Source organism: Sebastes fasciatus, chromosome 20 (assembly GCF_043250625.1).
Source record: "Sebastes fasciatus isolate fSebFas1 chromosome 20, fSebFas1.pri, whole genome shotgun sequence".
Taxonomy (NCBI): Eukaryota; Metazoa; Chordata; class Actinopteri; order Perciformes; family Sebastidae; genus Sebastes; species Sebastes fasciatus.
Genome location: NC_133814.1, coordinates 12,262,486 through 12,405,051, shown reverse-complemented (window position 1 = coordinate 12,405,051; position 142,566 = coordinate 12,262,486). Strand labels below are relative to the sequence as shown.

At 40.9% G+C, this 142,566-nt stretch overlaps 9 protein-coding genes across 21 annotated transcripts in view; 6 read left to right on the top strand and 3 right to left on the bottom strand.

Moving 5' to 3' along the window:
* The window catches only part of ntn2 (netrin 2), a 51,966-nt gene extending 43,754 nt beyond the window's left edge, over positions 1-8,212 (top strand). For 2 of the 3 annotated variants that reach the window (XM_074620129.1, XM_074620128.1), the window contains exons 6-7: positions 1,923-2,000; positions 2,887-8,212. In XM_074620129.1, the coding sequence (XP_074476230.1) occupies positions 1,923-2,000; positions 2,887-3,269 (461 nt within the window). In that variant the 3' untranslated portion in view covers positions 3,270-8,212. The remainder of the gene's footprint in view (positions 1-1,922; positions 2,001-2,886) is intronic. The other variant, XM_074620130.1, reaches the window with a different exon arrangement.
* Positions 8,213-47,312: 39,100 nt separating this feature from the next.
* Positions 47,313-68,217, bottom strand: LOC141758576 (alpha-1,6-mannosylglycoprotein 6-beta-N-acetylglucosaminyltransferase B-like). Of its 3 annotated transcripts, none has more exons than XM_074620126.1 (19): positions 68,077-68,207; positions 63,017-63,078; positions 62,517-62,572; positions 60,526-60,641; positions 56,999-57,131; positions 56,757-56,905; positions 54,068-54,132; positions 53,185-53,358; positions 52,926-53,093; positions 52,674-52,843; positions 52,397-52,528; positions 51,144-51,277; positions 49,949-50,091; positions 49,692-49,847; positions 49,138-49,284; positions 48,927-49,043; positions 48,744-48,818; positions 48,332-48,492; positions 47,313-48,041 (listed from the first exon to the last, which is right to left on the bottom strand). In XM_074620126.1, exons 3-19 carry the CDS (start codon positions 62,540-62,542, stop codon positions 47,843-47,845), a joined length of 2,265 nt encoding a protein of 754 aa, XP_074476227.1. In that variant the 5' UTR covers positions 62,543-62,572; positions 63,017-63,078; positions 68,077-68,207; the 3' UTR covers positions 47,313-47,842. The 3 variants fall into 3 exon arrangements, with proteins under 3 accessions (XP_074476227.1, XP_074476226.1, XP_074476228.1); XM_074620125.1 differs by having other exon boundaries at positions 63,017-63,234; positions 68,077-68,203; XM_074620127.1 differs by lacking the exon at positions 63,017-63,078 and having other exon boundaries at positions 68,077-68,217.
* On the top strand, positions 57,009-79,648 carry tbc1d24 (TBC1 domain family, member 24). 3 transcript variants are annotated; one of them, XM_074620131.1, is made up of 10 exons: positions 57,009-57,143; positions 60,538-60,602; positions 67,912-68,026; positions 72,379-73,470; positions 73,887-73,901; positions 74,085-74,243; positions 74,752-74,815; positions 75,606-75,701; positions 77,793-78,039; positions 78,343-79,648. In XM_074620131.1, the coding sequence occupies exons 4-10, from the start codon at positions 72,485-72,487 to the stop codon at positions 78,495-78,497; spliced, it is 1,722 nt and encodes a 573-aa protein (XP_074476232.1). In that variant the 5' UTR covers positions 57,009-57,143; positions 60,538-60,602; positions 67,912-68,026; positions 72,379-72,484; the 3' UTR covers positions 78,498-79,648. The 3 variants fall into 3 exon arrangements, with proteins under 3 accessions (XP_074476232.1, XP_074476234.1, XP_074476233.1); XM_074620133.1 differs by lacking the exon at positions 73,887-73,901; XM_074620132.1 differs by lacking the exons at positions 57,009-57,143; positions 60,538-60,602; positions 67,912-68,026 and adding an exon at positions 68,053-68,205.
* A 5,541-nt stretch (positions 79,649-85,189) lies between these two features.
* Positions 85,190-96,275, top strand: atp6v0cb (ATPase H+ transporting V0 subunit cb). The gene is made up of 3 exons (XM_074620124.1): positions 85,190-85,499; positions 92,523-92,706; positions 94,780-96,275. Exons 1-3 carry the CDS (start codon positions 85,424-85,426, stop codon positions 94,982-94,984), a joined length of 465 nt encoding a protein of 154 aa, XP_074476225.1. The 5' UTR covers positions 85,190-85,423; the 3' UTR covers positions 94,985-96,275.
* Positions 96,276-96,589: 314 nt separating this feature from the next.
* Positions 96,590-99,755, bottom strand: nubp2 (nucleotide binding protein 2 (MinD homolog, E. coli)). The gene is made up of 7 exons (XM_074620123.1): positions 99,609-99,755; positions 98,762-98,880; positions 98,406-98,604; positions 98,051-98,205; positions 97,600-97,710; positions 97,300-97,369; positions 96,590-96,858 (listed from the first exon to the last, which is right to left on the bottom strand). Exons 1-7 carry the CDS (start codon positions 99,622-99,624, stop codon positions 96,719-96,721), a joined length of 810 nt encoding a protein of 269 aa, XP_074476224.1. The 5' UTR covers positions 99,625-99,755; the 3' UTR covers positions 96,590-96,718.
* spsb3b (splA/ryanodine receptor domain and SOCS box containing 3b) lies at positions 98,768-107,278 on the top strand. Of its 5 annotated transcripts, none has more exons than XM_074620117.1 (7): positions 98,768-98,907; positions 102,845-102,983; positions 104,180-104,360; positions 104,612-104,799; positions 104,956-105,058; positions 106,063-106,188; positions 106,329-107,278. In XM_074620117.1, the coding sequence occupies exons 1-7, from the start codon at positions 98,852-98,854 to the stop codon at positions 106,871-106,873; spliced, it is 1,338 nt and encodes a 445-aa protein (XP_074476218.1). In that variant the 5' UTR covers positions 98,768-98,851; the 3' UTR covers positions 106,874-107,278. The 5 variants fall into 5 exon arrangements, with proteins under 5 accessions (XP_074476218.1, XP_074476219.1, XP_074476222.1 ...); XM_074620118.1 differs by lacking the exon at positions 98,768-98,907 and adding an exon at positions 100,597-100,754; XM_074620121.1 differs by lacking the exon at positions 98,768-98,907 and adding an exon at positions 100,613-100,749.
* A 432-nt stretch (positions 107,279-107,710) lies between these two features.
* Positions 107,711-110,925, bottom strand: eme2 (essential meiotic structure-specific endonuclease subunit 2). The gene is made up of 8 exons (XM_074620122.1): positions 110,467-110,925; positions 109,228-109,349; positions 109,030-109,125; positions 108,825-108,946; positions 108,662-108,740; positions 108,347-108,462; positions 108,074-108,263; positions 107,711-107,929 (listed from the first exon to the last, which is right to left on the bottom strand). The coding sequence occupies exons 1-8, from the start codon at positions 110,864-110,866 to the stop codon at positions 107,774-107,776; spliced, it is 1,281 nt and encodes a 426-aa protein (XP_074476223.1). The 5' UTR covers positions 110,867-110,925; the 3' UTR covers positions 107,711-107,773.
* Positions 110,926-112,326: 1,401 nt separating this feature from the next.
* mfsd1l (major facilitator superfamily domain containing 1-like) lies at positions 112,327-117,951 on the top strand. Its single transcript, XM_074619937.1, has 13 exons — positions 112,327-112,509; positions 114,105-114,205; positions 114,358-114,467; positions 114,548-114,603; positions 114,691-114,834; positions 114,921-115,079; positions 115,164-115,279; positions 116,041-116,141; positions 116,333-116,444; positions 116,563-116,700; positions 116,834-116,973; positions 117,069-117,180; positions 117,294-117,951. Exons 1-13 carry the CDS (start codon positions 112,488-112,490, stop codon positions 117,441-117,443), a joined length of 1,461 nt encoding a protein of 486 aa, XP_074476038.1. The 5' UTR covers positions 112,327-112,487; the 3' UTR covers positions 117,444-117,951.
* Positions 117,952-119,601: 1,650 nt separating this feature from the next.
* On the top strand, positions 119,602-141,063 carry LOC141758593 (actin-binding LIM protein 1-like). Of its 3 annotated transcripts, XM_074620166.1 has the most exons (21): positions 119,607-120,359; positions 126,534-126,677; positions 129,137-129,320; positions 129,419-129,528; positions 130,143-130,269; positions 130,425-130,518; positions 131,186-131,273; positions 131,384-131,442; positions 132,036-132,092; positions 132,678-132,755; positions 133,518-133,688; positions 134,788-134,817; positions 135,005-135,134; positions 135,299-135,388; positions 137,031-137,078; positions 137,406-137,470; positions 138,113-138,158; positions 138,279-138,286; positions 138,565-138,639; positions 138,957-139,037; positions 139,969-141,063. In XM_074620166.1, exons 1-21 carry the CDS (start codon positions 120,044-120,046, stop codon positions 140,080-140,082), a joined length of 2,115 nt encoding a protein of 704 aa, XP_074476267.1. In that variant the 5' UTR covers positions 119,607-120,043; the 3' UTR covers positions 140,083-141,063. The 3 variants fall into 3 exon arrangements, 1 of the variants encoding a protein (XP_074476267.1); XR_012591903.1 differs by lacking the exons at positions 135,299-135,388; positions 139,969-141,063 and having other exon boundaries at positions 119,602-120,359; positions 138,279-138,639; XR_012591902.1 differs by lacking the exons at positions 132,036-132,092; positions 139,969-141,063 and having other exon boundaries at positions 119,609-120,359; positions 138,279-138,639.
* The last annotated feature ends 1,503 nt before the right edge of the window (positions 141,064-142,566 follow it).

Here is a 142,566-nt window from a genome sequence, read left to right as displayed (position 1 = left end):
TAAAATCCAGTGGCGTCCAGTCAAGTACAGTAGAGCCTCAGTAATGATCAACAGTGTCTATTTCTTTCTTGTCGCAGCTCCAGTAGCGGTAGTTACCATGAGCACAATTCAAAAACACAACGCAATGCTATAAATCTTATCAAGGGTATTTGATATTGATTTCTAACATGAGTACTTTCATCTGTTTTTTTGAACATTCATTTTAATTTAGCGTGTCTTCTTTTGTTCTTCGTTCCCTCTGCTCATGGAAAACGTATTTAGTAATCACAGAGAAGCAAAGCTTTTAATGTTGAGACGACAAAATAAATATTTCAGGATAGTAAGAAACAAACCACGGGAAATAATTACATGCATCTGCTTTATCTGACTTAACTTATCTCCAACTTTCTCGGGTCATTGAAAGTGTTTTACACAGTCATGTACACAGTCATTTTTCAACATCAATTTACAAATAAATTCAACTATTATTGTAAATTATTATTCAGGTTGAAAGTAAACTTTGGGCCATAGAGAGAAGAGATGTGAGGCTGCGGCCAAAGCAGCTCTATCTCCTAACAAGACTTTGTTTTGTTGCATTTTTGATTAGTTTCATTTCAATTTACAACATTAACCACATGTTTAAAACTGTTTATAACTGTTTAAAACTGCGGGAAAAAATACTTTTTCCTCGAAATGTAATCTGAGTATGCGGTGGACGACCTCCGGGTCTGAAAAGTGAAGCCAATGCAGAAGTGCCTTAAACTTTCATTATTTCTAATAGCCAGCAGGGGGCGACTCCTCTGGTTGCAAAAAGAAGACCGATTGTATAGAAGTCTATGAGAAAATGAGCCTACTTCTCACTTGATTTATTACCTCAATAAACATTGTAAACATGAGTTTATGGTCTCAATCTCTAGTTTCAAGTCTTCTTCAATACAGCATGAGTCACGGTGACTATGTCCACTTCTTATATACAGTTTATGATGGTAACGTAATTTAGTAGTGACTGAGAAATTCCAGTCTAGTTTCCATATTTGTGTAACTGAAGATAGATACATGACAACTAAACCAAACCATGGCTGGTTTTAGAGTCAGTCATGAAGAGATTAGTCCCTCAACCAAGTTTCATTTTCAATTTATTTTAACTGTCACAATCGTAATTATAACACCTCATCACTCCACCTATGAGTGGTCAGTGGAGGTCATCTGTCCAATGTGTGGTCTCAGTCGTCACGCTGGCAGCCGAGGTCTATTCACATCCATCCAACCATGACTCGCTTCCACTACGCTCTGTCTTTCCTCAAGACCCCCGAAAACATGTCAGACTGAACACTTTCACTACTCTGGTATCCTTCAACTCGCGTCCCGGCACCGGCTGCTGCAGCGGTTTGATGTGTGATTTGTCAGAAGTTTTATTTTAGCACACAAAAACCAAACCAAACTCGACGTTATCCAACCTGCTCCAGTTTCTCTCTGAGCCTTTGGCCTCTTGTCAGTGAAAATATATTGTTGTGAGGTGTGAATATGAGCATACTCGCCACAAGGTTATAAAAAGTAAAAATATAATCCCAAAAAAGTAGATTTAGCTTTATATATTCGTTGAGTTCTAACAACCTTGGCCTGCGTGCATGTCCAGAAACAAGCACATAGTCATTTATTTTGATGCCTTTGAGTGTTTTTATTGGTGGTTTCACAGCACATAACAGTTTACAGTGTTTTGTCACACTAACTTTGCATTACAGATGTGCTGGTGTTGCTACAAAAGCACCACATAATGCACTATGAAACAGCATGTCCTAAAACTCAGCCTTTATGACAGCGATTCAAATTTCAAGTGTGTAAGTGTCCCATTATGTGTGTAATGTGGGTGTCAGTAAGTATTGTAAAGTTGCAGCCTGCGTTACAGGAGTGAGTGATGGTTGTCTCTGTTTTTTGTTTTAAAGCAGACTGTGAGTCCTATTGTAAGCCAGTGAAGGGCAACCTGAAGATCAACATGAAGAAATATTGCAAAAAGGATTATGGTAAGAGAGTAGAATTAAAGGACGGGTCCATTATTGTTGTTGTTTTTTTAGGTTTTTATATCATTCTGTAGCTTCACAGTGGTGTTTATGTATGTTTTAGCCCTTCTAAAACCTTTTTCCCACGTGACCTGACGTAGGTTTCTGCATGATGGCGCTGCTACAATACAATGTACAGTATATATACATCCTTATAGACAGTGTATTAACGTTACATACAGTAACTTAGATGGCCGTCGGCACGCTCCCAGTTTGGAGAAGAAGACAGGAGTACCGGCGCGGAAGTTAAGCAATGTACTGCTGTGGACGCCACGTTAGTTTGGATCTGAAAGTCACACAATAACACAACCAAACTAACCAATCGATGCAGCGGTAGACCAGCAAAACCAGTGTCCTGCGGGGTAAAATTATGTTTTTGTGAATGGAGTCTGGTCTGGTGGCTTTGAAGGCCGCGATATAATGGCTTCAGTTCTTTGTCGGAAATGGCTGTCTGTCTTTACCTCGCCATCAGAGAGCCCTTTCCGACGGGGAACTGTTACATCGCTCTCTTCAAAGCCACCAGACTACATTCACAAAAGCAGTAATTTTACTTCGCAGAACGCGGGAGTATAAATACAACCCTACTTCAAAATATCTGAACTAACCCTAAAGGTAGCACAGCCAACTTTGACTCAGCTAGTGCTAGAATTCACATTATTCATAATTGATTAGCTTCGATTAGCTAACTTTGTTAACCTACATAACTGCTTTTTGCAACGGCTAAGTGGGCGTTTCCATTTGAAAAAAACGATACAGAACACAGACGGACCCGCCCTTTTAATTATCAACCATAATCAATAAATGTACAGTATTTGGAGTATTGACCTGAGTGTTCTTTTCATGTCCTCAGCGGTGCAAGTGAACGTGCTGGACATGGAGACGATGGGGGACTGGGCCAAGTTCTCCGTTAATCTGGTGTCCGTGTACAAGAGCCGCGGCGAGCCCCTGAAGCGAGGCGACAACATCCTGTGGGTGCACATGAAGGACCTGGCCTGCAAATGTCCCAAGATCCAGATGAGCAAGCGGTTCTTGGTGATGGGCGGCGACGGCGGGATGAGCACGGGTACGGGTCCGGGGGTCGGGCCCGGGGGCGGAGCCACCAGTCCCGGGGCGGAGCGCGTGGGCCTTATGGCTGATAAGAACAGCCTGGTGATCCAGTGGAGGGACGTTTGGACGAGACGCCTGAGGAAGTTCCAGCGCAAAGAGAAGAAGGGGAAGTGCAGCAAAGCGTGATGGGAAAGCAGCCCTACCTCTCCCCGTCATCGCCCACCTTCATGAACCCTTACCCAGCGACCTCCCCCATGTCCTCCCCCATCACGGGAACACTGCACATTAGAAAGACTGCATGTACCCTACCTGTTTTAAGGACCACGTTTTGTGTATATTGTATAATTATTTTCCTTTTTATTTTTCAAGGTTTGTCTTTGTTATTGTCTTTTTTTTTGTCCAACTGGTTTGCCTTAAAAAGGGACCATTAAAAAGGGTATGAAGTGTAGACAAAAGCAGACGCCATTCCCTCCCTCGACGACGACGACAGCGGAAACGTCCACTCGTCCCCCGACTACGACCCTTCAGTCTCTCCTTCCTGTCAACACTGACTGTCTCCTGCCACTTTGTTTGACATATTCCACCCTTCACACACTCCTCTGAGGATTTTATCCAACAGTGTTTGTCACTGACTGATTTCAGCAACCAGACAAGCTACACATCCCTCAGCTTGGCCTTTCCTCACGTTTCATTGTCGAAACAACTCGGATCAGCTGACAACCTCTCAACATTTGCTGTTAAAATGTTCATAAAAAATGGGCCTACTTGCTTTAGGTCTCTGCAGTAACTTCTACAGACTGAAACTCTTGTTCCGTGAGGAACCAAGGGCTCCCTTTGCAGGGACGTTTTCCACAGCAAACCTCAGTCTCACCACCACTGCTGCTGCCACCAGACAGTCCTCACACAACAAACTGCTCTTATATCTGCAACTATTTGATGCCACTGCTCATAGTAGAGTTTATATTCTCCGTGTGGCTACTTTTATCTCATCCATCCCAGCATATCCTTATTTGAGATATATCCTTTTGTTTCATTTTAAGCAGAACAAACCCTGTTAGCATGTGTGAGTCACATTCCAGGCCTCCGGGGCTGCGCCTCTTCACCACTAGTCCCTTCTCATGAGCGGTTTATAAAGTCATGCTTCACCATCATGACTCATTGCTTGTCACTTTTTTCTGGAAGAAAGATTAAGCGATGTGGACAAAATGGCTGGAATTACACAACAATACCAATATTTCCAAGGAGACTTTTGCTTTATGGATAATGTCTTCCGCTGGCCTTCCAGATGTTGCCGTGTGGCCAATGTCATTTGTTTGTATTTAAATGTCTGAACATTTTCCTGATGTGTCCAGCGACCGGCAGGCTTTTTGTTTGCCGAAATAAGAGATTTGAAACGAGCGTTCCTTTTCATGCAGTAAAAAAAAAGAAAAAAAAGTCGGATAAACAACATAATCGTGTATTTTCTCTAGTGTATTTCGACAAAATGAATGAGGCTGGAAAGTTTTTAGTGCTCACTGATTGTATTATGACATGAGAGGATCATATTTCATTCCTCATGTGCTTTGTTATGCTTGCATGTTTGTGGTTTTTGCTGGTCCATCAAAACCTTGCAGTGAGCAGTGAAGAACTAAACTAAAATGAGCATCGAGATCCAAAGGAAAAACTTCCCAAGTCATCTTCCCCCCACTTGCCTACCCTATAACACGGTCCCTGTCATCCTTTGCCAAATAAGCATAGTCGGTTTTTAAATTCAATTAAGAGACTATGGAAGTCAGGACCGACGAAAACCACAGAGAGACCCGTCTGGTTGCTCTCAAGCTTTTTATCTGCCTTTTGCTGTTATTTCATTTTGTAAAGCACATTACAATTTATTTAAATAGAGTACAAGATAAACACACAGTTTTGAGGGGCACATCAAGCCAGCGTAGCGGCGAGTGTGCGGACAGGCATGTCATGCTAGCGAGTGGTTACGCTCCTCTGGCTGCGGCGGCATGTTTGGTTTGTCATTCTTCCAAAAGTGTCTCTCCTCTGCTCTCGTCTCTGTCAGCCTCCACCCCTCCCCAAACTCCCCTCTTTTTTTTTATCCCACTTTTGCATGTTGTGTATTCAGTGTCTTAGATAAGTGACAGCACAAGACGAGGCTGCCAAAACTCCTCAGTGGCGTACTGTGCTGCACTACTGTAGCTCTTGTTTCCACGTCTTTTCCGAGAATGTATGTCAAACTGTGAAGAACACACTCACACAGGTGTACGGTCTGATTGTAAGTGTTTATGAAATATAACGTCACCAAGCTTAAGAATGTGGACGCCATGACAGTTGATGCTATTATAAAACCCTGAAGGATGTTGTTCATGCTTATCTGTCTGTCTCATAATGACATTTTTGATTATCTTAATCCAAAAAAACAAACCCGTAACCAAAATGAGTTATCACCGTAGACCGTATATGAAGATGGACGACATGACAGTTCCCCAAAAGTGAAGCCAAAACATCTCGATCGCCCCCTGGTGGCTGGCTGCAGTATAGGTCCGCCCCCTCCATGTTCGCGGATGGGAAATGGGCTAAACTAAAAAGTCAAAGTATACATCAAATACATTTTTCCCAAAGATGGTTTCTGTCATTTTAGGTAGTTCTTATCACGCTGATGTATGTTCAAGTGTTAATTTTTCTGATAAGTTTGGTTTTAATTAGTTATTTGGTGCTATAAAAAGGGGGTGAGATGTCGTGTTTGACAGTTATGATTGACAGCTAATCTGAGTGAAGTAGTCACGGAGCCAGACTAACTTTCGTAAGTCTGTGAAATAGAACATGTGTCAAATTGATCATACATGTAGTTAAAGAGATATTATGGTTAGTTGTTGTGTCTTTCTAGCCAAACGGCTACCGTGGTGCTAACGTAGCAGCTAGATGTCTAACTCTAACTAGCTGTGGCCGTGCTCGGCTTGTGGTTCGGGCAAGTGTGTGGGCGGGACCTCGATACCGTGGCTCCAACCCCACCGGTCACTACTGCTCAGACTCTGGCTCCAAATGACGTCAAAATATCAAGATGGCAGCTCCTGTATCCGGGATATTTTGGCTTCACTTTTGTATGGTCACGTCTAGAAGGTAACCCACAATTTGGGAAACTCTGGTTAACAATAGTCACTATTTCAGATTAGGCGATTGAGGCTACACGTCGGACGTCTTTCACAATGTGTCATCATGAAGCTTGATGCTAATGGCAGCAGCCTACTCACTTGGGTTGCCGAAGTGCCTCTGCTATTTCACACCAGGTTTTTTCTTTGTCACTTGAGGAAACATAAAAATGGTTGGGGTGTCGTTGCCATAGCTCCACAAATCTTTCCTCCATTGCACAATTCCACCTCACAGCACCAACATCGTTCCTATTTCGCTTCGACATTGTTTACAGTTGAACCCGTCGTGGAAGGCAAAACAAAATCGAATATGCTAAACTTTCTATCGGGACGTTGTGAGGCATCCCAGACGCGACGTCGGTTATCGTCTACTATGACACACTTCACAAGATCGATTGTCGCGCCCGACACTCATTGTCATTTCCGATCCGAGCAGACACCCTACGACGGCCATGTCGGGCTGTAATCAGGCTGATATTGTGTAGTCTGAATCAGCCATAAGGTTAGGTATTGACCTTGAAGTTTTCGCAATTTGCAGGTTACCTTCTAGACACATGTCTGGTGGAGACGCGTCATCCATCTATATTATATATACAGTCTATGGTTATCACCCACTGTGATTTCTGGTGTGTGACAAAAGAGCAAAGAAGGACAAAACATTTTTGCCAGGGCACAATTCCCACCGTTGGAATTTCACAAAAATGCAGAACCAAACGGTCACTTCTTTGTGCGTTAGCTGTCCGCAGTGGCCCCGTCAGACAGGTGGTGTTACAGTAGCACCAGTCTCCTCGCCCCCGGTATGTGAGTACGCCGTGACACATTATGATTGATGATCAAATTACGTGCCAGTGAGGCCTCTCTGGCGCTCAACTCCTTAAGCGCCCAACACACTTGTGGAGAGAAACTGCGGTCTCCTTGAATCTGGACTTTCTTTCACGTAGAATCACACGAAATCCTCCTCCGTTTTCCTTTTTCTCAAGTGCCCACCCCGAGTGTCGGACTAAAAGATAAGTAAAAGTGAGCCAGATGTTGTTCGTGGGGTGGAAGCGTAGTCTTGTGAAAGCTATTTAGTGAGCCTCATAGGGAGTGCCGTCCTGTTGTTTTACGTTAACAAGCCCAGCAGCTTGGCAGTGGAACTGAGGCCATAACTGCTTTGCTTTGTTTCCCCCCCCCTTTATAGCATTCACAGGTGTGTGTATGTGTGAGAGTGTGTGTCTAATTAACCTTACCCGAGTAAACAAGTGATACGCACATGAGCTGAAGGTGCCGAGACGTGAGAGAGAGCTCTCATTTGAAGGCTGACCTATTGAGGGCCACTGTTTTAATGCTTGTATTGACGAATCTGAATGGCATAATATGATGAAGAATTATCATTTTACATTTCTCCTTGGCCTGATTCCCATTTCTCTCTGGTTCACTTCCATCTCGCCTTGTTTAATAAGTCTCGACACGTTTTTTTAAATGTTGTAAATATGTACTGAACTGCCTCTGCTGCCATTCATGTTGTCTTTTGTGAAGCGTCACTTGGCCTGGGATGACTCACGTGTATGGATGTACAAACCAGATGATGTTATATGGATGTGGAAAACCAGAAACATATGCTTTTGTGATCACGACCAGAAGATGTGGTTCAGATATTACACAGAATGTATTCCTTTTTTGGGTTTTATGTTGTTTCCAGACAACAATTACCGCCCCAATTGTAAATGACTTTGAGGAGAATCGATTGCAAATGTGACGCGGGTTGATTGGACTTTTCCCACAGAGGCACAGACACAACAACCCACCACTTTCTGTTACATTGAAATCCTGGGAATAATGATTCACACACAGAAATTGTTCACCAAACTTTCTAAGGGGGGAACAAAGGGATTCTTCCCTTCCTGCTCTTCACTTCCTGTTATATCAAAGTCTTCCTTGTACATTTTTCCTCTGAGGCAATGAACCACTGACTTTTTAATCTAAATGATAAAAAAATAAATTATTAGTTAATGAGCTGTGTGTTGTGTTGATCATCTGTCAATCTCTTCAATCGCGGTCATTAGCCTGAGCTGCGGAAATAATGTCAAATTGATACATGTGTGTGTGTGTTTCCTATTGGAAAGTATGCTCGCATACAGTGGGCACTGGTGTGTTTCCACTCACACTGGGGTCTAAAGGGGGAGAGTACTGGTCTCCCCTCCTCTATGAACAGCAAGAGCTCTGTAAATAAACAGCGAGACACACACACACACACTTGAATGTGTACCTCACCTCTGAGGAAACCCAACTCCAGAGTCAGGTCCAAAGCAGGAAACCCCTTCCTCTCTTTCTCTCCCCCCCTCTCTCTCACCTACAGTCTCCTCTCCTCGTCTCCCCCACCCTCTAACCAAACAGGCCAGCTCCATCCATCCTCCTGAAGGTAAATTACAGGAAAGCGACCATTTATCATCACTCTCCCCAGGCATGGCCATCAAGGCCTTTGAGAATAGAGGTTGCTGAGATTGTCTGGACACACACACATATACGCAATGACATATATCTCTGCATTAAGCACATCCATCCTGGCTTCCCATCAGCTCGCCTGTCTTTCTCTCTCCCTTTGTCTCTCTGTCTTTCTTTATCTTATTGCTTGTGACAGGACTGAGATATTGAACAATGTCAAGTGGCCAGATGATGCAATTAGAGGCACCATTTCTATAAAATCATCAGTGTGTGTTAACAAAACACCTTTTAGAACTTTTATGCATCATCTGGCTCATCTTGGTACAAATTCACACCAGAAGATAACTGTAAACATGCCTAACTGTGCCTTGAGTTTGTACGATGGAGATGTAACAAAACAAATAATAATAGAGTAAATGTAATTGCCTCACTTTAACATGGTTGTGTAGCCATTTTTTTTTAAGTGGTGACCTTCTTTTTGTCAACTTTTGAGCCTGGGCCGGTCCATCCCCAAAGTCTGTCACGCCAGTAGGTCACCTTTCCATTTTCTCCTCTGGAAGGGCACCCTAGAAGACACTTTATCATGTTCCTTGGGGGCAATTTATCATGTTTTCTCCACTGAAAGGGCACCCTAGAGAGCACTTTATCATGTTTTCTCCACCCGAAGAGCACCCTAGGGGAAACTTTATCATGTTTTCTCCACTGGAAGGTCACCCTAGAGGGCAATTTATCAAGGTATTTCCACTGGAAGTGCATCCTAGAGGGCAATTTATCATGTCTTCTCCACTGGAAGGGCACCTTAGAGGGCACTTTATTATGTTTTCTTCAATTAAGGGCACCCTAGAGGGCACTTCAACATATTTACGCCACTGGAAGGGCACCCTACAGGGCACTTCATCATGTTTTCTTCACTGGAACGGCATCTTAGAGGGCACTTCCTCACGTTTTCTCCACTGGAAGGGCACCCTAAAGGACACTTCATCATGCTTTCTCCACCACAGGGGCACCCTTGAGGTGCACTTTATCATGTTTTCTCCACTGGAAGTGCATCCTAGAAGGCACTTTATCATGTTTTATCTACCATAGGGGCATCCAAGAGGGCACTTTTGCTGCGGTTTGTTCGAACATAGGGGCACCAAGTCGGCCCCACCCTGAGTCCACCAGTGCCTTGCATTCGTTGTCAGTTACAGCTATAATGAAATGGATACAGAGAGCATTATATTGATGATTGTCACTTTCCTACAACTGCGTAATATGGTAACTCAACGATGAGAACTTCAAGTGTGTTTGGGGTACCACTTCAGTGTTTGCGGGGAAAACTGGAGCTCTGGAGAGCGACTGGTTCAGGAGAGAGCTGCTGGAAAAGAGTAAAGCGGATCCGGCCAAATACTGTCCATTCTTCCCCCTACCCTGACATTGACACACACACACATCCACACAAACACACACCACCACCCAGCGGCAGACGAGGGGGGCTTACCAATCGTGCTTTCATAAGCTGCCAAAGCGGCTTCATTGGCTTTAAATGGAGCCTCATTACCACTGTGCTTCAAAAGCTCAACAACGGCATTTTCCAGCATGGGGTCTCTGTGTCTGTTTCCTAAATCTTCTCTTTTTCCTAATGTTTTACTTTTCGCCACATTCATTCTAATGATCTCTATGACTTATTTCCCCCTTTTTGTTTCTTTTTTCCCCCCCATCTCTTTCCCTTCGGAGACAGCCAAAGCATGTGTGAATATCTGAATGTAGATCTGTGAACACTCATGTATGCTTGTCTGTGAGTCTGCGTGGGTCACCAAGTGCTAACCCCCACTGAAAACCGCAAAAAATGTGGCGAGAAATCTGTGTGGACCAAGATCATAAATATTCAGTGGTGAAGGTCTGATCTCTCTCTCTCTCTCTCTGCTGCATGTCTTTTCTCTGAGTGAAACCAGCTGTCGACTGAGGAGACACCACTCCCTCTGGATCTGACAACATGCATGACAATGACCACACCTCCGCTCGCACATCTGTCATCCTTCAATCTCTCCATCTTTCCATTTTGTTTCCCGTTTAAACTAAACATTTCATGCATCCAAAAAGGAAACATCTCCTGACTGTCAAACCCCGTCCAATCTTAAATGGGCCGATCACATCCACGATGCTCAATTTTCCAGACACAAACACACAGTGTCGAGGATTGTGAAAGACTGCTGTCGCACAAAACTGGGATTCAGTGTTCCTTTGTTGCTCTCTTTTATTGGAGAAACAAACTTTATTGGGCCAGTGAGTGATTGAGAATGAGTGAGGAATAGGGGGTAATTTAAAACCAGTGTGGTCCCTGATAGGAGCATTGTGCAGCACAAGGCCGCTCCTAATCCGCCCCTCAGCTTTGTGTTTGATTGGGGACTGTTGAAAATGGGGATGAGTCTGCCTCTTCAAAGCCTGTAACATAAGAGGAATGTGTGTGTGTGTGTGTGTGTGTATGTGTGTGTGTGTGTGTGTGTGTGTGTGTGTGTGTGTGTGTGTGTGTGTGTGTGTGTGTGTGTGTGTGTGTGTGTGTGTGTGTGTGTGTGTGTGTGTGTGTGTGTGTGTGTGTGTGTGCTGCCCGTGTATTAAGGTGATCACAAAAAGCGGATTGTGTGCAGATGGACAAATAGAAATTACACTGATACTTTTTGCGTAAGCCACATTTTAATAGCTTTGCTTCAAGAATTACAATCCTGGCTTTAGGGGCTGAGTAATTATTAAACATTCACTTCAATGTGAGCACAAGCACTTTTAATGATGTATAAAAGAAAAAAAAACTTCAATATGTTGCAGTGTTGTGTTTGGCCCCATGAACGCTGCATCTGATTGCGGTGGGGCTACTTCAGGATCAAGCAGGCATTTGGGTTCGGGATAAAGATACAGAAATCAGAGAGCGTCTTGGCTTCGATTTTGTCTCGGAGAAGAGAGGAATGTCAAAAAGATAATTCTGCTCGCACTCTTTAAAAGTTGGACTGCATGACAGAAGGAGAGGACTCACTAGATCCGGTGTAAAGGGGTCAATTAATCATCTATATATGACGTATATAAGCTTCATCAAACCAGATTAACTTGAGTATAAAAAATGAGAGAAATACTCACAGGGCAGCGTCTGATGAGTCCCACATTTTATAGGAGAAATGTATTCTGAATTAATAGATTTCAGAGAGCATTATTCACTCACATTTTTACAAGTGATGACAGACTGATTGGTGAAAATGTGCCATTTGAGGAGTATCCACGCTGAGCTGGCTCTGAGTCCCGTCGGCCGTCTCGGGCCAAACACTTGATTAAATATGCATAATTCAGTGGTGAACTAGGGGGCAAGCTGTGTTTAAAATAAATCTGACTCATTTTTTGGATTACATACACACAGTTTCTTTCTAAATGGACAGAGAGAGACATGTTTTGCTGTTGCAGAGTCATAAAGAGCCAGGGAATGGTGTTGACAATATGTCTTTAAGCATTTTCCAAACGTATCTGGTTTTGGATAGAATTTAATCTCAGATAAAACCCGTGTTTAATAGTTTTCCAATCAAAAACCACTCCCTTTTGGACTGAAATCAGCTTTAAATGTGTGATTTTTCCATGCATTTACTTCTCGCTAATAAAAAAAAATAGATTTAGTAAGAATGCTCCTCGTTCCTCTGGACTCAGGCCCTCTCTCAGCTCCACACCCAAGGCTATACTGTACCGTACTGCGTTATAGGCTGGGCCGATCCACTTCAGGCCCCATCTGTTGGCATTTAGCACCAGCTTCCCCGCCTCTGCGCTGATCTCCGGTCTACATTAACTGCCCTAATTTGTCTGCCAAAGCCCACTCTGATTGCTACCATGTGATGTTATGTGAAAGGTGAGGGATGCCTACTTATCTGTGAAGACGGACAGAGAGACGGAGCAGGGGGGAGGGCTCAAAACAAGAGAGGGCAAGCAGGGTTATGAGGGGGGGGGGGGGGAGGGGTTGAGAGAGGAAAGGAAAGTGATGAGAGGATGACGTGAAGAATAGAGACCACATGACAGGACGAGGACGACGTGGGAAGAATGGACGGCGGTTGAGAAATGTGTAAAAAGTGATCTATGTGGTTTTGACGGTTTTGTGAAGACAGGGGTCTAACCCTCCAGAGACGACAGTGATGAGTCCAGACTGAGATGTCATCAAGCTCCACGGTCCACCAGGACTTCAGCAGTCACGCTTCAGTCTGAGGGCCAACACAACCCCCCAGTGTAAAGCACGTCCCCCTTTTTTCCTCTTAGAAGTTTTGACTCTCTTTTCCTCTGTGTCCACTTTCTCAAGAAAAGGACCTGGAGGCTTTTCCTTGCCCAGTGGGAATTGTGGTCTTTAAGTTTGCGACAGTCTGACAAGTAGGAGGTCTGGTGCTGAGAAGAGCAGCTCATATACTGTCCTCCATTTGGTTTCTTATAGCTTAAACGCCATAAGGTTGGCGTATACTTGAAATAGGGCTGCCACGATATCAGATTTTTACTACACGATTACGAAAATAATTCACGATATTATCGCCATATCTAGCCCAGTGATTCTCAAAGTGGGGTCCCGGGGCCCCCAGGGGTCCGTGGCACTCTGCCAGGGGGTCTGTGAAAAGTTTTCAGATTCATTCATTTAAATTATCATGATATAATTTATATATATATATATTTTTACAAAAGGCTTCATAGTACATTTTAATTTTTAAATCTAAAGTATAATAGTTCATAGATTACGTTCTAATCTAACAAATTTATAACTCTTAGAATCTGCAAATATGTTTAATACATGTCTAATATCTTTCTAACACATTTCTCTTGTGTTGTTCTTTCACATTACTAAGGCTATAGAAGTGTAAAAAAAAAAAAGAAGCTATATCAAGTTATTCCAGGGACATACATGAGGGGGTCTCCGGTATATTCTCTATCTCGTCCTTGGCTTTAAAAAAGATTGCTGACCTCTGACCTAGCCAACAGAAATTTTAAAATATTTTATATTATCATATTTATTTTTATATATATATTATTATATTTATAATAATATAAATATAATTTTACAATTTTACTCTCATTACTGCAACCAAGTCGTGTTTTTTTGCGTAAGACTATTTGTACTTTTTTTTTTTTATTTATCGGCTCAAAGTCTTTTTTATTGGTATTCTGTACAAAATCCAATAAATCACAGAAATAATTGTATAAACAAATCATACCCTCCCCTCCATCCCTATAACAATATTACTGCACCATTAAATAAGCAGAATTAATTTAATAAACAATTACATTTATACATATAAATGAATTCAATCCATTAGAAACATAAATGAAACATATACAATAAAAAAGGAAAAAGGAAAGGACCAGATAAAAAATAATAATAATAAATAAATTATATCAAATTGTACTTTTTGAGTATTTTTTTAAAAATCTGTAATTTTACTTATACTTAAGTACTATTTCTCACAAGTATTGTACTTCGTTACATTCAAGCTGCATGATCCGTTACAGAATAAAAACAAAAGTCACATGAAAAAAGTCCTGATAAACTGAAAGAGATAACTCTGCAGCTGCAGGTGTGTGAGCGGCCGCAGGGGGGCAGCAGAGCGTCACGTCCACAGCGTGATGACGCTCCGAAAATGATGACGTCACGGTATAATCGTTTGCGTTCACGGCCGCGTGCGTTCAAGCTAGCACTTCAAGCACAGAGTTGTGTGGTTATAATTCGCATTATTGCACCTTGGCATAGTTAAATAAAAATGTTGCATCTATCTTAATTAATTTCAATACACCACCAAGTTGAACCTGGAGCATTGTCTGGAGGACTAGCAGGTTGCTGTTCAGACAGGTGAGTACTACAACACACTACAATGTCAACAACCATGTGCATGCAGTCTCTCCTTTGCTGTGATATTTGTGTGTTAGTGGCTGCAGCTGTGGATTTGTTGTCTGCTGCTTTGATGGTGATTTATTCTACTGTTGATTCTAACAGAAGTTTCAGGGCACTATTGTGTCCATAGCTCGTTTTATTTATTGTTGATCATTTATGTTTGTTCATGTGAGGCTACACTGAGGAAGGCTAAGTTGGTTATTTAGACTGCAGAGTACACATCTGTTGGTTTGGAAAGAAGGGGTCTTGTTGTTGTTGTTGTTGTTGTTGTTATTGTTGTTGATGTAGTTCCACTTGTGTATAAGTTAACAATTAATGCAATCTATTTTGTAGCCTACTCTTTAATTTAATAGCAGTATCATATATCATCATACCCCCTACTTTGACCTGCTTTTTACTTGTACTTAAGTAAATTTTTTACACAAGTACTTTTACATGAGTAAGAAATATTTAAAGGGACTGTTTGTAAGAATCAGAAATTGCTTGTTAACAGCGACACCTGTGGCCGTTAAGTCAACGAAAGTCAGCGTCAGGCTCGCGCTTGTGCTCGCTCTACATAGACATGAACGAGCATCGCTCAAAACAGTGAGGCGACACACGTCAGCTAAAACCACAATATCACTCTATATTTCAGCTGCTTGGCAGTAATGTTAGCTGACCAGACGAAGGTCTCTCCATGAATCAATGCTGATCCTAGTGTTGGCTTTTCCTGCTTCAGCCTCCCGACCGCGATTCTCAGAGCTACTAACTCTCCTGCAGTGTGTAGTGTGCGCGCATCCATGTGAGAGTAGAGCAAAATGGCGAGAACGAGCGCAGCGTGTGAGTGAAGGCAGGCAGGCAGAGGAGCAGAGACTCCGGCCCTGGAGACCAAAGCTACGGTCTCCCCCGCGTCCTCCGACCGTGGCCAACACTGTTTTGCAAGACGGGCTTCACTAGATAGAACTTTACAAACATGTAGTTTGTGTTGGAGTCTGAGTCTGCACAGCGTAGCCACACGCGAGCGCGAATGGGACACCGACCTAGATTGATTTATACGTGCAAGAAGTTACAAACTGTCCCTTTAAGTACATTTTTTACACAAGTACTTTCACATGAGTAAAAAATATTTAAAGTATCAGTACTTTTAGATAGGAAGGCAATCCAGACACTCCGAAATACTAAAACAAGTGACAATGCCGACATACGACCATGTTTACCATTTCAATTTGGGATATTAGCATGCAAATATTTGCTATTTAGCATAAAAAACAGCTGAGGCTGATGGGAATGCCATTAGTTTGGCAAGTATTTGGTCAACTAAAGTATGGGACAAAGTATTGACAAGATGGGGAGGGGGTTTCAGACACCGTTCAAAGATCCTACAAGTACTTCATTTGAAACTTTATGGTGCTTTAACTCTTACCAGAATACAATTAAGCTACGCCAAGGTCTACATCTGACCCCAGATCAACATCAACAGGCATGTGACGGACTTTCCCCCCACTATCAGGGTCACAGGGTTATAAAAAGGGCCAGCAAAGCTCCCCACATGGCAGCGACCTGCTCTTGCTCCCCCACCCCCAAAACCCCCACAAAACCTCAGCCCAGCTGTGGCGTGACTGGACTGCAGCTGCTCACCAGGACGCGGTTCTGCCAGGACGACTCCAGCCCAGAGACTCATCACAGCTAATGACAGCTCCTGGACCATTACTCTTCCGCCACGTCTAAATCGGCCATGGATATTTGCACTTAAATATGTTGATGTAGTATGAAAAATAGCAAGAGAGCAAATTACTTGATCCATGGTGCTTTCCCTATTTTTTTTTTTGACATTCAATCACTCACTGGCCCAATAAAGCCTTGTCATTTTGCAGACTTGGTAACTATTAAAAACCAAACGTCACACTGTGCTGCTGTATCTGACAACATGGGCGGCTCCAGAGCAGCGTCACAGAAGTAGTATCAATCCATCCCAAATAATTCTTCTCATTAACACAATTCACGTTCGATTAAGGGAGATAGGGTGGTGAGATTTTGGGTGGACATTTTTGAAGGGGAATGCTTCCTATGGGAGCAGAGGGGGCACCCTTCCTCCCAACCCACCCCCCTGTCCACCAGAGAGGAAGTTCTGGACAACCAGGGCCTTGTGTCTGCCAGGGAAAGCAGGAATCAGGCTCTCGGTTCAACAACACAGGCACCTGTGAAAATATGGGCAGCGCACCACGTATCAAACCAAATAAACTCACCTTGGCGTGGAGCGAGGGCACGCTCTGATGACAGATGCCACTCGGCAGCCACGCCCGCAGGCCAGTAAAACACCTCGCTAGCGTGATGGTGGAGCCGACGCGGACTAGATCTGGTTTTCATGGCATAGAGAGGTTTCATTTGTGTAACAGTGTCTGCATTCAGATATCCTAGTTGAAGCACAAATGGGCGCCAAATGAAGGTTTCTGGCCTGCAAAAAAAAAAAGCACATAGAGACTGCCACCTATGACATGGCTTACAGAAATAACAACCTCAGCAGTTGCAAAACACCAAAATACACATATAATGAGTGATCGAGGCTGCAATCAGTCATTTTTAATAAAGTCAAATTCCTGTGAGTGTGTGTCACAGTTCAGTGGCTAGCTGGGCTGTGCAGGACCCAAGGCTTGACACGGTGCTGTAAAACCAGAGGAAACCACACTTCCTGTCCTCTACTCCTGTTTCTTGAGCGGTAACGGCTGAAGCCAAGCTACGGCCACGGCAAAAACACAAGCGGCGGGCCTGCATGTAGTAGAACCACAAAATAAAAGAAGCCGTCACAATTTACTTTGGCACTCCTAACCTCAAGGCCAGCATTACCAGCACCGACCGAGACCGCCAAAGCGCTCAGAAACACACGTGACATGCTAGACGGGCATCCAGGCGCAGGCGAGAACCATCCTGGCATGTTTCCTTTTCCTCCCGACTGGCATAATGAAAGAGTCATGCTTGGCAGGACGTTGGCGAGCTTTGGAGTGGCGCGGCGTGTTGGTAAATTGTTACTTTCGGGCGCCTCGTTGCAGGGGGAAGAAAAGGTACCTCATTGTGCAAACACGAGTGACTGGAAAAACAATCCGTACCAGCAGCATAGGCCAGAAACTCCTAACCACTGGCAGCATAACCAGACCTTAAACTTCTCCTCTTTTTCAATACGTGGAGACTTCAGCCTTGCATCCGGGAAGCCTGACTGCGATGCATTATAGAAATTATTTCCATCATAATGTTCGGCGAACTTGTTTAAATCACTTGTTACACTGAGTATGTTTAATGGTTGTGTTTACCTCATGGTTTCCACTGTGTGTCATATTTGGATCATTTTACCATATGAATTTTGTCTTGATGAAGTTCAGCTTGTATTCAGTATTCGGTCTCACAAAAAAGCAATTTATAAGGGACGTGAAGACGGGATGAAAATGTTTGCTTTGAAGTTACAGAGAAAAAAAGATTAAACGCAGGTGTCCCAAACCTTACCACACAATACAAGAGCAATGATATTCTGAGATATGGGACTGTCAGTAAGGAGCAATAGAGAGGATCTGTAACGCTCCACCTGAATGTGCACCTGTCCTAGCTATCCCAGAAACCCGAGATAGGGACGGGGGGCAGGGAAAACCCCATCGAAGATGAGATTGTGACAGAGCCAGATGTGCTACTTGGTGTGTGTTTTTTTTTAAAGAATTTCAACAGACTTTAGTGTGCTTTATGTTTGCTAAAGGAGACCATCTTATAAGCAACAGGTCATCTACTAGGGCTGTGCAATTAATCAAATTTCAATTACGATTTTGGCTTCCAAAGATTATGAAAACAAGATCAACATGGTGCCGTATACCATTTCGCAATGACGCTCTCGTTTTGTGTTGTGTTATAAATCCAGCGCACCCCTTTCCTTTACAACGGTGCACTTTCACCCTGCTCGACAGGGTGTATTTCCTCCGTGGTGGTGCATCACGAGCAGCTGTAGGTCAGCTTGGAAAGGCCCATAGTGAAGGTGGCGCTTTACAACACCCCTCACCCCGGACCTCACCGCGTAGTGCTCGCTGTGAGGTGGACTGTCCTCAGTGCGGTGATTTCGGCAACCAACCTAGCCCATCTTGAAACACAGGCCTCGTCTCTTTTACCGTGCTCTGTGAGTTTGCCGTGTCTTCACCATTCATATCTATACAACCAATGTGTTTATGATTAAATTGTTTACTAGAGCTCTTCATAGATCTAGCCTCTTAATTTTCCTCTCAAAGTGCAGCAGATTGATGCATCTAACCTTGAAACCTACAAACTTTTCTTTCTAAATGCATCATGTTTCCAAAGTCAATAAGTAATCATTTTGAATAATCGTGATCTCAATATTGACCAAAATTGCGATTATGATTTTTGCCAAGCAGCCCTAACATCTACACATTCTATTCGTAAAAAATGAAGACGCTTCTTTTGATGCTTGATGATCCTCCTTTCTCCTTGAACCGGCATTGCACTCTCACGTGACCTTTAGTTTTCTATATATATTTTCTCTCGTGCTTTGAAAAGTCAACAATGATATTCATATATGAAGTGCTCGGGTGTTTACATAGCCCACTGACACAAGCGGGCCATTTCGCAGAGAGATGAAGCAGCTTTGCGCATAATCAAAAACACAGCAGCCCTGAAAGCAGCATCATGAAGAAGCACTTAACTCCTGAATCCGGCTAGATCCCCTCGGCTGCAGCGCAAAGAACCCTACAAATGACAGTTATCTTTGGGGTCAGAGGTGGTGGGCTATGTGTGCCAGGGTGCCATGACAAAGTTATGATTATTATTTCAAGGCTGAGGTGAGGAGAGGGTTATTGGGGAGGGGAAAGGGAGTCGGGCGGCCGTATACCACACAAAAAGCATGCATAATAACAACCAGGTGAGAGAGCTTCGTAAGCTCGCTGGAATGCAAAAAGACTCCTGAAGCTCCGTGATTGCAAAAATAAAAAAACAAGGATTAAAAATGAGTAAGAAAAGAAGGGGAAGAAGGATTTTGTTTATGTCCTCCTTGTCAAAAACACCATTCTTGACCTTCACAAATTGCCAAGCGTGTAATCATAATAGAGTTAAGTGCAGACGGCACAAGCCAAACTTGCTTTCATATTACAAAATGTGTTTGTTTTATGCCAGAAACACCATAGGTCTCTGGCAGCTCTCGCCTTGTTTTACTCTCCAACCAGAACTCCTCTTCATTCCTTATTTATCTTTCAACAAATCTAACTACTCAAGTCAGTCAAGTTAAGGCCGACGTTTCAGTGGTAGTCAATTACAACGCACCTTTTGAAAAGTCCCCGAAGACCTGTTGGTTTGTGGTGTGAACAGCGGTATCAGATTACACATCTAAAGTGAGCTGCAATAGGCTGACGGTCATTAGGAGGTGTTGAGCTACAATATGGCTAACACCAGCCCTACAATAACCACTGTGGTTATGACTTTTCAGCGGCGGTTAGCACGGCCTACTGTGGAGTTTGATCGACTCAGGCGCTTTTGGAGTGAATTAATGTTGACTTGGAGCCATTAGCGTTTTACCTCAGAAATATATGGACCTGAATTGTTATTTGTGGGTGGATAATTTGAAGCAGATTTATGACATGTGTCATTTGAAAAATTCTCTCTGACAGGTGTATTTGTTTTTGCTGTGTGGTTTAGCCAAAACAAGAGTTTAGTAAGTTCAGAGAAGGCGGAAAATTGTGTGTTTTGAGAACTTGACAATCTTAATTTCATCACTGTTTCAAGGCAAAATATATTTTCTGGTGTAAAATAGTTCAATAATAAGAATAAATTCCCTCTGAATTCCCTTTATAATGCCATGTATTATCTATACTTACATAATTAATGAGCACCCCAGAAGTAATAGACCACTCTCTGCTTTAATAGGTTAAACTTTGTTATAACTTCCTTGTGTCTTTTATTGGCGCTCACTTGTGATTCCCCACAAACAAAAGATGAGCTGTATAATCACATGCCATTAACAAGGTGACTGTCTTTATATTTCTCAGCGTAATACATGCATCCTTTCATTTTTTCCAATTCTTTTTTTAACTGCCACCATCTGGTTTTAATTAAGGGGCCATCTGGATACCCCCACCGCATACGCTCCACCCCCCAACCAAAAAGATGGAAAGTTACACATGTGTGCAGCGCTCACTTTTATACCTGAGAGGTGAGCTCTTTCCAAGAAGAACGGTGGCGAGACAGTGAAGCATTTATCAAAATGAATAAGGATTTGTAGAAAGTGATATCCAGGCTACTGTTGTTAAAGTCAGCATCAGCTTTTCATCCTTCACAGAAACATGTGACCTTGGTAAACCAGCAAGGAAAGTGAAAAAGCTCTAAAAACACACTGTACACTACCTGCTCAGCTTGTGGAGCATTTTGGTAGAGACCAAAAACAGAGCTAAAAAAGAGTGAATAGTGGACTTGTATTCATCAGGTGGCCAGACACACGACACCAAATGAATGATAATGTTGCTATGTAACTTCTGAATGTGTAAATAAGCAACTGTTTGCAAAGAACTTCACACTAAATTATAATCCAGAGAGCATCACCTCCTAGATTTTGCCACAAGAGGGAGGATAGCACAATCTTGTCAAATCTGTTATGCCTACAACACCTTAGGGCTGGGTGTTATGGCCAAAATCTTCTATCCGGTATAGGTAATTTCATATCTTGATAATGATATATATCACGATATAGCATGTTTTATGGTAATTCAATAAATAATCTATATGAAATAACCACATGGTAAATCCTATTTTTGTATAAATAAATAAATATAGGCCTAGCCTACAGTATATCGCGATTGAAATGCTATAGAAAAATGTATACAATAGACATTTTTATATCATATTGCCCAGCCCTATAACACCTAAACATTTTTTGGCAAACATGCTAATTTTTGTGATAAGCATGTAAAGTGTTATTTCATGATCATGTCATTTAATTCGCCCTTCAACTAGCAGGAACGTTCATGTTAAAGGAAGAATAAAATGTAGCTTATTTACTTAAATGTCCATGTAATTGACTTTATGTTGGCAGAACAAAACGTAATTTAAAACCTTGAATTACCTTTTTAATTGAGGTTGGTCAAGGCAATCGACAAAATAGTGACTACAAAGAGTGTTTTATTTTCATAATTACTAACAAGTTTACCATATCAATTTAGAGGGTGATGATATGTCAATGTTGTGTTCACAACTTGTTTCTACTGCCCCCAAGTGGCCAAACGAGTCATTGCACATATAAGTTTAAGGTTCTCTATACGTCATATGATTACAGCTGATAGCGCCTTCCTGACCGACGACATCGTCGCGAAAGCGTAGTGGCCACCTTCCGCTTCCCAGGTAAACACTGTTAGCTCTGTCAGCACTGTTTCCGTTGTTTGCACTGTAAGCACCGTTAGTTGCGAGCCGCCAGCTCAGCTGTAGCCATGTTGAGAACCATACGGAGGCATTAGATACGATCTGAATTTCGGATTTAGCACCTTTTTAAGTAAGTTTATCCAACTTTTCCTCCTCACAATTTGATTATACATTTGTGAATTTGTCTCTGTCAGCAATTGTGTGATAGTTTTAGTGTTGCTGTCAACACCAAATGTCAGTCATTATTGTTGTCTGCCAACCCTTAAAGCTAGCCTACACCCCTAACAGCTGCCTCCCCACCTCCATCCATTCAGCCTTGGTTGCAGCACAGGGATTCCCCTCTCTCTCTCTCTCCCTCTGTCTATTTGTCTTGACATCCTTTACCACCGTGCTAGCTGCTGCGTCTTTCCTTCAGCTTTTTCTCCCACGGTAGAGAGCACAGTCAGGCTGCAGATGGCATGGACCTCCGCCCACTCTGAGTATTCCACCTCACAGCCTCGTACATACCTGCGGCCAAGCCCAGCTGCAGCAGTACAAACATACAGAAAGCCTGCATTCCTATACACCCTGGGCCTGCCCGTCTGCTTAGCATCAGCCACCGACTGCTGAATAATGTTGTGGCAATGTTAGCGTAACGTTAGATGATGGTGAAAACGAAGAGAGGCACAGCTGCTGCGGCCCAGAGTCAGTTAACCCTTCTGCCAGGATGCAGTGAATCCTGATGCGTTGGGCTGACCACAAATTAGACCTTATTCTGACTCAACCTGTAAACCAAAGTTCATTCAATTAAGCAATGAGTGCATGTTGGATCTTGCTTAAACTGAAAGCATCAGGGATGGATTTCATCCTGGTGAAATAGGAGAGACTTGTTGTGGAAACACTACTCATGTTGAAAAGTAACACAAAAACATTTTTTATATCATAATCTTGATGAATTTGTCTGAAACATAACTCTACACTTGTCTTTTATGTAGTGCTCACTCACCTACATTCAGACCTGAATGAGATTAACAGCAGGTTTCCTGCCACAGAAACAACTTCTTTTTGGTGATCACCACAATGTGCTAAAAGTGAAGTATTTCAGCTTCAAAGGGTTAAAGGGATAGTTTGGGTGTTTTGAAGTGGGGTTGGATGAGGTACTTATCCATAGTCAATGTATTACCTACAGTAGATGACAATTGGCCCGACACCAGTTTGGATAAACAGACAGGAGTACGGGCATGGGAGAAAAGCAATGTACAAAACGTTTTTTAGACACCTAAAAGAAAGGCCCACCTAAAGAAAATCAATATCAGTTCAAATGTACACTATATTTAGAATATTTTCACCACTTTACCTTGCCGTCAGACGGCCCTTTCTGACAGAGAACTGAAGCCGTTGTATCCATCTATGCTCTCGCCAAAGCCACCAGACTCACCCCATGTTCTGCAAGGTTAAGTTATTGTTTTTTTTCAATGAAGTCTGGTGGCTTTGGTGAGAGCATAGATAACAGCTTCAGTTCCCCGTCGGAAACATAGACTGTATAGCTGTCTCACGGCAAGATAAACCGGCGAAAATATTCTAGATATAGCGTACACTTTAACTGATAATGATATTTTTAGGTGGCTAAATGTTTTTTTGCTGCCCCTGTCCACAGCAGTATATTTCTTTGCTTCCGTGCGGTAACTCCTGTCTGTTTCGCCAAACTGGGGGCGTACCGACCTTCATTTAGTGTAGGTAATACACTGACTATGGATAAGTACCTCATATAACCCTACTTCAAAACATGTGAACTATCCCTTTAATTCATGTTGTTAATTGCTCAGTTACTTTATCCAGTTCATCCTGTGATCCTGTCATTTGAGGCTCTATACACTGTACAATTAATACAAAGATAATTTAGTGGAATAATTCTAAAAAAGTTGGGAAATATGCTTGCTTTCTTGGCGACATTGATACCACTCTCATGCCTGTATGCTAAATATAAAGCCACAGCCACTTAGCTTAGCACAAAGCTCATTCAGCACGTGAGGAAATGCTGTGATGCCTGGGGTTAATCTCTGAATTTTGTGATTAGTTGTGACATAAATATCTATTGTTTGACAGCTCTAGTAGAAAATATAATTGTTTTGTATGTCTACGTATACATATGCTTAAGCGTGCATATGTCAGACCCAGCCAGTCTCATTAAATGCATCCTCAGGCTTGTAAAGGCCCTTCAGAGAGGCACACCTGAGCCGGCTCGTATAGCCTCCAGCCGGAGCGACCTGTGCAGCTGTCTGCCTGTTTTTGCTCGCTGGCTTTGTGGCTGTTAGCCGCCACACATCCCTAATTTTCACAGCTAACTTATCACCTTGTCATGCAGACTCAACTTGATCACTGCTTTGTATTTTATGTGTGTGTTAGGGACATGACGACTCCGGTGTAAACTCATTTCAGAATTTCTTATCTGTGACTCAGCCCCTGACCGTCACCTTTCACCACCACACACACCTGCACAGTCACTTAAATACCTGTTGTGCTTCCAAACCCCTCATTCACTTTCCCTCCGTAGCTTTTCCTTCCACCAAAACTGGATAAGTGCATGTTTGTGTGCAGCTTAACATTCTGATGCTCACATAAACGTGCACACAAACACACAATTTCCGCAGAGAGAAACACACACTTCTCTCCTGTAGGTATGCATCCCATATACGAGTATCCAGCTCATGGCCAGCAGGGTGGAAGGTGAGCTTTTCCCATTGGGAGCTCTGCCAGTTTTCTTTTCATTACTCTACCTGGGGGCTGAACCCCCACTATCACAATAAGCTTTATTTTTATCGACATGTCCAGACGGAAGCGGCATTCCAGGGAATTAGGCTCAATTTCACTTGGCCTCCAGTGTTTTTAGGGAATACCGTGGCTCCCACAACTGCCCTTCTCCTTCCCCCAATTTGTTTGCATACGGAACATGCTGCTTACTGAATATCTCCACTGATATCTCCACTGATACTGTACATGTTTATTCCATAAGTGCATAGATTAATTCCTTTTTTTTTAATGGTTTAATTGCAGTTATTGTGAAGTCAATTGAGCACTATGTTTACATCCATAGTGTCCATCTGAACTTGCCAAAAGGCACATGTCAAAGACTTCTTTATCAGAAATCTGCTTGGAAATATGTATCAGGTGTTGTCCGATAACACAGTTCAGACATCCCACCCAGCAGTACAGCAACTGTTATGTGAAATGTTGTATCTGCCATAGTTTGCACACTTAAGAGAGCAGTAAAGCCACATATTTGTCTAGTAGTCTGTGTTAGTGTACACTAGAGCGGTGGTATTTTTGAGGAATGGTGGCAGTTGTTGTCGCAGACCTATACCCACACCGCTGTTGTCTGTAAATCAACTTGCAGAGGCCGAGAGAAGCCAAGATGACGACAAGAGTTAACTGTAAGATCTTTAAAGACTTTACAGTAATAATTAGGACCGCCACCGCTTAGTCGATTAGTCGACAAATTGATCGTTTTGTTTCAAGATTTCTTTAGTCGATTAGTCATTTATTTTTATGCTTTTTCATGCTGAATCACTTATTTCCAAGAAACTGATGAGCACATCTCTGGGAAACACAAGATTTAGCTTTTGTGTGATTCTTTATGGAGAAACTCATTTTGACAGATCTGTCAATTGAATCAACTAATCGTATCGTGTTAGATGACTAAGAATTTCTTTGGTCGAGGACAGCCCTGGTAATAATCTACAAAACTGAAATAACAATATCAGTTAATGAAATGTTAAAACATCGAATGCTGGGTAGGTCTTTCCCAGGGAAACTCCCCTGCCAGGATGTGATGTATTTTATATATTTGGCAGCAGCAACAGAGCTTTCTTTTGACTAAACAGAAGAAGAACTCCGTTAATCGCTTGTCCAGCCGTAGCCCACATACAGAGAAAAGAGCTTCATCTACAGAAAGTTTCATAAACAGAAAATTCAAGGCGGAATACAATACAGCAGTGGCCATATTGTTTGGCAAACATGTCATCTCCGGGAACAATTAAGACTCACTTAAGTTAAATTGGATAAAAACGGGAGAAATGTAAATCTTATAAGAAATGTGATAGTGGATGTTGCAACTTTAAACGTGTAAACCACATAACTGAAGATCTCATTAATAAGTCATCAATATTCAATCTCAGCCAGATGACTACTTATAATGTGAATGTAAAGTCAATATTTCAGGAGTCCAATAAACTTGCTGATGATGAACAATAGAATACAAACAGGCATTTAAAAGCAGGCTTCGAAATCATATCTACTGCCCGTCCAGTACATGTTGTTGTGCACTGTAATACATCATAATTATGTTCAATATTCAACAAGAAAAGGGAATTTTCCATGAGGCTTTTTCTTTAACTGACTAACCAATCAGGGATTCTCACTCTAGTAAATTTAGAAACAGTCACTGAAATAGCTACAGAGGAGTGCACACACACACATGTGCAGGAGTCTGTTTTTCATCTCTCTCTTTCACTGTTATTTATTCTTCTCTGCCGTGATCCGCTCAAGAAACTCAAGTCAATAATTAAACCGGCCTTTTCCTCATTTTGATCAACTTGGCAAAATAAACCACATCTGTATTAATCTATTAAATAACGTAACACTTTTTTTTTTTTCCCTTTAATTATCGGCCGACTGTGTTGTTTTATGCAGGACGGTTTGTAACTCTAGCCGTGACCATGTCAGCATGTCTGGTATGAGAGAACGCAGGAGAAACGCTACCATTAGTGGAAGAGGTTAAACCGCTGGTTGTGGAAAACTGTCTCTACAGAACTGTGGGTCAAACCACAAGCGTCAAGTTGATGCCCAACACGCTGAAGCCTTTTCTTAACCCCAAAACCCTGCAAAATAAATTTTAAAAAGTGGTTGCCGTCCTGATGTTACCTGCACTTTGTTAAGATGACGTCTAATCAGAAACAGTTGGTGGAATCCACCTGTTAAGGCTCAGTTTCTACCACCATAGTTAGGAAATGAACTGCTGGCAATAGCGAGCGTTAGCCGCAGCCTATTAGTGTTTTATCATCCATGGTTTGAGGTAGGGGAGTTTGGTTGAGGGGGGGTGGGTTGACCTTGGGTAATGGTGCCTCCCCCCCCAGTCTGAGTCTGTATATGGAGCACCCCACCTGTAATTATCTGGGGATTACCCCTTTATATGAGCAAGCTTTATAGCGTCCGAAGGGACTTCCTGCCCCCCCCCCCCCCCCCAAAAAAAAAGTCCAATAAAAATTCACCTCTGTAGCATCACAGCAGGGCACCAGCCAATCAATGTCTCTCCCCAGAACCCCATGTTCAGTGAATGGGTTTTTAAGGGACTTTCAGGTCATATGGACTCATTTATATGTAAAAAAAATATATAAGACCGAGTCATAGTGCCTGTCAGATTACTCACGCCAGTATTTAAAGATGGCGGTCCATTCAGTGGAAACGGAGAAGTTGGCGTTTTTCAACCACCTGCTCGCACGATATGGATGTTTTCACGAGCAGCGTGCCCACAGCTGGAATACGTCCTGGATCGTGTAGCTCAATCGCCACCTGGATTTGAAGGTTACTGGAACAATTTCGGCCGTATATGTCGACCTCCTATATTTGAATATGTGGCACTGATCGAGTCGCTGGATGTCTCGGGATGCTTTCCAGCTCACACCCTATAAGGCACGACTCCTAATCCACATTTTGTTGAAGGGAACAAGGAAAAGGAAAGAACTGTAAAATCAGGCAGGAATTCTGTTTATGGGGCGCCAGAACACAGCTGCCTGTTGGAGCTGGCGATGGAAGTCCGTGTCACGGGCGAAGCTGCTGGATCTATAGTGGCGTTGGCCAGATGGTTAAGTCTTTTAAGCACACATATGTATATACACTGACAGAACACTCCAAGCTTACTACAGGTGCATCCACTGTCTCAGTAACACACACACACATATATACACACCTCTACGTTGCACCAGTTATTGCTCCTGGACTGTGCCTTTACAGCCTGTAGCACCACTGTCGCACGCAATGTGCCGACTGAAAGCTCCCCAAGTCACAGAGAGAGAGGGGAAGCCAAAGTGGGAGGGGAGCAACTGAGGCAGCATGCAAAGGATTTAGGCATAGAGTATGAAAAAAGGACCATTAAGTGACTCGTCTAGCTTTGCCAAACACAGTCACACCCAACTCAAAGGATCAACGAAGTTCCACCACTCGGTCACTGCCAACCACGAAAAATTAATTTCATGGGTCAAAATTGAAATATCCATTAAAGTGACTGATTGGGGAAAATCCAAGGGAACATTTTGTTAAAACTGTGAATGTACAGCTTACATTTCACAAACTGCTAGATTAAACCAAAGCCAGTGTGCACAGGTGGCTTAGAGGAAGAAAATGCAATGAATACCCATTTTTTTTACAAGCCTCAAAAAACCCCAAGGTGTATGTTGTGTGCCTGGGTTGTGTTTGGACTGTTTTCCTGGCCCATAAAAACAAGCATATTTCAAGGGAAATATGTGGAGCACAGAGCTTTTAAAGGCACTGCAACACTTTTATAAATGAAACCCCATTAAACGTGATGGTTTCCTCAATTCCAAGTGAGAACAACTCGGGTCATCTTCTTTACGATGATCATTGTTGACCTTTAGAGGACTGAACAGTAACAGAGTTGTAGGCACACTAAGGAGCAAGTTGGCCTTCTTTGCTCTCTTAAGGAAAAGGATAAAGTTTGAACCTGCAATAACTTTTTTTTTTTTTTTGCCACTTGGTGGCAGCGGCAAGAAGTGGTGAACACTGACACTAAGTTGATACAGCGAACTTTTTCACATCCAGCAGATTGAGATTATCATTCATTTGGAGTCGTGTTTGTGTCCACCTAATGAATGTAAATCCAATATTCACTCTTCTTTTAGCTCTTTTTTGGTCTCGACCAGGCTGCAACCAGCGGTTCTGAAAAGTGAAGCCAATGCTGAAGTGCCTTAAACTTGCATTATTTCTAATAGCCAGCAGGGGGCGACTCCTCTGGTTGCAAAAAGAAGTCTGATTGTATAGAAGTCTATGAGAAAATGAGCCTACTTCTCACTTGATTTATTACCTCAGTAAACATTGTAAACATGAGTTTATGATCTCAATCGCTAGTTTCACGTCTTCTTCAATACAGCATGATGTTCATTTAGTAAATTATGGTCCCATTTAGAGTCAAATAGACCATAAAGCAGGGTATGCTTTAGGGCGTGGCTACCTTGTGATTTGACATGTCGCTACCACGGCGTTGTCCAGCGTAACCCTTTCACGATGTGTTTTCAGTTCATGAAAGTTAATTGTAACATTTTCATCACCTAGAAATGTCTTATTCAGCGTTCGGTTGTACTTAGCTCCACCCTCCTGTGTCACTTCTGGTTGCAAAAAACAAGATGGCAACAGCCAAAATGCTGAATTTGAGGCTTCAAAACGGCAGACTACAAACCAATGGGTGACGTCACCTTGACTGTCTCCTCCTTATAAACAGTCTATGATTTGGAGTCGTGTTTGTGTCCACCTGATGAATGTAAGTCCAATATGTACTCCCCTATTAGCTCTTTTTTGGTCTCTTTAGCTGCTAAACGCTCCACTTAGTTCACCAGCTGGTCGCTAACTTTCGTCTGTCTGCTGTTTGATGCACGACAGGTACTAGTGTACTAGTGGATGTTTTTTTCAGCTTTTAGAAAGATGCTGATGAGAGTGGTAAGAGTGAACCAACAAAGGTTTTAGCCTGAGAACCAAAACAATGAGCCGAACAAGGTAATAAGGATCAGGTTCTGCCAGTAACAGATTTTAGTGTCGTAAAACACTATATTTGACTCAAAAGCAATAAAGTGAGAGATTGTAGTATTTTGGCTTTTTCAAGCTCCAGGAGCCACAGAGAAAGATCATGTACAAGAGACACGTTTACCTTCACAGGTCTCTGAACTTGGCAAATTCTTCCCCCAACAATTACAACCAGATGCAAAGTGGAGGTTAAGAGGGGTCATTCCCTTTTATTAAAGGGGTTTATTAAAAAATAATACGGGGGGAGGAGCAGAATCATACTTCATCATTCTTATTGCAGCTATTTTTTCTTTGGCAGCGCATACAGCCATAGCAGGTGCTGACATTCCTCCTCCACTTCTTCCCTCTGTTCCAACCCTCTTTCACTCTCTCCTCAGTCTATCCTCACACTCGCTCCCTCTCTTCCCTCTTATTGTTCCCTTTTTAATTGCAGATATAAAAATGGCCAAATGCTGCCCCTTTGATGGGGAGGGACATTCCTGGCATCTCTCAGATGTCTGCGCTGCTTTGCGGTAACCCAACTCCGGTTGAAAGCATTTTCCTGGGAAAAAGAGGCGGCTCGCAATCGACGGGGGCACAGGGACACCTGCAGCTCTGGCGCAGCGGTGAGTACAGATCAGCGCTGGACGTGATTCAACACCGACCCGAACACACGAATGCACACACACACACACACACACACCCTAACACTTGCATTCGCACAGAAAAACGTCCTCCAGCGCTCGCCTACGCTTCCACACACGTACGGTACATTCCACTCTGCAACTTCCCCCACCTTTCCAACTGCCTCTCGGTGATGTCCGGGCTGATGAGAGTAATATGGTGAAAATGAGGACAGCTGCTCCCATAAACCCTGTCATCAATTTGTCCTGGTCATTAAAATTGTCTGTAATTGGCCTAATTGTGGTCAATCATGCTTGCCAATGGTGCAGAAAAGTGTAGGGTATCCTTTTACGAGAAGAGTGGATGATGAAGTTGGAGCGGGCCGCTCCGCTTCGGAACAATGATTGCTAAGTATAATCTTTGTCTAATCCTCACCGCAAACGACCCATTTGATCAAAAGGAGGACAAATGATGCACTAATGGCAGACAGGTTGAAACAGTACGAGGCCGTCTTTCTGAACATCTCGTTTTATTTTTTACTCCACAATCCGACTCCGGAGCTCTGCTCAAAGTCAATATATCATTTTGATCAGTCGCAGCACCTCATGACAGGAGCTGAGAGCCGCCACAGGATTACATTCTTAGACCTACGCGGCGAGGTCCGCCGAGACAAAACGCTTTCAGGTATACCGTGAAACTAAATTCGACTGTCACTCTCGGCCCGCGAGATGATTGACTCCCCCGAATGCTTTTCTCTTCATACATCGCATTTCTTATGCACACAAACACGGACACATCAAGCGTGAGGAGAATGTGACAGGCGGGCCGTGAGTGACAGCCGAGCATGTGCCGGAGAGCTCGGGAGGCGGGCGGAGGGTGTGAGTTTCTAGGGAGGTGTGCTGGGGCAGCTCAGGTCGACCGGGACACATGGCTGCGCTGGGAGGAATTTGTATTAAATTCATCCCCCCCCCCTCCTCCACAAATTGTTTCCAGCCCGTGGCCATCAAAACGCTGTCAGATCACCAGCTCGCTCTCAGTGTCTTCTCTCCCTCTTATCCCCCCACCACCTCCCATCACACACAACCCCTTCGTTCTCGCTCCACTTTGAGTCTTCGCTTACACAAACAGTCAGAGAAAGAAAGAGGGGGGGGGGGGTGTATGGGCAGTCTGGCTGTCTGAGCTGTGGTGTGTGTGTCTGTATTGTTGTGCATTGCATGTGCGTGTGCAGCCTTGTTCTCGAGCCATCAGGAAAGGTCTAACCTCTAAAATGCAGCGCTCTGAATAATTTAGGCGCAACTGAAAATATGTCTCGTGATTTCATGCATGCTTGGCAGCAGTAATCAATCTCTTTGAAGTGGCGGCCCGTCTCATTTGGAAACCAAATAAATGGCCAATTTCAACTGAGTTGTTTGACATCAGGTTAACTGATTGTGGAAAATAGAACCAACTTTTCACGTCATGTCGTATCATATCAAGTGCCTCTCTTTGTTTTCTGCGTAGCTCTTTTCTTCAACCCTTCGCTGGTAGGACCGCACCCAAAGAAATTTATTATGGAAAAGGAAACCTTTCAGCACATTTTAGTACATCACATTTATCACCATCGCCGTTGCTGATGTATCTGACGTCGCTCTGGAGGAAGCAAGTTTCCTCAGAGTTCTGGTCCCAGGTCATGGTTTCTGGGTCCCAGCTGTGAGCGGTTTGATGGTTGGTTGAGTTCAGACAGCAAAAACAACCTCTCCCCTGCTTCTCAGGCCAAAGGTACAAGGCTGTGTGTGTCAATGGAAGAGAGGGAGAGCGCTCCTATTCACCAGTCTGGGATGTGGAGATGCTGCGCGGGGGTTACTCGGGGCGACGGGCCACGCCTGACTTGGGGGGCCCAGTCGAGAGGGTGGAGGTCAATTAGAAGCAAATGTCCTCCATCATGATCGCTCCATTGTAGTACGTCTCTCTCGTGTTTTGTTGCTCGCAGGAGGACTTGATCTGACCCTGAGCCGTATCACTCTCACTCCGATATCACTCTCAATAACCGTCATCCATCTGAAAAAAGGCCTTAAAGTTGGGTAAACCATTTTTTTAAAAGCATCTTATGTCTCGTTGCTTTCACAGACTTCCTCTAGTCTCAGTAATGCAATCCCATTGTTGATTCTACGATAGAGAGAGTCCAACTCCCCTCCACCCTTTTAGAAGGGTATGAAGACAGTTTGCGTTGGCCCTCTTATGCCTGTCAAAATTGAAACCACTTTCAAAAAATGGACATTTTCATTGTTTTCCTCCAGAGCGGTGGAAACATCCGGCGTTACTGTAAACAGCAGTTCAAGACTCCCGGCGGGGCATGAAATAAGTTCCGTGAGGTGGACGAGTCAATACAGACATCTCCTTTTCAACCATCTCCTTTTATCACGCTAAAGCTCTCAGCGCCAAGACACAACATCTCTTTCACACTTGGACACAATTATGCTTATAAAACTGTCTCTTGGAAAGGCAGTTACACACACACACACGCCTCAAAGCAAAGATTATCTACTCCAGATTTGGACTTTTCAAGTCCCTGGATAGTTACAAAAACATACAGTATGTTTCTCTGATCCCTCACGGTTTAAGATACAACTCAAACCATTGATGAAACACACTTTCACGTCTCTGGAGAAGAGAGATGTTTTTGGCATGACTCTCTCAAAGCAGCAGGATGTGAGAGGTAACGCAGAAGAGAAGAAATACATCCTGCAGTGACACAGTTGCGACGCTCCTGTAGGAAAATATTTCAAAGATTTCAGAATCGAGTGAATGACAGGTACACAGATAGCTGGCGTGTTCAGGAGACACAAAGAGGGAAAAAAGGACGAAAGCAAAAAGGTGAAACGACGTAGAAAATATGTTGGCAAGGGATATGAGAAATATAAAAAAGGAAATATATATTGTGAAAGAAAGGAAGACTGCTGTCAAAGATGAAGGAATGGGAGCAAAGGCAGGACTGATGGGATAGATGAAGAGACACGAGAGGGGTTTGTGGGGGGAGAAGGAGATGCAGATAGAGCGAAGGAGTCTGTCCGTATACGGCGGATTAAAACCACATGTGTCTGCCTGAGGTGAGGACACCGCAACGCTGCACACACATGCGAGGAAGAATGCCGTCACTTGCACCCACCGGGGGCACCGCACGCTTGTTTCCAGAATTTATTCCTCCTGCCAACTTTCTGCCGCTCGCAAAAAAAAAAAAAAACTTTAAACGTGTCATCTCCGACGCGTCTTTCATCTCCTTCGTCTCGCAAAGCAAATAAATAAATACACTCTTTTGTTCCAAGGTCATCTTCCCTCTTACTCGGCCTTGCAAACAGAACAATACTTTGGTAAGCGTTGCCATGACGAGAAGCTCCCTGAAGAAACCTATGCGGTCAGAAAAGTCATGGGAAGAGGGGAAACCGGATGCCCGGGACGCACTGGAGGGCCTGGTACTGCGAAGTATGTCTACCATGCTGTGGATTTTTCTTGCTCCACATTTTTTTTTTATCACTTTGATCAAATGTTCTTCACCTCCCTAGTGTCGTCTGAAAATACATTTGTCAAAAATTGGTCTTTCGAGGAATTGACTGATCTTCAGATTCAAGAGATTTTTGCATTTGAATACATTTAGCATAATTTATATCCTGATTACCTCCACATATAATACACACGCATGTTCATAAATTATGTCAGATTATAGAAAAAGTCTGAGATACCCCGACTTTATGCATATCATCTCCAGTAAAACGTATTTAGGACAGTTGGAAGAGTGAGAGGGAGGGAGAGATGAGAGGAGAGGGGTAGCTGGGAGAAAAGGGGGCGAGACGGCCATGCTATGGGAAAGTGTTTTGGGGAAACCAAATTAAGGGGAAGAAAGGCCGGACACAAAGGCCTTTGAAAGCGGCAGACAGTTCCCTTGACATGTGCCTTAAAAGAGATGCTGCCGCCGATGCCAAGAAGGGGGGAAAGGACAGAGGAGAGAGAGAGAATGGAGAGAGACCGAGGCAGGCAGGGAAGGAAGGAGAGATCAAGGGAAAGATGGACTAAAAGTAAGAGAAAAGTGAGAGCAAGGAGGAAGGGAAGAGCGGAAGAAAGCGGTTGAGTTCATGATAGGTGTAATGAGTACGAATAAAGGCATCAGTGCAGGTCTGTGGTCTGTGGAGCAGACCAATTCAAAACACTCTTCAAAGGTATGCACTCTGCGAGCGTGTCTGTGTACATGTATACTTGTGCGCGTGTGAGAATACTTAAAAGAGATGGATTCCGAGTGTGCAATTGTGCACATGGATGTGTGTGTGTGGCGGGGGGGAGACATTAGAAGGAGGAAACGGCCTGAATTTTAAATGGCACGTATCCCCAATGTTGTAATCCATTCCTCAAGGTCTCACTATTTTGCAGTGATTCGAGATCACTGCTGGTCTGCTGCATGTGTTTTACATAAATGGCAATGTGCACTGATGAGATTTCCCTGGTGCAATATTGTAGATGCCTTGTCTGGTTTGATCAGATGTTGAATGTGACAAAATATGATTGTTTTTTGGGGTGAAACGATCCTCAGTAAGTGACATTAAATGTCCTTTAAGAGATCATAAAGATTCTTATTTAGTTCAACTTTGTTAAAGTTCAATTTTGGCCAGACTTTTGTCAATGGAAATATATATATATATCATTTCTGGTTTCCACAAATCCCATTTTAGATCTGTTAGATGCTAAAGGCCTTTTCACACCAAGTCCGTATTTTTCGCACGAAATTGTCGTACGTTTAAAAATGTATACGAGTCAATCACGTTCACACACCGACTCCACATCGGACTCAGTGTGCAAGGCGTTTTGACGGATTAAAAAAACACATACGAAAATGACGGACTTGGTGTCCAAAGACCTTAACTGACAAAGTGAGTGAAAATAATGCTCATTAAAAATATAGTTCGCTGGATGTGTAGTTTGGGAATGTGTGGAACTGAGATAATCGACAAAACAACAAACACCCACTTTCTGTGGCGCTGCCTGCCGCCGATGTCAACAGCAGATAATGGCAACATGCTTTTTCTCATGCAGATCCGTCCCTCTTTGATGCAGGTCGGCCCCTCTCTTTTCCTGTCTCTCCCTCTCTGCTTCTGCCATTGTGTGCCCCTCCGAATTCACACTGGACTCTCTTACTCTTCCTCACAAACACACACACACATATTATTCCTTCCTCGGGGCTGTGTCTGACTCCGGCATGAAATCAATTTCGGAGCCTGCACCCTCCCACCACCCTTCTTCGGCGCCCATTTTCTCTCACCATGAAGCGAGACCGTTGCTGTGCCAGCCTGAGAATACACCCCCCTCCCCTCCCGACTTAATGCCCCCCATCTTGTCCCAGAATTCTTCAGTGCTATGCCCTCGTGGCGCCCGCCGTCGTCATCCCGTCTCCCTTCCTTCATCGCAATCACCTACTGTTCAAAATGCCTCCCATCTTTCTGCCACATATGCCAAATTTTAAATATGAAAAAGTATCTCACACAGATAGTTGAGACCACACACTGTGAATCAGTAAAACTATGATTCATCGTCACCTTGAGCGTGCTGTTTTACTACCACCTGTATGTGTGGAGTACCTGCATAAATTCAAAGACTTACTTATAAAAAAAAAAGCTTGCCTTTGATCATGAAAATGCACTAGCGAGGCTAAATGGGAACCCGTTAAAACGCCACATATAAAAAATTGAAACCAGCTTGGCAACGTGAGAGCAGCATGAAAAGGTTTTGGAATCCCAAAATTGGTATAAAGTGACAAATAGTGAGCAAGTTGAAAGAGGGATGGACAAGCAGAGGTGCGGCGGCACGGCTTTTATCCCAGTCATTCCCTCCGCCGATGCACACCGCTCCTTCCTAATCCGCACTGACAGAGTTTTCATCGTCCGAGGAGGTGGGGACGATGGAGGACTGGAGGGAATCGGCAGAGGCGGGGGACTTTCCTCCACTCTCTCCCCCAGTGGCGGTGCACCCCGAGCGGCCGCAGCCGGGGCCACCAAGGCCCCCTTTGTGCCGGTTATCACCAAGTGGTGAGTGACGCCGCCGCCGGCCTCCCGCTCTCAGGAGAGGGAAACGGGGTTAGGAGGGGGGAGGAGGTGAAGAGGAGAAGGTGCACGAGAGGAGCAGATTGGAATGTTCCCAGAAGAGACAGAAAAGAGGAGGAAAAAGAAAAAGAAAGAGGCCGTTTGAAGGGATGGTAGTTGTATCATCTGTGCTCGTCTCACAGGTGCAGCGGAAGGAGGAATGTGCTTTGCTGTGATGACTCAATAGCAGTTGACCCATCAATGAAATAGCAGAAGAAAAAACTTTCCAAACGGTGTGGGAATGGTCAGGATTTCACTCATTATCTTTGTAGTTCATCTCATAACCTAGTTTTATTTGACAGGCTCCAATTTAACAAGCTGATGTCATCCGAGCACTAACTAGGCCCGCTGCGTGTTTCCTGCTATGATTTCATGCCTTGACTCAATTACGTTCGCTTAGAGGACGCGGTCGCCGAGCACTGAGTGACGGACAAACGTCTAGACAATGAGCAGACGGTGAGACACATCCGAGTCGCTGCAGATGGATCTTGGGAACTGCTCAGACGGTGAAAAGGGTCAAAGGTCGGTTTTGTAACCCCACCACTGCTCTCCTCTCCCAGCCTTCTCCCACGCTCCCACCATCACTAACACACCTGTGTCCTCATCAGCACCCAGGTCCCTTTCCCCCCCCTCCCTATCTCTGTCACACACACAGAAGCATGCATACACACAGATACCAGTGTCACAGACATCTCCCTCTCTCTTTCTCTCTCTCTCTCTCTCTCTCTCTCTCTCTCTCTCTCTCTCTCTCTCTCTCTCTCTCTCTCTCACACATTCCTGGCCTTCCCCAGCTGCCCGTGCACCTGGGCTGGCAGCTGTCATCGCCGTGGTAACTGGCATACAGCTGGCTGTGTCGCTATCACCTGGCTCATCTGCAAGAGAGAGAGAAAGAGAGAGAAGTGGGCAGAAAAAGGGGGAAAAGATTGAAAAGGCCGAGTGAAAAGAGAGCAAAGGTGTTTGTGAGTGAGATAAAGATGGGGAGAAAGAAAGGACAAATGGATTCTTACTCTAGAGAGACAGAGAATAGGGAAAACTGAGAGACAAATGTCAACGAACAGTGAAGGATTATCTGAAAAACAAAAGGAAAACCTCAATACATTGCACTGATTGCAATTTTCTTGGGCGTTTCCGACTTTCTTTCTAGGAACTATAATTGTCAGCAAGGCTCCAGTTTGTTTTTTTACCACCATCCCGAAAAATAATTTCAACCATCCTGAAGTCGAAAATTTGTATTTTGCTTCATTATTGTCATCTATAGTGGTTATTTTCATAAAAACACACCATTGAAATGATTAGGAAATAACTCTGAATTACTCTGGGCAGCATCCTGAGAATGAATTACAAGATAATAAGTGGTTTAACTTGGTTGTTCCAAATGTTTTTAAGGTTGTTCCCCCACAGGTTATTACAGTTGACATGTGTGTGGCTGTGATGTTACTGTTTGTGCCGCTGTGTGACGATGTAAAACTATCATGCGGCAGCGGCACACGCGTGTAAATGTGACCGGCAAAAAAACTAAAATATGAGACTGATTGGCCGGTCACTGGTCATGGCTGATCAGCTGATAACCAGGCGGTTTGGATTGACAGCCAGTGTATCTCTGGTTGCAGCCTTATGCTAAAATAATTTAAATAAAGTTTTGCGAAAACAGGATTTTTACCACATCTATTAAAAAGTAAAAAGTAAATATCATATTGACACAAGTATTCGGTTCTGATGACTGCCTTCTCACTCCCAACGCTGAGTCTGTTTTTAGACCTGTAGGCTGGTAACAATTTAAAGGAAAAATCTAAATAAATCAGTGAAGTAACACAACTAATGCAGATGCTTCCATTCAGGGCAGATTGGGATAACCAAATGTTTCAGTATGAAAATGATGGGAAACATATGCTATGACCTTCAGTCATCAGATCTCAAACCAGTTGGAGCACCTACAGTACAATGTGGAGGTAGACTGTACTGTACAGTAGTGTTGGAGAATCAATGCAAAGGCACAGTGTAGCTGCTTTTATAGGGCAATTGGCAACACTCAAGTCCATATTTTTCGTTACAGGTTTAAAAATAAATACAACCTCATGTTGTGTAAATAATGTTTACACAACATGAGGTTGTATTTATTTATTTTTTATACGTCATCATCCAAAATGACATCTGATAAATTGATTCCCTTTGTTTCCCAGCACAAAGCACTTTGTAATAAATAAAAGAATACAGGGATGTGGAATTAAAAGATAGATTGTGGCAGGTCATTGCAGAACATGAATCGGGGATGGTTGTGCTCTAGGCAGCTAAACGATAGCTTCTTGTTAATGTCATTCAATCATTAGCCTCGTTTTGCACCCACGTGATTAATTCCGTTTCGAATCATATTGCAAATTTTCGCAACAAATGGAATAATAAAACGCATCGGACTCAGTGTGCAAGGTTTCTGTGCTTAACAATTTTTATCGGATGATGGATTAAAATAACACGTGGAAAATATGGACTTCCAATGCAAAGGCCTTAAGCTGGCTAACTGACACTGAATTGAATGAGTTTGTTCTCACTACTACTACTTTACAAACACTAGCTTGAGCCACAATGGACCTGAAGTTTGACTTGTCTCACAGTTTTGCAATTAGTGGATTATCCATTTTGCACCATGCCAACTGCCCATGTGCATTGCATTGTGTAATATTGAGGGCCAGCACTATTACCATGTAGATGCCCCCTACTGGGCTGGAGTGCAAATGCCCAGATATTAACGTCATCAATTAAAACAACCATATTGGCTTATGTAGGTGTGTTTTATGACACAGTCCTGCCTCCCGAGTCTGCTTTTAGGTACCAGATCTGTGATCTGGTGTTACCTGCAGTGCCAAGTTGAGAGTTGAGACTTTCATTTTGTGATGTCAGAACTGAAATATCTCCCAGATATTGGTTGAAATGTTTCTGAGGCTGATTTTCCTCTTTAACAAGCCTATAGTGTTTGTTTGGGTTGATGAATTCGGTCACCACCTGTCAAATGCTTGATGTACATTTATTGTTAAAACTACAGAAAAACCACATCACCACCCAGAAATTAACTCCAGACTATATTATTTCAAGCTTTTCCGCAGTGTTAGAAAAAAAAACGCCTCGCCGTCTCCTTTTTAAAAGGTCAGGATCAGGGGTGTAGAAAAACAAGGCTGCTTGGAGACCCCCTGCACGGGCGGCTTTAATTACAGCCGAGGAAGTGGCACAGCTTAACGTGAACCACCCTGCTTGGCTGTTACATCCCATGACTCTGAATGAAAGCAGAAAAGCACTTTTAATATCTTTTAATGTGCCTGTGTGTGAGAGAGAGTCGCACGCTAGCAGTGTGTGGCGAAGGCTCCATGCAGCATATGGGCAGGCGCGTCTGCACTGCCTGTTAAGCAGAGGGGACATCAAAAGCTGGGTTTTAACCACCCACCCACCTTGTACACCCCATTGCCACCCCTCACTATAAATCCCACCCCAAAAGGAGCCATTTATGGGACAATAAGAGCCAATTTATGGGCCCCCAGAAAATGAAGGGCAATTCAGAGGTGTAGGATGAAAGATGACGAGGGCTTTCTTGGGGTTAGCTCTGTGTTTCTTCACAACTTTCTCTTTTGTGGTCTCAGAAGGAGGGATGAACCAGTCCAGCACAAAATAAGAGAATATTTCACTTCTTCTCCTGAGCTTTCCTTGCAAAATTTGTCAGATTTTCTGTTTTGCGACATGTTTAGAAAATACTTCAGATTAGGGCGGTCAAAGTTAACGCGATAATAACACGTTAACACAAATTTGTTTTAACGCCACTAATTTCTTTAACATATTAATGCAAATTGTGATTTTTTTTAGGTTGTAGCAGGCTCCGTTTTAAAGCTAGAATGAAGATGCTGGCATCATATGACACGTGAGGGAATCCATTGGTACCAACTATGTCATACTAGCTGAAGGAGGATAAATAACGCTTCAAACTTGCACTAAATTTTGGTGAGGAAAAACTATCTTAGCCATTTTTAAAGGGGTCCCTTGACCTCTGACCTCAAGATATGTGAATGAAAATGGGTACTATGGGTACCCACGAGTCTCCCCTTTACAGACATGCCCACTTTATGATAATCACATGCAGTTTGGGGTAAGTCATAGTCAAGTCAGCACACTGACACACTGACAGCTGTTGTTGCCTGTTGGGCTGCAGTTTGCCATGTTATGATTTGAACATATTTGTTATGCTAAATGCAGTACCTGTGAGGGTTTCTGGACAATATTTGTCAATGTTTTGTGTTGTTAATTAATTTCCAATAATGAATATATACATACATTGGCATAAAGCAAGCACACCCCCATGTTGAGAAGAGTATAAAATACTTGACAAATCTCCCTTTAAGGTACATTTTGAACAGATAAAAAATGTGCGATTAATTTGCGATTAATCCTGATTAATTACGGACAATCGTGCGAGTAATTGTGATTAAATATTTTATCGATTGACTTCCGATATACCACGTTTTACCTTGTGGCTGCTGTTTCTAAAGATCTCGGTCTGCGCCGTTGACCTCTCCTGTCCCCTAGAGGTCATAAAATGCTTTCAGTTGAATACATACATAAAGACAATGGGATTAGCAGCTATCCCGGACACACACATAGAGGCACACGAGACGCGGACCGGATCGCGTCTGCCTCAGAGTTGCTCAGGTGTGGCGAGATACCGACACGAGACGTTTTGGGGGAAATCACAGAAAGGCCTGTGCCATGCCCCGACCACTCAAGCATACACAACAGCTCTCTGGCCTGTAGTGTGTTGCTGATGGATGTAACAGCACAGACTTCCACGATCTTAAAAAAACTTACACACCAAAGTAGTGCATCTCTGTAAGGTTGCCCAACAATGAGTCAGCTACCTACATTATGCCTGGAAACAACTTCTGAACGAATCCCTGTTGCTCCTCTCCCCCTTCTCTCTCTTTCTCTCTCTCTCTCTCTCTTTTATTCCTTCAGTTTAATAGTCCGTAATAGTTACCAAGTATCATTAAGGCCAACCTCTGCGGCTTCTAACAGCGCTGTAGGCAAGCCAAGTGTTTGTTGTCGGCATTTTATTGGCTTCCAGGGAGGAGGGTTGTTGTTGTTCAGTGTAATCTTGGCACGCCAATAACAGGTTTCAATAAAAGCAGCTGCTTTCTTATGGTAGTTAAGCCGCTCTCCTCCTTCCCTCCCTCCCTCCCTTGTGCGAGTGTGGTGGGTGGACTAAACTGGGAGCTACCTGTAGAGAAGACTGGAAGTGTCTCCATTTGTCACTGACTACATTACTTCTGTTTCCCCTTTAACTCTCTAGTGCGACATGAGAAAATCACTTTTCTCTCAGATGTTTTTTGTTTTTCTCTGCTCTCATCTCTGTCACTTCCTAAGCAGGTTGCTGAGGTTTTATGCTGTGACTTCATCCAATGCTAGCTGGTTTAGCTTGACCACACTGCCCCCTTTAGGAGACAACCTGCTGTTGCAAATCAACAAAGCTGGAGAGGCAAAGAGCCAGAGGTTCCTAAAGACTGGGGGATATATGGGCTATGAAATAATTTATTAAAAATGATTCGGCCCCTTTTAGTTGCGCGTACCAATTTAATTTTAACACATGCCTTATATTTATAGCCAATTAGTCACTGCTCCCACCCATCTGCATTTAGAGGTCTGCATCACATCAGACATTGGCAAAATCGTTTATACCAAGGTTATCCCTTCTTCTCGTCACACTTCAGAGCTGCAACTAACAATTGTTTTCATTGATGATTAATCTGTCAATTATTTTCTCGATTAATCTATTAGCGAGAAGTTGTTTGGTCAATAAAATGTTGATCAGTGTTTCCCAAAGCCCTATATGACGTTCTCAAATGTCTTGTTTTGTCCGCAGCTCAAAGGAAATAGAAAATATTCACATTTAAGAGGCTGGAATCAGAAAATTGACTTTTTTCTCCTAAACAATTACTCAAACCGATTAAAGGGACTGTTTGTAACTTTTTACACGTATAAATCTACCGGGTCGGTTTCCAATGCGCGCTCGCATATGCGCGCTCGCGTGTGGCTACGCTGTTCAGACCGCTCCTCTGCTCTGCTGCCTGCTTGTCTTCACTCACACAACGCGCTCGTTCTCGCTCCACCTCACGTTTATGCGCGCACACCACACACTGCAGAAGAGTTAGTTTAGCTCTGAGAATATCTAGTGAATGTGGACGTTTGTGCAGAAATAAATGCTGCAGCTCCTCCAGACCAACAGAGGTTTCCCGTGTCTTGTGAAGTGACGGGGTTCTGCAGCGAGTAACGTTATCGTCTCGGACCGGGTGCCGGTGTCTCCCTCTTCACTCCGGCTGCAGTCGGAGATGATAATGTTTCTTTTCCTGCTCCAGCCTCCGGGGCTGAAGCAGGAAAAGCCAACACTAGGATCAGCAGTGATTCATGGAGAGACCTTCGTCTGGTCAGCTAACATTACTGCCAAGCAGCTGAAATATAGAGTAATATTGTGGTTTTAGCTGACGTGTGTCGCCTCACTGTTTTGAGCGATGCTCGTTCATGTCTATGTAGAGCGAGCAATCGCGAGCCCGACTTTCGTTGACTTTACGGCCACAGGTGTCGCTGTTAACAAGCATTTCTGATTCTTACAAACAGTCCCTTTAAACAATTATCAAAATAGTTGGCGATTCATTTAATTGTTGACAACTAATCGATTAATCGTTGCAGCTCTAAACACTTTGGTAATAAACACATATTTTATAACACTTTTTTTCTATGAACTCTTTTAAGCTCAAAACCAACTTGATAAGTCAGGGATCGTGTCAACATAGATTGTCACATGGGAATATAACATTGGATAAAGATGCAGTAAGAGAGGAGACGAGAGTAAAAGGCATGTGAAGAAAATTGAAAGTAAAGAGAGAAAAAAGCAGGCAGGAGACCAAATGAATTGAGAAAAAGAGGGGGCACTCACTCAGTCTGAAGTGGTGTTTGATTGGACACAAGAAGTACGTTGGGAAACACTTGAAGATCCAGTGTAAACAGTGTGATTGATAGTAAACAGTCTTGCAAATATAATACAGCAATAACTACATATTTGGGTGTTTACAACATTTTCCCGTAACTCTCTGGAAGAAAAAGACATGGGTGAGTTATGTCTATAATATCCCTCTGGTTTTGTAACTTTAAGCTGATCCTGAACCCTGACACACGGCAATAATTCGTACTAAATGTAAACTATATTTGTGCTTTGTCATCCCAATTTGTGAGTAAATTATGTATGTGAAAAAAAATGAAGTCTGAAAAATGTGAATTGTCATCTCACCTCTCTATAACATGAGGTTTCTCAGAATAAATCTTTATCTTTCATTTAAAACGACAGACATGACACAGGTTGAAAGTTTGAATTTAAGTGAAACTCTCCTGTGTTGCTTTCTTCTATATAAGATCTCTCATTTTTCTTGGCAGCGAAGTCTGATTCGCCACCACATTCCACAGTTAAAAGGTAAAGGAAGAAAGAGTCCCTATGTGGCCGAAAGAGATCCCGTCTCTCATGTAAAATTAAAAAGCACTCAGACAAACATTATTGAACCTCTACTGGAGCATGAACGTTCCACGACGTCTGGCTGACGCTGTCACAGGTTCATGTTTCCTCTCTTGGTTCCTCAAGGGTTTAGATGTTTTTCTTCTCCTCCATCAATCATCCATTATTTTCAAACCGTCTAATCGTTATTTCAACGTGTAGAGGTGGCGTACAAGTACGGAGTCCAGTATTATAACCATGCTAGTGGCATGGCCCTAATGTCGGTTGGTCCATCACTTTGGTCCAGACTGAAATATCTCAACTGTTTGATGGATTAAGATGAAATCTGAATTGTAATCACTTTTCTAACTTTTCTAGCTTCCCTAAGTTTTCGCACAAAGAGGCGTATGAATGACACGATAACGCACAAGGCAAAAGCGTGCAGTAAGAGCGCCATAAATATGCTACCCTCAGAGCTAGTGACGTCGTATAAAAAGTGAGAAAGACTGCTTATGGTGGGCGGCAACCACAGGACTTTGAACCAGGAGACCGGTGTTTTATTTTTTGTAAGTGACGTGTTTTTTAGTGACGTTTGTGACGTGTTTTCCGTACTTATGTTACATTGTTTCCGTATCTATTGTACATAGTTTACTTACTTATTTTAAGATCAACCATGACGTTTTTCTTAAACCTAACTAAGTGGTTTTGTTGCCTAAACCTAACTGCGGACGTTACCACAGTTTTGTTGCGTGGCGTACAAAGGACACGCGAAAAAGCCTAAAATGCGTCCTCATGACAGTCGGAATGTCCTTTATAATGTTGTGCTATTCATACGCTTTCCTGTGAGATCGGCTTTGTTTCCTGTATAGTGTAAACATCATCAACAGGTCAACATTCTTATCAACTTCAACTTGCTACTTTATGTTAAGTGCCAAATGTTGGCATGCTAAGTTGCTAAAATACTAAAATAATGGTTAACATTGTAAATATTATACCTGCTAAACATAAGTACAGTCTTACAGAGCAGCTAGCATGGCTGTGGACTCCTTCATTTAACTGAGATTACAATATGTTAAGCAATATTTATATTTAACTATCTATCAAATGGGTTTCTGACAAACATATTGACAGTTTTATGGAAGTTTTGCACTCCCTAATACTCCCATTCATTATGAGGTCTGTAGTCAGCCGTGTGGAACACTAAAACCTTTGTCTGTCCACATCTACGCGTTTGCTCCATATCTACTCGGTGCTGTTTTTGGAACCCTTAGTTTGAACCCTGCGCTATCAGCCCCCTGGGAAATGAGTGACGGCTTTTATACGCCATAACCCATGTAACTGATATAAAGTAGCACATGACTCATCCAGAAATGACACATCACTTTCCAAAAATTTGCTTCAGAGACGTCCCTCTGAGTCAAAAGCAACTTTTATTTTTCCTTTAATCCAAGCGGCCTTTTGACATAAACACAAGTTAATTTCCATCGTTTTTGGACCCGTTCAGCTAATTAAGCAAAAAGTCACATTTGACAGGTCCAAATGAATTCACCAGAGTCCTCCAAAGTCATCACAAATGTTGTTTTCATGCACCGTTTCACAGGCATTTACCGGTCAATCACATTGTACGACCGGTCCTGTCGTCGCAGCCCTGAGCGGTCTGATCCCTGAGTGATAACATGTTCTGGTCACATGAGGTGTATCGGGGCGGAAAAGGTCTCTTGTTCTGCCAATTAACATTCACGAGTGCGTCGTTTCCAAGAAAAACCTCCCCATCGACCCGGTTTCAAAATAGCAGCGTGTTGCCATTGTTGGAGCCATCTTCGCTTAACAGCTGCGCCGTGTAAATCTAGCACCCCATCACTTACAACACCGACTGTGGGATGTAGTTTGGCCTTTAGTTGTTATCATTTGTTTCTTTCACAAGCTGTGTTGCAGCCAGGGATGATGGGATAAGTCTGTGTGAGCGTTTGAGACTTCTGAAATGGAAACGTTCACCTCTCTTTGCGCGTGTCATGTAGCCAAAACACTGTATGTATAGTTTCCATGTTTGCTCATATCAACCTGGGGTGCAAAATACCCTTGAGGGGGCTTTAAGTATCGGTAGGTCATGAGGCAGTCAAGGAATAATATTGGCGCGAATGCAAGAACTGAGTCATCTATTATGATCAAAATCGTATTTTTTGTAAAATAACTCAAGAAAACATAATTAATCCTGCCTTCAGTGACTTTTTTTTTCCGGTTTAAATGACGCAAAATATGTGTTTGAAAGACAAACAATGAGGTTCTGCCTATACTGGCGGGGGGGCATGGATTTAAACAGAGCTGAGGGGGTTTCCGAAGTCAAAGACGGTTGGGAACCAATGGTTTATATGACAGTATAATCACGGTCATATGGCTGTGTGACCTCCCAAAGGCATCCAGAGGTTATCCATGATTCACTCAGATAATGAGCCTCATCACTTAGGCTGTCACCCGCTCTCCTCCGAGGGCCCGGGCTAATATCTGCAGCCAGCAATGCATTGAGGGGTTACATGAGCGGTAATCCCATGCAACGCTGACCGCTGTGATACATTTACTGTAAGCAAATGAATGATTAGATACTTATTCAGCATAATATTGAAGTGCACTGTACCGTGTATAATCTGGAGCGGGAGAAGATAATTGAATGGCTTTAGAGTCATGAGTGCCACTTCTCACTTATATTCATTTAAATGCACCTTTCCCCTAAAGTGCATCTTGCCTTCGTTTAAAGACTGTTTGCTTAAGGGATCAAGGAAAAGCTACAAAAACAAGAGGGATTTTATGCCGCACCACGAAACACCAGTGCTTGAATTCATCATCCTTCAACACTTTAAGTACTTATGAAATGACAATCATTCATTTTTGGTTCCTGAGTAATGAAAAAAAAAAAACTTGTCCATAGCAATCGCAATGGACTAATCTAGAAAGTGGACGCACCCTGCTATATTTTCATTTTCACATAAGTAAACTTTACCCGCTTGGCACAACATAACTAAAATTGTTGTGAAAACTAAATGCCAGTGATGCTGACTGATGATTCAGATTGCCGGGGCACTGAAAATGGTTGTAGTACTCAAGATCGATCTTGGTCTCAAGACCTCGACCACATTTGTAAGGAATTTTAATAAAATAGAGTGCAGATCAACTATCTTTCAACCTCGTTGTTAGATCCACAAACAAGACCACAAAGCTTTCAGTAGCATTGGCAGGACAGCTGGCTCTCTTTGGTCGAGATCAATTCTTCACCCGTACAGTATGTATTGCAGACGGCTCTTTGGTGCTGCCTTCATCATATTATCTTTTTCCTCTTCCCTTCCCATTATTTCCTGAGTTTTCTCACGGTGTTGTTTAAGGCCCGGGAGAGTGGACAGTTCGGGGTCGTCGGTGAGCGTCTGTCAAGCCTAGTTTTTGTGGTGTGTCCCGCACCGTTGGCTCTAGTCTGCCTGTGTCGGAGGCTTTTTAGCCGATTCAGCATGTTGAATCGGCAGCGGGAGCCTGTCAGTGAGAGGAATCACTCTGGCTGTTCAGTTTAAGCGAATCCGTGCATTTTCATCTCATCCGATCATACCATTCACAGATATTTTCACAACGACATGGCCATCTGGATTGCAGCTAAGTGGTGAGTGAGAGTGGCGTGAAAATGGTCGGCAGACGCCGCTTTGTTTCATGTACGTATCATAACAACGGCTTGTATATCCGCAGTCCTCGGTTACGGTTTCCACCTTTGAATGGTGAATACAGACTACCGCTACCTGCCAGTATGGAGAGTTATTTCCTCTCTCGCAGGTGCAGGATGTACATGGTAGTTGGCCATTGGCTATAATATTTGCAGGTTTGAGTGCCACTTTTTGGCGAAGACACAGGCGACATGAAGCGACGCAACGGTCAGCCTTCGACGTCGCTAGTTCTCTGATGTCGGTTTGGTGTATTTAGACCTAGAGACAGTCAGGGCACAGTGCCACCTGTCCAGGTAGGTGAGCTCTGCAGGGACACAGTCGGCGGTGAGAGGGGTCGGAGCCGGCGCAACTGAACAGCAGAGGCTGCTGCTGAAGGCCACAGTGTCGACCCCAAGGGGTGTAGGAAGGAAACAGGTGGTTGACTTCCTCTCCCATGCTGGAGCAGCCTATCTTGAGTCTAAAAAATTAGAAATGAAAGTGTGTTTATTTGTGTATTTGTAATACACACATAGTATTTATTGATTTGCCATTTTTTGTATGGATGTTCTGGTTTAGGAGCGTACATTTTGAATGCATACTTGTGATCTATGACCAAATATTTGTTGATTTTCAGCTGCATACAGCACAAAATGGCAGCATAAAGCATTTGCATGTATTTTACAGTAAGTTCACAGACAATATATTGTAAAGGCCCTTTCATTGGTAATTTTCCAGCTCTGGTACAGTGTGTACCTGCTGATTCCTCACCTGGCGAACGCAGCAGGACTGTTTAGGTGGTGAAACAGAGCAGGTTCGCACACGAGGGAGGACCGTCGACACACACTCACGCATGACTGATCCAGGGGACCCAGGTGCACCCTTAGAGCGCTTTCTGGTGGCCAAGTAGGGACAGATTTACTGCAAAAACTCTGGAGGGATTTAAGAGAAAGAAAGTTGACAATGCAGAGAGTTTGAGCCAAAAGACAACTGAATGGTTTCTCTTTTATCGTAAGAATTCAGCAGGGTGGAAAAGCCTTTAAAAACATCTTTTAGACTATTTTATGTCACAAAAACTCTTGCTTGAAATCTGCCTATTTTATAGATTAAGATTGGGCCATGTCTGGAGTCTAATCAGGTAGAAGGAGCAACAGGTCTGTCCTATGTGGCTACATCTCTGTACCTGGTGAACGATATAACCACGAACCCTCTCCAGCATTCCTTCACAAGTGAACTCTCGGGGAGTGAAAGGCTTCACCTGCAAAAACATACACATGGACCTTTATTCAGCGCTACAGTAACTTAAGTGTATAGTATTATAAGGTGTGTCTATATATAGTATAGCTGCTTGTTCTCAGGTCACCACCTCTGTGCGTAGAATGGCTCTGACGGCCTCCCGTACATCAGTCTTGTTAGTCACGTCTACAGTCCACACGTGGGGTTTGCCGATGAAATTCTCAGCATAAGGGTGCTGGGAGGAAATCTGTCATCCAAAGTTATTAACTGTCTTAAGATCTAAACATTGATGTACAATATTTATATTCAATTAATTTCTTTCGGTTTGAGGAGTCACCTACCTGTCTCGTGGTGGGCTTGCCTTTGTAGAAGTCATTGTTGTCTGATGAGTGTGACGGGTCAAATCGTGGCTGAAGGAAGACACAGCCCAGGGCTATTGCCTCAATGGGAGCTGGACCCTCATAGGGGAACCCGAGACCTACAAACACCTGAGTGGGAAGCAGCAGCGGTGACATGTCAAATTCTCAGTGATAACCTACTTAAGAAACAATAGATGCACTCAAATGATTCATCCCGATCGCACGGAAAGGCGCCTGAATGACACGATCATTTTGACGTGTTTTTTAGTGACGTGTTCTCCGTACTGATGTTACGTTGTTTCCGTACATATTGTACTTAGTTTATATACTTATTTTAAGGTCAACCATGATGTTTTTCTAAACCTAACTAACTGGTTTTGTTGCCCCCTGCTGGTACTGCACCCTCATACACGTATGTGATATTCACGCCTCGGCGAGGCAAAACGAGACACTGACACGCTTTGCCGTGATATCGGGTTGAACATTTCTGATTCACTGATTTGATAGCTTGATTGTGAGATGAGCTCTTATCTGACCTTGGCTCTGCGGAGAAGTCGCAGAAAGTGTTCCTGAGTCAGCAGGCCGTGGTTTCTGATGAAGCTGGGCAGATTAGAGGCGAGCCCCGGAGGCTGGTAGACTGTAGCGTGGGTCTCCAGCTCCTCACTGATCACCGCCACATACTCAGATTTACCCTGGTATATATTCACACACACAGAGACATACAGGACACAGAGTCAGTTCCTTGCAAACTCACAGCCTTTTCTACATACTTATGCGTTACTTTTTTTGGTACCTGCCACATGTAGTCCTGCTTGCCGTAGACGACGGCTATCCTGTCTTTCCTGTAGGCGTCCGGCTCCAGCTCTTCCTCCCTCGCCTCCTGCCTCGCTGCTTCCTCACTCACAAAGCCCAGGAAGGAGTTATCAGGAGTGTGAGCTAGAGATCACAGAGCACAGAGCAGTTCAGATTAAAGTTACTTTTTTGACAACACAGGCCAGAAACATTAAAGGTAAATATCTGTGCGAGAGGAAAAACATGCTGTACAGCATAAATCAGCTGTTAGAGGAAATGAGAGGTTAACCGGCTGTTTGGATAGGCAGCTGCCACCCTGCTGCCCTCCGACACACTAAAGAAGGTGTGAAAGATGAGTATTTACTTTACTAGGAATGTGCTGGCAAAGTTGTGTGTGTGTGGACGTGTGTGTAAGCATCACATTGAGCTGAATCTCAAGGTACTTTTGCCAAATCTCCCCTCATTCCCCCATACAGCAGCACACAGGTCCTGGCTCCTTTCCAGCTCCATTTGACCCCACTTGTCTCTTACACCTGTCTCTGCTCACCTATCAGAGTAGTAGAGATATGCAACAGCACACTGATATGATAAGGATCGTGCAACACGCGGGGGGTTGACGGGAAGCCGTGAAGGAATGAAGTTTCTTTAGTTTCAGTGTTTACAGTTCTGCTTCGTCTGCTTGTCTGTTTGGTATCCTTCAATCGACTATCCTCCTCTCCCTCGTTTCGAAACAGGAGCATAAACACCCGCCCGCTCTTTTCTCAAGCTTCTCTCCACTTCCTGTGTCTTTGTTTCTCTCTTTCTGCCCCTTCCCCACCATCAGCTAACATCCATCCCCGTCTCCCCCTCAGCAGGACAAATAAACAGTGTTCCCCGGCTGAGGCGTGCATGAAGAGTGGCTCTCGGCCCAGTGTCGGCCAGCTCGCCTCCGTCTCCCGGCAGGGTGGGAAAGATGACAGGGAGAGGTGTTGGAATGAAAGCTCTGTCTGGGCACCAAGTTTATTTAACCTCAGCTATTAATCCTCTCGCTGTGAAGACGCTTAGAGGGGTGTATGTGAAGGATCAGTGCTGTGGCAGCAAGATAGAAATACGTCTGGAAATGTGTGTCGAGTAGTGCATTTCTGTTGCCTTCATGCGGTGTCACAGCTGTGGTCTCACACACACAAATAAATAAATACACATAAACAGAGACTTACGGAACATGGTCATGTACTGCAGAGGCTGCAGACCCCAGCTGCCCCACAGTGTTTTATAGCCATGACTATGAGCATAACTCCCCAAGTTAAAGGCTGGTTCAGTGCCAAAAGAGTCCACGATTCTGAAGCGACACCTAAAATGATTTTTATAAGAAATAGTTAATTACAAAATGTATCTTACATTCATACACTGGTTTTCAACAAATGTATCAATTTAATGTGTAACAGTTTTCATATTTGTCAGGTTTTTTAGTTAAAGGGATAGTTTGGGTATTTTGAAGTGGGGTTGTATGACGCACTTATCCATAGTCAGCGTATTACCTACAGTAGATGATGGTCGACACAAGAGGGACAGGAGTTACTGCACAGAAGCAAAGCAATATAGTGCTGTGGACGGGGCCGGCAGCAAAACGTATTTTAGCCGCCTAAAAGAAAGGCTCACCTAAAAAAAAATCAATATCAGTTTAAGTGTTCGCTATATTTAAAATATTTTCGCCACTTTACCTTTCTGTGAGACAGCTATACAGTCTATGTTTCCAACGGGGAACTGAAGCCGTTATCTATGCTCTCGCCAAAGCCACCAGACTCCATTGAAAAAAAACTGTAATTTTACCTCATAGACGACGGAGTTGCTGGTCTACCGCTGCCTCGATCGGTTAGTTTGTTTCTGTTATTGTGAGACTTTGGTTAGTTCGGATTCACCAAACAACGGCTTCAGTTCCTTGTTGGAAAGGGCTGCCTGAAGCAAGGTAAACTGGTGAAAGTATTCTAAATATAGCGTACACTTAAACTGATTTTGTTTTTTAAGGTCAGCCTTTCTTTTAGGTGGCTAAAATAAGTTTTGCTGCCGGCCCCGTCCACAGCAGTACATTGTTTTTTCTTCTGTGTTGTAACTCTTGTTTGTTTCTCCAAGCTAGAGGCGTGTCGACCGTCATCTACTGTAGGTAATACACTGACTATGGATAAGTACCTCATATAACCCCACTTCGAAACATCCGAACTATCCCAAAGGCCTATAAGGATGTGGCTATTTTAATAATGATAATCATGATGTGGAGGTCAGGGTTTATAAATCTTTTTATCTACCGTTACACTAAAGTTCTTGATCCTAAAGACCATGAAAAACATTTGTAGCTCATTGCACAATTTCTAAAACTGTAAATGTGAAATAAAGATGTAATATTATTCAGAGAAAAGAGAAGTGCTGATACACTAGAAACATAATAATGCATTTGGTGGTTATGTAGTCGTACTGGTAATGCAGGAAAGCCAGTCCCATGGCGCCTTGCAGGTGAGCAAGGCCGTGGTAGTCGGTGTAGATGAGGTCAAAGGTCAGGGGCGTCTGGATTGGACAACTGCCTCGGCCTGGTGCAGCACCTACCAGGCTGGATCAATCACAATAAACACACAGTTGTCAAATAGTCAGTTAACTACTAAAATATGTTTATTCATATATGTAATCAGTACTTTCCAAATACACATCATATTTTGTGTCAGATGAACATAGTGGTATATGACAGTGGTGCCAACCTGTGGAGTTGGTGCTGTGAAGTGCTGAAGGTCAGATTGTGACCCAGAATTGTCAAACAGGCGCTGAGGTCGGCCCACTGGACCAGCTCCCCTAGCGGACCCCCTCTCTCCACCAGGGCTGCAAAACGCTGGCCAACACTCCCAGCCAGGGCCCCGGGATAAAGCAGCACCTAGAGGGTGGGAGGTAGGGACGTTATAAAGTCTAAAATCCATCTTAAACATATGTTGGGATTAACGTCTTGCTGGTTATACCCTCATCTGTGTCGAGACTGTCTTGTTGCTGCTCTGCTTCATCCTCAGAGCAGCCTGTGTCCACCGCTCTGACATCCTTTCCACTCTGGACCGGATGAAGTTCACGGCAGGACCGCTGTTGTTGCTGATGACCTCATACAGTGGGCTCAGAGTTGTGCGTATCTCAGCCTGTGTACAATCGGTAGTGTGAAAAAGTAGGATAGTGCAAAGTGTACATCGGATAGAAAAGAGTAGTGTAGATCATGAGCTTAATTTGTACCTTCTCTGTGTAAGAGTGAGATTTCGGGTGCCATGGCAGCGCAGAATGGTTTCTTCCGAGATGAGGGGGACAAAAGTCCTCTATTTGGCTCAGGTAGGTCAATATGGAGCAGGTGGTACCATCCACCCCGTAAAAGGCATAACAGGGGTCTGACTGCCAACGGGCCCGCAGGAACTGCCACGGAGACAGATGTTAAATCAGACAAAATAACGAGGCACATTCTTAGTAATGTACAGTGTTAATAACATATTCCAATACCCATTATGTTAAAATGGTATTTCCATATCCAGCTCATACTGGGAACTAAATATTGAATCTTTAAAGGGACTGTATGTAAGTTTTTACACATATAGATGTTTTTTTTTATAATTTTTTTATTGGCAATGTGTGAATAGTTTGTAACCTAACCTTAAAAATGAGACCTTTCGTGACTTTCTGGTTTTTCTCTATCAGCCTGTAGACCGCTTTTAATGTGGAGAATGCAGGAAGTGTTTTCCGGGAAAATCCAACGGATGTGACGTCATGCACGCTTCAGGGCTAAAGGTGCAACCATAGCTAACGTTCGGTTAGAAATGGAGTCTGCTAACGCCAACAAACGACCAGCAACTCAGACTCCAACACAAACGCCACGGAAGCTAACATGATGCCCGTCAGTCACGCTCAGTCTCGTATATGTTGCGTCATTGTTTTGATGCGAGCGCGAGCAACAGGATGCTGACTGTCTCTGACTTAACGGCCACAGGTGTCACTGTTAACAAGCAATTTCTGATTCTTACATATAGCCCCTTTAAGTCGAAGAAAGCACTTCAGTACAGCCGTAACAGTGCACCGCACACACAGAGCCATTAAGTTTATGCTACCACATATATTTCCACTTTCTCACCTCCACTTTCTCCGCACACACCGGATACGCGCGATCCATTGGCACCTCACACTTCTCGTTGGGCCCTGTGGGTTAAGATATTAGCCGTAACACACACTCAGTTTTTCTTAATGTGACCATTTTGAATGTATCATTATTCCACGAGTAACAAAAAGCACATTGTGGCTTTACCTCGACGTGGGTAATGAAGAACAGTGGATAGTAACTTTGATATACAACCTCTCGACTGAAATGTTCACAATGAATAGCAGCCATCAGCGCGATGTAGTGCGGTGCTGCCATGCGTGTAAGAGGCATTAGAGTAGAGGCAGTGTGTTCTCAGAGGCCCTTTTCCCGTAAGCCCCCCCACCATCTCTAGCCAATGTCAATCAACTGGAATGAACACACACACACCTGACCCACCTGCCTCCTACCAAACATACCCTTTTTTACAATGCCAGCCCTCGCCAAAATACACAGTCCTTAACTATGTAAAACAACGTAGTAAAACAGAAAAGAGAGAAAAAAAGATAAGAAAACCCGTAGCCCCGAGGTGTGAACGCCTAAAAACAGTGATATGCTATAGGAGCAACAGCAAAAAAAGTGCTCCCTCTGCAAAAACAAGAGTATGAGTAGACAAGTTGGTGAAAGGACTCCTGGGTAATTCGGTCGTATTTTATGGGTGTGAGGTAATGTGAGAGGCGGAGGGTAAGGGGGGCGAACAGGCTGGTGATGGGGTTAGTGTGTGTTCGTGTGCATGCGGGTGGCATGTGTGTGTCGTCAAGTGCATACCCTCACGGTATGGTGTCTGTGTGGCCCCGGCTTTATGAATTCCCTTTTTCAGGAAGGGAGGTAAGCATGTCATCCCCCCCCCACACACACACACACACACACACACACAACCCCTCGCGTGCCAACCCGGGTGCGTAGCCCGACTCTCACCTGACACCTCTCTGGAGGGTCGTAGCGTAGATTGTAAACTTTTTTTCCTCCCCATGGCCAGTTGATCGGCACTGCCTCTGAGGGACTTGTTAAACTTCTATTCAAGGACTTCATCCCCCATAACCACCTGCACCCAGTGCCCTTTAACCCCCCCTCCCATTCACACCCTCCATTATCACAGCTTGTTAATTTCACTGTGTGGTTAACCTCTATTGAGGCTATGAACCGTGCATTTGGCTCGGAGTATCACGCTACCACTGCAGTAAACCACAGAAAAGCTTGTCATTATTGAAGCTGGCAGCATGCGGTGGAGTGGGGAGAGTGTATTTATTTGGCGTAGCCAGGACGTTAAAGCATATTATAACTGGAACAAACCCTAAAATCTCTGTTTTAGCTCGGACAATGAGCTGCTTTTAGCAAAGTGCATCGTAAAATTAAAGCTAAACCAGGCAAGATTTGTATGTAATAGCCTAATACACCTGTATAAATCTCACTGTGGGGCCCCAGTCAGACTAATCTAAACCCCATAGATCCACCCTATCTGCTGAAATCAAATTCTGTTTTGGGGTATGTACTAGTCCACCCACAGGACATGACAAATCAAACCTAAAGACTGAGATACAAAACTGTCTCCCAAACTCTCCATCCAGAGAAAAGTGGGCGCACAGGGGCCGGTTACACAAAACACCTCAAGTTAGGATTTTAAGTTTGAGTTAAGGTTTCCATAAAATGTTCACTGAAGTATTTAAGTCTTGGTCTTATACTTAAGGGATCCCTGAAAGTTCGATAAACCGTTGCACAAAAGACCTTAGCAACCAAAGTAACGAAAAAACTTCAAGTACCTCTGACTTTAGCATAACCGCAACAAGGCTGAGTTTATGGTGATTAATGAAGAAAATGAGTGCACGGTGAGTTTCAAACACCATAACCCGTCTGCTGAACATCATGGTGAAGTTCCTGTGAAGTTCCCTTTTTTTTTACTATCTATAGGCCAACTTTGTGAGGCGAAAACACACAACAGGTATCACCTGGTGCATTCAAATGGGGTCAAATGGGGCCATGTTGGAAAGTTTCTGAAAGCTCAGAGTTCACGAGTTGTGACGTGTTTGTTGACGTTGTCAGACATTGTCATGGAGGCCATGGAAGTTCATTTTTCAGTGCATAAGTTAATATATTGTAATTTGAGTCATATATTGTTTTTCTTTGAAATTTTATAATAGGTCTGAGGAAAATGTTGATATTCCCAAATGCCTCATATTTTTCCTCTGTTATTGTGCCTTTGCATTTACTGCATTATGTTACCCACTTGCTAGCTTGCTAAAATGTTAACCTCTGTGGCTTCTAGACGCCGACAGTAACGTTAATATTGTCGTTGCTTAGCAGCAATAATGCAAGCAAACAAACGGTCTCCATAGATTTTACTACTGTAAAATCTCTTTCAATCCAGAAAATGTGGGATTTTGTGCAACACCCTTTTAGTAAGTCCCTCAGCTAAGAAGAAATTAAGTGTCATACTTAAGGAGAAAACTCAAGGTGCTTTGTGCAACCGGAACCAGATCCTTTGTCTGTTTTATCCTTTTTAGCTTCCTTCATATCATAGAGCATCGTAGTTATGAGCGTGCTGTTTGAAAAATCATTGATATCATGTCATAAAGCCATATTTTTCTGGTATAAAAACAAAACTCTAAAATCAAAACCCCTCCAAAAGTAATAAAACATCAAAATCAAATAATTTAAGGCAAATTCCATGTGATAAAAGGGGCTTTACCTGTGTGTAGTCTGAGGTCATCGTGTGGTGGTGGTGGTGGTGTGTGAGACTGATGGTGTTGGTGACGGCTGAGCTGGTCGAGCCTCTGAGACACTCTCTTCAGCTCCCTCTCCACCAAGCGGGCTAAGCCTTGCTGGTCCTGTCTAAAGCTGGAAAACAACCCCCCACATGTAACCACGCTGTATGAAGAAATACAGTAAGCTATATTCTGTTGTTTATATGTTACAGATGTTGTTGAATACCTCTGCAGCAGCACACTGAGATCATCTCTGGTCAGCTCGCTGACCTGTCCTCTCTCTCTGCTCAGCCGCTGCACCTGAGTGCTCAAAGCCTCCAAGCGAAGAGCCAGCCTACGAAAGCCGAGACCTCGCTGACCTGGGACATAAAGTACGTACAAAACACGTCATGTCATGTACATACCATATCCCTATCATAATGTTTAAGTAGTAATATGGTGTATTATGTCATGGCAAATCCTGTTCTGTGCATCATGAAACAGCAGGGTTGTGTAATGCTATTTTCTTAACCTGATCTGCTGCAAATGAAGCAGCAAATTATGGCTATGTGTATTTTCCATGTTCCCTGTAGGGGGTAATGGCATCTAGTCGGGGAATTTTCCTGAAGGACTATTTCATGACAGATAAAGATTGCCATAATATCTGACAACAAAATATTGTGAGTGTAACTAGAGCTTCAGGGGCGGCCCACACACACGCACACACACATACACATACACATACACTCATATACAGTAGATGTATAGGTGTTTTTGTGAATGTTTCCACGGACACCTTCATGGTTGAAGGTTATGCTCAAACTGCTGACATCAAGCTATTCGAAAACAGCCCATTTACATTGATTTTCGTTCGTTGTGCATGCATTAACCCAGGGTTCCCAAATTGTTTCTGGCTTGTGACCCTTTAAAATAATGCTCTCAATGCTCAATGTCTTTGCAACCCCTCGTCACTGGAAGTAACCTTGATGCAGAAATGAGTTGTAAGCGGTTTAGTTTTTCATAGTTTTAGAGGGCTGAGGAGGTGAAAGTGTCCCAATATTTTACAAGGAGAAAGAAAATGACAATTTAGAAAAAATAAAACTATTTTATGTAACATAAATATCTATTATTTCAATCATATTTCTTCATATTTCATATTTCTTCAATTCTTCATATTTTCTTTCATGACCCCCAGGTTGGGAACCACTGTCTTAAACAATAGTAAAGTGTATTCAAAGAAAAAAGACTTCCAATATTCACAATTTTGCTATGAGGCCATAAAATGTGGGTTACAGTGTCTATATACAGTGTAATTACTGTTTTTAACGAACAATGTTAAATGAAAACTCTACAGTACGTCTTGTACAGTATTTTCTCTGATAGGTCGTCCAGTGTAAAGTGTTTGACTGACTTGAAATACTGTTTTATTCTGCTAGTTGCCAGACAATCTACGGTCGTTACCAGACATACCATAACTGTAAAAAAAAAAACTGTGCGTTTTAAAAGCGTGCTGGATGGAGCTTAAATAAGCTATTCAAGATCCAGGATGTCTTGATTGAAACATCTGAATGAGGCAAAAAGGAAAAGTGTTGGCAGTGAGGAATATTGAGTGTTATATTGGGGGGGGGGGGGTTGCTGGGGTTGATTTGAGGTCAGAGTAAGGATCCCCTCGGGGAAAGAGCTTTAACCTGTGACACACAGTAAAAATCCACCAGACTGGTGATGTCACCTCGTCTCTGTTTGCTCAGCTGACTGTCAGCGTATCACTACTTGCATGCCCAGGGGCCCTTTGGGCACAGACGCAATGAAAGATGAATGGGACAGAGGAGGTGGGGTCCTGTAATAACTTAATGCCAGTTGGGTGAGATAACTATATGACCAAATCATTTAAAAACTCATAAAGATGTGTGTGTGTGCAGCTTATAAAATGATGTGTGGGTACGTGTGTGCAATACTCACTTGTCATCACACAGTAGAAAATATAGTTTAAGTTGTTACTGCATATTGTCAGATCACATGGAGAAAAAAATATGCAGCACAAAGCTCCTTATGTGTTTTTATAATAATAATAATATGTTATAATTAAATAATAATAATCCACTTATATTAACTTCCTCAGTGTCAGAATCAACATATTTATTTTTCATGGAGGAAATCAGACTCAGGTTTATAAATCAAGAAACATAAATATAAAGTTGAAGAAAATTACAATAAAAATTTAAAAAAAATACTATAAAAATAATTACAATATATCTACAAATTGAATGAGACAATTCAGTTTTATGTCATTGCGTATCATCAAGTTCAAGTCTGTTAAAAATAATTAGAACTATAGTGATGTATTTATATATTCTTTTATTTTATATTTAATATAGGTTACATTTTATTTCTTTATTTTAACTTCTGCAATATTTTATGTTTTAGATTACCATTTCTACTTTCGTGTTTTCCTTTTTAGACATTTTTAAATAGTTCTGTGGGATGTCACTGCCAGCGTATTTTATGATTGAGTAAAACATCAAATGACTTGGTCAGACGACAGAGACTGAGCATTTGGTCAGTTTGAGCTGGATTAACTTTGTGTGCTGACCGCATGTGGTATGTTTTCCAACACAACTGTCGCCGGGTGGCTTTTTGTACACAACTCGTGGTGGGTCCTTCAAAGCACCGAGCAATGTGGGTCTGTGGCTGAGATGTACCGGTGGTTTATATTGTCTGCTAAAAAAACAACAACAATTGTCCTAGAATTTGAGAAGAAAAGGATTGGGATGTTTAGATAACTAAACATCAGAATAAAAAAAATCCTGTTTAGATTAAAAAAAGTCCTCTCACGTGAGGACTTTGAAACAGAATTATCTTATCTAAGTCTTTCACAAAAGAGAGTTTGTTCTGTCTAAAGTTAAACCTGTTTATCTTATTATTAACCCTCATAAAATGTCTACTTTAATTAAATGATAATAATAAATTGGTTTCTAATATGGGTTCCATATAATTCAGAATCAAGTTACTCTGAATTAAGGAACTTCCAAAAAAAAAAAAAAACATTCAAATGATACAACCACTGTTAAATTATTAAATCAAGATTTCTGATAAAAGCAACAAATAATAACCCATTGAACACAAGTTAGAGTCCGCTGGAACCACTTCTAACACAGAGTGGAGCTTGCTGAGTCTATTTCCAAAAATGTTTCCTGATGATGTTTAAGAATTCCTGGAGGAGACGAACGGCGCCAGAATAATGCTAATTTATTCCTCGGGTGTAAAAGAAAGAATTCAGATTTTACAGAAAAACGCACTCTGGAGGAGATTGTTGACAACATTTGTCTCGTCCTTGTAAACCAGGAAGAAAGCTTTTAAATACTCTCCTTTAGGGAAACAGTTTAGCCAGACAATTGAGTTGAACAGGAATATCTTGGCCGCAAACCCACAACTGTCAGACACATGGGAGGACCCACCGCGAATTGTGTACAAAGCTTCATCTAACACTGGGAAGACAGTCGGATCAGAGTCTCATCCTCTGAAAATACAGAAAATCTCTGCTAAATATACACTGCTGCTGCCCTATTTCACCCAATCAATGCTTAGTATGAAGACAACACATGATCTGACTGAGATTATGTGATGGGTTTATTTTTGTTATTCATAATCAGTGTTTCTCAAACGCCATGGATGTATGGGTTGTATGTTTTTACCTGCTATTAAAAAAAGTTAGGGCTTCTGTTATTTCTAACAAAAGTCCACTTCTAAACTAAACTGTGTGTGTGTGTGTTTTACCTTGTTCCTCAGGTGACCTCCCAGCAGGTTCATCCCTGGTCATCTCTAGTGGCACCCAGAGGCTCTGGAGTAGCAGGGTGAGCACAGACAGACACAAGCAGAGCACCAGGCATCCACTAGAGGGCACAATACACACAGAAAAACCTCTTGAAATGCTAAAGCAAACAAGTCAGTGGTTCCCAAACCCCTTTTTTGTCTGAACTCAAGTACCCCATGGTGCAATTTAACACAGTTTATACATGTTTTTTTGTTACAATATTTTTTATGTGATTGAACTATATTTGGGTCGGTTTGGTCAAGTTTGCATTGGCACTTCTATCTTGGAGAGCAGAAGCTTTAAGTTTCAAAGATTTATCCATTATTTTAAGCTAACGATTTCAAGAATTCATCCATCACTTTAAGCTCACAATTTCAAGCATTTATCTATTACTTTAATCTATCAATTTCAAGTATTTATCCATCACTTTAACTTGCCTGCTCACTTGCTAACTAGTGTTCAGCACACTTTCAATTTCAGGTTATACAGCTGACTCAATATGTGGTATACATATTTTTAATCAAATTATAATTTCTATTTTCTCAATCTCTTGCGCCCAGTCTTATGCATCATCTTTTTTTTTAATAAGCACAGACACAGCTGTAGGATAGGCTATACGCAGTAGAGTAAACAACCCCAGATATGTCATCAATATATTTTCTTAGTAGCCACTATTTATGAGCCACATATTGGACATGACATAAAAGGACACATTTTAATAATTTATGTCATAACCAACCAGTTAAATCTCCTTTTAACTTCATATATTTGATTTTATGAGCGGATCTAATGCAATAAAAGCGTACAGCCTGACTTCGCCTTTCGCCAAATACATGGAGAACTAACTTGTTCCATGACTTCACGTGAGGACCCTGGTGTGTCAAAACAAATATCTGAAGCGTGATGTGCCATTAGGAGCATGTGTCTGCTCACCGCTCACATGGGCTCCCAGCTTCAGCTTAACTGGTGCGGAGAGAGCAGTCGCTTCGCTCTCGCTTTTATCAGGCCAGTAAACCCACCCACCCTTACCCGAAGAAACACGGCGTAGCCAAAATCAAGTACATGTACAAATAGATTCAAGGCTCCCCTTGTGCCTATAAAGCTCCAGATTGAGATCCAAACAAATTATTTCCATTTCATTCTATCAATGGGCATTTCATCAAAGATGTCAGAGCACTCATCGCAACATTACGTCTTTGGTTACTACGGAAAAGTAGCAGAGCTGTAAAGCTGCACAGGAGAGATCATGTTAAAGAGGACATATGCTCTTTTTCAGGTGGGTCTCTATTAGAACGTGTTTACATGCTTCATTGTTCGAAAAACGTCCTCTGTCTGAAACGTCATTGGTCAACCGAACCAAACTCTTCTGACTCCGCTACAGCTTCGCTCTAACAAGCTTTGTTTGAGGGCGTGCCAAACTAGCTGCTAGACAATTTTCATTCAAATGTGTTACTTGGTGACATCATCACGTTACAGAAGAAAAGGCGGGACTTGAAGCAAGACGTTTTCAGACAGTTCAGGAGCAGTGTTTCTGTGGGGGAGAGTAACTCCCTTTCGTGTGGGCTTTGTAACTTTGCAGACCTTTTACATGCACAAAAAACTATAACACACTAAAGGAAAGGGGGAAAAAGCACAAAAGAATAATAGGTCCTCTTTAAAACAGATTACTTTGTATATATCTACTGTAGGTGATGTCATGTGCTGGTGAGGTCCAGCTTCACGTAAAAGGAAAATGTGATTACGGATATAATCATTTACACATTATGCTATCAGCTTTCAAAATGAGAAAGACATTTGCAATGTTTTGCTTTCAGCCAGTTAAAGTAAGTAAAGCAAAATATCGGTGCACACTGCAGGTGGCGGGCATGGATGAGGTACGGTGCATCAGTTACATACTCTCTACTGTACATTTTTACTACATCCTGGCCACTGATCTAGCGATGCTGAGCCTTACCTGCGTGGCCGCAGTGCAACATGCATGGCCCTCTGTTTGCAGGACACCGGATCTCACTGTCAAAACAAGGACATTGCAAATCTCAGTAAGTTCAACATGCTCAGTAATAAATGTAGTTATGTCTTGGGCAGAGAAAAACACAATTGCACTTTTGATAAACAATTACACCACCACCATTTTTGGGTTTAAGCACTAAAGGTCTCTTGTAGTCTTCAGACTTTATATTGCAAATGAATGGTCACACATTCCATGAATTGCATCAATGAAGTCTGAAGGCATAAATAGATTTCAAGTAATGCTGTTACCAGCATGACTGCATGAAAGCCTTTTCAGCCTGTGTGTTAAACATGTTCATTATAAACTGACAGAAATACTGAACTTAAACAAAAACAAACTGCTGCTGTGTGTCAATGTGAGACAGATACAGAGATGTCAACAGCTCAGCGAACAAGACAAACCAGCACATGGACAACCACACACACACACACACACATCCTCACCTCCTTGGGTCTCCGTCCCAGCCCACTGGCAACCATCAGGCCTGTTTTTCAAAACACACAAACTAAAAAAAAAGGGAAATAAAGTCGGGGCTGGGAAGAATCTCGCCTCTTTTTTTTGTCTCTTTTCGCTTTCTTTCCCTCCTTCTCTGGCCGTGTCTTTTCTCTGTCTCAGGGCCTATGGGTAGGCATCCTGCGGTTGTCAAGGTAACCTGACTCCCCTTTAAAGAAAACAATACCCAGAGTGCTGCTTAGGCCTTTCACGGATACAATGGAGCCCACGCTATTGGGTGACACAGTTTCTTTCAGTCTTTGCCGACTAGACTTAAGCCTCGGTTGTGAATTGATACTCAAGCAGGGAGCTCATTTAAATAGCTCAAATGGTGCAAACCTCTGGCACTGAATGGCACAATACAGACAAAAGACAGTACAAATTTAATGACAGTGGCAATAGTAAGCGTAATAATAGACCCAGAAAAATACCCAGTGGAAACTTTATAGATAACAATTAAGTCGTAATTCTGATTTACTGGGTCGTAACACAGATGTCAAATAATTCAATCAGACTTTTATCAGATTTATGTCTTTGGAGGTTTCATCTTGAAGTGCTAGAATGGGAATGTATGAGAGAGAAACCAAGTTATTAAGGGGTCTCACATTATTAAAAGATAAGTATGTTTCACTGAGCTTCAGCCGTAGTTTTTAGTTACAATATTGGTTTATTAAATCATGCACAACTTGCACTTTTGGTGACAAGGCACTAAAATTGGATTCAAGTAGAAAAGCCACACAGGTCGACAGATCAGAGTCTCCCAGGTACCTGAAGAGGGCGCCATAATGCCAAGGTGTTCTTGCAGAGCAGAGACTGTACTGGAAATTATGGAAAAAATGATGCTTCTTCTGTAACTGGGTGTAATATACATCTTTATGCTGATGATTCTATTTTGTACTGTAATGTGGATGCTGTGCATTCTACTCTTAAATCCCTTTACTGCTGCTTTGCTGTTTTCGATCATAAATTAGTCCTTAATACAGATAAAACGAAATTCATGCTTTTCACCAGAGCCAAAAATATTGATTATGATAATATCATTATCTCTACTAAACTAAGAATGTTACATATATTGAAAAAGTCACAGAGTACAAGTATCCTTGTTATTGGATCTACAGGTATGTGGAGGTAACTTTTGAATACCATGTGGCTAAACTGTGAGCAAAAGTTTTGGTTTCTTCTACAATAATAAAACATGTTGTCCTCTGCTTTGACGCTTATTGAGGCAACTTTCTCATCGGTCTAGGATTATGGTGACATTTTATACATGCTTCAGCTGCAAGTCTGAAGCCCCTGGATGCTTGTTGAGAGCTGTATGCTAAGGTTGGGTGGCCCTCTCTCTCTGTAGACACTTGGTTTTATTTATTTATAAGGCCCTGTCTTTTAATGTGGGCCCTTATCGATCACGCTCAAATGATTAGATTATGTTACAAGTGCCGGCTGTTTTCACTGAGCTTGGAAAATCAAGTTTTTCCCATTGTGCACCTACAGCATGGAATAACATGCAAAACAATCCAAAGCTTTCTTCACTCTTATCCGTAGGGCAATTTAAATTAAAAATGTTATCCCATTTAACTTCCCGTTGTTTTTGTTTTAGCTGATTAATTTGCCTTAAATTATAATTGCTTTATTTATTATTAAGTTTCCTATTGGTGTTTCTTGGTGCCTATGATTGTTTGTTTAATATTTTTTTACTTGGCTATATTGTAAATGAGGTCTCTACCTCAATGTATTTTAAAATAATAGTAAATAATTGTAAAAATGGTATAATGATAATGGTAAAAAATTAAATTAAAAATAGTAAAAAATAAAAATGGTATTGTGATCTATTTAAAGTTGGCCTTCTGAGAAGGATGATCATGAGAATGCACATGCAACAGTAATTAGGAGGACTGCAGAACACAGTGCCGTACAGCACGCCGAAAGGATCAGCTGACACACAGCGATGCTACAAACAGGGGAGTTCTTAGGAAAAAGGCCATGAACACAATTAGCAGTCAAATTAAGGGCCCAGATGCCGTATTGTACCAAACACCCCTGAACAAGTAAGCAGCCACAACAATGAACCCTGATTGGCTGACAGTACCAATGTCAGTTGAGATAAACCTGCCAAGTGGAGGCTACAGGAAGTCTTCTAGCTGCAATTAGACTCTACACATCACACCGTATACGGAGAGGGATCTATGACTTTGAGAGCTCCAACTAAAGATTATTTTAATCATTGATTATCTCTTGATTATGTTTTATTAATAAACTAATCGATTGCCCTAAAATATGCCTTATTTTTTGCCTATTTACATACATTTCTGCACATTTGTCTGATGAACGGCAAAAAGACAAAACACAAATCATTCCGCAATAATAAGAGCAAAGAAAGTCCTCAAATTTGAAAAGCTGTCACTGGCAAATAGTTTCATTTTTACAGATTTATTGTATTGTATTTAGGCTTTATTTAGCCCGCTGCACAGTGCAACTTACTGCCTTGTTCGAGGACAACCACCGAGAGACAAAATAACTGCACATTTCACTTTGCACGAACACATACTGTAAATCTCTCTAGGCTATAAATGTCTATTTAATTGTACAAACATCATTGTATGTCTAACTCCCTAATTAAGTTGTATTTAGAGTGAAACCCCAGGGGGACCACTTTACTAACTGGTACAGGATTGGCCAGATCTTGCAGGTATGTTTCAGGTCCTGGTTCTGTGTCGTCTTACGGGTGTAAACAAGTCTGTGTGCACCTGTATGCCTCTTTGCATGTGTTCAGTAGTGTGTGCATGTGAGGTAGGAGGATGGGGTGGGGTTACTGGAGTGATGTCACACATTGTGTGTAGGAGAAGCAGGATCTGATGAGCATAAACCTCCATAAGCTAGGACCTAAAGGCTTACTGGCTTTACACCCATCTGTCTCTCTCGCTCTCTCTCACACACACACTCTCACACACACATACACACTTGCATGCACACCCACCCATTTTACATGCATCTGGGGTTACTAATACATGTTTTATGTTTTAGACTGTGCAGAGGAATGTGAAATCATCATAGTTTCTGCAGATTATCATGTGACATGGTGGTTGCGCTCTTCTTTCCAACATACTTTAGTGCCAAATTGATTAGCACAAGCTGTTTAAAGTAGCCAGAGGTTGTGGGGCGTCCCCTTTGGCTTTGAGGAACTCGTGCATCTTCAAGAGAGACAAAATACAATCATGAAGAAGTCTAATATTGTGTCATGGATGCCGAGATGTTGATGGATTTCTCTTTTATTATTAAAGTAAGCTTCCAGCCAAATGAGGCTAAATCTTTGGCTAAGGTTTAAACACACACATATATCATTTTGCAGTAAAAGGTCGTAGTAAATGAGGACGTGATAAACATCAGCCGTGTTTACGAGGGACAAAACAAGGCCGAACAACATTTTACTCTGAGTCCTGGAAGGCAATGATGGCTCCACAATTTAATTATCAGTAATAAGTGTCATGTGTTGGACGGCTGTGTTTTGGCGGGTTGCTTTGAGCACAGGACAAAGGCAGGGTTTGTTGCCCTTGCTGGGGTAGGCTACTTCCTGTCCTGTCCCAGTGCCATCACTAATTTCACAATCTGCAAGTTAAACAAGAAAAATCAGATACTGTGATCTGATCTGCCATGTAACCTGATCACATCAGTGAAAAATGTGGCTTCTAGAAATAAATCATGAAAGAAACTGGATAATGTTTGTGTTTGGTGCACAATTTGGTGGTTTTAATATCTTGTGGTGTTCCTATACTCGAGCATCTAAAACCAAGGAGCTGATCTTTGATTTTAGACGGAAGCTAGAGTCAGCCAAGGAGTGCATCATTCATAACGAAAATGTAGAAATTGCAAGATCTTACAAGTACTTGGGCACGTATTTGGATGATCAACTTAAATTTGATGTCAACACTGAGGCTACGGAAGGTATTTTAGCATCTTCTGGTCATGTGCTTTTCAGTGAATTTTCTCTGTTGCCGTCATGGACGTCGTTACGGTTAACCGGTTTGTAAAACTAACCGCTATTCTAGATCGTTTATCCCCTCTGCAATAGGATTATTGAATGCTCCTTAGATTTGATATTTCTTATGGACTTTTATCCTTTTACGGTCACAGATCCTTTTATCCTTTATTAGACTGATCCTTCTGTTGTTCTTGTTCAGTCTGTTTATTTATTAGTTAGTCTAATTTACATCAGTAATCATTTTAGCTTACATATATTGTTGTTGTTGTTGTGTGTCACTATGTTTTATCTATGTTTTTTATGTACAAGCTGCTCCAAACTAATTGCCCCTAGAGGGATTAATAAAGTTGTTTGAATTGAATTGAATTGAGTAAGCATATGTTATGGAGGTATGTGGATATAATCTAGTTGTTTTTCTTATTTCACCCTCTTTAAATCGTCTTTTTTAACAGAAGTTCTTGTGAATGAGAGAAGTGTCTATAAACAGTGTATATATTATTTTAAGCAGTCCACCCGAACCATCAAACTGTACAACACCTCTCTAGGGGGGACAAAAGAGGACGGTCTGCAGGACAGATAATAATGCACTATACTCACTTTTAACAGTCTGTTCTGCACTATATTCACTTTTTTTAATAGTCCTGTATCACAGCTGTTACCCTGCACTATATTCACTCTTAACAGTTTTCTTAATCTCCTTGTATTTTTATACCAGGTATATTTTTTTGTACTTTGTACTTTGCACTACTAACTTTTTTACTGCCTTTTTTTACTAGCATGTTTTGCACTATGGAACTGTGATGCTGGAAACTTGAATTTCCCTCTGGATCAATAAAGTTACTATCAATCTATCCATCTATCCATCTGCAGCTCCAGCAGCTCCAGCAGCACTGACAGACCGTAACGAGGTTTGGAGCCACTGCGCATGCGCGAAGGCAACTTAATATGAACACTGCTGCACGTCTCAAGACATCTCTCCATCCAGGTAAGGATAACAGCAGTTTACTCGCTGTCAGCTACTTCTCATTTGCTTACCAGTCTTCAGTGTTGAGCAGTAGAGGTTAGTCTTCTTCCTTTGCGTTTTAAATGCATCGCTTTTCCCACAAATTCAAGCCGAAATCACAACTCCAAGACAGACAGACAGCCCGCGGACCAGATGAAGTGGTAACATTCATGCTAGCTGCTGCTGTAACCTTAGCAACACATTATTATTACCAGGTTGTTATGGTTACTCGGTTGATATGTGCATGGCTTCGTGTGTCTAGGCTGCTAGTTTGTTCTGTGTGTGTCTGGTTTAAGGTTTTTGTTAGCTGCTTATACGTGCACTGACAGGAGCAGCTTGCGGGCTAGCTAATGCTACAGCAAATGCTAACTTGGCAAGTGTGAATGGAAAAGGGTGGATCAGATTTACTGTTAAATACCCTGTGAGCCGTGTGCACCACGGTGTGCACAGGTTACTATCACCTCTGCATGGCTAGCTGGCGTTTATTAGGTTATACATACGACTACAGTTCGTGCAGCTTTGCGTGCATTTTGCAGATACTGTAATGTTAACCTACAACTCAGGGGTAATGTGGCAGACACTGTAACGTTAGCCGTTTCTCTGCAAAATGTCTTTGTATGTGCATTTTGCTTTCTCCTCCAAAGTGCTTGATTCGCCTACAGCAACGTTACCTAACCTTGTCATGTCCAGTTGTGCAGAGGGACAGTTTAATAATACCAAAAAGCTTTTACTGTAGTCAGCTTCCTTCTCCATTCAGTGCATAAAGTGTTCACATTTAATTTGCAATAGATATATAGCTTTATTATTATAGTATTTTTGCAAAGTATTTGAGCAAATTGCATGAACACACTGATGGGAGCTGTTAGTGCTCATTCTATGCAATATGCAGTGTAGCTGCCAACTCATTGTCATTTCTCATCTATTGTACAGATGGTAGCCTGTATGTGTAGACTAATATACATATGCATTATGTAAGTTAAGCAGGTTAACCTCTTTTCAGGATCAGGATGGATACATCTATATCTGTTTTTATGTTTGTTTGTGTTTTTTCCCACTCACAATGTTGTTTGAAGAAGTCTTTATAGATATTTAAATCAATATCCTCCTCACAAACACTAACCATACACTTCCATGCAACACACACATACACACACTTGTCTTTTTTATATTTACTGTATTGTTATTGTTTTTATTATATATATCTTGTCCTAATTGTTTATCACTATTATGTAGTCATATTATTTCTTTATGTTAATCTTGTCTCTAGGTGGAGGCTTCAGATAAGCCCAGTGTTTTTTTTTGCCTCTTCCTGCACTGTATATTATTTATTTATTTTTTAGTTATGTTGTATAGTCTTAAATTGTGCAAAACAAATAAACAATACATACTGTATTCATAACATTAGAGAAGGGTTTCTCAGACTTTTTAGGGCCAGTGAGCCGTTACAGGGCAGGACCCGCTCTTAATCGTAACACCGATTAAGCACATGCTTACTACCATTTCTACTCTTAGATTACATTGGAAGTATTTGTATTCTAAAACGTTTCAACCTAAATATGAAACCTGTTTCATAGTGATGAACAGAAACACATTCCAGTTTGAATCATGAGTAGATGAGATGAGATAATCCTTTACTAGTTCCACAGCAGGGGAATTTGCAATGTTATTAAATGTTAATACCACTGATGTACCTTTTAAACAGAGGAGGATTTTATTCAAATTGCATTTGGACTCAACTTGACAGCGTTTATAGAAGACATGATCCGATACCATCTTTTCCTTCCAAATACTGATTCCGATACTGAACTTGCGGTATCGGCTGATACCAAGTACCGATTCGATACCAGCTTGATAAAAATACACATAGTTTTTGTTGTTATTATTATTATTAAACAGCTGTTTACTACTGACCATGAATGGATTTGATATGATTACTATCTTTGTTGTAATACCTGGCTCAGGTTAAATCCTTTGTAATACATTAACAGATTTACTACTGTGAAATATTCTCAAATGGCTGACATTTTCCTCGCTCTGACTACTACTACTAAGAAGAATTGATTTCTGGTTAATTAAGTTGATTTGTTTTCTGGGTTGATAAATTATGGTATCGGATAGGTGCTTAGACTGGCGTACTTTCCGATACCTGATCCACGAATTTTGGCGGTATCGGACAGATTACCGATACTGGTATCCGTATCGGAACAACTGTAATTTATAGCCCACATTTCAAGTAATTGATCGTAAAGCTTTCAGAAAATGAACAGAAGCAAGACAGACATAGTCCTAATAAATCCAGACATTTAAACTTACCAAAAATTGACTTAAAGTAAGTGCTTTAACTTAAAAAATAATTCACTTATTGCTGTGTGTCACAATCATATCAGAGTTTCTATTGGCCCAAAGCTAACGTGTGTGGGAGTAATTTACACAATATGCTTGTTTTATTGGTGCAAATGGTCTCCATCTGCAGATATGCACTTTTTAATGATACAGCACAATTTTATAATGTATAGCAAATTGCTTTGCGGACCCCCTGACACAGTGCCACGGACCCCACTTTGAGTCATATTGGCATGGATGCTACTCTACTCCGCAGGGCCAGAGCACCAACATCCTGTTGTTTATGTCAAGCCTTCCTGTACAGTATGCAAAGTTAATTTGTCATCATGGGGTAAGTGGCCCAAGGTTAAATTAGCTAGACTAATGTTTAATTGCTGGCCAGTTGAACCTTATGGAACCTAAGCTAGTGGGGTTTGGCGTCTTACTCAGCAGCATTTTAAGTTACTGTAGCTGTAAGTTCTGTATGCTTCCATGCCTCCATGTATGTATGTATGCACACATGATGGGTTGAGTTTGGCTTTGGTTCACTGGACCTCCGTACATCTAAGTGTTCTTAGAATTGAGAGCGTATATTGCCTGTTTCTGACAACGTATTTAATCTAGAACTGCAAGCTATTAAATTATTAAATTTATCACCAATTGTTTTGATAGTCGATTAATCAGGTTGAGTAATTTTTTAAGAAAAAAAGGATACAAATTATCTTATTCCAGCTTCTTAAATGTGAATATTTTCTAGTTTCTTTACTCCACTATGACAGTAAACTGAATATCTTTGAGTTGTGGACCAAACAAGACATTTGAGGACGTCATCTTGGGCTTTGGGAAACACTGCGTGACATTTTTCACCATTTTCTGACTAGTTATAGACCAAACAACTAAGAAAATAAATGACAGATTAATCTACAATGAAAAAAATCGTTAAATGCAGCCCTAATTGACTAAAATGTCTAAAGTCCTTTTGCTGGGTCTGGATTCAAGTCTACCTTTGTCAAATGTAAAATGGCAACACGTAGTTAAACATACCCACAAAGTAGGACAGTTAATCTCTCTACAGACTCACCATAAACTTTAGGTTTCCAGTTTTACACTACATGCAGTAATATATTGGTATGCACCTCCATGTGACTTGTTGTAAGGCAATGTGAAATGATGTGATGATTTTATGACTGTCATTCCCAGTATATTGCGAGTGATCTTTGGACATGCATCTCCATGTGACTTGTGTGTGTGACATGATTCGATGCGGTATGCCAACCATTCTCAGTAAACTGTATATTGCACATGATCTTTGGACATGCATCTCCATTTACCTTGTGGGTAAGCGTAGCGGGAAATGATCTGATTTATTGTATCACAGTCCCTTTTTAAAATATATAACTTTTACAGCATACACAAAGTTTGTATTTCCCTCACCACGAGAGATCCCAGTTTAATTGCTTTAATATCAAACTTTGCCCGGCCAATTAAATGTGCCCCTGACATATTTGTGTGCATCACAGGACATCTGAAGTTGTTTTGTGGCTGTCATGGTATCACTAAGATAGCCTAGTTGCACCGCATTCCATTCAAGCTACGGGTTTACTTGTTTTCGCTTCAGATGAAATGCATGATGTACATGCTCTTTTCCATTTGAAGATCTTAACCGGAGCACAAATCTGATTAGTGACATTTGCTTATGTTGTTTTACAGTACATATTTGCTGTGGCCATTTTGTAATACATCCCTTCTAACTTGTTACAAAAGCATCTTTTATGTCTACTTATAAGTCTTATCCCAAGTCTATGTATTATCCTCAACTAATTGATGTCATAGTCTAGGATGTAGCCAGTTATATAGGAACTGATAGGCTTGTAGAACTCACCAAGGACTTGTTTGTAGGTTGAAGAGATTTTACAACGTTTATCTTTTTTTTTTTTTGCTTACTTTGCAGTTATTTATCTATTTTTTATGATGATACACATTAATCTCTTTTTTTCCTTTGTGTCTTCCAGTAACCATCATGGACAGTTAAGAAAAATAGGCTAGCAAAAGGTTAGCAACACCCCGGAGCGTCCCTCCTCTCTTCCCACTCAGGCAGTCCAGCAAGTTTCCAGCACCATGGCTGAAGAAGACTATGGCAGCTTCGTGGACTGGAACCAGATGGGTGATCTGGCCAAGAGCAGCGGGCCCACCAAGGTAGACTGTAAAGACCTGAAAGAGTTCAAACAGATGGCACGGCAGGGTTACTGGGCCAAAAACCACAAGCTACGGGCGCAAGTCTACCAGCAGCTCATCAAAGCCATTCCCTGTCGCACGGTTACCCCAGATGCAGAAGTGTATCGTGACATTGTGGGGAATGCGGCCACTAAGAAGCCCTCCTCCCACTTCCCACTTCCAGAGTTTGTGGATGGAAGTCCTGTGCCGCGGTACAGCCTGAAGACGGAGGCAGTAGCCTCAGCCCACCAGATTATCAACTGCGTGGCTGGACAGTTCCCAGATATCTCCCACTGCCCATCACTACCGGCTGTTGCGTCACTGCTCCTGCACTTCAGCACAGACGAGGCTCAGTGTTTCGAGCATGTCAGCCGCATACTGGCCTGCAACGAGCCCGGCAGACGCCTGCTGGACCAGACGTTCCTGGCCTACGAGTCTAGCTGCATGACTTTCGGCGACCTGGCCAACAAGTACTGCACAGCCGCCCACAAACTGATCGTGGCCACAGCCCAGGATGTCCTCGAAGTCTACTCAGACTGGCAGCGCTGGGTGTGGGGCGACCTGCCTTTCAGCCATGTGGTCAGGGTCCTGGACGTCTACCTAGTGGAGGGCTACAAAGTCCTCTTCCGCGTGGCCATAGCATTGCTCAAGTTCTATCGCAAGCATAAAGCAGGCGCTCAGGTAGGCCAGGGCAACCAGCAGCAGGATTCAAGCAAAGTTAAGGCGGACATTCAGGCTTTCGTCAAGGGCATCGCCTCCACCGTCACGCCCGACAAGTTGCTAGAGAAGGCCTTCTCCATCCGCATGTTTAGCCGGAAGGAGATCACCCTGCTGCAGCTCACAAATGAAAAGTCCCTGCAGCAGAAAGGAATCACTGTCAAACAGAAGCGGTATAGTTAACAATCTGATTCTTATGTGGTGAATTGAGCAATCTGTTGCCTTTTTTTATTTAGAAAATAGGCTGCTTCTAGTGACCTTACTTGGCACACCTACTGTACACCTAGTTTCAGTTCTATACTAGGTATACAGTAGAATCCATCACATGGATATCTTGCTGATCTATAATATATTTTTTTGTTATTATTATTATCTCATTTGATAATTATTCAGCTCGGCAGATTCTATATAATTTTGAATGTCCTGTTCTTTTTAAGCTTTATACTCTGGCATGGTTTGAGTTGCTCTTGCATCCTTGTCTCACATGTTCTTGTTTTCCTTTTTGTTTGGTTTCTGCCACGTCTTTCCTTCCACCATGTTGTGTCTCATCTTCACTTCACTCCTGCTTTTACTGCATTGGTTATTTCAGTTCCAACAGTACTAGGTGGGTTCTCTTCTCTATGCTACTCTTCACATCCATCTGCATTTCTTTCAAATAGCGCTCCTTCACTCGATCATATAATCAAAGTATTATTTATAAAGATTTATGCATCACCAACTGTGCGATCGGCCTCACACTCTGTGCCTCTCCATCTCTTCCTGTGTTCCTATTTCTTGGCTTCTCCAGGCGGAACGTGCAGCTGGCACTCAACCCCGACACCTTCTCCTCAGAGATCGTCAGCGCCAAGGAGATGCGGGACATCTGGTCGTGGATCCCCGAGCGCTTTGCCCTGTGCCAACCACAACTCCTCTTCACAACCTCCACCCATGGCTGCAGCCTGAACAGGTATCACCTTCGACACATTAATCCAGCTTTTGGTTGCTTTGGTTGCTGATTTTGCAATTGAGCCTTTGAATTTGATTTATGGACAAAAGGCTGAACGGAAATATAAAAGTAAAGCTGTAAAGCAAAAAAAAATAATTCCAGAAAAGAAGGGGGGGGGAAATTGCAAATAAGGAAAAAGATGTGGAGACTGCTGTCATGAAGTCAGTTGTGTTTTTTTCCATTATTTATTTATATTACGCGGAACACAGGTAATTTAATAGATGAAGATTTGTCAAGCTTTTTTGATTTTGTTTTGTACCTTTTATACCTAAACCTGTTCTATACACAGAACAGACTGTCTGCAGTAACCAGCAGGCCTGCCATTGTGGAACAGATATAATTAGTCTTTAATAAAGTAATTAAGAAGCACATGTGCTTTAGTAAATCTACCAACCCAAAGTTTAATTCTTAGATCCAGTGTGTACAGTATATAAAGTAAGTTGAATTAAACTGTCACATTTCCCTCCAGATTCTACTCACATTGTGAAGGCTACGAACCCACGCTGCTCCTCATCCGGACCATAGATGGCGATGTAAGCAACACTCACACAGACAGCAAACTCCCATAATTCCCCCCATGTTGAAGGGAATTAAGAATGCACATTATTATGATGGAAAATGTATACATAGGATATGATTACATCCTGATAACATATCGTTGGATATCTGATGTTATTTGATGATAATTTTGATGCAGCTCAGATCGGTAAACTATCCTAATAATCAGGTGTTATGGATAGCCAAATATAGTGTTAAATATTAAGTAAAACTTATATTATGATATCAGCTTTACTCTCTGACATTTGGTACAAAGTGAGCAGAAGTGGACTCCAAACAAAGCCGTATTTGTAACCATCTCATAAACCGTTAGACACTTCCTATTTCAAACTCTTTTGGATATCAGTCAAAAGGGGAAATGTTAGTAAATTGCTGACTGCAGCTGCACTCATGTTTGGTCAGCAAAATCCCAAACTATTGCAGTGTGTACTACAGGCACTTCTGTACTGACCCGCACATGGTTAGTCAGTCAGTGATTATTTAAATTTTTTCAAATAACTAGAAAGGTTCACTGTAGCTTCGTGCATTTCAAAATGGACTCCGGTTTTATTCTCGTCCTGGACTCTGTGAATTGGTGTCAGAGGTTGTGATTACAACGGGTGTCATATGATTGGATTATGGTGCTACAAACAGATCTCAGCACGAACATTGGCAGCTTACAGAGAGCAATCTTCCACTAATTAACTTACCGTCCTCTAAGTGTTTTAGAGAATGAAGTCGTTGCAGAGATATCAAAGAGATAAACCCACTGTTGTTTTGCCTCAGGTGTGTGGAGCCTTCCTGTCCACAGATTGGGAGGAGCGGAAGAGAGGAGGCAACAAATTGAGCTTCTTTGGCACAGGGGAGTGCTTCGTCTTCAGGGTGAGTTTACAATCGTGACTTACGTGTTTCCTTTCAGCAAAAAAAATATCTTGTTTGTTCATTTAGGTAAATCTGAAGAAGGTTTCTGGGGATCAACTGAAGGGAGAATGTTTTTATTTTGAGCAGTACCACACTATAGCCACCAGATGGCACCATCCACTGAGTTTTCACATATCAGTGTCACTGGTAAAGCCTGCCTAGTAGGTCATAATTAACCCTATTGGCATTGCCATGTCTGCAAAAACAACCACACATCCTGCTCTTCTGCTTTGAGCTTTAGCTATATTAATAACACCTAGGGCTAGAAATAGCACAACAGACCGGCTCTCTAATGCCTTCTGAATGAATTATTTACTGGGTATCCGTGTTGATGCTCAGCTGTGGGCTGCCTGAGCCAGAAAACACCGTCATCATCTCACGCACTAATACTTAAAGCACACACGGATCGGAAACTCCCGTAACCTGATCTAGTAGTATCTGGCCCGGCCCTCACCTGACACCAGGAGAAAATGGAGACAGTCGGCAAGGACCGATGACGTCTATCAGATGTTTTTTTTATTTATTTCATTTAATCCTTTATTTAAACGGGTAGTCTCATTGAGATCATGATCTCTTTTTCAAGAGAGACCTGTGTGCAAGAATAAACATCTACAGTTAAGAAAAGCAATTACCATTGGAATTGCAACTATTTGGGTATAGTCTATTGATTTTAGGTTCAATGTTTTTTTGCAGCTGCTTACATTATTAAGGGCGTAGTATTTGAAATCAGTTTAAACATACGGTACAGCTAATGTTACAATATCCTGTGACCTGACAGTAAGTATTTATATGAGACCACAGAGCAGAGTTAATGAGGCCGTTTTGGTAGTAGAGTCTTATAGATAAATAACATACCATGCAACTCCCTTGTGTTGGTTAAACATGTGCAGCCAAGGGTGGGAGAAACAGAGGAAGGAATAAATATATATTAGGGCTGTCAAAGTTAACGCAAATTCGTTTTTACGCCACTAATTTCTTTAATGCAATCGATGTTTCGAAGGTTGTAGCGGGCTCAGTTTTAAAGCTAGAGTGAAGATACTGACATCATATGAAACAAGAAAACAGGTCATACTAGCTTGTCGGGAAGGAGACTAAATAACGCTCCAAACTTGCGCCAAATTTTGGCGAGGAAAAACTGTCATGGCCATTTTCAAAGGGGTCCCTTGACCTCTGACCTCAAGATATGTGAATGAAAATGGGTTCTATGGGTACCCACGAGTCTCCCCTTTACAGACATGACCACTTTATGATAATCACATGCAGTTTTGTGGCAAGTCATAGTCAAGTCAGCACACTGACAGCTGTTGTTAACTGTTGGGCTTGAGTTTGCCATGTTATGATTTGAGCATATTTGTATGCTAAATGCAGTACCTGTGAGGGTTTCTGGACAATATTTGTCAATGTTTTGTGTTGTTAATCGATTTCCAATAATAAATAAATAAATATGTTTGCAGCAAGCATTTTTGCCCAATAAATCCTTGACAAATCTCCCTTTTAAGGTACATTTTTAAAAGATAAAAAATATTTGAATGGATTGACAGCCCTAATATATATACATATATTTTTTGCCAAAGCAAAATAGTAGTCAAGTCAATCTCTTATGTTAATTATCAGGGTTTTTAAGATAGTATTATTGTCACATTGTATAGGTGTGATACTACGGAGCCCATTAAGGGTCACAGCAAGATGTTTTTTGAGGACTACTTTTGCTTTCCTTGCAATATGTATTGCGTTCTCTTGCAATACTTTTCTTCTTCCATTCCTTCTGAGTGATGCAGTACGTCTATTTCCGCTCAGTCCCCCCAGAGCAACGCCGCAGTATGGATCATGTGTGCACTGCATGTTGTATCGCTCAGAAGGAATGGAAAGAGATAAGTTATTGCGAGGGAACGCAGAAGTAATCCTCAAAAAAATTATCACGGTTACCCTTAATAGGCTCCGTATGATACCGTTAAGAAAATGTTCTCATGTAATTAAATGTGCAGTACTACTCCGTTCAATGTGTGATGCTCAGGTGTGTAATCGATAACGAATTGCTGTTTCCCTCGCTAGATGAAGCCAGAGATGGAGCGCTACGAGTGGGTGGTGATCAACCACCCTGAGTTGGCCTCCTCCATCAAGACTCAGGACCAGGAAGACACAGCCTCCTCTGAGGGGCAAAACTCCGACAACAATGGCTTACAGCAGCCAGAGAAACCCGTCGGAGAGCTGTCGCCCTTCCTCTCCGCCCGCCACTTCAACCTCACCTCCAAGAATACTTCCATGTTCATGGCCGGCAACTTTGACTCCATCATAGTGGGTGAGTGGATTAGTACTGTCTCTTATTGTTGTGTTTTTGGCATTTCTTTTCTCTTTTTATGTGGTAGAGAAACGTAGAGGATTTTCAGTTATGCAGCAGCCACAGTGGAGAGTTTTCAACTTTCATTGAACACATTTAACAGTAAACTTTCCCCACATTTAACACTACATTTTTGATTTAACAATGTACTGTGAGAGTAAGAGAATCGTAGGGTGGGATTTTTTTTTCAAGTGAAAACCATTAGAAGAAATGCTAATTGTACTTACTAACTTATACACACTGTGTGCCCTTGTGCTCGATCAGGTGGAGGCGACGGCAACGCTCTCTACATCGACTCCGAGCTCAACCACGGGCGCGCTGGCAGGTGCGCCACCTTCGACAACCCGCCCCTGTGTGCTGAGAGCTTCCAGGTTTCACTGCTAGAAACGTGGGGCTTCCAGGATGCCATGGCTTCATAAAGCTGTAGACACAAACACACACACTACACGTACATACATGTAGATCCATACATGCATATTCATGCTCATGCTCATGCATTTTAACACTTCATCATGTTAAAGCAGAAAATCTTATTTAAAGATTAAAAACAGATATGAAAATGTCCAGCAAAGTGTTAGAGGTGGAAAACACAGGTATGCAAACAGAACTACGTCCGTCCTTTAAATTCATATACGATTAACTCTTTTTTTATTTATTAATGTAGTTAATCCAAATTTTCAACGTGTGAACAAAAATGTTTGTGTTTATTTTTGTAATTTACAGATTTGTATTATGGTGTGCTAATTATTTTAAAGTGTCTGGTGTATGAAAGAAGTCAGGATCAGCTCTTGATGAAGCCAGTTTATTTACATTTTTTTTTTTAATATATTGGATGCGGTTTGTTCATGTTCATGCCGAGCTGAAACATTTGAATTTCTGAATGTAAATTCAGTCTTTTGTGTTCTGTGGTTCAGCTCAATCTGCCAAATTTACTGTCTAGCTATCGCTGCAGTCCTTAAAAAATATGATTAACTAGGCGATAATGTTTAAAAATGTGTGAAGTTTATTTGGTGAGATGTTTTAAAAAATGTTGGAAAACTGAGATGGACGTAGTGACGTTACAGGTCAACTAAGTTTTCGGTCAAGTCCTGATGACGCATTTACCCCCACTTCGATTTGCTGTACTTACAGTACGTGGGAGATCTGCTGATGAATTACTGTGGTAAATGTTTGTGAATACCAGTGGTGAATTTGAGTGTTGCCATTTTGCACCGTATGTCAAAGCTTTTCTTTTGAACGAGTGGCGGTTCCTCCTTTTGTAAAGTATATTAATGTGAATAACAGAAGAAACTTTTTAAGAGAAAAAAAAAGAGATGTATGTGGTTTACAAGTAATGGAGATAAATTCAGTTTTCTCTTCTTCCTACCCTTTTCCTGCTACATCCGTCCTTTCCAGTGTGAAGATGGTTACAAAAGAAGTCCAAAATTGTGCCCTGTTGGCGAAGTATTGTTGGGGAGGTTATACACCCTGTTTGTATCTGTATGTTCAAACATGTGCTCCAGTGAAATATCATTTGAGTAACTACAGATGTATCCTACATGTGAAAATACAGCAATATGCTTTCAATAGAGCAAGTGGTCTTGATTTTGTTGTCTTGCTACTCACTGCTTTCCTTTTTAAATCTATCACATCTCTGTCCCCGCAGAGGACTGTCACAGAAGTGTGCCAGATGCCTTTAAAAGTCAGCTGACCCCCTAATCCTGCTCTACTCCTACTAGTTACAGCGAGTACGCCTGTTTATCAAAATTACTGTTAAGTCATTATACAAAAATTACACTTTTTCTTTTTAATAGTAATGATATTAATAGTAGTTTTATTAAATTTGTGTTTTCTGTGCACATTTTAACACCCAAAACTAATGTAAACTGTATGTTTCCAATTTTAAAATTACATTTTGAAAGATCCTTTCTCAAAATAAAAAGTTGCGTATAGCTGCCGTATTAAAGTGGTAGGGAAAACATATTTCTTTTGAGTAAATACATGAAATGACATTGTTGCAATTGACATATCTACAGTAGGTAGGTCTGGGTCTAAAAGACTGTGACTCCTAAATCACTCATACACACTTCTTAATGTCTATTTTTGTTTGGATGTCTCTGCTTTGTGGAAGCTGACAATGAACTGCATGACTGGAAAACATTTAGCAGAGATGAGTCACATATACCTACAAATATATCTATAAAATCCTCCTTTTATAGTCAGCTGTAATGCAGAATTCAGTTCATTGAACTCAACTGTTAAATTTCAACCAAACTTAATAGAGACATCTGACCTATTTTCTATACACAGTACACATTTAGCAACTGATATCCTCTAGTCCATGTCACTACTGTACATTAAAGTTGTATTTAAATGAATAGCTAATTCATTTGTGGGTGTGGCCCCATAATGCATCTGGAGAAATAGTAGTCTTAGATGACAAAGCGGTGGAGTAATTCCTTCTTTACAGTTAAGTGGCATTGACTCCATCCTGCCAAGGCTTTGCTGTTCATTCAGGATTCACACTCTGCTAATCGCACATGCACTTCTATATTTAGCCGCTCCTTTGGGTGTTGGTCTGGCGCATCTCCTGAAAACCGTGCTTTCCAGCCACAAGGAGTAAGATGCTTAAGTATTTAACCCTACACTGAGACGGGTCTCTCCTTGACCACCCCCCCGCCTCTCGGAAAACAAGGGGGCTGTGGACGGGGGATTAAGAGGCAGACTAAGGAGGTCCCAGACTGAATATTGTCTTGTTTCACAGACTGAATATTGCAATGTGGTTATTAGAAGGGAGGGAGGTCTATGCTTCCACTGATTAGATGCCTTATGGACTGTACATCTGTCCTTCAATATTAATCATTTCAATTATTTCTTTAATGTCACAGGGAAGCAAAGATTTTTTTATTATTATTAATGCAGGATTAAAGCTTTCCATTTCCACCGCAATAGCATTTTTAAAATGATTGGGAAATGATGGAGTTCTTCATCCCAGTAAGAATGAAAGAGTTTTGATCACATGCTGAACCAGCCCATACGGGAAACAAGCCAAACCCTGAGAATAGCTGAGCTCAGTGACTTCCTTTATTTAGATCCTGGGTAAAATTTAACCCAGAGTAGAACTCTGTAGAATTGCATCCTTACTCTGATCAAATATTAAAGTAGCAGAACAGATGAAAAAGATGAAAGGTTTTAGATCTAGACTGACAGTATAATGGCAAAGCAAATGCTTTGCGGTGCATCTTGAATAGTATCTTGAATCATGCCCCTTGTGAGAATTTCTCACACAGTTCCCCGTTTCCCTTCCTTAAAACAGCATCTCAAAGACCATCTTGTCATCTTCTTATACTCTCCTCTAACAACCTATTGATCCGTGCCACTAAAGGACAAAAGCATCCACCTAATCCTTGTATCCATCCATCCAAAACAAGCAGCAATGTGTATAGGTACACGGGCTATCATATTGCTGCATGCTGTCAAATGAGCCAGTTGTCCAGTGAGCATGTATACCAGACACGAACATCATAATCCAACCTCAACAGAAAGGCCACCACATCCCCCCATCCACCTAAGAGTCCTGCATCAATGAGTGTTCGGTCAGTTAAAGAGAAAACCAAGTGAAAGTCCTGTCATTCATCGTGACCTTTTTGTTATTTATGCATCACTGCACACACACACACACACACATCATCCATGCCTCAAAATGATCTATTCTCATTGCATAATAATGCAACCTTGCGTTTGGCAGCTGGAGTAAGATGTTCGCCCGAGTAAAGTGTAGAAATTGCATCATGAGGAGAGAAGGAGCTATACAGTGATACAGGGGGAGGGGTTCTTCTCTGGTTGCTGACTAGACAAGGCAATGCAGAGAGGGAGCAGGATGGAGGGATGGATGGAGGAAGAGGAGGAGGAGGCATGAGGACTGCACAAGCTCTCTGTGACTCACACACACGCACACACTTCATCACTCCCATGGTGTCCTAGCTCTCTCGACCCCTCCTCTTTCTGGATCTCTGAGCCTCTGCTCTTGCTAGGAGCTATACAATGGAATGGGGGGATTCTCAGCTCCCTCCCTCCCTCCCCCCCATCACATACAACCATACAACCTCAAATTCTCTCACTCTCACACGCTCCACGTTGCTGCATATCACAGCTGACTGTGAAACCACCCTGCTGCTGCTGCATGGTAGAGTCCTGGTGCAAAATGCAGAAATGTGATGGAACATGTCAACATTTAAGTATGTGGAGGGGGTCACTTTAATCAACTGTGGGGTTTTCTTGGAGCATGACATTCATCAGATAAGATAATATAAGATATTCCTTTATTAGTCCCGCAGTGGGGAAATTTGCAGTGTACAGCAGCATGATCCATTTAAATAGAAGGAAGTATAAAAATAGGAGCAGTATATACAGTATTGACAATAAACAGACTATTAACAAAATTGCACAGGTGGAAAATGATATTGCACAGTGAGAATGAATGAATAAATGAATGAATGAATGACTGAATGAAATTCCACCTGAAAATATCAGGTTATTGTCAGTTTTTTTTGGTGTGTGTGTGTGTAAGTGGTCTACTGGGAGCAGTGCTGGATGTGGAGTCTGACAGCATATTATGGTTAATAGCATTATGTATGAAGAAATTTCAATCTTTAATTGATAGGTAGGATAGAACACAATTTTTCATTAGCCTAGAAGAAATGTGTTTGAACATGTGCAACATTTAAGTATTTGGAGGGGTCACTTTAATCAACTGTGGGGTTCTCTTGGAGCATGACATTCATATTATGGTTTATAACATTATGTATGAAAATTTCAAATATTTTCTTTAATTAATAGGTAGGATAAATACAATTTTTCATTAGCCTAGCAGTGTCTCCACACCTTCTTGCTTCTCCCCATATATATATATATATATATATTTATATATTTATATTTATATATGTACATATATATGTATATATATATATGTGGGGTTCTCTTGGAGCATGATATTCATATTATGGTTTATAACATTATATATGAAGAAATATTATTATTATTATATATATATATATATACAGACGTAGGCAAAATTGTTGGTACTCTTCCGTTAAAGAAAGAAAAACCCACAATGGTCACTGAAATAACTTGAAACTGAGAAAAGTAATAATAAATAAAAATTTATTGAAAATTAACTAATGAAAATCAGATATTGTTTTTGAATTTTGGTTCAACAGAATCATTTTAAAAAACAAACTAATGAAACTGGCCTGGACAAAAATGATGGTACCCTTAACTTAATATTTAGTTGCACAACCTTTTGAGGCAATCACTGCAAACAAGCGATTTCCGTAACTCTCAATGAGACTTCTGCACCTGTCGACAGGTATGTTGGCCCACTCCTCGTGAGCAAACTGCTCTAGCTGTCTCAGGTTTGAAGGGTGCCTTCTCCAGACTGCATGTTTCAGCTCCTTCCACAGATGTTCAATAGGATTTAGATCCGGGCTCATAGAAGGCCACTTCAGAATAGTCCAATGTTTTGTTCTTAGCCATTCTTGGGTGTTTTTAGCTGTGTTTTGGGTCATTATCCTGTTTGAGGACCCATGACCTGCGACGGAGACCAAGCTTTCTGACACTGGGCAGCACATTTCGCTCCAGAATGCCTTGATAGTCTTCAGATTTCATTGCACCCGGCACAGATTCAAGACACCCTGTGCCAGATGCAGCAAAGCAGCCCCAGAACATAACCGAGCCTCCTCCATGTTTCACATTAGGTACAGTGTTCTTTTCTTTGGATGCTTCATTTTTGCGTCTGTGAACATAGAGCTGATGTGACTTGCCAAAAAGCTCCAGTTTTGTCTCATCTGTCCAAAGGACATTCTCCCAGAAGCTTTGTGGCTTGTCAATATGCATTTTGGTAAATTCCAGTCTCGCTTTTTTATGATTTGCTTTCAACAGTGGTGTCCTCCTCGGTCGTCTTCCATTAAGTCCACTTTGGCTCAAACAGCGACAGATGGTGCGATCTGACACTGATGTACCTTGACCTTGGAGTTCACCTCTAATCTCTTTGGAAGTTGTTCTGGGCTCTTTGGTTACCATTCGTATTATCCGTCTCTTCGATTTGTCATAAATTTTCCTCTTGCGGCCACGTCCAGGGAGGTTGGCTACAGTTCCATGGACCTTAAACTTCTGAATAATATGTGCAGCTGTAGTCACAGGAACATCAAGCTGCTTGGAGATGGTCTTATAGCCTTTACCTTTAACATGAAGGTCTATAATGTTCTTTCTGATCTCCTGAGACAACTCTCTCCTTAGCTTTCTGTGGTCCATGTTCAGTGTGGTACACACCATGATACCAAACAGCACAGTGACTACTTTTCACCCTTTAAATAGGCAGACTGACTGATTACAAGTTTGAAGATACCTGTGATACTATTTACAGGACACACCTTAGTTTAACATGTCCCTATGGTCACATTATTTTACATCTTTTCTAGGGGTACCATCATTTTTGTCCTGGCCAGTTTCATCAGTTTGTTTTTTAAAATGATTCTGTTGAACCACAATTCAAAAGCAACAGCTGATTTTCATTAGTTAATTTTCAGTAAATTTTGATTTATTATTACTTTTGTCAGTTTCAAGTTATTTCAGTGACCATTGTGGGGTTTTCTTTCTTTAACGGAAGAGTACCAACAATTTTGCCTACGTCTGTATATATATATATATATATATATATATATATATATATATATATAAATATATATATATATATATTTATATATAGGATAACCCAATTTTCCATTAGCCTAGCAGTGTCTCCACACCCTCTTGCTTCTTCTCCCCATCATTTTCATCCTCTTTGCTTTTTGAAGGGTGAATGCGTAGATATCAAAGGGGAAGCCTGCAGCGGAGCACACCAAAGTTACGCCTTTGATAGGGGTGACCTTTCAAAAAACTAAAATTAAAAAGAACCCCAAAAATATAAAATTTATTTAAATTTTTTAATTTATACGGAATAACACATTCATGTTTTTTAAAATCCACATATCTTTATTTTATAAAGGTATAATATTATCATTAACGAACTTTGTTTTACTGCTTCCCCCCCACGATGATGATGGTTTTACCCGTACGGCCCAAGTCAGGTGACATTTTCCGCTTCGCCATTTTGTGCTGCTGCGCTGCGCCGGGTATTTATCAGAAGAGTCGTGACTACTCTCGTTTACTCTGCTTAGTTAGTTATCTCAGACGGTTCCTCCTATATATATATATACATATATAACTCGGGTTTCTCATCTCAAAGCCTGTGGCCTTCGATAGAGTCGATATTAATACTTAATTGAGTATATTTAGGTGTATTTTGATAGACTGTTTGAGAGGAAGAATGTCGGGGGCCGAAAGTCCTGAGTATTCTCCGTTCTTCGCAGTGATGGGCGCCTCTGCTGCCATGGTCTTCAGCGGTAATTATCACACCATAACATCATTTATAACGCTATTATATTTAAGCTGTTTGTCGGATACAACATGTCAATGTGTGTATTTACAGCTAACCCCGTTTTTAAAGTATATCCTTCCCAACGGGCTTCTTGAAGGTAGCCTAGCTACCGTTGCTAACGTCGCAACGTTAATCTCGCGCTGTCAGTTATCAGACTTTAAGATATCTGGTGGCAGACAAGTGACTTTTTTGGTTTATTCTTAACCTGCCAATGTTTAGTTAGTAGTAATTAGTTAATGTAATTAGCTGTTCTGCTTCAACGACCAGACAGTAGTCAAGACTAGTTAGCTTTGTTAGCTGATGACGACTACATATGTTAGCTTTGACGTGTTGGCTTACTAGTAGATTTATTTGATGACACTAACAAATCAAGGACTTATATCTTTATTAAAGCAGGGATTATTAGTTAACAGTCATTACAAAAGGTGTCAACATGTATTTAATTTATCCCTAATGCAGCTTGTTAGCTTTCTGCTCTTTAGCAGAAGGTGTTTTAGGTTAAATCCCACGTTTTGTCTGCCAGATGTTGGGCTACTGCATGCAAGGATGTAAGGGTGTTAAAAAAAGCAATATGTGATACGTTTTATTTAATGTAGCTTGAAAGAAGAGACATATTTAACCAATGGCAGTGATGTGAAATAGTCGAATTGACGTTGTTCTGCAGTAAAGTATTTAGGTTTATTTGTTTTGCACAATTTAAGATTATACAGCATAACAAAAAAATTAATTAATAATATACAATGCAGGAAGATGCAAAAAAACACTGGGCTTATCTGAAGCCTCCACCTAGAGACAAGATTAATATAAAGAAATAATATGACTACATAATTTGCTATTCTGCTACAGTTTGCCATCTGTCAAGTAGGTGGTGTCTGCATCTAATTTAATGCAAGTTATTTTCATCTGAAAACTGCTTTTTCTTAACAACTTAAATAACCACTGGAAAGCCAGATCAGCTGGTTAACTTCCTTATTGCTCTCAAGGGAATGACACAAAGTCACATGATAATCACATGATGAGACTGATGACTTGGAATTGCCATCTGTGTGTCTACCGAGCTTGTGAAATGTTACTATATAGGCTAAAAAGTTAACAAGTCAGCAGTGAACCTGTTCAAAAGAAAATATGGCTAATTTTAACAAAAGATTACAAAAGGTGTGAAACCACTTATTAGTGGTTTTGGATAGCAACTGTTCAAGTGGCACAGAAAGTGAACTTTGATACTGTCTTGTTTTATTATTGGTCATACTGGTTTTATGGATCTTTTCCTAGTTTATCGTTTGGCTTTCGTTAATCTAAGACGAGCTACATCATATGCCAGTAATATGCTGTATCACAGTAAAGGCCTGCATGTGACTAGGGTGACTGGTGGGATGGGTGCAGCTCCAATTGGAAATCAACAAGCTACTAATTGACCATGTTGAAGAGGGCATGACCTGCTGTAGCTCGAGTCCTTTTAGCAAAACTGGTTCATTTAAGGTGGTAAATGGTACATCGTTTTTCATTGTGGGACATCACCAGTGAATGCCTATAGTTTAAGATCTTTAAATCTATTTGGAAAGAGCCTTTTCCCAACCAGAATTTAATCTTGCATTCTGTTCCCACCTTTTCGTTTGTCTTCGCACTGATTTATACATCAAACACGCTTATTTAATAGTCAGTGAAAGAACATGTTTTTTTAACAAATCACATTGGGCTGCATGGTAATGACAAATCTCAGATGTCATTTTCATAGATTTAGAGTATTTCAGGCAGTGAAGTGTTAACGTTGGCAGCACAAGAAGGCATCACAATTAATAATATTTTAAAAAGTCCCATTATACAACTGTGATAGACAGGAAGGCAATCCAGGCACTCCATAATACTAAAACAAGTGGCAATGAGAAAGGAGATTAGATGAGATTCAACTTTATTGTCATTACACATAGTACAAGTACAACAAAATGCAGTTTTGCATTTAACCAGACTGTAAACTAGTAAAGTGCTGATCAAGACAATATATACAAATGAGGATATATGTGGTGTATATACAGTACATATATACAGATTGCAGTTAAGGTGCAAACGATAGACATATATTATATTATGATGAGTAAGAGTTAAGTATAAGTTGCATAGTGATGAAATATTGTATAGAAAATGTATAAGAGTACTATAAAGAATAAATTACATATACAGGTGTAATTATATCTATAGGTTTTGTGCATAGAGCTATATGCATATGGGACTAAGTGAATATAATAATATATAAGATGAATATCAGAGAATAATTATATTTAAAAGCCTTTATTGTAGTGGCTAAATAATAATTAAAAAAAAGCCAACATTTTTCGACCACTGTAGATCTTCATCAGGGCATTCAACAAAGCAAATGTGGCCTCACCTACATGGTATTGCTAACCAATGGGAGGAAATCACATTATCACCATAATACTACAAAATATTACAAAATATCATGAGGAAATGACACAGAACAAGTAATTTATATACATCATCAATGGAAAAAATGCTCCTAGATTTTAACTTTAAAACAAAACATGGAAGCCTATACAGAGAAAAGAAAAAAATATATTTTATTTATTTACAGAAACAACTACAAGAACTATATGACTTTATTTTGTTGAGCCCTACCAGGAAATGAGAAACAGCTGGATGCCAAAGAAGCCAACCCTGAGCCCATCATAGTTCAGGTTTAATGTATGGTGATAGGCAAGGGCAGCATGGTGGTGGCGGCTCCTGAGGCTAGCAGTAGTACTAGTCTGTGTCGGTGAAGGAGTGACAGCTGGGGAATTAGCTAGCAGGGAGGGGATCATGCTGGTACAAAGACGGGATGTGGTAGTGGTGGGATGGATGAGGACACTTGATGATTCAGACTTCAGCGTTAAGGATCTTTGTGTGTTGTGGAGTCATTGGTAGAAAATTGTAGCTTGTGTTTCAGCAATGTCACTTTAGTGTACACAAGCTGAAGGACTAGAGCTGCAATTAAGGTTTGTCATATTTTAAGGGTTTGATCCATCATTCAGTCTGTAGAAAATAGAAAATGACAAACTCATGCGCATCTTCAAAAGGAACTTCTTTTGCCGTAATTATCCATTTTCTAGAATAGGCTCTAAATTGCTGTGATCTGGTGTCAAGTGATGTTTCCTTGTTTTAGTAGTCTTGTGATGGATACTTCTTTTAGTGGTTTCTGGCTCACAACAGGTGACACTCACAAGGTGTAATCATCCATGATGACTAAAACCACCACTTCCATCATAACTGTGCTAGAGTTGTTCTGGTTTCCCCACCCCTCCATTACTATCTTAACTAATAGTCCATATTTTCCATTTCCACTGACAACAATTTAAGATGCTATACATCTGTCTCTTACTCTGCAGCATCTTCCTTTTCCAATTTCCTGTACAACACATCATTTGTCACCAAGGAAGTTATATTTATGCCTTCAGTTGCTTGTCCTTTAAATTAACATTATCCTTCTCTCTCTTTTGAACACACTCTTGGTGACGGTAGCATATATGCTCTAGAGCTCCTCTTCCCTTAGCTTCTGATGCAATAGATTTGTCAGCAAGTCTCATAACTTCTGCATTGCAGCCTCGTATTTTTACAGTGTGCGCCACAGTTTTCCAAGACAGGAAACTGTTTCTACAACTATGACCTTCCCTGTTTTGTAATTCAGAGAGCTTCCCCATTCACCCACTATTCAGAGCAGACCAAGCTGCAGTGTACTGCGTGGGCATATTGCATGCAAGATCATCCCTAGCTAGAGGCACCTCCTGCTCTGACATCACAAGACGTCACAAGGGCATCCCATACATCAAATATTCTGCAGGAAGGAAAAAAGAAATGGGGGGGGGTGAAAAGCTCTTTACCTAAGCTGGGGGGGGATTAGGATTAAAACCCAGAGGTTGTGCCTCCACACCGCTGCAGTAGCCGCCCTACCACACATCAAACCTTTTAACCGTCAGGACAGAATGGAAATGTTTGAGGTTTCCAGTGTTTCTCTATCAAACCATCACCTGTCACACCTCAGTGAGGCCAAGCTTACCAAGAAAGAATGGAGTCGGAGGATAACGTTACTGACGGTAACATATTACGCTGGTTGTTAATGGATGGCTGAATGGCTAAAGAATCAGCTGTTCAGAGGATGGCTGGGGTGTTTCCAGAATATTGTCCTTAAGGTGTTTTGTATGGCTAAATTACAAGTTTTTTTTTTTTTGTTTTTTTTAACTAGATCTGCAATCTTGGTGAGTTTTTATATTGAACAGCTGAGGTTTGTTTTGTGTACTTCCTCATGCTGGTGTAAGTCAGTTTGTTTGATGTGATGTACAATATAATTGGTGTTGGTTTTAAAGAATTTAGTTTGGCACTTCCACAAAGTCAAAAAAAAAAAAAAAAATGTTGGGCCTTGCCAAAGCACTGCCCAGTTATACTCAAACACATCTCTGTAGATAGGCGGTAGTGATTTAACATTGTATCGATAGCATCAGTCTAGTGATGAATCAATATAAGTAGTGGCTGGCTGCCATGTGCACATTTGAAGATTGGGCCTGCGTCATCTTCCTGTCTGCCTCTAGATCCATTTGCCAGGAAGCCTCACAGCTAGTCTTTGAGTTAACCAGAACTGTCTCCAGGCTAGTTTAACACATTGTTGTCCCAAGAAATGAGAAAAAAGGGCAGGGCACCTCGGGCTGTATGCACAAGACCAGGGCCAAGATTATATCTGAAGGGACTTTTCACATTTAATCATCATCAGTATGTTGGCTAGTATGAAGAGGCAAGAAATGTACTGTGCCAGGTCCTTGTTTATACACCATGGTATGACAAGATCAGCACATTAATCGAAGGATGCATCTTTGCTCACTTTTTTATGATATTGCCTTGTGACATAATTGATGTTTTACTGAGTTACATAAGATTTACTGACTGTTATGCAGCCATTTAGACACGTGTATACAAGTTGCATACAAGCAACAACTAGCTTTGACCTGTTTTGTCAATGCTATAGAGAACCCACAGAGGCTATATTTGGCATCAAAGCAGCATCTATAAATCTGTGAAAATGTCTCCATCTGTTCTAGAATAAATTACATGAAAATATGTTTAATACTCCTGGAAGGTGGAAGAACTGCAACCGCATGTATCGACCAATATATTAGATGCTATGTGGAGGTCAGTGCTGTCTCTGAGCTTTCGCTTCATCTTGCTTTTGCTGTCGATGAGGAAATAAACACTTCCATATTTACCTTTGACGTAGGTTAAGCTTGTCAAACCAGCCTGTGTCTGATTCATAGCACACTGACAGGCGCTTGTTGGATATTGCCAAAGACTCTTGTTGGTCTATTCTGTACACATGCACATCGATTTCATGAGTGTCCATCCTGGGCTTCTGTTGCTCTCTTTCTGAGTTTTTCCTTATCCGAATCGAGGGTTTAAGGATAGAGGGTGTCGTATGCTGTACAGATTGTAAAGCCCCTTGAGGCTAATTTGTGATATATTGCTATATGAATATGATTATCTCTCATTATCTCCCCTGGAAGTAGGGCTGCACAATTAATCTAATATTAATCGCGATCACGATTTTGGCTTCCCACAATTAAATGAATATGATCGACTGCGATATTGACGTTTAAAATGCTCCGCTCATATAAAACTCTGCTGCAAAAATCAAGCGCTTCCTAAACTAACAGCTAGAGATGCTCCATCAATCAGCAGCCACTGCCATTGAGTTACCTTATGGACAATGGATAAAATACATTTATTATAACGCTATCATGATGCGTTCAAATGTAATCTTGTAAAATGTTGGTGAGTAATTTACAGTATATATTAACTAATAACTTAAATCCAGTTGTTTGACGGAGAAGTTTCACAACAATATAAAATGGATATTAGCGAGAGAAATATGACCCGTTTAACTTCATAACACTAGCTCAAAGCAGCTTATAAAAAAACTTACAAAGCAAATATTTAATTAAAAATACAATAATTTGAATCAATTGAATTGTGTGTTTTTATACAAATAACCACTATAGATGACAATAACACTAAGTAAAAGGATAACATTTAGAGTTTTTGATGGTTTAATATAGCACAACATGGAAGTGAAATTGCGGTAAAAATATTGTCCCTAATCTATAAATAATTGTGATCTCAATGTTGATCAAAATAATCATGATAATCATTTTGGCCATTATCGTGCAGCCCTACCTGGAAGCTATTCATTTCTTTGTTTTTGATATATTATACCCAGTTCTTAATAGATGGTTGCTGTTCTATAGTTGGTTCTATACGGTTTCTATTTTTAGAGCAGGTTGATTGTTGATTTTCTCCTTAACTCTCCTCCTGCGGTCAGACTTAGGTGTGTGTGTGACGTAGATGGCACTATGCTTTCTCCTCAGCGTCACAGGCTGACGGAGCTAACATGCTGATGAAGCTTTTTGTTCTCCTACTTCCCCGTCACATTACAGTGATGCGAGCCAGAGACTAATGTGGTCTGGAGATCGCACACAGCAGATGTGCGTACTGCTGGTCCCCTCTGGTGCCCATCCTGTACGGATGCCGTCTCTGAAGATGTGGTATCCTGCAGCAGCAGCTCCCTGTGTGCTTAAGCCTAATGAGCCTTTTTCATTCAGAGAGTGATTTACAACTCTGCAGCGGTCCATTCTGAAATTACAAGGGCTGAAGCCGTTTGAGGAGATGAGACGACAAAGCTGATTTTTGGTTGCAGAGTATCTGCCTCAGTAAAAAAAGAACAGGGCCAGTTATTTCCCTTTTGAACCCGAGCAGAAATCCCCAGATGGAGCCATGTTGGATTTTTAAGGGGAACAGAAACTGAACAGTTTTTGATTCATCTCTTTTTTTCACTTCCGCTTCATTATTCAGCTGTGCCTTCTGGTTTCTGTCGTCAGTCTATTAGCTTACTTACATTGTAGTGTGTGTGCTATCTTGTTTATTTAACTAAAATGACCATCTCTCTCTTCCCCACCAGCCTTGGGAGCGGCCTATGGCACAGCCAAGAGCGGTACGGGGATCGCCGCCATGTCAGTGATGAGGCCGGAGCTCATCATGAAGTCCATCATCCCAGTGGTCATGGCGGGTATCATAGCCATCTACGGCCTGGTAGTAGCAGTGCTGATTGCCAACAACATCTCAGAGAAGCTCACCCTCTACAAGTGAGTTCAGTTGACCAGTCTTATTTCCAGACATTTGTGTTGTCTGCATTTCCTTTTTAATCTTTTTGTCAACCCATCTCACATGACAAGTTTTTTTTATTCTGAGATAACACTGAGTAGGAAAGGCTCATTTACTTGGTTCTAAGGCAGTAGGGACGTCACTTGTCAGGCTTGTTTTAAGCCATGACATGACGCTGGTTTTGCTTTGTAATTTTATTATCAGTCAAGCCCCCAAAGAGACCAAAATCAACAAATACTTTGTCCTACTAAACTAAAATTAATTAATAAAATTAATATGTGTAGCTGTGGCCCTATTGTAACTCCACCATCTACTAGATCCATTAAAGCAGCAGTGGGTAGAAATGGAGCAAATATATGATTTTAAAAAATATATATTTTATAAAACAGAAAAAGTCACTATATCCTGACAGTAGTGCATGAGACCGGTAATCTGAAAAAAAACATGTACCTCCGGTGTCCTCCGGTGCTCCTAATGGCATCTGCAAGACCGGAGGAAAACAACCAATCAGAGCCCGAGCTGGAGCCTTGCCGTCTCTGAGCAGCTGTCATCACTCGTGAACTCCGGTCAAACTAGGCAGAGCTGATCAAATATGAATCAATAATCTGTTACTGTATTGCCTATTTCTCACCTCAAATGTTTTCATGAACATCTTGTAGTGTACTGTTTAGCTGTAAATTGAGAAAGTTTGTGACCCGGCAGCCATGTTGAGATCTATTGAAGAAATACCAAGCACCACCCACCACCCAGAGCACAGCCAATAGGAACGCTCTCTCTGAAATGACCTGCGATTGGCCAAGAAGGAGGTGCAGAAGTCTAGTTATCTCTCAGATAACTTGAATTACAATATGCTGAAAGGTTATTATGGATTTTTTGCCCAATGATGCCAAAAACATTCTGCCTACTGCAGGTTTAATCATATTAAACACATAAAAGCCAAACTGTTACATTGAATGACATATTCCTTCAGTATAATGAGCACAGTCAGTGTAGTTAAACGACTGACTACAATTTCAATCTTATCACATCACTGCACAAGCTTGCGACATAGTTCCCATGTTAACACGGACAGAGGTAAATTTGTTGTTTCATCCTAATGATGGAATTTGTCTCCCAATACAGCCGTAGTTTTAGGACACAGAGGCATAATAAAAATACAATAACACTAGCCTTAAAGCCTTTACACAACGGCAACCTTTTTTTCGTGCAATTAATTCACACGCCAATGTTTTTATCATGAATACTTTTACACAGAACGTACATATTACGCAGCAAAAAAAGGGATGTATTGTTTCCCATAATGAGGTTGATTTTCAGAGCTTTCACCGTGAATAAAGTCATCAACCAATCATTTTGTGCGGAACAGGTTGAGTTGCACCTATATTTATGAAACAACAACATAGAGGCTCTGTAGTCCGAACCTGGAACCAGGACGGCAAACAAATGCAGCGCAGACCTGCGCAGAGTAGCTGCTACCCTGGTGGCACCTAATGGGCATCCGAATAAAGAATAGAGACCAGATCCACTCCTGTTCTTACCTTTCACAACAAAAGCCCTTGACATATAATATTTGCAGGCGAGTCTTTCACATTTTCATGCCCTTTATTCGTCACACCCCTGGTGTGTAAAGGCCTTCATCCTTTTAAATGTTACTGGTATTTAACTTCAGAATATGAGCATATCTACAATGAGTTGTGTGTGCACACTGTTCACTGTAATTCCTTTTTTGAGAATATATTGTGTACAAAGAGACATTACTCGGGGTTTGTTGGATCAGTTTAAAATCTTCCAAGGTAGAAACAGTAAAATGGGCAAAAACCATAGTGGGATTTGGTTAAATGAAAAGCTGTAGGAAGCAGACTGACTCAAACCTTCAACGCCTCATCAACTGAACAGCTTTCACCCTTCAGCCCTGTTGTATGACAAACCATTGGCTCCACGCATGCATTACAGGCATGTTTACTTAAAATGTTCTCAATCGCTTAAATTGTTAACCCAGATCCTCTACATCCCTTGTGCTGACGAACACTTTATCTGTGTGTGTGTGTGTTTAGGAGTTTCCTCCATCTGGGAGCTGGGCTGAGCGTGGGCCTCAGTGGGTTGGCGGCAGGCTTCGCAATTGGCATCGTGGGCGACGCGGGCGTGAGGGGCACAGCTCAACAGCCGAGGCTTTTTGTGGGCATGATCCTCATCTTGATTTTCGCCGAGGTCTTGGGTCTCTACGGGCTCATCGTCGCCCTCATCCTCTCCACGAAATAAAACGCCCAAAACATCTCCACTACAAGATCTGTCCTTTATGTTGCTGCTGGAGAAAAAGTGTAAAACGGAGAAAAAATTGTAAAAATGTCTGCCACTCGAGATGAAAGAAGTGAAGGCGGGGGAAAAAAATGAATTAAAAATGGCTCCATAAATATGGTCTTATCTCAACAATGTGTACAGTTGTCCCAATTTGATAGTTGACTTGTAAATGCGCAATGTAGTGATTTGTCTGTCTTGTGTGCGTGTGTGTGTGTTTCAAAAATTGTATGATGAAGATTCCTTTTTTTTCCCTCCACTTATTTCGGGCCTCGAGGCCAGCCGAGGCAGCTTGGCCTCTGGTCTTAGCGAGCTGACCAAAGGGCCGCACAGCTTTTTTCTCCTCCCGTATCGACTTGGGAGTTGACACAATTTCTGCATTAATCTTGAGGATCTATTTGTAAAGAGAAATGTATATGGACTTACGATTTTTTTCCACTGATTTTATTTATAAGAAATTGTTCATTGAACTGTTTAATGCAGCAACAGTCTTTAATTCCCCAGGATATATTATACATATATATACAGACATATAAATATCTACATAGATAGATTTAATGCACTGTGGGTTAATTGTGATAAGTGGTTGGAATTCCTCTGGATGTAATTCTTGGTTTAATAATTAAGATTGCCTTTAGTATGTTGCTGGTGAAGTGGGAGTTTTTGTGTGTAGCTGTATTCTAATCATTACGCAAACATTCTCAAAACTTCAGTGTTTTTCCTGTAGTACTGCTGTTTGCATTAAAAGGTGTGTGTGCCCCGTTGTTGGGTCTCACAAGTGTAATTTCCAAATTTCATCTCCTCTCTCCATCTTATTCACCCCCCCCTTTCCCCTTCTCATCTGTGGCTGTACGTCATCTCTTCCACATTCCAGCCATTCAGATCCTGCATGGGTTTCAGTGTTTTGTTGCTGTTGGAAATGAAGCGAAAGAGCAGGCTAGTTTCAGAAGATTTAATCCAGATCAAAGAGTTAAATGATGTGTGCTTCCTCAACAAAAAAAAAAAAATCAAGTTTAAATGATAAGAATACTTTGTAGCATGCGGCAGGAATCCAGTGAGATTAGTGTTCAAGTTTGGCCTAGTTTCACGCAAGGACTGGTCCAATTTGATCTGGAGTTTGTTTTCTGAAAATGGAGCTGCTGCTGACGCATTTTACTAAAGCGCCAATCTACAATCCTGTATTACCACTGATATTGAAGTTATCCTGATGTGTCGACATGTGTGTCACAATCGAATTAAAGAAGATTCCAACTTAGATGTGACTGGCTTCAAGCACACGAAATGGAGTGTTTTCAGTACTGTATATTTTGAGGTGACAGTCTCACACAGGAAGCATGACTTGGCATTTTTAGTACAAAATGAGGTCTCTAGGTTTGCAGTAAAAACAGATTAGCTGAGCTGCTTTTTTTACTGTATTCATGTCTTCCTGTTTCACTCTGTGGTGAACGCTGGTAATCTTCACACTTGTTAACGCCTCAAGAACTGCAACTGCAGCAAGAAAGATAACTGCACCCAACAGAGCCTGCATTGTACTAATGGCAGATTTGAAATAAGGTATAAAACAAGATAATCAGTAAATCATTTTATTTTCCATAGTGTTTAACTACAGGACAAAAAATGCAACAAAGAAATCATTACAATCTGCACAATGACTTACATTTCTGAGCCTATGTGCTAACATGTAAACACAATACAGACTCAAGCTGTTAGGAGGCTGCAGAGCAGAGTCTGAGAAATGCTGCTGATGGCACTGAAGGTGGCGCTGTCGGGAAACGCCTTCATGAAGTCTTTGCCCTCCTCTATACAGCTGCTGAGCAGAGGATCCAAGGGCACAGAACCTGGAAATGGAGCAGACACAGCGACTTAATTGATGATGATCAATAGTGAGAAATGAGTGGACGTTAAAGGGGCATTGACTTATCAAATACTTGCATGGCTAAAGCCACGCAGCGCTGTCAGATACAACTGCCACAGGGTAACTGAATTAGCTGCATCATTACTCAAGAGATCGATCTGCACACAGAGCTGATAACCGCTGAGGGCAACCATTAAATGATCTATAAGTGTGATCAAGAATTATTGATAATTGATGTATCGTGCCCTCACTGAGGTATTTTAAAACCTGCTGCACTGAAATCTGGATCGACCATTTTAGCAGTGTGGCAGTGATGCAAAATGCCTCCATGAATGGTGGGTGAGGAGTGATGTGCGGTCATGGTGTTGTGACACCTTGTGGCCGGAAGCTAACATTACATGTAATTCAACCATATTGATCTCACCTAGGAATGGGCATCCAGTCAGCTCGGCTAACTCTTCACCGCCACCCTTTGAGAATATATTGCTGCACTCCTGAAAAGAGGGAATATTTGTTAAAATGGGCACCAAAAAAAATAAAATCCCGTACATATTTTGGTTGAGATCTAATTAAATACATATTTAAAATGAGTACTAGAACAATTGATTTGCACAGGACCTTTATATCCTTCATAGTCTGTCAGACTTGGATGCACATTACTGTGACTACAATTTCATTAGAAAGTATTGGTATTCACATCTGAATCGTATGAAAGTTTACATACTGAGCAGTGCGGACAAACAAATCCACTCATGTTCTCGACGATGCCCAGGATCCGGACGCCTGTCTTCCTGCAGAAGGTGATCTCTCTCCTCACATCCCCCGTGGATACCGCCTGTAGCCAACACAAGACCAGGAAGAAAATCGATCCGAGTAAATGTCAACCATTAAATTAATCGGCAAAATCAGATTAAGAAATAAAGCTCAAAATTCTCTGATTCCAGCTTCTCATATGTGAATATTTTCTGGTTTATTTACTGCTCTATGACAGCAAACTGAATATATTTGAGGATGTCATCTCGACATTTTATAGACCAAACAACTAATCGATTAATCGAGAAAATAATCAACACAATAATTGACGATGTAAATAATCGTTAGATGCAGCCCTCAATGTAAGTTAGTCTTCTTGCTCCTATTATGGACAGTAGGGTCTCTCCAGACTAGTGGGGTACCTGTGGTGTCGTGACCAAAACGGCTCCATCCACTCTGTGTTTTTTAAGGTTCTCCACTATGGAAATATGCTCGTCGGACGTCCCTGGCGGTGTGTCCACCAGCAGCACATCCAGCTCTCCCCATGCTACGTCTGACACAAACTGGGCAATCATTGCTGTGGGACAGGACGAAGGAAGACGGAAGAAGAAGGTGAGTTCAAGTGCAAAACATGCAGCACACGGCAGTGTTGAGGCATAGATGTTAAAGCAGACAATGATAGTATTTGATTATTAGTGTGTGATTCCTTCAAAAAAAACTATCATGTTAAAGTGTGTCAGTCCAGTAGTGGACCAGTCCAACTGGAGAATAGTTCACCTGTTTTCTTGGGCCCCCTCCACACCACTGCTTCATCCGGGTCCTCCAGCAGGAAACCGATGGACATGAGGGCGAGGCTTTTCTCAGCATCAGTGTAGACCGGCACCCATCCTGCGTCACACTGGTGCACGTCAGGCCGGCCCACACTCAGCATGCGGGGGATACTGGGCCCACACAGGTCAACGTCCAGGATGCCAACCTGATGAGTTATGTCAGTCAACTTACTGATGGTGAGCAACATATGTATGCATCATAACCACATATACAGTCTCTTGAATAGCTCCTCTATATGTTCTAAATAGGACAACAACATGTCAGCATATACTGACACCCTGTATTCTGGTCTTTGAACTCACCTTCATCCCAGCATGCCTGAAAGCCAGAGCTAGCTCTGTGGTGATGGTGCTCTTACCCACACCTCCCTTCCCAGACAGGACCAGCACAACATGCCGGACCTGGGACATGCTGCTAGAGTCTCATATGGAAAGGAGAAAGGAAATAGGTCAGTATGCCCTTTTCTATCCATAGATAGGCAATCATTGGAGGGAGGAGAGAGGAGAGAGGAGATGGAGGAGAAGCCCAGTTGGTGTTGAGGCAGCATGGCCCATGCCCAGCCAGTTGAGAAGTTTTTTTTTTCTCTCTTTTCCTCATAACAAAATAAAATAAAATGAAATATGGATAAAAAAAATAGAGAATTTTATTTTAAAAAATATATAAATTAAAATATATAAATAAAAAATAAATTTAAAAAATAGGTCAGTTCAACATGAACGGCTATTTATACAATTTCTGTCACGAGAGTTGGTAGTTTAAAGTGTCAAAGTAATCAGGCTCAGAGAGAGATGTTGCAGTTAGATAAGAAGTAGTTTCATCACCCGAGTTCACCACAAGTTCAACATAACGAGTTCATTTAAAATATTGTTTTTAACATCACACAATATAATAGCTTTTCATATAAACAATAGCTTCAACGAGGATAGAAAAACCTTTTGTTAAGCTCTTATTTTGTCTGATCTAGCTGCTGATGGAGCTGAATGATATCCAGTTAGCCATTAGCTATAAACAGGTATCTTATCAAACACGCAGCAGTTTCTAACAGAGACAACAGAAAAAAACGAGGATACAGTTCGTGTACGAATTGACGAGCTACAAATATGGACGTAAGTAACCTCCTAAACGAAACTTTGTTGATCGGTACCTTACCATTAGTTTGTTCCATGTTTGTATTTGACGCATATACACAGCACACAGCACACAGCACACAGGGCTCAATAACTTCCGTTTGTCGTCATGCGCCACCTAGCCAATCACACAGCGCATGTTTCACTTAAGTCCCGCCCCTCTATCAACTCCACCAATAGGCTGCCGGTGCGCACTGTGGTGCATTCACTAGCACCACAGACGCTCACAATTGATGGCAAAACAGGATTTTTGTGTTTCTGTTAGTGAAATATTTTAAATGTGTGATTCTTCAGATGGCAAACGACCAGTGCTAAAGACAAACATCTGGCTCCAGACATAAGTCTTTACATATCGATACATAAAGCATTATTTTGTTTGCTTCATTGTCCCAAAATCTTAAAATTGAAAATGAAATTATCATCACATTTAATTCATGATGTCTAATTATCTTTGATAGGTTGAGATATATTTTCATGTTTTTCTGTACTGCTTTTTGTATGTATTTCATTGTTTTTATTGGATTGTTTTCCACTGTTTGGTTAGGTTTTTCTGCACATTTTGTTTACTTCTTGTTGTTTTTTATTTAACTTTTGTTGTTAGTTTGGATCTTTCTTCCTTCTTTGTTATTGTTTTTTTTTCTCCTGGGGTCCTTTTTATAAGCCTGTAAACACATTTCTTGTTTGTTTTTTCATTGACTGGATTTTGTGCAGTTTTATTTATGTGCAAATAAATAAATAAAATAAATAAATAAAGATTGATATATGCTAAGGTAATTCACCTTTTTTATTTTTTTTATTTGAACAGTGCTTTTCTGTCTTTCTTTTTTTTTTCTTTCTTACTTTTGCTTTTAAGAACATGATGGACATCCCCCTCCTTGTTTTATCAGCAGCGCACACATGATGTCTCCTCATCATTTGCACAAATGCCACAGTTATTAGATTACTTACTTAGGTAAAGGTAACCAAATAAATTAACATAAACCCCTCCCCCCTCACGAGTCTTATCCAATGAGCAGGCGTTAAGGGCGTGGAGCAGTAATGTTTACGTCTCGCTTGCTGAGAAGTGGGGCAGAGTAAACTGCACCTGTCACGCGGTTTGGATATAGAGGCAACACACTGGCATTCAAATGAGCCACTGCAAGACAGTTTATAGGACGACTACTGTAAGGTAAGAGCACAACTGCTGCTAAAAATTGAGATATCCATGCTGTACTGTGGTTGACTGAGTTTAGTTACTGATCGAGTTAAGATAAAGGTACAACAACACAGCAAAACATTGGCTGTAGTGATACTGAATATTCATACAGTATGTGCTGAGATTTAAACATTCAGCTGATGCTATTATTCAGTGAGAATTATAGATACTCTTAGTGCACTGACTTGTGTAGTGAACAGTCTTTCTCAAGTGGATCACAATGGTGCATTTGACTAGAAAGTCTGGGCAGGACATGGACAGTGGTGTTATTTTCAGTTATTGAATATCTGAGACATTTACTGTCACTGTCCTACTGCGACTGTATTCATATCATATCAGTCAGAACACTGGCTGACAAAGCTACTGGAGTTTGTGTTGACTTGATCGTCCAGATGATGCATTTAGCAGTAAGTAGGGTAAGGCCCAATTAAAGTGAGACTAGCTCCAGACTAACTAATCTAAATTATTGGCAGCTCTCTCCTGCACCTGCTTGCAAAGCAGTCACCAGCTGCTGTGATCAGCAGTGGCATTAACCAAGACATGCTATCAGCATTTAGTAAATAAAGACTCTTGTGTCAACCATATGGTATCATAATATAGAGCACATCTATAATACTTTTAATATAGAGAAAAATAGTGTATTATAATTGTATGTAATAATATATAAATAATTGTATTTATACAAGTGATTAGTAGTAAACAGGGATACATTTCAGAAAAACAAAAACACTGCAATTGAGGAGATTGATTGTAATGATTTACTGGCTGTGAAAGTGGTAAACAGACACAACACAGATACGATTAAAAAAAAAAAAGCAAACATATTAGTCAGTTCAGTTTTTGGTCAGTAAATCTGGAAGCATAAAGGGTGAAGTTACCAAAAAGATCTAACTAAGAATCATGCTTGTGTCTTTGCATACTGCATGAATACAAATCGGATAGAGGCAGCATACCAGTAATGTTTTGTTATTGCATCAGTTTCACTGATTGTTAGTGCACGTGCAGTTTCCCCATGTTTATTCTGTTATGCTGTAATAGTTCCCTGTGTCACACTGGATCATACTTTGACATAAATTTACCTTAAAGTTTCCTCAAAATGTAATTTTTCTTACAGAATCTGTAAATCCAAGTTTGGCTTTTTTGTCGTGTAGTGAATTAAAGTGCCACATAATCATGTAGTCAATATTAGCAGAGGTGTAAACACACACACACATATATTAGAATCTGTGATTTATGATTGGTACACATTGTGCTCACCAAGCCAGGTGACATTATCTGTGTCTATCTGTAGATGAACGGACATGCTGCCACACAGAGGCGAAGCAGAGCGTTGGGTTTAAAGGTTAAACAAGTGCATGGAAACACTTCCCGCTGCCAACATGCGGCATATGGTACAGATAGAAATAGGCGAGCTATATCGCACAAAGACCAGTGTGCATGTGTCTAGACGTGCTTGCTCATATTTTGCAGCTTCACACTGACTGTAAAGAGAGTAAAGGTTAGTGAACAACACACTGTTGAGAAGCCTAGAGTGAATGTTTACTCCTCACGATTCTAGATGACCTAATTTCAGTTGTCCAACGAGTTTGTGAGGCAACTGAATCACAGATTGCTCACGCCCTTTTTTTGCGCAACCTCAGACAAAAACACATCCCACTCTACAATTTATCAGTCAAACCACAGAAGCTACCATCTCCAAATGTTGAAGTAATGCAACCAACTTAAGAAGATACACTCTCATCATTGGTTTTAGGATATTTGTTCATTTGTTCGAGACTTCATTTTGCAGTTAAACTCAGCTGAATCTATCTGCTGTTAAATCCCAGAAAGCCCTCTCCAATCTGGAGTTATTTCTGTCTCTTTTCCTTGAACACAACCTGCTAGGTTTAGAAAATGTGTAAGTAGATATGTATGTGTCCAAAAATAATCTGACCTCAACGAACAAATACGCCGTGAACCAGAAGTTCAACACTGACCTTACTTGACATGAATTAAAAAGTAGTACACAGCCGACTGTACGCATGCCAGCTGGTTGTAAAAGGTGTTGGGTCTGCTGTCCACAGAGCTGCCATGCTGAGACGGGGCAGGAACGGCCGGGCTCGGCATTTGGCGTGGAGTGGGACGCGGCAAGAGACAGATGCCATGGCAGTGATCCTGACGGCGGACAGGGAGGAATGGGAGGGCCATACGACGACGACGCAGGTGACACATTTGGGGTTTGTGGGGTGGAAACATAAGAAAAGTGGAGCAAAGTGTGGACCAGGAAATAAAGATGAAATGTATTTTTGGTATGACTGGATAAAGAGACACTTAAAAGCATCACTTGTTTGATGTTAGAGATAATTAAGATGCAGATAATATTTCTCCCTGAGTATAGGGTTGCGTATTGGCAAGAATCTGCCGATACGATATGTATCATGATACAGGGGTTATGATTCAATAAATTGCAATATATTGCATTTTTAAAAAATCTAATTTTAGTATAAAGAACGCACCATCATATGCATACAATTTTAGTAAAAAAAATTATGCAATCGGAACAGTGTGATCTGCATTTGCATTTATCACAGTCGCTGTAACATCCAGCATCATAGCACTACTTTGTAGGGTGGCCAGATCCCAACAAACCAAATGTGGGACAAAGAGTAAGTTTGTGTGGGACAATGTGGGACACATAACCAATGCAGAGAGGTAGTCTAAAATGTTGATATAATGTCCATCCATTATCTGCAACCGCTTATCCCAGAGGAAAAAGGCGGATAAAAATGCTGTGACCAGTTGTCCCACGTAAAGTGGGACAACTGGTCACCCTACTACTTTCAGTGGGCACATGCACTCAGAGGGTGCATCTCTTTGCAAATGAAATAAATTATTGACTGATTTCATCTTTGCATGTAGATTTAAAAATCGATACAGTGTTTTTGAGATTCGATACAGTATCATAAAACATAATATCGCGATACTCAATATTTCCGATTATCTCTACACCCCTACCTGAGTCCCAGTAGTTTTCCACTGTCTGAAATGTGTGTAAGACATGGTCAGGTCAAGGAAAAGGAGGCTCAGTATTTTTGGACGGGGTCTAATTTTACTTACTAGCGCACATGACTTCTGTGACCAATAGGAACCATTAGGGAAAAGGTTATCTTATTGAGTCTTTGAAACGTGTCTCACATTTGTCTCTTTGGATTGTCGAGGACAAGATAGCAAGATTGTGATTTTTTCCGTCCTTGCCGCTACCAAAAGGTTATTCTTCACAAAAAAGGCATCAGAGAAAAACGTGAAATACAATCCCTCCATTGGATCTAATTCCTTCCCTGCTACCAAGCCAACAACCCTGGACCATGGCCACATCTACAAACTCACAAGATGCTGTTTGTGCTGTTTGTGTCAACCAGATCAGCGACGTGGAGTCAGAGGTGGAATACCTAGAGAGTTCTCAGGCCTTGTCTGAGGTGGCGGCCTCGCCCAACACAGCACCGGTGATAGGGGAGTCTTTCTGCCAGTGTGAGCGACAGGAGGAGCTCAGCCCGGGGTACGGCGTCACCAGTGACTGCCTCTGTGGGGAGGAGGATGAGGGTGAGCAAAAAGCTGATGAATACAGTGATGCACCATATGAACACAGCAGGGCACGCTGTAAATTGGCACAAGTGTAGTGTTGAAGCTGGGCAAACTAATATAACAACATAAGGCTTTCACAGTGTATTACAAACTGGCCTTGTGAGCATATAACTGCATATTCCAATCCATCCAATAGTTGTTCAGATATTCCAGTTAACAAAACATGAAATCTTAACCATCCAGCTTCGTCCGTGTGCTCGTGTTCCCAGGTTTTGACTGGGAGTGGGACGAGCACTTCAAGTCCTCCGGAGCCTTCCTCAGCTGTGACAACAGGAAGGTGAGCTTTCACTCGGACTACAGCTGCGGCACAGCTGCCATCCGCGGCACCAAGGAGCTCGCAGACGGACAACACTTCTGGGAAGTCAAGATGACCTCTCCCGTCTATGGAACCGATATGGTGGGTAAAGCAGTCCCTTGAGCTATACTGAAGTTATATTAGCGGTGGAACTGGAGTTGTTTCTAAATCTCTGTTTGGATGTTGAGGATCATTTGCAATCATATCGTCTATGACTTTACCTGTTTTGATCCGTTTTTTCCTGTTTCGTCGGTGTAGATGGTGGGAATTGGGACTTCAGAGGTGAACCTGGAGAAGTTCAAATTCAGCTTCGGCAGCCTGCTGGGCCACGACGAGGACAGTTGGGGGCTCTCCTACACAGGTCAGAGGGTCAGAATATACCATGAATTATATGAGTGATCTGTGAAACTGGATGGAGACTTTCTCCAGAGTACATTTATTCAAGTACTGTGCTTAAGAACCATTTTGAGGTGCTTGTGCTTCACTTGAGTATTTCAGAGTAGTGTCCATGTCCATGGGCAGATTATGAGAAAACGGGCCCCTGGGCACAGACATGCAAAATGCCCCACCACCTCTCCTATATAGGAGCAAGACACAGACTTCTGTAATGCTTTTGCCTCTTTTTGTTGTTGTTTTGTGTCTCTTTGTAGTCCTTATGCATCTTTTTGTGGTCATTTTATGTCTCTTTGTGGTTGTTTTGTGTCTCTCTGTGGACACGTTGTTTCTTTGTGGTCATTTTATGTCTCTTTGTGGTCATTTTGAGTCTCTTCCTGTTTGGTATGTGTCTCTTTGTGGTTGTTTTGTTTCTTTTTGTAGTTCTTTTGGTCCCTTTTAGTCATGTTATGTCTCTTTGTGGTCATTTTGAGTTTCTTCCTGTTTGGTCTGTGTCTCTTTGTAGTTCTTTTGGTCCCTTTTAGTCATTTTATGTCTCTTTGAAATTCTTTTATGTCTTTTTGTGATCATTTTTAGTCTCTTTGTGGTTATAGTGTCTCTCTGAGTGACATTTTGTAGGTGAAGGCCAGGGGGGCACCTGACACGTTGGGCCCCTGGGCCTGTGCCTGGTAGGCCCATTCAGTAATCCATCTATGCCCTAGTCACATTTCAGATGTTTATGAGTTGTTAGCACTTTTCCCCTCTAAAATTCTCACATGGTTTCATTTAGATAACTGTTCAAGGTCAAAAGAGGCAAAATTAGAGATTGGGAACCACTGGACTAGCTCCACCTCGACCAATTACAACCAGTAAAATGCTACTTATGCATAATGCATACAATCTAATGATGTAATATATGATAATATATCCCTCCCAGTGGTTTCAGTATGAATACCAATACTACTACTAATTTTGATACATGTCTGTTTAAAGGTTTCTTCCAGCACAAAGGGGACAAGGTGAAGTTCTCCTCTCGGTTCGGCCAGGGCTCCATCATAGGAGTGCACCTGGACACCTGGCACGGCACCCTGACCTTCTACAAGAATCGCCACTGTATAGGTGCGTGTTTCTCCGTAATACCAGCAGATCTTGTTAGCTACATGAAAGACAAGGTTAAAACTGCATTTTAGTCATGACTGCCTCTGGGTTCTTAACCCTGATTGTGTTTTTTCATCCCATCACCTCTCCTGCCACAACAGGTGTTGCTTCCACTCGGCTGCAGAACAAGAAGCTCTACCCCATGGTGTGCTCCACAGCAGCTAAAAGCAGCATGAAGGTGATCCGTGCCTGCTACGCACCCACCTCCCTGCAGTACCTCTGCTGTGCCCGGCTCCGCCAAATGTTGCCCGAATGCCCCAATGTACTTAATGCAATAGAGCTGCCCCCAGGCCTGCGCACCCTCCTCCACGTACAGCTGGGGTGGGTCTTCACCCTCAGCAGCAGCCCCGAAGCCTCGGAGCAGAACGAGGACTTGCTTGAGGACTTCCCGGAGGAGATGAGCCTGCCTTCCAGCCCCGTCCCCAGCCCCGTCCCCAGCCTGGTCTCCACCCTGAGTGCCTGCGCCTCCCCGAGCCCCTGCACCAGCCCGTTTCTCGACACAGTCCTGTACCAGTGCCCCTGTCAAACGTCACCACAAACTCAACCCTGCACTTGCCACAGGCCCCCAACTCCTCCAGGCAGCGACTACGACAGCTGCTGCTCCGAGCCGGAGGATTACCAATGCAAAAGATGCCGCTGGACTTGACCTCGTAGTCAAAAATGTATTTTAGCAGACAGCTATTCTACCATTGCCATCAACATCTCCTGTTGAAAATCATGGAGATACAGTAAGAGCATCCGTCAGCCAATATTTCTTAATCTACATTTTGAGTGGATTGTTACATTTCTTTTTTTATTTAGCTTCGTCGGTGAATGGGGAGAAGGGAGCGAGTGTGTACTGAGTGAGACATTTAACGAGATTTTAGAGTTACATCTGGGTCATTCATTCACATTTTAGCCAATTTACGGGGTTATTAATAATGATAATATAAAATAATATGCCACTCACTGTCTTTGAAAGGCCTAATGTTTGCCAGATTAGACTGACAAAAAAACAAAACAATGGAAATCTTGTACACTTGTTATTCTCAGGGACAGACTCCAGGGGGAAGGAGTTGCTTTTTTGATACTGTGGACTTTTTGTAAATGTGTTTTGTAATCAGAATTGGGCTTGAATTTCAACAGTGGTTGTGTTCTTGCTTTACAAGAGGATTTGTTTTTCTATTCAGTTTGTTTATTAACTTTCTTACTCAAGAAATTCTCTAAAATAAAAAAAAAATGACAGAAAGTTCTGTTGCACCTCATTTTTATAGGCTACTTCACATGTAAACAAAATATATCACGTAGGTCCCTCTGACAATACATCTCGCATTTATACATAAACAGGAAATTCCTTAATTATTCCATAATTCCTTATTTTACTAAATACATTAATCTTCCTCGAATCTGTTGAAGTTCAGATGAGTATAAATAAATAGTGCTTCGCCGGAAGGTGAACATGATAGCTGAGGCATATTTTTAGCTTGTAAACATCAACATTAAGTGTCATTAGAGACCAGATTAAGCCTCGCTGACATCCGTGCATCTGGTTCTCAAGTGGACAGCATCAGTCCAGCACCAGCTGGGGGTTCTGGGATGTGAAGCAGCGGTAAACTCTGGCTGATATCTCCGGTCCTACTCGTCTCTCTTTACCTCCACTCTTCACCAAGAGACCAGCCAGCAGCCCCTTCCTATCCTCCTCTGACCCCAGGCTCTGGTACGCCTAAAAGACAACATGAGAAATTGTTTTTTATACCTCCTGGAAGGTTTTTTAATACGTTTTTAAAGTAATAAATAGCACTCGATTTATCCCAAAATGCCTCAGTTGCACACAGTGGGTGGCACAAGACTGTACACTCAGGTGTACCTGCAGCAGCAGCTGAGGAGACGGGTAGGCTGCAGTCACAGTGGAGGCCACAGCCGGGCTGACTCTGTTCAGCTGCTGGATCTGCCTGCTCCAGACCTGGATCAGCCCAGAGCCGTCCCTCTCCACCCGAACCCCGTTGGCCCAGGAACCATCCACACAGAAGGGCAGCTCCTCTCGCTCTGTCAGCAGTCTGGAAAGACATGGTAGGTCTAAGTGAGGTAGGATTAGTCAGGTAAATTTTCATTGTCCGTTATTGTGACAACGGCTGCGTACTTGAAAGGGCGTTTTGATAAGGCCTTGGTGACGGCACACACGTGGTTGGTGACCTCCTGCCAGCCATCCAGGAAGACCAGTGAGATATTCTTGCAGAGCTGCAGGTACACAAGAACCTGAAAGAAAGAAATTTTCATCATTTTCTGTACTTTAAAACTTAAAGCTCAGCTCATAAAGTGTGCAGGAATGTGTATGTAAAGTATGTACAGTCTTTAGCTATCTAGTACTTTCTGAAAACGTACAGTTGAGTGGCAAAACATCTACAAATAGAACACGCAACATCGACTAATCCTTCCAGATTCAAAGTAATCTGACCTCCTCCGTGTCCAGGTTCTCCATCCCCAATTTGGATTGTAGCGTCTCATCTGGTAAATGCACACCACAAGCATCGGTCCTGTTGGTAAGAAACCAATAAATCAGGTCAGAGTGTGTACATGAAAGCTAACACAGAACACGTGTGTCTTGTCTCACGACTAACCTGTAATCTGGCAGCGAGTCTGTGACTAGGAGAGTGACGTTCTTGGCATCCCGGTTGAGACGCTCCAAAACTGGACTGAGGAAAGACCCCATCCCTGTATCCTCCCCGTCACTGTCTAGCATCTGCAGTGGCAACAATATAACATGGAGGAGGGCCATCATGTAGGCTGCAATCAAAGTTATTACAACTTTAAAAAGTTGCTTACTTTCTTCACAGAGATCACCATGTCCATAAAGTCGGTCAGACCCAGCACCAGAACCACCTGCTCCTCCTCCACCGAGCCCTTGCCATCTTCTCCTTGCTGAAGAAATAGAAAAGTAAAAATACAATAATTAATAATGCAGCCAAAATATCACAATTAATTCTAATGTTTATTATGTTAGGAGAAGCGTGAGGTGCCTACCTGAGGTAAATCTCGGGTCCAGGTGATGCTTTGTGGGAGCTGCTGGCTCTCAATGCTGAACCTCAACTCAAAGGAAGCCAGTGTGGCCAGCAAGATGTCTGAGCCATCGTGTTGCAGGAGAGCTGGAGAAAAGCACACACATGAGTTTACAGATGAACAAACATATGCATGATGCATTTCAGCCTATTGTCCTCTTTGGGGAAGTCAGGTGATGCATTTTAAGTGGTCCTTGTTGGTGCATTGAAGCATTGGTTGAAGTAGGTTGTAAATACAAATTGTCATGCATGCAATGGTCATTGCCTAAAGTTTTGATTGATTTATTAGCCAATAGTTATACTATACTTGCTAAAATCCTTGTATATGAGTCTATGTTACGCCATTGTAACAATATTTAGAGAGGCTGAACAGTACTCACAGACATCTTCTAAAACTAGACTAAAACTATAAATAAACAAAAGCACTTTATTTAATTAGGATACAAATATAACACCAGAAATAACCAATACATTTAATATACATTTAAAACCAGCATTTATGGTACTTCTTTGTCAAAATAAAAAATTAAAAAAATACTAGATTTTCAAGGTCTTAATGATAAAAATTTTATATAGACGAATAATTTTGAATAAATAATACAGCCACAGAACTTTTAGAAAGGAACCAAATATATTATTATTATTTTATCTTATTTCACATGAAAAGCATCCCATGTTCTATTTGTGTGTTCTATAATTTCATTGTAAAAAGTGGAAATGTTGGTTCACTTCATATTTGTATCTAATTAAGTATGTTTATGTAAATGTCTGAGTAAAACTAAATTAGGTAAAAACAAAATGAAAAAAAAAGAAAGGAGCCAAATAAAAATATGACTTTTCCTAAAAACAATCATTATGATTGTGAATTAATCATTTAAAAATATTTGGCGGTCCAAAATTAATGTTTTGTTTATATCTGTGGAAGATAACTGAAGTTCAGTTCCCACTTCTAACAAGGCTTCTAACAAGGTGCGACATCTAGTGGCTGAATGTTATCAATAGCACCTTTAATATTTCTTCAAATAAAAATATATAATGAAAAAATATTATAATTTGAACCAATATGCATTTGTGTTTATAGTATTGCAATGTGTATTTTGCAGCATCAATTAAAAAAAAACTATAAATTTTTTCCTAGCTGTTGACAAGCTGTAGTCGATGGAAAGAAGAATTTCCGACAGCACTTGAAGGCAGCACGGTGTACCTGCATCTATGCAGACAGTCAGACACCTGAGGCAGCTCTCTGGCCGGAGACTCTTCAGCTTCTCCGCAGCCTCTCTCCTCTCCTGCTGCTCCCGTCTCCTCTCCTCCTTCTCCTGGGCTCTGGCTGTTCTCTGCCTCTCCCTCGCCTCCTTCCTCTCCCTGTTTGCCTGTCTGTCCGCCTCTACCTCCTCCTTGGTGCGCCGTTTTCTCGCAGGGCTCGGCGTGCAGCCTCCATCTGGTGGCCGTGGAGACAAAGAGGATGATGGGAGGGTTTTGCACTTGTGGTCTGAACTCTGATCCTCTGTTAAGTCTGTGCTGACGGTTACTATTTGTTTGGTCTCAGCGTCGCTTCCCTCAGATTCAGATATTTCCCATGTTTTAGCTCTGCGCAACACAGACATTTCATAGGTTTAAAACATCATCTCAAACCTCCGAAAGTCCGTGAACGCATCGGAGCAGCTTTGTTTATAATATCTCGATGGTGTCCGCCGAGGGACAAAAGAGGAGAAACGCGCATTTACCCCTTAACCCCACTAACCATGCACTGCAATTTTACAAAGGAGACAGACAAAACAGTAGATTAGATGCAGCTGACTATCTAAGGCTGACACATCTATTGTTTTTTTTGGATTTAATCACAGGCCACAATGATAACACACTGTTTATGTATGTATTGGTCTGTTTGTAAGAATCAGAAACAAACAGTCCCTTTAATATTTACTCTGTCTTAGTCTATCTTCCTATTTTTTCTGTAAAGAATAATGAAAATTTGTGGATATTTGATTTTGGGTATAAGAATAATGTATGCATGGTCGGATGCTGTGTATTGTATATATTTCTGTATGTCTATATATGTATATGTGGTATGCAGTGTGCGCATGTAGTGCAATGTGCGGTGTATGTATGTGTATATATATATATATATATATATATATATGTATGTGTGTGTATATATATATATATATATATATATGTATATATATACGTGTATATATATGTATATATATGTATATATGTATATATATACAGTATATACGTGTATATATATGTATATATATGTATATATGTATATATATACAGTATATACGTGTATATATATGTATATATATGTATATATGTATACGTATATATGTATATATATATATATATATATATATATATATATATATATACAGTATATATGTATATATTTATGTATATATATATGTACATATTAAATGTTAAATGTACATATTAAATGTTAAATGTAAGATATATATATATATATATATATATATTTTGTATCATGGCACCGGTGTTATGTTTGTTAGGTTTGTTATGCTATGTTTGGGGAAAAAAAGGAATAAAAAGAATTTTCAAAAAAAATAAAATTATATTAAAAAGAAATCGACATTATTATTATTATTATTATTACTATTATCATCATTATTATTATTATCATCATTATTATTATTATCATTGTTATTATTATCATTATTATTATTATTATTTTCATCATTATTATTATTATCATCATCACCATTATTATCATCATTATTATTATTATCATTATTAACATTATTATTTATATTATTATCATTATTATTATTATCATTATTATTACTATCATTATTATTATTAATACTATCATCATTATTATTATTATAATTATTATTATCGCTATTATCATTATTATTATCATTATTATTATTATTATTATACTTTTTCTTTTTCTTGAATGTTTACTATAGACAATAATGTGATCTGAGAAATGTTCCTCAATAAAGCTTCCGGGTTAAAAACAAAAACGGCTTCAGTGTCGCTGCGTGCGCAGATCTGCAAACAATCCGCTGCGTCCTCAGACCAGAAGTGCTCCATCCATGTAGTATATAGATCTGCAGTGTTCAGACAGCAGCCAGCAGCAGCAGCAGAGTTATAGCAGACCTCAACGCAGCCTCCTAACCAGCCTGTTCATGTAAACAACACTGAATAAAGGGATTGGGAAGTTTTCTTTTATAGTTACTGTCCTTTTTTTTGCTCACTATGACGCAGCCGGCAGAGAAAGGTACGTCTGACTGTAGGTTTACTTAGTATATAGTATATAGCATATAGTATATATCAGTAGACCAGACCTCTGTCTGACTGGGCCACTGAAAGACCAACTCAGCAGTTTATGCTTCAAGTGTCCTTAAAAGAGCTCATGTGACTAAATGGGAAGTTGCAAAAAACCTTGATGTTAGTAGTAAACTGTTTGCTATCTCCTTATTCATGAATTAATTCTGAAAAAAAGATAAGATAATGCAAAATTAAGATAATCTTTGTTTTCCCAGAGAGGTAAACACGATATTCCCCCATTGGGATGAGTTAAAGGAATTTTACAAAATCAGCTGAGCTGACTCAAAAATGTGTTTTTTTTATTGTTAGTTCACATGATTGTTTAACCTTCACTGTGCAGAATGAGATTTTTTTATGGGAGATATACAGTGCCTTCAGAAAGTATTCAGACCCCTTCACTTTTTCACATTTTGTTATGTTGCAGCCTTATGATAAAATCGATTAAATTATGTTTTCCCCTCACCAATCTACACTCAATACACCATAATGACAAAGTAGAAATAGAATTTTAGAAATTTTTGCAAATTTATTAAAAAGGAAACATTGACATAAGTATTCAGACCCTTTACTATGACACTTGAAATTTAGCTCAGGTGCCTCCCATTTCCCTTGATCATCTTTGAGATGTTTCTCCACCTTGACTGAAGTCCACCTGTGGTAAATTCAATTGATTGGAAATGATTTGGAAAGGTACACACTTGTCTATATAAGGTCTCACAGCTGACAATGCATATCAGAGCACAAACTAATCCATGGGGTCAAAGGAACTGCCTGAAGAGCTCAGAGACAGGATTGTGTCGAGGGAAATGTGAGGCATCTGAGCTAAATTTCAAGTGTCATAGTAAAGGGTCTGAATACTTATGTCAATGTGATATTTCAGTTTTTTCTTTTTATGAAATTTGCAAAACTTTCTAAAATTCTGTTTCTGCTTTGTCATTATGGTGTATTGAGTGTAGATTGATGAGGGGAAAAAATAGTTTTATCGATTTTAGCATAAGGCTACAACACAACAATATGTGAAAAGTAAAGGGGTCTGAACACTTTCTGAAGGCACTGTATATCTGACACTTATTAGCAGAATATTTTATGTCTCAAAGCTTTACAGTGATTTCATCTTTTCAAAAGCACTGTGCTAAGGCCAATAATTAAATGGATAAGGATTTCCATCAGGTGCTCACGTATGTTCTGGTTGGAATATATTCTGCAGAAATTCAATTCAATTGAGCTTTAAAATGAAAATGCATTGCTGTTGTGAAATACTGTTGATGCATTTAGTGGTATCGGCATCTCTTCCATGTCCATGTTTTAGACTGACTTTCATAGTGAAGTTACATGTAATATTTATTTACATTGTTTATTTGTATTGTTTATGATAATTTGTATATTAAGAGTTTGCATTCGTTATTTTTGTTTTGTTTTTACGTATTTGTTACATGTTTGAAATAAATAAATAAATAGAAAAAGTGAAGTTAATCTCATCTTAAATGAAAGTTAGACTCCAGGAGAAATCAATGATTTATTCTTTGTTATTTATTTTTTTTACAGCGTATTACCGCTTTGTGGTGCTGTTCTTCAACTGCCTGCTGACGTTTGGCTCCTACTTCTGCTTCGACATCCCCAGTGTTTTGCAGGATCAGTTCCAAGGGGTAAGAACCATGTTAAAGTTACCGTCAGTATCACATGATTTCCCCGCATTAACTCAACAGGATCTTTTGCAGTTTGGTGTCAAAACTCCAAAGTCTGTCCTCAGTTTGTGTCTAGTTCAATAATAAATCACTGGCTTCCTATCACCTGACAGAACCTGACATGTTCCAATGCAACAGTGATCAATGGGACAGTGGACTGTGTGGAAGGACTGGGGATGAACCCTCAGCAGTACAATCTTCTTTACGCCATCTATGCTTGGACGTAAGTACACATTGACTCTACTATTGATAAATGTCTTCAGTTGTTCAGCTTCAGTTGTTTCTCTTCTCTCCTATCAACAGGAATGCAGTAGTGGTGATCATGGCTGGCTTCATGATTGACAAATTAGGAAACCGCTGTAAGTTTACCAATATCTCATCTGCAAATCAAACAACTGACTCCTGATAACTCGTGGTAAATGTCCCTTTCCTCCTCTGCCCTGCAGTTGGAGTATTTCTCTTCTCTTTCCTGTGCGTTTTGGGCTCGTCGCTGTTTGCTCTGGGCTCCCACTTCAAAGGAACTCCCTATCTGCTGCCACTTATGCTCACAGGCCGATTACTCTTTGGATCGGGCAATGGATCTCTGACCAGTGAGGCCACCTTTCAAAAGTCACATACATACTCTTTGCGGTGAGGGATGTTCCTAAACCGCTCTTCTCATTTCCCTCCTTATCAGTTGTTCAGAACCGCATCACGGCCTTCTGGTTCAAAGGGAAGGAGCTGGCCTTGGCGTTCGGTGTGACCCTGGCGTTCTCTCGCCTGGGTTCAGTCCTGAACTTCTTCCTCACCCAGAACTTTGAAGAAACATATGGCATGCAGTGGACACTCTGGGGTGGTACGTGATAAATAAAAGGGATGGAAATCTGACTGAATGATAACAAAAATAAGGTTTTAGTCATTTTCACATGATGCTTTCTAGGTACTCTACTGTGTGTGCTGGGCTTCGTATCTGCCGTTATTGTCAGTGCCCTGGACAAGATCGGAATGAAGCAGCTGGGTCTTGATGGCGCCATCCAAGAGCAGTCCCGCAAAGTGGTACGAACAGTATCTTTTAATGATAACCTGCATTCCATATACTGTATATAGTGCAAAGATGCTGCAGATGGAGTATCTGACCTCAGCTCTTTTGTTTACAAGTTCATTAAAGGGATAGTTTGGGTGTTTTGAAGTGGGGTTGTATGAGGTACTTATCCATAGTCAATGTATTACCTACAGTAGATGACGGTTGTCACGCTGCCAGTTTGGAGAAACAGACAGGAGTTACCACATGGAAGCAAATCAATGTACTGCTGTGGATAGGGCAGACAGTAAAACGTATTTTTAGCCACCTTAAAGAAAGGCTCACCTAAAAAGACAGCCCTTTCCGACGGGGAACTGAAACCGTTGTATCCATCTATGCTCTCGCCAAAGCCACCAGACTCCATTAAAAAAACGTTGGTGAATCCAAACTAACCAAAGTAACACAATAACACAAACAAACTAACCGATCGAGGCAGTCGTAGAACAGCAACTCCTGTGTTCTGCGAGGTAAAATTTTCTTCAATGGAGCCTGTTTGCTTTGATGAGAGCATAGAAAACGGCTTCAGTTCCCCATCGGAAACATAGACTGTATAGCTGTCTCACAGCAAGGTAAACCAGTAACTCCTGTCTGCTTCTCCAAACTGAAGGCGTGCCGACCATCATCTACTGTAGGTAATACACTGACGATGGATAAGTACCTCATACAACACCACTTCAAAACACCCAAACTATCCCTTTAACAACAACATTATTTGTTTCTCTGTGTGTATGTGTAGAGGATTCAGGATGTGAAGCTTCTGTCCGTAAGATACTGGCTGCTGGTTCTCACCATCATGTTCTTCTACAACGGCATCTTCCCGTTCATCGCAGATGCCAGGTAGAGCTATCTACACAACACATGCATATTTCTGAGGTTTAAAATGGGTTTGAAGGCCAGTATTAAGTGTTATTTTTAGGATAAAACCTACTTTGGGAAGTTTATACATCATAAAATCGTTTTGATATGACCCTAAACCATCAAAAGAATAATAAAGTTTTAACGTAATGCTGTATTTTCTTCCTGTACAGTAAGTTCATTCAGGATAAGTACGATGGCTACAGTCAGAAGGAGGCAGCCTACATTGCCGGGGCAGTTTACGACAGCTCACTGGTCCTCTCAGCCAGCGTGGGCATTCTCATAGTACGTATCCATAACCTAAACCTGTTTCTAAACCGTTTAAAAGTCTGTGGTATGAAGCAATATAGAATAAGTAGGTAAGTTGGTGTAACATGCAACATTCCTCTTGGGTTAATTCCAGGACTATGTGGGTCTGCGGGGCGTTTTTGCGCTGGCCTGTGCCGTCCTCACGCTGCCTGTGTTTGGACTCCTGGCCTTCACCTTTGTCCCTCCTCTGGTCTCCACCATATGGCTGGGAGTCACCTACTCCTTTGCTGCTGTGAGTTTAAGTCCAAGCCAGTTTATATGTGATTGATTTGTCTTTTTCTTTCTCATTTATAATACTTTGGGCTGGGGATTTTATTGTGAAAAGCATGTGTGTTGTATCTTAAACTATCCGTGCTGTATTCCAGGCGAGCATGTGGCCGTCTATTCCCCTCGTGGTGCCTCAGGCGACTCTTGGAACGGCCATGGGTCTGGCCACCTCCATACAGATGATTGGGATTGGGGTGTCAAATCTGGTCGTCGGGCAGATTTTGGGCACCAAGTCAAGGTAGGGAATACTTCCGACCAGGATCTCATTGCAGTGCACTTGCTGCATGTTAGATCTTTTACTTACCTTCTCCGTTTTCTCCATTTCCTGTCCAGTGAGACTAAAATTCCGCTGTGGCGTTGGCAGCAGATGATGATCTTCATGTTGGCCAACACCATCGGCTGCATCATCACCTCGGTGCTGCTCAACGTCGTCGACCACAGACAGGTCAGACATCTCTAAGACTGCTTGTGTACCATTTTATATACGTGCGTCTGCAGTCAGCTGACGTCAGAACAGGATCCAGTGTGTTCAGTTATATAATGTTTGTTTTTCTGCAGGGCGGGACCCTGAACAAGACAACCAAGAGGTCGGGGCAGGCCGAGAGAGACTCCGACAGAGAGCCGCTCAACCCGGGAGAGGAAGAGCAAAATGAGGCGGAGGCGGAGGAGGAGGACGAGGGGGTTAGATCTCGTGCAATCAACTCCTAAGTTTTTAACACTTTATTCAATTTCTCTTTTTATATATTTTTTGTATGCATCCGTTTTAAAATTAGACATGGTTTATTGCACACCTCAATGAAAACCACTTCTCCATACTGTGTCTGTGGTTGCTACTGCGGATAATGAAGCAGTTTAAACAGTTTTTACACCCAGATAGTATAAGTACAGTGTATTAAATGTGAACCAGGTATTGCTGTTTTTCAGTAATACAGATAAGTAAAAACTCTCTTTTTAACCTTAAGCTATCAAGTGTGCTGCCATGACAGAGTGTGAGAACCCTACTGAGGTCACTAAATCATTTTAATGTCATGTTAACATGCGTGTATTGCATGTCACAAAAATGTCTGTTTTTTAAATGATTTTCTAATGCAACAGTTACATATTTGTACCTCCTATCTGTATGTTCATTGTTCGGGATTTCACAATGTACTTGAAGAAGGGAATTTGATCTATTTCACATTGCCAAAACAGCAAAAATAAAATGCCGTTAACCTTTTTTGACAGTGCAATCTGTGCTACATGTACACAAAAAAACAAAAACAAACAAAAAAGCTTGATACCTACACGTTTTCTTGGTACAATCTGCATCTCCCCTCGGCTTTACGTAGCTTTATAATGAGCTTCAGCTCACTGTTTAGCTTTCCGGCCTGCAAATGTACTGTTTTGGTTCACTCTCACTGCTCAGATAGTGTTGTTTTCAGTGAGAAAATTATAAAAATCCACTCTACACTACCTGCTCAGCACCAAACGACAGACGGACACAGTTATCGATTTGCTGGTGAGCATAGTGGAGCAGCTAAAGAGCAAAATATTTCCCTATGTAATCTTGTAATTTCCTTCTAAATACTCAATACAACACTTGTAGCCCATCACAGCCACTAGGTGGAGATCTTTACACATTTGCTTGCAATGGATAAACAGTTCATGTACTAAGCATGGTATTGTAAAGATTGTGTTTACTCCAGGTCCCATATTCAACCTCCTATTTTAGTTACTTGAATTCTTACTAATAGTTTATTATTTATCATAACTGTTTTGTAAGTCAGGGTGGGTATTTCGGGGGAGCTAGTAGTGATAAGAGTGCTTCATATCACATCCATCATATTGTCAACAAACTCCAAGAATAGCTACAGGCAGCACCACAAGGAAGAAACATGTTTTAGGTAAACTTTCCTCATTTCCATATTCCTTGCTGGATCATTTGTGCCCATTTATATTGCTGTTTTAGTAATTTTACCATTAATTGCTATATCTTTATATCTGAAAATAAATACATCAGCTGCTAGTAAGTAAATTGCAGAAGAACATACTCATCCTCCAAGATGATACAGACCGGCACAATGTTGGTGAGTCTATCTTAAATTTCATTTCACACTTCCTACAGGTGAAAATGTGTACTTTCATTAGTGCAAGAAAGTTGGAAGGACAGGTTTGATAACTTTAATTGATAATTAATGATAACTATGATATTTAAAAAATGTAATATTGATAAAATGTTAATAATACACGTGATAATATTGTGTAAATAATCCAGTGCCTCTTAATTATATATATATACATACTGTATAGTTATGGTTACAGACTCTCTCCACCTCCCTACACTCATATTTTTCATTTGCCAAAAAAGAGACGAAACGTTTAATTTAACGAAGAATTTGACTGATTGCATCATTGTTTTTTCCCCTAAATATTCAATAGGTATCGCGATAATACCGTTTTCTGGAATTCATTTCAGTCGTCAAAATCTAATATCGTGACAGCCCTATTTGCTGTATTTGAGTGTTTTTAAAGAAAAATGTTAGCTGTTAGCTTGTGCTTTCCATCAACTTCAGCCCATTTTTACATAATAATCAACAAACTGTAACATCGGAGTAGTTTTTGTTGTTGAAATTTGATTAAATGCAGATTAGAGAGTGCCTAAAGGGTTCTTGACAGACCTGTCTGCCCTTGAATAACACTGCAGTCCTGAAATACTTTAGGTTCAGGGTGCCAAAACCTCCTGTCCCGGACTCTGTGCCAGGATAAAGGTGGAGAACTCCCTGCTCTCAAGCTAAGCGTTCAAAAGACACACTAGATTACTGATCACATGTGCAATCAAATCACATGTATTTGCAGTGGGAGGGTTATGAAAGGTTCCGGAAATTTAATTATGTGTCCTTTTATTCGGTTATAATCCAGCCAAAGATCAGACAGACATGAAGATTTAAATCATATGATTCTAGCTGGACGATACAATACAGCTCATAATCTTCTTAAACGAGTGCCCCAATCACTAGATTACTAGAATGATGCAACTCATGTGATGACGAGTTAAAGTCCCTGAAATGGAGGCGAAAAGGTTAACCTGATGGAGAGACTTCCTTGAGAGCTCAGACCCTCTGTTTACCATGAAGATAAACCCTAAAAATATACCTTTCTTAATCTTCTTAAGGGGAGTGTGTTTGGAGTAAGTCTTTGACAGCCTGATTGACAACACACACACACACACACACACACACACACACGCGCTGAGTCAGTCACGAAGTCTTAGAGAGCAACTTAATACCTGACATTCAACAGAGGGCTTTGACATCTTGAGATTTGCTTTCATGGTTTCTCACTTGGTGTCAATCTGCAGCTTGAACTGTGCGGCCGACAGCCTCGACGACGCGAACATGTCGGGCCTTCTCAACCTCAGCAGCCTGGGCAAGCTCTGTGGCTCCAGCCACAGCAACGAAATGGTGGTGTTGGACCGGGTCAAGAGGAAGAACTCTGTCAGGCGCATGTCGATTATTGAGGATGGTGAACTTGCCGAGGTTCTCTACCTTATTCCCAAACAGTCCATGATGGAGCAGCTGCCTTTTCTCGACCCCAACGACTACATCCTGTGTGAGAAGCTGGCCAGTATACCTGCAGAGTTGTCAGGTAATGGATTATTGTTTACTACCTTATGTGGTTGCCACGGGTGATAAGTTGTTATATTAATTACTTGTCATTACAGTCTATAATTTAGCCATGAAATGTTTTATATATGTACCAAATAACATTAATTTCCAACAGGGAAAATGCTGCATAATCATTTGATTTAACTAGGGGTGTAAGAAAATATTGAGTATCTATGAGTACTATGTTTTGTGATACTGTATCGCGATACTCAATATTTAATTATTCTTATGCAGCATTTAATTAGGGGTGTAAGAAACTATCGAGTATCGCGATACAGTATCACAAAACACGGTATCCTGATACTCGATATTTTCGAATTAAAACAAATAATTATGCAGCATTTAATTAGGGGTGTAAGAAAATATTGCGTATCGCGATATTATGTTTTGTGATACTATATTGATTTTGTGATAAATGCAAATCTAGATCCCACTGCATAAAAAGTCAATGTTTTTTACTCCGATTTTATGCATATGGTGGTACATTTTTTTATACTGTTTTCCAAATTTTTTTTTTTTATAAATCGCAATATACCGCATTGCTTACAGTATCACAATATATCGTGAAATATTGAATCGTTACCCCTGTATCATGATACGTATCGTATCGCCAGATTCTTGCCAATACACAGCCCTATATTTAATAATGTACAGTCTGCTTTATTTTTATTCAATAACGAGAAATGAAGCTATTAAACAAACCATAATGTTGCACACACATAATATTATGTCTTCTAGTCAACTGGCTTTGCTATTCATCACCACAGTTCTTCATTTCATTAAATATGGAAGGTTTTTGGTCTGTCAGACTACAGTATGCTCTCAGCCCTTTGACATTGTCTCATTTGACTGCTGCCTCTACACAAACTTATCATAGAACTTATTATACAATATTGTGCCTCATTTATCAGGTTAAAAGACTTCAGACTATGCGGACGAAAGAAGCCTGTGTCTATTAGGAGACAACTTGTTTAATCAGTTTGTTAGTTCCAAAAGAAGAGGAGTCACAAAATGCAAGAGAGCAATATTTGAAAGCTAGAAATATCAACAGCAGGTAATGTAATCACCGAATCACCTGTATGAGCAACAGTCACATCACAGATACACAAATATTACTGCAATTTTCTGCAAAGGAACAGAGAATCTGTAGCCATTAATTTTAAATGTGTCATCAATGAGCTGGTTATTATAAGTAAATGTCATCTCATCGCCATATCTGAAGGAGTTTAAAAGCTTGACAAGTTATTGGGATTTACAGGGCCGTGTATTGGCAAGAACCTGGCGACACGATACGTATCACGATACAGGGGTTACGATTCAATATATTGCGATACTGTAACTAAGGCAATATGTTGTGATTTGTTCAAATCAAATTTTAGGAAAAGAATAAAGAACACAGCGCCATATTCATAAAATCTGAGTTTAAAAGTTTACATTTTTTATGCCTTCAGAACAACGGGATCAGCATTTATCACAGTCCCTCTAACATCCAACATCATAGCACTATTTCTTGAGCAATCTGAGTCAGTCTGCCACGAATCTTTGCATGGAAACTATTAATCAGATATCTATATTGTTTTTGAGAATTAATGCAGTATCACAAAACATAATATTGCGATACTCCAACGTATCAATATTTTCTTACACCCCTATTAATATACCTAAAAAAACTAAATTATATCAAAATAATACATAACTATGTCAGCATTAGATATCTGGGATTACATCACTCTTGTTCAGAAGCACAACAGTATAATGCCACTCCTACTGTCCTCTTTGAGAACACTCACACACACACACACACACACACACACACACACACACACACACACACACACACACACACACACACACACTCCTGCGTGCCCTCTGTGTTTTGGACCACCCCCTTTCCCTTGAACCAGCAGTCCAGTTAGTTCCTCTCCTCACTCTGCAGTAAGCCACAGCTCCCACAGACCAGCAGAAACCAGCTGTCATGAAAGAGAAAGGTATAGCGTGTGTGTGTGTGTGTGTTAGAGGATGAGAAAGAAAAGGTGTGTGTCTGCTTGTGTGTTATGTTTGTCTTTACATACTTATGATTTGTTTTCAACTTGATAGTGAGTATAACATTTTTTGTCTAGTCAAAAAGTCTCGGAGCGTCATCCATGATGACATTTCTGTTCAAGAAAATTGTCAATGTCACACATTATTATGCTGACTTTATTATTGTCTATTGTGTTTGTGCTTGTAATCTTGAGATGGCATTTGATTATTTTAAAGGTCAAAACAAATATGGCTTATGACTTTGTCTTGGCTGCTCTATGTGTTAACTTTTATAATATTGTTGTGTTATACATTGTCTTATCTTGTTCAAACTGCATGCTGTTAGTAATCTGGTAAGGCTTGGCTGATATTTGTCTGTGTGAAAGCTCTGTTTTTTTGAATTCTGACATGGATTTACACTCTACTTTTTAAATGTTTGACTTGTTAAGATTACCAAACAGTAATGATTCTGAAACGTTTCCCAAATCTACAAACTGCATTTAGAGATAAAACAGTGGTTGCCAAGTAGGGAAAAGTGCAAGCATAGCTGTTACAGCAGATGGTAGAGCATCGTGGTGGGTTAAGACCAGCATGTGATTTCAGCAATACTTCTGAATTATTCAGATTATTTTATTTTGCAGCCACAAGGAACAGACAGATATTATACTGTGCCTAAACTGTTGTAGTGACTCTTTACTCTGTCAGAGTAAAGTTTACTAAACTAGTGGCTGTTGAGATAATAACGATAGCCTCCTGATACTGTAGTCTGCTGTCCTCAAGAAACTCCTGAAGTCGATCCACGTATGCTGAATGGAAGTAGTTTATACATCTCAGTAATTTAGCATTTTTTACATAGTGATTCTGAATCAAAGCATGTACACAAGCCTTAGTCACCGTAGGTGCTATTCCAAAATATCTAAAATCAAGTCACATGCTTTCTAGATGGGATACGTGTCGCAGGTTCATTTTTAGTGTTGGAAAAAGAGCCTGACATGTTCACTGATATGGTACCGTATCGTCACTGGTATCGTATCGTATCGTATCGTATCGTATCGTATCGTATCGTATCGTATCGTATCGTATCGTATCGTATCGTAATTATGTATTTTCACTAAAAATCTTTGTACCCCCCCAAAATTCAAGGCCGCTGAAACCTTTAAAGACGATTTTTAACACAAATACATAACCAAATACAGCTTGTAGTCCATATAACACACACTAATATCATTCAAAAAGTAATTATATGACCTCATTGTATGGCTAAAATTATAGTCCTATTGTATATTAAGCATAGCTAACATTTAATTACTTTGTGCTTTAAATAAAATTAGAATGAGGTATATTTAAACATCTACAGAAAATAATCTGAACACTTGAAATAGATACTCCCTCACTCCTTGATCACACACACAGACGCAGGTTGGAGATAGCGGGTTGTGTTGTGTGATTAGCTGCCCGTCTCAGGTTTCTCTCCATTTGCCGTCTTTCTAAATCTACCATTTGCTAATACTTGACACCATATCAGCTTCACATTCTGCGAGAGACCAAGAAAGAGCGGAAGACATGCTGGACTCTTGAAATATTTCCATCTGCTGACTCCACACATGAGTTTCACCACAAAGGGTATACATTATATATACTGGATAATACCACACACATACTGTAGGTTATATTGTGTTACTGTATACACACACAATACTATGTAGTATAGCCTGTCTTTCTCCATCAGTCAATTTACAGCAAAACAAAATGTTCAAACATTTCTAAACAGTGGGAGAGTTTGTGTGATGTCGTTGTGTTGGCATCACAGCTCTGTCATTAACAAATATCTCAGGCGATCTAGGACAAAGGCCAGTTTGGCTCAGTTTTCAGTCATTGTTGGAGTGCCATGGTTATATTCCCACTCGGATTTGGCAGAAATAACACCTATTTTTCACAAGGTTTTTTGAGATCAGATTTTATGCAATTGCTATCACACATCGTCCTCCTACTGCTCTTCTGTTGGCAGGAATAATCTAAAATCGTAACAAAAAAATGTGTAAAGGATGACTAATCAAATCCTTTCTGTATGACCCAAAGTGCTTTTTTTGCTTTTATGAAAAGTTACAGTAAAATGTGTTGCTTGCAAAAATCAGAAGCCTGCTCTAAAGCTAAAGTTGTAGCTGTTTGCATGTATATTTATTTATTTATTTATTAGACTGATCCAGGATGTTAAGTAATGATTACTAGTCTTTCATCACCAATAGTCTGTATTACAGCAGCTGGCCTATACTGGAAGTTAATAACCATCACAGCAGCATTGCACAACTGTACAATCAGTCACAGTGAGCTTTATATTAACCTTTTGGTCTCTTAATCTAGTTCGTTACTTCATGCTTGTTGCCATAGTGACAAATCTCTCCTGTTGTGGGGGGCAGATTTGCGGCCACATACCGATGGTGCTTGACTCAATTTTCTTAGTATTCACAAGGCTGAGTTGGGAACAGTTTAGAAAAAAACTCCCTTTTCCAGCTGTGAGTGTGAGGAAATCTTTCTGTTTGGGTCAAATAAGTTAAGACACAACTCGTACATTTAAGTGCAGCTGAGGTTAACTGAGTTAATACTGGTTAATACGTGAATTTGTTATGACTTCTCTGTGTGACGGAACTGTATATGAAAAACAGAGAAGGTGAAGCTCATGTGTCTGTTTATCTATTTGTATGCTGAGTGTCCACACAGCGCTCTCACCGTGCCACATTCTTTCCCCCTCTCTCCTCTGCTAATCACATTCAAGACCTCTCAACTGGGCCGTGATTAGATTGTACAGGCAGGCATCCGCTGCTTCTGCTGCCATATAAACACGAAAGAGACAGGAGGAGAAAGGAATGAGGTTCTCGCTACAGTATGAGACAGGCGCACAAGCCGCAACGCTCATGCAGAATACTCTTACTGGTGTTTTTATGAGAAATAATGTGAGAAATAACGGCTTCTTCTTGAGCTCTTGTCTGTCTCTGTGAGGCAGATCGTGACTTTGTGTGTTTCTGTGCCGAAGCAAAGCGTGTCTGTACATCACGTTCACTTATGTAAGCACTGACAGGACAATGCTGAGGGACTATTGTGTTGTAATGAACTGCTCAGGCAGAAAAGGATCTTTTGGAAGTATTGGAAAATGAATTTGTGACCAAATACCGGCAAAACTAATGTCATTCTAATCAGCCTAAGCTGTATTTTGTTTATTCATAAAGTGTTAGCATGCCAACACACTTGTAACAGACCTCTTTGCTAAATCGACCAGAGCTTTCCAACTCTCCTGGCATGATAAAACATTAAAGGGGACATGTCATGCTCATTTTCAGGTTCATAAGCCTACTTGTATTTCTGGTTTTCTACTAGAACATGTTTACATGCTTTAATGTTCAACAAAACACTTCATTTTTCTGATACTGTCTGTCTGAATATACCTGTATTCACCCTCTGTTTGCACCTGTCTCTTTTTTCCCCCCACTCCCAAAAAAGCCCAGTCTGCTCTGATTGGTCAGCATTCTGCCTTTGTGCTGTCAGGTCGTGTTTAGAAGGTAACCCACAAGTTGTGAAAACGTGGTGCCAGATGACCTATTCTGATCTTAACCGCTCAATGCCTAACCTCAACCATCTCGCGAGAGTTTGGCAACTTGTGAGTTACCTTCTAGACACGACCGCGCTGTCGCTACTGTACAGTTGTGACATCACAACCTTACTGAAGTCCTGACGGCTCGTTTAGCACAATTTCAGAATACGGCTGTGTGCATTTCTCTGTGGATTGATCGTTTTGATATTTTCACAGAATTTATATAGCACCTATACCTTCTTTATAATAAAAAAAAGACATGGAAATCTCACTTTCTACAACATGGGACCTTTAAAACTAGCAGATATACAGTATAAGCTGACAGTACTTTCTGTATGCAAACATAAGAGTGTAGAAATGACTTGCAGACAATTACAAGGGGGTTACGTGACTGTTAGGCCTACTTGATTAAAGCCTAATAAACAGAGGCAAGAAGATAGTAAAGACCAAGACTTGGCATTTTCAGGCACTGTAGAATTACATTTTATGACCTGCTGACAGGAAAACAAGACTTACCTGCTTCATTTATTCCTCTCTCTCCTGTAGTGATGTATAATCACGATGGCTCCCACCCGTGTTCTCCGGGAGAGAGGCGGGTCATCCAGTGCTTTAGGTGTGGGGGCCCATGCAAGGGAGAGGTGCTGCGAGTCCAGGCCAGCCACTTCCACATAAAGTGCTTTACCTGCAAGGGTGAGTATTACCATCAATAAACGCACTTTTGGTCTATCCTGCAAATCACACCTCATTCAGAATTTTATGTAATGAGGTAAGCTCAATGGTAGACTCCTTGTAGGTGTCTAAATTTGGACAATTGGTAAACTTGAGAGCAATCCAATGAACTTAATGTGCAGTGGAGATGAATTGGTGGCTGCCTTGAACACATGTTCTGACTCAATTCCTGACTTTTGCCCCAAATCACTTCTTGAAATAATGGCATCGGAGGCTTAATAATGCATTTGTTTACTGGCACTGCTCACTAAGACTAGAGTACTGTGGTGGGGTTTTGATTTTAAATTATGTAATTTTGTGATTTCCAGTTAAAACAATTTCCATACAAGCAGTAACGCAAGTAACATTTGACCCTTTAGGTTGCATTAAAACACATTATTTTCAGTAGGTTAGTTTTAAATTGAGCAGAATTTGCTGGTCATTCATTAGTCGGTCTGCTGGTGCCATCAAATTCAATTTATTACAAAATATTCTGCATCAATGGGCTGTTGTGTCTCGACAGTCATTCACCGGAATTACTTTGCTTCGTGGAAAACATATTTCCTCATCGCACTATTGTCCCCAACTAATGGAAACTGACAAGCTTCTCGCATTGTTGCCCTTTCATCGCATTGTGACGGTGTTTAAAACGCAGAGGAGACAAAGAGACTCTCAGAGCAGAGAAGCCTGCAGTGCTTTAACAGTGGGAAGACCTGGATTCTCTGAATCAGAATTTACCTCAAAAGGTTTCACTATGAATGTGAATTAAAATCAGTCTTATTTGTTTTAGTGATCCATAAATGTTTTATCAAAGTAAATTAAACTTGATGTTACAGAAAGAAGGAGAATAACAATTGTCACAGTATCTGAGACAGTCACTTTATGCATTTACGAACATCAGAAGACAAAGATTCATCATTAGTTATTATGTATGTAATTTACTACTTTTTAAAAAACATAACACACATACGTTGTGAGTGAGGCACAGCAGGACAGGAATAGAGCAACATAAATCTCATGTCCTTGGCTGGTTCAGAGGGACAGTGTCGGAAACGGCTTGTGCCGCGGTATCAAATGACTCCGAACAAGCTTGGAGAAAACACTGCCTCCCTGTCAGTAACGTGTCCGTCACATAAACACTTCAGAAACCCTGGCAGCACCGTGAAGTCAGACAGCCCAAATAGCATTTATCTCATGTCTTTGATGGATTACGTAGTTGCTGTTAACTTACTACTGATAATAAAAGGTGACAATTTAAACTGTAAGTTCATAGTTATTGACCAAAAGACAAAACAAATACAAATTTAATTTATACATAACAGATGAAGTTAAAAATACCTTGTCCCAAAGCTCTTTACAAAATAATAAAAGAACACAAAAAATGAAATGTCAGTCAAAAGGCAACGTAAACAAACCAATACACATAAAGACAAAAGATGAGTTCTGGCTATTATAGGGTCAAATGGTCAGTCATCACAAATATAAGGTAACATAAGAATGGAGAGCAGGGCTATTGAATGAGGCAGGAAAACAGCAGTGTCTTACCTCGTTAAGTGCAGAATGGAAGTATTTAAGTGAGCACATTTGAGTAAATTGCCGTGTGTTTGTTTCGTAAAGGTGATTTAAAGGTACAGTGTGTAGGATTTGGCAGCATCAAGTGGTGTGGTTGCAGATTGCAACCAACTAAGTACCCCTCCGCTCACTCCTCCTTTTCCGAGACCGCGGTAACGTGAGCCGCCGAGTGCAAAACTGTGGTAACGCCGTCTGCCTTGCTCAGAGGCCATCTTTACCATAATAACACTACTTTAGGGGCAATGGAAGTCAGGCGGCGGCTGGCGGTACCACGGTTTTGCACTCCACGGCTCACGTTACCACAGTTTCACAAGTCAGGTAATGTAAAAACTCTCTCTAGAGCCGGTGTTTGGTTTGTCCGTTATGGGCTACTGTAGAAACATGGCGGAGCAACATGGTGGACTCCAGGAAAAGGACCCGCTCCCTATGTAGATATGAAGGGTTCATCCTAAGCTTACGAAAACACAACAATTCTTAGTTTCAGGTGATTATACACTAATGAAAACATAGTTATGAATATTATATTCCATTTCTGCTAATAGATCCCCTGAAATGTTACACACTGTTCCTTTAATTGAGATCTTTGGTTACATGGCCAGGAACGAGCTGAAAACACACATTTTGCCACCCTATAAAGTTATGACAAACAAGTTTAACCAAACATGATGTAGTCTAGTCTAGCTGTATTAGCTCACTAGCTATAGTCAGTCACAGCGTACAGTGGGTCTATCAGAGCTGTTGATGAGTGACCAGCAACACATTACACTTCAGTCCATTGATCTAAAGATAATTTTAAAAAAATAGATTATTGCAGCTTTAATGTTTTCTGTTGTCATCTGTCTCACCCTGTGTGTCTGTGTGCACTATAGTGTGCGGATGTGACCTGGCTCAGAGTGGCTTCTTCATGAAGAACGGCGACTACCTCTGCCCGCTGGACTTCCAGAGGCTTCACGGCACAGTCTGCAACAACTGTGGGGAGTTTGTGGAGGGGGAGGTGGTCACAGTCTTGGGGAAGACCTACCACCCGGCCTGCTTTGTGTGCGCCGTTTGCAAGTAATTGTGAAAAAAGAATTGGGAGTTTGGAGGCAGAATATATATTTTTTTCAAAGAATTGTGTGGTATACCTCTGTCTCTTCCCCTCTCTCTCTCAGACAGCCCTTTCCTGCTGGGGATCGGGTCACCTTCAGTGGAAAGAACTGCCTCTGTCAGCGCTGTATCCGACCCGTGTCTCCTACTCCCAAAGATATCCGCCGTTCCAGCAGTAAGTGTACTCTTGTATGATTTACTCTGGACATCTAACCCAGTGTTCACATCAAAAATATGAATTAACGAAGCTTTAAAAATAGACCCAAGACTTTGATCCCATGCAGACATAATCAGACAGTGGATTATGCTTTGAACATTGTGCAGCTGTGGTCACAACACTGAGTTGACATTACCTTTAAAATCCAGTTATCCTCCTGGGATCCTGCCAGCTCAATGACTCAGTTCGGACTAAGAGATACAGCAGAACTCAACTTTCCATCTCAACGTGACCTTATCCACCTGACAACTATAGATAGGACAGGGATCAATAGAGGATCCAGACTCACAAAGCCTCTGGATTAAGAGTCTCTCTTTAAGACTGTACAGAAAGGGGCTGATTTAAAAAAAGAATCCACAGGAATACAGCAACTCAAATCAGTTTATACATGTATATCCAGAAATAAGTAAGAAGAACGGAGGTACTGGAATTGATCTATCACCAGAGCAACTGGGCCCAACACATTTAGTGTAATATGAATTAAAAAATGTGAATATAGAGCCTATTCAGATGTCCAATGGTAACTCTTAATGAATATGTATATGTGTGTGTGTGTGTGTGTGTGTTCCCAGACTGCTCTGGCTGCGGTCGAGACATCAAGAACGGCCAGGCTCTGGTAGCACTGGGCGGCCAGTGGCACCTTGGCTGCTTCAAGTGTAAAGCCTGCCGGAAAGTGCTGAGCGGAGAATATATCACCAAGTAAATACAAATTCATAATTCTTTCTTTCTCTACCTCCCCTCAATTGAGTGTATTTTTCCTAACAAGAAAAGGTTAGAATTAGAAATGATGTTAGCACCCTGCATCACAACTAATACACAGAAATGAATATGTGTTTTAATGTCTAATCTTTCAGGGACGGCGTTCCCTATTGTGAGAGGGACTACCAGATTCAGTTTGGGATACAATGTGAAGCATGTCAGAAGTTTATAACTGGAAAAGTCCTAGAGGTGAGAAATCAGTGAAGATTGTATCTGTATTTGCCTGACTTGTAATTTAAATAGATTTTGTAACATGCCTTTTCTTAAAAGTACTTTTTTCCCCTCAAAATTGATAATAATATGACTTGACGGTCACTGGTTCTGGTGCAAAAACGTAAATCTAATTATTTTATTTTAGATTTCGACAACTTATCATGACTGAATGTGTTTGTTGTTCCTCTCCAGTAAAAAAAAATTCTTATTCTAACTTCACTTGGATGTTTGAGCTTCCCCATGCAGAGTTTGTTTACACATTCATCTGCTAAAAACAGGGAAAGTTTTTAAATCCCTGCAGTTTACAAGCGTAATATAAAAACGTCACTGCACATACACTAAGGATGGACCATTCAGTGCCATAGGAGACATCTCATGTCCCATACATTAGCATATTCATAGATTCTGGAGTTTTCATTGTGGGAAAAAAATGTGGAAAACCCGTATCAGACCGAAATTATTATTGAAATTATTAGCAGATTATTCTTTTTATGTCTTAAAACATGATTTGAGGAGATCTTTCGAAGCAGGTCCCCCACATCCAAAAAGGTTGAGAGTTAGTAGTTAGTAGTATTAAATGTTCACTTTTGTTCCTGGTAATAAGGCCTAACTCTGATGCTTTTGCCTCTCTCATCTGTTGTAGGCAGGGGAGAAACATTATCACCCCAGCTGTGCAAGATGCAGCCGATGTGACAAAATGTTCACAGAAGGTGAAGACATGTATCTGCAAGGTTAGTGTGAGATTTAAGCTTGGATGAATACATACATTGAAAATGAAATGTTCACTGTGTAAACTTTGCTATTCTTTTGACATGCCATAATAATGTCGCTGCCTTCACAGGATCAACAGTTTGGCACCCGGACTGCAGAGACAACAGCAGAGCTGAGGACAGTTACATGGTAAGACCTCCTTAACTTAACACTCAACTTGTGTGACATGCAATTCAATGTGTTAGAGGCAGTATGCAAACTTAGATTTCTATCAAGGCATGACATGACACAATATGATATATATAACTTCTCAAAATACCTTGTTAAAAGGATAGTTTGGGTGTTTTGAAGTGAGGTTGTATACTTATCCATAGTCAGTGTATTACCTACAGTAGATGACGGTCGTTACGCCCCCAGTTTGGAGAAACAGACAGGAGTTACTGCACGGAAGCAAAGCAATGTACTGCTGTGGGCGGGGCCTAACTGATATAGATTTCTTTAGGTGAGCCTTTCTTTTAGGTGGCTAAAATACGTTCTGCTGTCGGCCCCGTCCACAGCAGTACATTGCTTTGGTTCTGTGCGGTAACTCCTGTCTGCTTCTCCAAACTGTGGGCGTGTCGACCGTCATCTACTGTAGGTAATACACTGACTATGGATAAGTACCTCATACAACCCCACTTCAAAAACACCCGAACTATCCCTTTTATATCTAGCTGGTGTAATTGCTGTTACAAGGAGAATGCAAGTGTGATATCTGTGTAAAAATATATCTTCCTTCCCAGGTCAGCAGACCAAAAACACCAACTCTTGATTTCTTTTATCCCCGACATAAACTGAAGGTTAATATTGTGAGCGGGCGTGCTGTTTTCCATTGATGGCTTTCTAGAGTGAGCAGGCTGTAATCTCATGTTTTGAGATTAACCGCACTCGCTTGCTTCATATGCAACACTTTGCTCACCAGGCTGGCCAATTAGATCTCATGTGCTAATTCACAGAGGCAAAAAGAAAACACTTTTGCTACATAGAATAAGATTCTGTCTTAGAAGTTTGATATTTGCATCAGAGAATGATTAAGAGGAGCTTTTCATTTTGTAGAGCACCTGTACAGTATTGTTGACCAGGATGCATGCTTGGTTGTGTTCTGTCATCCACTAGTGCCCGTACATTTTACAGTAATATACACAAAGTCTGACTGATATCATTGCTAGGTACAAATATGGAACACATACTGTACACTACTGCTTTTTGATTCCCATAGTGCTTGCTTTTACCCACATGATTGGCAGGGACCAGATGTGAGGACCAAATTGTGTGTGTGTAGTGATGAAGCATTGAAAGAAAACAATGGAAGCTGTCTACCAACATCTGGACGTTTCTCACCATCATATTAGTCAAACTAACAGCTGTATTTTTTTTTTCTTTAGCCCACTAGATCATCATCTGAGAGCTCCTGCTCCAGGCCGGGCTCATGCACTCCGGGGAGTCCCAGTCGAACCATCTGTGTAAGTTCTGGTGACGACGTCTGCTCAACACCTTCCATGGTGCACAATTCACCGTGGCTTGTTTTAAATTTCGTTTATCCTTTATTTGTGCAGGGGAGTCGCATGGACAAAGTGTCTCTCGAGCGAGATCTTTCTTTTTGTAAATGAAGACAAACATTTTAGGAAAATAGCCAATGTGGAAAAAACATTAAAGAATCTTAAATACATTTTCCTGTAAACGTATATATTTTCAACTTTACCTTGACTGATCGGAATTAGATTTTATCTTGTGTGTGTGGCTGAATGATACATTTTCTCAAATCAACCACACATTGAACAGGAATTTAGATTTATTTGCTTAATCAATTTGAATTCATTGGCAATTCAGATTGAATTTGATTATAAAAAACAACTTGGTGCTTTCGGTGTCCTTTTGTTTCCTCCATCCAGTCTGTTATGATCAATAGACTGTTGGTTTATTGTGTGGAGTAAGCTTTACCCCCATCAAAACACCTCAAAATATGAGCCAAAAAACTATTTACCTTTTCATACTTGAAAGAAATAATTTATATAGTGAAAAAGACACAGATTATAATGTTAATCTGTCCACTTTATGTGCCAAAGTCAGACCATTCTGGTGTTGTGGGATTAAAGTTTAATTCGTCCTCCCTGAAGTCATGTAATAAGTGACCTTTGACCTTTCGACGTGACGTAACCCGTACTGTCTGCTCCTTCCCTCCTCTTTGTCCCTCCTCTCCCCTCTCCTCCCTGTCCTGGTCCCAGGCAAAAGTAGATAACGAGATCATTGATTACCGAGACTTAGCGGCGATTCCCAGAGTCAAGGCTATATACGATATAGAGCATCCTGATATGATATCTTATAAGTGTGTGAACGACAACTCCTCTACTTTGGACAACAAAGGCAACAGACAGGACAGGCAAAGCCCTGCAGAGGTAACTGCATTCAACGCTCCGAGTTCTATCCGGCGACATGTTTGTGTATCATTGTTTAGGTGTTTTTTTCCTTGGTTTGATTTATGAGTCAAACCAAGTGTCTTGTTCTTCTGATATTTGACTGAAGATTGTGTTTGGCCCAAAATGCAAAGACATTTATTTTGAAAAAATGGTCAGATGTGTCTTTAAGTGTGTTTTGGAGCAGCTTCTTCATTAATAAAACACTTTAAAGGACCAGTATGTAGGATTTAGGCGGACCTATTGGCAGAAATGGAATATAATATTCATAACTATGTTTTCATTAGTGTATAATCACCTCAAACTAAGAATCCTTTTTTTTTGTTAGCTTAGAATGAGCCCTTCATATCGACATAGGGAGCAGGTCTACAGTAGCCCAGAACGGACAAACCAAACTCTGGCTCTAGAGAGAGCTTTTCGCGTTTTTACGTTACCTGAAGGCCACCGTAGTTCTCTAACACACTTGGAAAGGGAGGAGTGAGCGGAGGGGTATTCAGTTGGTTGATATCTTCAACCTCACCACTAGATGCCACCAAATCCTACACACTGTCCCTTTAAATATCTAAGTCAAGATCTAGGCAGGTATACAGGATACTTACTCTCTACTTATGTTTTTAAGAATTTGGCCAATTGTCTTAAGCAGAGAAATTTACAATTTAATCATTGAATGTTTGCATACTTAATATTGAGTCAATTGTTATAAACCAAAAGTGGTTAGTTGCTATTTACTGTCATCGAGCATTCATTAATGATCTGTGCCAGGCTGCTTAGAATAATTGGCTGAAAGTTCCTTTATAATAAAATCCTTTTCACACGCCTGTCTTCATGTGAAAACGTCATAACTCCAGGTTTAATGATTTTTCAAATTCAGCTGAAGGATGACAGAGTTGAGACTATTGTACGTCTTCCTCTTATAAAACATTTTACATGATGCATAGTGGTTAGGATAAAGTTGTTTTTCTTTATCCATATCAGACAAGTTTGGAGATAGAAAGTTTTCACGTGAAGTGTCTATGGTGTATGTTGTGTTTCTTTCTGGTTCATACATTTATATTTCTTCTCCTGTCGTTTTGATTTATAGTCCCCAGGAAACGTATCTGAATCCACAGAGGTAAATATTAGTTTTATTAACTTTACTTAGTTTAGGTAGAGCACTTACTACTTACTACACACTATACTTACAACATGTAACATACAGTATGTGCCAGATCCCAATTAAAATCACATTACTCATAGACACAAATCATGTTTGATTTGTTGTGCATTCAACAAAGGTTTTGTGTCATTCTTCTTTCAAGGAGGGTTTTGATGACAGAAAGTGCATACCAAAATCTACGAGCCACGGATCTTTTGGAGTTCACACAAAGTACACTCGTCACAGCTACACTCCAAATCTGTCCAGATCGCCGCAACACTTCCACCGGCCAGGTGAGAAAAACACACAAAAGTCAAAACGATCTCAATCGTCTTATCACCTTTGTAAAGATATGAACCTCCCTCTGCTCACCTCTGCTTCTCTGTTTTACCACCTTCCCTTATCTCCTCTACCTCCGCAACTCCTCCTCCCACTTCTTTCGTGGAATAACAAACAGGATTGATGCTTTCTCCCTCTTTATTCTCTGACAACAAAGACACATGCCCCACTTCCCCTTTATGTCACCACTTTCTCCCTCACGCCAAAGGTAAGAACCCCTGCTCTTTTGCATCCCTTTTCTGCATCCCTCCCCCCCTCTTCTGGTATTGCCTTACCTGCTGTTACCTTTTATATTTCCTAACAAACGTTAATATTTAATAGCAAACCCACCGTTTTATGTTCTACACTACTAGGGACTGTGGTGAGTGCAATGGTAAAATAAGAATTTCAACACCCACATCACTAAAAACAAACTGGTTTAAGGGTCAGAGTTGTCATTTAGATGGTACAGAGATGTGACTCACTTTATAGTTAGAAACACTGAGCCATCTAGTGGTCAAAGTTCAGAGGCTGTCAGTCGCCCACACAGACTCTTTTCATATCATATCGTACTGTAGAAGACAGCACAGCAGTTTGTTCCCCAAACAGAAAACACACACCATGTACCAGTAAGCTGCTTCCTTCAGATAACCCATTGATCTTCTCCTTTCTATTCCCATTTTGCATATTTTACATGACCACACTTTTTCTTTCCTCTCACCCACCGCTCCATAATTCTCCCACTGAAAAAAAAAAATCTCTTGTGTAAATCTACATCAAAGTATGGTATTTATAAAACTGGTTTGATTGATTAAATAAGTAAATATATCCTGTGCCTGATCCCAACTTCACTCACACATTCCTCTACAGCCGTGCCTATTTATAGCAGTGCTGTGTTTCTTCTGAAGCCTGTTTTATCATGTGTGTGTGACAAGCTCTGACCAGATAATCACTGGCATGTGTTTTTGGTGGGAAGTGAAAATCTCTCACAACCCACTAACAACCCACACAGCCCGGATTTCTGTATAGCGAGCGGTGCGTTACTTTATTTAGTCAAAGTCTTTATATTCAGTCAATTTAAGATTCTTAAAATGGTCTCGATGAGCATTTCAGAAACTCTGCAATTACACAAAATCAAATTGTATTTCTGAAACGTTTACTACACTTGCTTTTCTTTTGCAAATGTAAATGTGGTGTGCTCTCACTGTGGCATCACCTTTTTTCAGTGCTTGCCTGTTTGATTTTTGATAAGTGATGCGAGGTTCACTACAATTATTGTACACGTGACGAACCCAGTCTTTTTTCAGGGAAAATAACCAAAAAGAAAATAATCCAATTTGAATGCATGTTTTGAATGTAAAGTGCAACAGTTCAAGTAAAAACAGGGTATTAAGTTACTCCAAATGAATTATATTTTGAAGAGGACCTATTATGCTTTTGTGCTTTTTCCCTTTCCTTTAGTGTGTTATAGAGTAATATTTGTGCATGTAAAAGGTCTGCAAAGTTACAAAGCCCAAAGTCCACGTCAAAGGGAGTTACTCTTCCTCACAGAAACACTGCTCCTAAACTGCCTGAAACTCCTTGCTTGAAGTCCCGCCTTTTCTTCCGTAACGTGGTGATGTCACCAAATAACACAATTGCATAATACCTGCCTAGCAGCTAGTTTGGCACGCCGTCAAACAAAGCTAGTTAAAGCGTAGCTGGAGTGGGGTCTTGAGAGTTTGGTTCGGTTGACCAATCACAACAGAGTGGGCCAAGTATGCACCTGAAAATAAGCATAATAGGTCCTCTTTAAAACACTACAGTAGGTTATTACTAACAATACATTATTTTAGTTCTGCTGATGACGCTGCATTCTTTTCTATCGGCAGACGAAGGCTTCAACATGTACAGGAGGCCTCCAATTTATAAACCGCAAGGTACGATATGACCTTTTCATCTTTCAAGCAACCTTTTATAAAGTTCATTTTAACGCTGCTTGAAGCAGTTAAATATTCTACTGACTGTTATCTCAGTTGTGTGTTTGTATTGATTTACATTGATTCATTCTCACTGAACTATGCTTACTTATGCAATTTTGTCGTAAATCTAAAAATAGAGCAGTACTGAGAAGTCGGTTTTACAGAACAATTAGCAAAAGGCTAAGTAAAGTACGTCTGATCTAATTTGGGCAAAGAACTGCGTCCGACTGTACAGTAAGTCGCCTCATGATAAGCTAATCCGTCTGCTGTTTCACTTTCACACAGATCCAAATTCCCCCACATCCCAAACATCGTCTTTGCCTGCATATGGTCGCAATGGCCTCAATCCGGTAAGAGCAAAATCACTGATAGCTAATTCCCTCTCTAGCATTGTTGAGTAAGGCTATTAAAGGAACAGTGTGTAACATTTAGGGGGATCTATTCACAGAAATGGAATTTAATATTGATAAGTATGTTTTCTTTAATGTATAATCACCTGAAAATACAAATCATTGTGTTTTCGTTACCTTAGAATGAGCCGTTTATATCTACATACGGAGCGAGTCCTCTTCATGTAGACGCCCGCCATGTTTCTACAGTAGCCCAGAAGGGACAAACCAAACACTGGCTCTAGATAAAGCCATTCACGTTTTTGCATCGGACACCATAGTTCTCCTACACGCTTGGCGCACGGGAGAAGTTTAAGTTGGTTGCAATGTGCAACCTCATCGCTAGATGCCGCCAGATACACACTGCACCTTTAAGTGACATTATTTTGATTCAGTCAGCTGAATTTACAGCAAATATACATCTTTTTGAAGTAGATTATGACACAACTCATGACACACTACAAAAGAGTCACACGCTTTTTATTGCTTTATGTTTTTTATAGGATAGCTCTAGAATAACACTAAAGAAACTATATGAGGTTGAACAACTTACAGCACTCAATGAATAGAATTAATGTTTTCCTTCCTCTTCTTCTCATTAAGCCACGGTCAGCTGATTTCTCCCATTACAGCACTGACAGATTCAGAGGTAGGTATGCAGACATCTTTATTGTCTTTCATGGATGTTGTTTATCACTTCAATGTGATGGATAATTCTTTAGAAATTAATTAGTGTTGCTTGTTCTTTATCTTTTCCCTTTCCTTTCAGACTTCAAGGTATGTGAGAAGAACTTTATGTGATCTTGAATCACTCGCTGGCCTCGCCTCACTGTCTGCATGAGCATGTTTTAGGAAGTTTACATTCAAATGCAGTTTCAATTCAAAGTGGTAGATACAGCTTGCAGATCTCTTCTTTAATATATATGTTGCACACATTACATAACTGACTCTTTAACCGCACATTTTCAAAATATACTTGCAGTAATTTGGCTTTGAAGTGGCTTTGAATCCTGCCATGTTATTTTCCCATTGCATGTGTTTGCTTCATTCTGTAGCTCTTCCATGACGGTCAACATCCATTAACACGAATGGACAGAGGAGTGTCTATGCCTAATTTGTTTGATCCAAAAGCAAGTATTGTTTGTATATTCATGTGTACTGTAGAGGACAGTTTTCACTGCAAAGACATGTCATGTTACAATAATACATGCAAATCATCCTCTCTTTATAATAGCAAAATGTGAAAATACTCTTAGGCACGGGTACTATAGACTACTATACTATGCATGACAACTGTGCAGTGGTTATACAAGATGCATATTTGCATGGTACGTGATGATCTAACTCCATCTCGTATCTGAATATCTCATAGCATATTTGTACAAAAGTTTGTGTTTAGGTGTAGCATGTGCGATAATCATTCTCAACCAGTCGTTGTTTTGTCCAGGTCTACCCGTATCAACTGCTCGCAGTTAGTAGTAGAGGACGCGGGAGGCTTCCCAATGATGTTGACAGGACACGACTCGAGGTACAGTAACGTGTGAGAAAAGCATTATTATTTACACGGCTGAACAGACTGCTTTGCATTATTTTTGTCTGTAATTGCCATTTGTTGAATAAAACGCAACACCTTCACTGCACACTGAAATTTGCCAAAAGGACAAGAGTTCAAGTGCAAAATGTCTTTTAAAGAGGACCTATTATGCTCATTTTCAGGTGCAAACGTGTATTTTGGGTTTCTACTAGAACATGTTTACATGCTTTAATGTTCAAAAAGCGCTTTATTTTTCATACAGTATCTTTTTTCACCCTGAAAACCTCTGAAACGCTCCTGCCCCCCTCCGCAAAAAAAGCCCAGTCTGCTCTGATTGGTCAGCTGGTCCTCTCTGTTGGTATTGGTCAACCTAACCAAACTCTTCGGACTCCGCTCCAGCTTGGTTCTAGCTAGCTTTGTTTGAGGGCGTGCGAAACTATCCGCTAGGCAGGTATTATGCAAATGTGTTACTTGGTGACATCACCACGTTACGGGAGAAAAAGGCGGGACTTCAGTCAAGCCGTTCCAGGTAGTTCAGGAGCAGCGTTTATGTGTAACTCCCTTTTGCGTTGACTTTGGGCTTTGTAACTTTGCAGACCTTTTAAACTCACAAAAAAACTATATAACACAATAAAGGAAAGGGAAAAAGCATAATAGGTCCTCTTTAAATGTTATTTATAGAATAAATGCTAGTCCTTAAAATACTACACTTACCATGACTAAAACTTACTTGGTTGATAAATTCCTTACTAGTGGCATTATCTGCTGAAAGGTTTTACTTAAAAACAAGACGAGGACATATTTAGTTTCAGTCAAACCTACAGCGTGAGTTTTATTTTAGAATAAGAAATGCACCAAACAGATTATCTGTGGAGATTTTCCGCAGTCACTTTATTTTTTAATTCTTTCCTGCTTTCCTTTTCAGCGTCACCTATCCCGGGATTCATTCTACGAGATCTTTGGCATGGATATTCAAGAGTTTGACATACTTCCACTGTGGAAACGTAATGACATGAAGAGGAGGGCAAATCTCTTCTAAATGCTGCCTAAATGCACGTTTTGACTCATTGTTAAAATGCAGTACAAGTCAAGTTCTGATGGCACCTTATGTGTATTTCTTTGCATTTCACACACATTTTTTTGGACACCATATTGTTTTTCCCAGTTAGTTTCTGTAGGCTATTGTAATTAATAATGTTTAAATGTAAAATACCTCAAAGCAGATATGAACATGAGAACTCAACTCGCTATAGTCTTGGATTCCCTTATAGATAGCCATTATTATTAGCACCATCTCCCCAGAGATTATGTTCATATTGGACGATTCAGCTGTTTACAATTTATTTCCACTCATCATAAATGCAAAAGGTAATGTGACATTTTTGGGCTCAAAAGTGAAAAGTATAGAGAGCGTAACATGTTCATCTTTGATGTCAGAGACCAGACTGTTTCAAACCAACAATTCATGTTCTGCAAATGGCAACTACAAGATGGATACGGTTAGGCACATTTGGTTTAATGCATGAGAAAATTGTTCTGCTTGCCTTCTGAAAATGAATGAATTATTGAGAGGGGTTAGGGTATTCATGGGGTTTAAAGTCAGAGACATTCATGTCTAAAATGGTTGTGAAGCTACGGTAAAGTTAGCTTGTTCTATATTAAAAGGTCATTATTATTACCCTTTCGGGATAATAGATCACGATACCTGATGTATGGTCGTATGATGGTCCGTCAATGTTGTCGTTGTTACTTATATTATATTTTTGTTATTTGGTTGATTCTCACTTGGTTGTCTCCTGGTTTTACAAACGTTTAAACACAAAACTGAAAAGAAAAAGATTTTTATGTCACTATTTCATCTCACGATGTGCTTAATTAACTGTTAAAGGAATAATTAAGATGATTTCACACTTGTTTTTATGTTTTCCCCTTACTTATCACTGTATATGTCACCTTGACACTGCTGTCGCAGCACACCACCTCAAACTCCCAAAATAAAATCTTGCACTTTGTACAAGTTGAGTTAATTACTGTCTCTTTATTAAGATAAGATAAGATATACTTTATTGTCCCACAGGGAAATTTGTCTTGAGCTCTAGGCCACTGCATCACACAACATACCAAAGTCACAATGTACATACACACATAAAACATGCATCATACATACACTCATGCATGAACATGCTTAAATTCACATGTTGAGTGTGAGACAGTAGTTCTTTAAAATAATAAAAAGTATTGAAAGACAATAGTTTCTGATACTAAAACCAGTAGTTCTTTAAAATAATAAAAGGTAATAAAAGACAATAGTTAACCCTCCTATTGTCTTCCCGTCGGCCGTGCAACTTGTGGTCTGGTTTGACGGTTTATAAAGCATAAACTATAAATTACCACCTAATTCTGTGTTACACCTTTTTAGCCAACCCCGTTCCAACTCATTACCACAAGTTTTACACTTTTTGGGGGGGAATTTATGGTTAATAGACATTATTTCCATGAAATTACACTTTATTTTGAGTAAAAAAAAGCTGAAAATTGTCATTATTTTGACTATAATTAGTATCAGTGGAACAGAATATTGATGGATTATCACAGGTGGGTATATGTCAAAATTTAGTCAGAATATTATAAATATTATTATGTATAAAACATTTTCAATGGCAGCACATAATGACACCTTTTTAGCTAACCTTATACTTTAACTCATTACCACACTTTTTTCTGTAATTTATTGTCAATAAACTTCATTTACATGAAATTATACCTCCTTTTTTGAGTATGAACCCCCCCCACCCCCAGAAATTATGAATTACTTTCATCCATGTTATTTTGGGGCAATCAGATGAAAGAAACACATATTTGTGATATGATGAAGTTTGAAAATGGGTCAAATTTGACTCGAGGACAACATGAAGGTTAAATACTAAGACCAGGTATAATCATACCAGATAATAAATAATCAATTTACAAAGAATTATTGACAGAATGACTGAAGTTGTGTATGTTTGGTTAGGTGTCTGTTTTGAGGCCATATTTTTCCGCATAATTTCAGTTTTTTGGTGCATCCCCCAAGAGAATCTTACATCAACTTGGAAAATAAAAAAAAATAAACGTCAATGAATCTGCCCATGACGACAGACATTCTTGATCTGGTTTGCTATACTCTGTAGAGACTCTCTCTGTACAGTATACATTTCTTTAGCATGCAAATATCAGTCAGAATCAGTAATGAATACAATATCATCTTTACCATGAAGTAGCTGAAATTCTAATTACTGCCCAACTTTCCTGTCTACCTGTCAGAATCAAGAGACAAAAGGCCCAGCTTAAGATAAACTGCTTTATTGAAGAACACGAGCAAGAGACAACCAAAGTACATCAGTGTTTCCACACTCACCCAAGTCTTCTATGACTATTGATAACATCTTGCAACATTTCCATAATCTTAATAATGTAATAAGATGCCACCTATTGTTATGAAATAATCATAGTAATTATGTTTTTTAGTGTGACTTGAGAAGGC

What these genes read in the sequence shown, in the direction of transcription:
- atp6v0cb (XM_074620124.1), top strand. Translation starts at nt 85,424, where the DNA reads ATGTCGGGGGCCGAAAGTCCTGAGTATTCTCCGTTCTTCGCAGTGATG. An exon ending in TGCTGCCATGGTCTTCAGCG is followed by an intron (nt 85,500 to 92,522) that starts GTAATTATCACA and finishes CTTCCCCACCAG; the next exon opens with CCTTGGGAGCGGCCTATGGC. An exon ending in GAGAAGCTCACCCTCTACAA is followed by an intron (nt 92,707 to 94,779) that starts GTGAGTTCAGTT and finishes GTGTGTGTTTAG; the next exon opens with GAGTTTCCTCCATCTGGGAG.
- spsb3b (XM_074620117.1), top strand. Translation starts at nt 98,852, where the DNA reads ATGCCGGACCTGGGACATGCTGCTAGAGTCTCATATGGAAAGGAGAAA. An exon ending in GGAAAGGAGAAAGGAAATAG is followed by an intron (nt 98,908 to 102,844) that starts GTCAGTATGCCC and finishes TGCTGTCCACAG; the next exon opens with AGCTGCCATGCTGAGACGGG. An exon ending in CTGTGGGGAGGAGGATGAGG is followed by an intron (nt 104,361 to 104,611) that starts GTGAGCAAAAAG and finishes TCGTGTTCCCAG; the next exon opens with GTTTTGACTGGGAGTGGGAC.
- tbc1d24 (XM_074620131.1), top strand. Translation starts at nt 72,485, where the DNA reads ATGGCTGAAGAAGACTATGGCAGCTTCGTGGACTGGAACCAGATGGGT. An exon ending in TCCGGACCATAGATGGCGAT is followed by an intron (nt 74,816 to 75,605) that starts GTAAGCAACACT and finishes GTTTTGCCTCAG; the next exon opens with GTGTGTGGAGCCTTCCTGTC. An exon ending in CTTTGACTCCATCATAGTGG is followed by an intron (nt 78,040 to 78,342) that starts GTGAGTGGATTA and finishes GTGCTCGATCAG; the next exon opens with GTGGAGGCGACGGCAACGCT.
- LOC141758593 (XM_074620166.1), top strand. Translation starts at nt 120,044, where the DNA reads ATGGTTTCTCACTTGGTGTCAATCTGCAGCTTGAACTGTGCGGCCGAC. An exon ending in GTCCCAGTCGAACCATCTGT is followed by an intron (nt 132,756 to 133,517) that starts GTAAGTTCTGGT and finishes TCCTGGTCCCAG; the next exon opens with GCAAAAGTAGATAACGAGAT. An exon ending in GCAACACTTCCACCGGCCAG is followed by an intron (nt 135,135 to 135,298) that starts GTGAGAAAAACA and finishes AATAACAAACAG; the next exon opens with GATTGATGCTTTCTCCCTCT.
- nubp2 (XM_074620123.1), bottom strand. An exon ending in TCAGGCATGCTGGGATGAAG is followed by an intron (nt 98,605 to 98,761) that starts GTGAGTTCAAAG and finishes ATAACTCATCAG; the next exon opens with GTTGGCATCCTGGACGTTGA. An exon ending in TTTTGGTCACGACACCACAG is followed by an intron (nt 97,711 to 98,050) that starts GTACCCCACTAG and finishes TGTTGGCTACAG; the next exon opens with GCGGTATCCACGGGGGATGT.
- eme2 (XM_074620122.1), bottom strand. Translation starts at nt 110,866, where the DNA reads ATGTCTGTGTTGCGCAGAGCTAAAACATGGGAAATATCTGAATCTGAG. An exon ending in GGACCCGAGATTTACCTCAG is followed by an intron (nt 109,126 to 109,227) that starts GTAGGCACCTCA and finishes CTATTTCTTCAG; the next exon opens with CAAGGAGAAGATGGCAAGGG. An exon ending in GACTCGCTGCCAGATTACAG is followed by an intron (nt 108,741 to 108,824) that starts GTTAGTCGTGAG and finishes TCTTACCAACAG; the next exon opens with GACCGATGCTTGTGGTGTGC.
- mfsd1l (XM_074619937.1), top strand. Translation starts at nt 112,488, where the DNA reads ATGACGCAGCCGGCAGAGAAAG. An exon ending in TACGCCATCTATGCTTGGAC is followed by an intron (nt 114,468 to 114,547) that starts GTAAGTACACAT and finishes TCCTATCAACAG; the next exon opens with GAATGCAGTAGTGGTGATCA. An exon ending in GCAGTGGACACTCTGGGGTG is followed by an intron (nt 115,080 to 115,163) that starts GTACGTGATAAA and finishes GATGCTTTCTAG; the next exon opens with GTACTCTACTGTGTGTGCTG.
- LOC141758576 (XM_074620127.1), bottom strand. Translation starts at nt 62,542, where the DNA reads ATGCATGTTGCACTGCGGCCACGCAG. An exon ending in TGTGTGCGGAGAAAGTGGAG is followed by an intron (nt 53,359 to 54,067) that starts GTGAGAAAGTGG and finishes TCTCCGTGGCAG; the next exon opens with TTCCTGCGGGCCCGTTGGCA. An exon ending in GAGCCATTCTACGCACAGAG is followed by an intron (nt 48,819 to 48,926) that starts GTGGTGACCTGA and finishes ATGTTTTTGCAG; the next exon opens with GTGAAGCCTTTCACTCCCCG.